Source organism: Semicossyphus pulcher, unplaced genomic scaffold (assembly GCF_022749685.1).
Source record: "Semicossyphus pulcher isolate SPU_LCO1_2020_fin unplaced genomic scaffold, fSemPul1.0.p SCAF_12, whole genome shotgun sequence".
Taxonomy (NCBI): domain Eukaryota; kingdom Metazoa; phylum Chordata; class Actinopteri; order Labriformes; family Labridae; genus Semicossyphus; species Semicossyphus pulcher.
Genome location: NW_027211626.1, coordinates 24,337,966 through 24,453,395, shown reverse-complemented (window position 1 = coordinate 24,453,395; position 115,430 = coordinate 24,337,966). Strand labels below are relative to the sequence as shown.

The window sequence follows — 115,430 nt, the reverse complement described above, 5'->3', positions numbered from 1 at the left end:
AATTTCAGGGAAATTTAAAGGGCCATTTCATTCCATATTTCATAGTTCTGTATCAGAAAACAGTTTACTGCAGCTTACAGGTAACTTGCTGTGATTTGAGTCCATGGTGCAACTTTCAGGCTTCAACTAAGTCGAGTGTAACCTTTTCCAAGTCAAATGATTTCACCCAACAAATCACAAATATACACTTTTTTTCATTAGTGTGCACAGCTACTGTAAGATTAGTATGATAAAGTAGAAAAGGAAGCAGCTATCCAGTTTGGGTATTCATATTAATGCTCACCTTCCTAAAAAATAGGCCAATCCTACCTACTAGCTCAGTATGTATGAATTCTATCTTTGTCATTCTTTAAAGTCAGTGTTGGGTCTGTGCAGAAAACGTTTATGCTCATTTCAAAGATATAGATATATAGCTAATCGCACTGCGCATGGAAACCACTGGAATTGCATCATATTAAAGGACATTTTTCTTTGTCATTAAACAGGATATTCATTTTTTTTCTAGCAATATGTCACTGTAATAATCTAATGCTTGTACAAGATTTTGTGAATTTGCATAATATCTGTGAATAGATGGCTTAAAATCTGGAAGCTGCAGAGGCTCCTGCTGCTCATTTTTCTCCTCCAAACCTTTCTTTTATTTTGCTGGGATACATCACACTTGTGAACTAAGGCATGCCTTGTGTACATAATATGTAAATAAGTAAAAGTTGTGAAATGTTTGGACAGATGAATCCCACTTAGTGCGGTTAAATTATTGCTTATCTAGATGTTGTTTTGTAAATCTCTTACATCACTGGAATCTTATTGTATTTCTAAGGAAGTTTAAGTTTTATTTATTCTTTTTTAAAATGTTTTACTGAAAAATGTATCTGGGGTTGATAAATGAGGTCTGCTGTAATTCTTAAGCTGACACGAGTTATTATTTGTAGTATGACTGTATGACATAGATTTACTAATATCTTATGGTTTCAAGATGTTAATATTTAATGTTGTTAATAGTCAGTAATCAATCAGAAAACTTACACAGAAGTATATTGTTCCATTCATTTAAGAATCTCTGTGTTGTAACTTCTATGTACATGTTCAAATTTAATAAATTCAGGTTTGGGGCTGTTAAGTCAGCTACACACAACTCAACAAAATGATGTTCTTTTTTTATTGTACCACACTCTATGTCAGTTTTCTGGCTAACCTTGGTTTTTATACAGAAATTGTAAATACAGATTTAGCAGTCACCAACAACAAAAAATATACTGGAATGCAAAAGTGGTGCTTTTATTTTATTTCTTTTATGCTCTATTATTTGTTTTTATAGCTCCTGTGAGGAGTTTTTAGCAGCTTATGAAACAGACTGAAGTTAATTCTGATGACTCTTTATAACCAACAAAAGCATATCAGACCATAAGAAGAAGATTGATTATTTCCATATAGTTATTTTTGATGCCTGAAACTGCTGGCTGGGGGTAGCTGTCAGACGAAGTGATAAACTGTACGCTGCCTTTGTTGACATTTTCCAGGGCAAAAATATTAAGTGAGTGAGTCATACATATGACTGTGAAAGAAAACAGGATGATTTTTTTTGTATGCCACAACTTAAGCATGTACCGGATAAAATCAGCAACGAGATAAGAGGTACAGCTTTGTCCACAAGGGGCGCTAAAATCGACACACACCAAAAGTTCCTCACAGGAGCTTTAAATGACTATACCATAGACTGTATGAAAAGATGGATAAAAAAAGATACAGTCATTGGACTATACTTGCCAGAAAACTTTTCATAGTTGGACCAAACACAACCACAAGCAGTGGTATTTCCCTCTGAAGAGAGGGTAGAGAGCTCAGGTAACCCAGCTTGGACATAAGGCTACACCATTTAATTATATACCTTATTTCATTAACTAATATTTTAATTCACTTTTTTTTTGTTAATTTCATTCCTTAAGACATGTCAAATGCCAATAAATTGCATGGTAAATGCACGCGTCTGCTTGCCATTTTCCGTCTGCGACACTTTACAACAGTACAATACTAATACAATAAAAGAATATGCCTTAGGATGTGTGAGGATCTACTGCAGCTCAATGAGAACGGTGGTCGCTGCCTGGAAGACGTAACTCAGGATAGAAATGTGTCCGATTACGTCGGCGCGTTCTCTCCCGCTCAGACAACATGGCAGCCTCCCAGTCCCTTATTGGCGGTTTTGAAATACATCGCGTGAGCTCATTGGTCTGTTTTGAACTGCTGCTGTACTGCGCTTAATTCAAACGAGTTTGTCAGCATTCCAGCGGTAGCCTGTGAGCAGAGAGCACATACGAGACAACTGAAGGCACAGTCAGGTAAATATTATTCTATTTTACACTGGACATAATATTCATATATTTTTTGTCAGATTAGGTACACATTTTGAACATTTAGTCTGAACAGAAATCGGGTCAGCATCCAAAATCAAGAGATGGTAACAGTAAGGCTTGACGATGAAGCATTTACGTTAGTTAGCTTAAGCTAACGTTGCTGACCTTTACATCATCATGGAGAAACTGACAATTTTAACGGCTGAGTTACAAGTTTATACCTATGAAATCTTTTTCATCAGCGTTGACGTTACTGTCATAGGCGAAACATAATCAAGTCCACAGCTGATGCAAAGATTATGTGCAAAAAGATTAAAGCTTAAAACAAACTTATTAGTAAAACATATGACATGTCAATTTACTTTAGTCTTATAGTCTGGATACCAACGTTAACGTGAGGTTATCTTTAAGTTTACAGACATGTGATACTTTGCCGTAACTTTAATTGTTGGATAAACAGTAAGCTATAATGGTGTGCATAATTCCAACTGTTAATTATCCCTGGCCAGGTTACGTTAGCTTTTTGCTGCCTTGTTCGATTCTGTGCCAAATTTTACATCGTATTAGAGAGAGTGCAATATACGTCGTGAACGTAACTAACTGAAAAATGTTCCAGCAATCAAAGCTTATGGAAAGAAATCATTTTTGAATTTGCACTGTTGATAAGATAACATTTTTTTCTTTCAGGCCATAATGGAAGACTATTTGAAGATTGAGAAAATTGGAGAAGGTTGGTCTTAATATTTATTTGTCATTTTTCAAATAAATGTATTGGGCTTAATTTGCATTATGAAACTGCTCTCAGAATCCTTACATTGTCACTTTAGGTACTTTTAAAGATTAAAAAAATTAAATGTCAGTATTATATCCTGCTTTATATGATTCAAAATTCTGTGGTAACTTGTTCTTGCAGGTACATATGGCGTTGTATATAAAGGCAGGCACAAGGCCACAGGGCAAGTTGTGGCGATGAAGAAGATTCGTCTGGAGAGTGAGGAGGAGGGTGTTCCCAGCACTGCTGTCAGAGAGGTCTCTCTGCTTCAAGAGCTGAAGCATCCCAACGTTGTACGGTACGCTTGATATGTGGGGTTTATTACAATACTGCCGTGTTAACGAGTGAAATGGTGATGGAATTCGTAGATGTTTGCAGATAGTATTTACAATACATCTCAGTGAAATAGGCCACAAAAGTAACGCAAAACCAATAATAACCAATGTTGTTTAACTGCCTTATGGAACTAATAATAGGTATTTTAATAGACACCTCTAGAACAATTGTGGAATACCATCAGCAACTTGATTTCAGCCTTTCTCTAACATTAAATGACTAAGTGACATGAAGACCTCACCATGCAGCACCATATATTTCTATAAAGCAAAAATAATCCCGACAGCTTCCTGTGTCTGAAAAAAAGGGAGGCATTTACATATTTTATTGGACACTTGTAGTGTGTAATCAGCTGCGTAGCTGTAGAAGCTAAAAAACTGTCCGAAATCTAAATGACTGCAGTATTCCTTCTTTAATGCACTGGACATAACGGCAGTTGAAAATTTTTGCATTTCTTTTTCATTTACAAAATTAGGGGGGATATCATGGGGCTTTCTTTGCCCGTCTTAATTTACCTGGTTTTTGCTTTTGCCCAACACAGTGTATTGCCAAATTATGTTTTAACTTTAATTCATGGCATGTACTTACAGTATAAACATCCAGCCAAACCCTTAACATAGAGTATGTGAATAAATGGCAATAATGAGAGTCAGGGGTAATGAGGAAATGTATACATTAGTAAAGTATGAACTTACAAAGCAGCTGTGTTTTTGTGTGTGTCCCAGACTCCTGGATGTCCTGATGCAGGAGTCTCGTCTCTATCTCATCTTTGAGTTCCTGTCCATGGACCTGAAGAAGTACCTGGACACCATCCCCTCTGGCCAGTATATGGAACCTATGCTCGTCAAGGTAACTATTTTTGTAATGGATTAACTCTACAGGGGTTTATCTGAGGGATGTCAGTTTATGTATGGGAAAATAGCGACAGCTCTTATTATTATTATTATTATTATTATTATTATTATTATTATTGCAATTGGTTTTGAATCAGATAATGCAATTAAATAATGTATCTCAAGGAATGTAGTGCCTTGAACAGTACAGCTTGAACAGTAAGCCCCGTCGTCTACTTTGAATTTCTAGGCTCATTCATTGAAAACTTGTCATACAGCTAAGCTGACCTGCCAAACGTAGAAGTTTAAAACCCTACACATAGGCCTTGACATTTAAATTCCCCCCCCCCTCTTATTATACATGAAATGTAGCATGCTTATAGAGTATGTTTAGATAACTAAACGTTTGAACCTGTTAAATACAATGATACCTGACTACAACCAACTGTATGAGCTTTTTGAACATCTTCCTCTAAAACTCTGGGCAGTAATTTGTAGTTGGCTAAGTCTCTGCTGCTACAACAGCCACCACTCTTCCAGGAAGGCTTACAAAAGATTATTTGTGAGGTCAGATACTGATGTTAGAAAAGAGGACATGGCCTTATATCATTGTTCGGATTCCCCTCAAAGGTGTTCAATAGGGTTGAGGTCAGGGCTCTGTGCCAACCACAAATATCTCGGTCTTCTGGCACATGAGTTTTCCAGGTTCACAGCAGAAATGGGGACTCTTGGCAAACAGTAGATATATATTTTCTATTTCGTAATGTCAGTTAAGTTCAAAGTTATGATAAGTTGTGTGTGGAGTGATATTGTGGATTAACACTAATACAGTCTCTCCATAAGCAACTATTTAACATAAATTGGAGAAGAGCTAAAATATTAACCAATTAATTCAATTACAATTTAATAATAAGGAAACTGACGACCTTCTTTATCACCACCTTTATGAGTCTTGTAAAGGGCCGAGGGTGTCATGAATGGTTAAAACTTTCTTTGAAAAATACTGCTCCTGTCTTGTGTTGCCCATTAACAGTTTCACATTCTAAACATTTGTCCATGTGTATTTGCCTCTGCTCACCCTTCACCTCCTTTTAGAGCTACCTTTACCAGATCTTGGAGGGCATTTACTTTTGTCACTGTCGTCGAGTTCTCCATCGGGACCTGAAACCCCAGAACCTCCTGATTGACAACAAGGGAGTCATCAAACTGGCAGACTTTGGCCTGGCTCGGGCCTTTGGTGTTCCTGTCAGGGTCTACACTCATGAGGTGATTATCTATTCACACACAACAATGATTCATGGACTAAAACAACTGAACTGTAATACTGCACTGACAGTGATCAGAGGTAGGGCATCACCAACACTGAGAGACAGGTGTACAAGGGGATTCTTCCAGCAAACAAAAAGTCTCTAAAATGACCACTGAGTCTTATTCCCCTTTTGTGTGTGTCCTCAGGTTGTAACTCTTTGGTACCGGGCTCCAGAGGTTCTCCTGGGTTCACCCAGATATTCAACCCCTGTTGATGTTTGGAGCACTGGGACCATCTTTGCTGAACTGGCCACCAAGAAGCCTCTGTTCCATGGGGACTCTGAGATAGATCAGCTCTTCAGGATCTTCAGGTAGATGCACCGGAGCATACCTACGTGAATTTAGTAGAACCCTTCAGAGCTGTTTTAATCAGTCAATCAAATGTTATTTGTATAGCGCCAAAACATAACCAAAGTTATCTCAAAACACTTGAGCTGGGGGGTATACTTCTAGCAGGATAACTTCAGGGTTAACTCAGAGTTTTCAGTACCAAGAAGGTGGCTCACTGTAGATCACCATAACTTATGCTGAACACCTAACCTGCTCCAGAGCAGGGGTCCGTTTCAGAAAGCGGGTTTAGTGAAAAGCCCGGGTTTGTTAACCCTGAAATGAAGGAAACCTCAGGTGTGCCGTTTTTAAAAGAGTGGTAACTTTAACTCTGAGTTGGTTACTATGGTAACTGTGTCTGTGAACTTAACCTGGGCGGGAGCAGGTTTTCTTCAGGAGTTTCGCTCCGTCTCCTCCCTCTAGAATATAAAACCCTCATTCGACTTCCTTATTCATTCAGCCCGCTTCGCGTGTTTGAGTGCTGCTCTGACCCCTTTGCAAAAGTCTTTTATAATTATAATTAAAAAATCAAAAGACATATCTGTGTCAAAGTCATCATTACTACCACCACTGCCGAGAGCACTCAAATAAGACAAATAAGTCATTTATTTGGTCCTCTTCATTTCCTACCAAAACAAAAGTTAGTTATTGGAAATATATATATTTTTAAATTTAAATTTTTAATATTTAAAATATGATTGAAGTGAGGTTCAGCCATGAGCCTGTTCTGCCTGAGCCGCACCTTTCAATGACGTTCTGGTATTTTATTTTTAACTGCTTTCATGTACGTTTTTGTCCTGCTGGATTGCTCCTACATTAATATAAATTTTAGCTTCCAGTCGTGATTAAATATTAAATAAATAGACCAGTTCAAACTTGCGCGTTCACTCGAGCAGCAGTTTCTTCCCACGCTGCTTCTCTCTCTTTTGCAGCTGCAGCCGTGTTACTTTTCTTAAAACATGCTCGTATTCACTGAGCGTCTGCGTGAGGATTTCGAGCTCCACTGGTGTGGCGTAGGAGGACCTCTTTTTGTGTACCGTTGCCATGGTGAATCGTGGTGTTGGGGGCTCCATTAATACCGGCTTTTTATAGTCGGCATGCATATACTAAACTTGAACATACTCAGAGTTGATTGAACTAACTCAGATCAAAATCCAGCGACTTCCAGCTCAGAGTAAGTCAAACCACAGTCCGGGGTTAGACTGAGGGTTTGTTGAACCACCTTTCTGAAACGGACCCCTGGTTCTGTTGGAGATAAGAGATCAACCTGAACTAAACACCACCTACTGACCAATCAGGTCTCTTGATTCAGGAGCTCTTTGAGCTGATGGTGAAAGAGAGGAGGGAGAGAGACCAGTAAAACACTTTCCACTTTATTGTATGACTTTTATGAAATATATTCACGAAAGATATTCATCAAGCTTTCCTGATATACATGTACAACAGAGACTGTTGGTTTTATATCTATTTTTATTTGCTCCATAGTTTGATACGGCTGGGCTGAGAGAATAATCCAAATCTGTCATTAACGCAACAAAAATACATCTGTGCATTGTATTCATCTGATGTAACATACATGTGTTATTGTATTTGCACAGCCCCATGTTTGTCTGTATGTCTATTTGACTAAATGGGTTTCCAACATTGGCTGCACTGCTAACAATCACAGCATTAATTTTCTTTTGCTGCTGTTGCTATCAGAGCAACCCTCTCAAAATGTGTTTTATAACTGTAAATGGACTTTTATAGTCTCCCCACCATTAAGCACTTCCACTCCCCGCCATTAACCTCACTCAGACACTGATTGCAGAGGCTGCAAAGTGGAAGCAGGAAGAAGAGCAAAGCGATTTTAAATCAAGTGTTTGGAACATAGTCGTCTGACCTGCTCACAATGCTTTTGAGCCCACAAAGATTTGCATCCCTGAGGGCTGAAATACAGTTTAAACTTGGAACATTCAGTCTGCTTTACTATTGTTTACTCACACACAGTCAGCTAGTTAACATGTGAATCACCTCTTCTAGGTGCTAATACATTTGCAGTTGGGAGTTGTATTATTATCTCAGATCATTTGTAATAATTGTGGCGGTCATCTGAGATCTGAATGTTGCCATGTCAACATTTCCATACCACCACAAATCCCCTAACATAGTTCCCAAAGGGGTCTTGCTGAAGCATTAGTCACTTAGGAATAGGCATCTTAGGTGACTTTTGGTTGGTGACCCTTTCCCAGTCAGAATTATGTTTGCTGTATTGAGGCCTATAAATTAAAATACTGACAACATTTTAGCTGCAAATTCCACAAAGGCTCATAATGCCACACAGCATGTAGACAGACCCTCAGAATGAGCAAGCTCTAATCCATCCAAAGAGTGAAATCTCAAGGTGATGAGATTTGGAAAAGTCATTACTGCATGCTGCCATATTCTATCTTGGTAATATATATGGTGTGTAGCCTATCAATTGTAACTTTAACTTGATTGTTAACAGAACCCTGACAACATGTCTGGGGGACAATGTCAGTGAATGTAATTGCTGATTATGCCTGCACGGAATGAGGAAAATCTGCGATGTGTGTTAACATGATTCAGTATTGATTTAATTTGATTGAACAGGGCTTTACATGCATAATATGAGTAATTGTGAAGTCATTATTGAGTGCACTCCTGTGAATACTTTCATATCCAGGTTTACTGACTTTATTTAAAAAACAATAATGCTTTTTAAGTTGCACTTCAGTCGTGACTGACAGTTAAAGGACATTAACAGTAGCTACACTGGGTCCCTGGTTCTTCTGGTAGAAACACAGCATACGTTCCTGAAGTTCTTGGTCCCCCTCTTTGATTCCTGCTGTCTGTTTGTGTTCTCTCCAGGACTCTTGGAACCCCGAACAATGATGTGTGGCCTGATGTCGAAAGCCTGCCTGACTACAAAAACACTTTCCCTAAATGGAAATCTGGCAACCTGTCATCCATGGTGAAGAACCTAGACAAGAATGGACTGGACCTACTGGCGGTAAGAACTAGGGCTGAACCTTCACATCTTTTTTTCACATGTACTTTTCTAAAACTTAGTTATTAAATGGAAGCTAAATTCTTTCCTTTTCCCTATAGAAAAAAACAAGTTGTTTCTATAGTAACTTTGAACTTCATAGTTTAAAGAAGGAAACTGTCAGGAGTAACATGTAAACAGCTATAAAGTATTTCTGTACAGTTATAGCTATACAGTATGTACTGTATACTGAAACTGTCAGGTCATACTGTCCCAGGATAATTCAAGTCTAATGCAATTCCATTGACTTTGTATACAATCCCCAATATAACCTTAACTTGTGTCCCACAGTGAGGTGTGTTTTGGAGGGTTTGTCTCGTGTTTCCTCTATTCCATCATTTTGTGCTGCATCCAGCTTTTATCAACTTATTCACAATTGACTCAACTATCAAGACTTAAATATTTCAATGAGTCAATACATTTCTGTGAAAAAAACGTAGAATGAGATTAATACGTGGTTTGATTAAATTCTGTCATTTTAAAAACTTGGAACACCCAGAATCAAAGGTTATTTAAAGCTATAACCACATAGGTTTATGCTGTGCAACACCACTTTTGTGCTGGAAAAAGTCATTCACTAAATAAAAACACTGAACTCATTAAGTAAACAAATTAACAAGAACATTGCTGCCATCAGAGAGAAATGTCCCTTTATTGTAGCTTAATCAAATGTCTGAAAGACTGTGTCAGTGTGAGAGTAAATGTGTGCTTTTTTGTCCTTTACATTGCTGACTGTCGGCCATCAGCACTGAATGATGACAATACAAATATTTTGACTTCATTGTGACTGCAATAAGAAATGTCTTTTACTGTTGTGAGATGATTACATTTGAGAATTGATTTTTTGTTGTTGTTAATTAATAATAAAATGGTAACTTGGGGAAAGAGAAATGTCAATTTTAGTATCAAGGTATTTTTAAGGGGCTTTTTTTCTTCAAGAAGAAATACTGCAACTAGTGTTATCTAGCTTTGAGGTTGCAATAAACTGCTAATTTTATCAACAAACAGACATCTCAATTTGACCTGGGGTGGCTGTGGTTCAGTGGTAAAGTCGGCCGTCTTTCAATTGGAAGGTCGGAGGTTCGATCCCCATCTCCCTCAGTCTACATATCAAAGTGTCCTTGGGCAAGACACTGAACCCCAAATTGCTACCGGTGGCATAGCCAACAGGTGTGAATGTGATAACTGATTGACAGTTGGGCACTTTACGTAGCAGCCTCTGCCATCAGTGAATGAATGGGTGAATGTGATCTGTAGTGTAAAAGCAGCTTTGAGTGGTCACAAAGACTAGAAAAGCACTATGTAAGTACAGTCCATTTACCATCCATTTACCGTTTACCTGCAGGATATGAGTTGTGCAAAACCATTGATCTATATTACAATGACAATATGACATGATTTAAAGGAAATGTATGCATATAAGCCATGACTAACAGTTCCTATATTTCTCTGCAGTTCAGAATGTTTTACACAGTACCTGTGTGCTGTTTGTAACATGTTGTGTCTCCTAAATCCAAATCAATTATAGCATCAGAGACTTCAGGCTGTCCTCGCTGTTGTAATCTATTGATGTTACTACAAATAGAAATATGAGTAACACTGTCTTCTTCCTCCCCTTCTTGTTTCTCTGCTGTAGAAAATGTTGATCTACAATCCTCCCAAGAGGGTCTCGGCCCGCGAGGCCATGACTCACCCTTACTTTGATGACTTGGACAAATCCACCCTGCCTGCTGCTAACATCAACAAAATCTAAACACATTGAGTTGACATACAAACACATTCAGAACCATTGTGAATTATCATTCTGTAAATACTTGTGTGTGAAAATTGTATACCTCTGGTCATGTTTTGTCTTTCACAAATGTCTTTTCAATAAAGCTGCACTTTCTGTTTAAAAGCTTTGAATCTAATGTTTTATTTTGTTCACTATAAAGGTCCATTTCTGATGCAGAGTGTGCAGATTGGGGAAATCTGGAGCATAGAAACACTTTTATTGCAAGCCAATAACATCCCTTCTGTAACAACAGCTATGTTATAATAAAGTACATTTTAAGAGCCTTTTATGTAAATAAAGGGAAATTCATGTTTACAAAATAACAGTTTGTCACACAATAAAAGGTGATATGTAATCCAGCACAGTGACTCCCAAAAACAACTCATCCATGCTATGAACAATATCACTTTACAAAAATGAAATGGTCGGTTGAAACACAATTTCATGTGTGAAAACATTGTTTTAGTGAAGCACTGTCTGATTTACATGAACTATATATATATATATATATATATATATATATATATATATACATATATATATATATACATACAGTGCACTTAAAACGTCTTTAAACTTTTAGTATTTTATGTTAAGGAAGTTTTTCTCTAAAGCCAGTCTAGATACAAACAACCAGGATTTTTATTTGGTCTTGTTTGAGGCGTAAGCGTAGTATGGTACAAAGCACTGCAGAAAAGAAGCTCAATGATGTCTTATGCATGCTCACATTGAGTGGACGAATGAGCTTCATTGATATTAAACAAGTCAACAGCGCAGAAAGAAAGTAATTTAATGTCTTGTAGCAGCTCTAAATGAAAAGTTAAAGGTTTTATAACAGCAATTACAAAGACAAAATGTGTAACTCAATCTGATGTCATGTTCTGTTCACCTGGATGTGCCAGCATTGGCTTGGCTGTACTCTTCAAACATCAGTTTTCACCAACCTTTGAATTCCATAATGACCACATAATTAATAAATGAAGAAAACGTTGTAAGGAAGGTAGTTCAAATAGATCTGTTATATGTTCCGTTTCTGAAATATTCAACTGTAGCTTTATTATAAACTAACAAACAGCATGTGTTTGATATGAAGAGTGTGTTTACTCACTGTGCTGGGTTTGAACCCTTAGACGACTGTGGTCCAACATGAAACCATTATACAATCCACAAGCCTGATCTCTTTCTAAACCGTACAAAGTGGTTTTGGTGCCGAAACCTAACCAAACCGCCACTGTTTTGTTGTACTTAATTAGGTTTGGAAAAAAGGTCATAATTGGTACATAAGTAAGTCTCTATAAGCCTAATACATTCATATTAAAACACAGATGTTTCTAGTGTTTTTTGGTACATTTTTGCAAACTCATCCAAAAAGTCATCAGGCTACCCAACAAGCCACGAGCAACGAGCCTCACTCTCTGTGTGAGAGACAGGAGCTCTAAGGCACAATCCCTGTTTTAAATGCCAGGCTTTCAGGGAGTCTTTAAAAAACATAGCTTCCTTATTCATTTCAAACCAACCAACGATTCAACCAATCAAATACATGAACATGCAGATTCCTGTCTGAACGCTTTATTTCTTCTTCTGGTTCACAATTACAATACTTTTTGCAGTGTTTTGGTGTCAGTCTAATCTTCAAACTCAAAAACTTCAAAATGCATTCCCACTCCTTGGACGCTCCAAACCTTTGACAGCACAGAATTACTGGATATAGAAAGTAGATGTCTGGTCTTTTAAAAAAAATCTATACGTCTGAATATTTGCTAAGCATTTATATTTAAAAGTTGTCCACTTCTTGCGGGTAAAAGTAAAAGTATGATGTAGATATTTTCCAGAGTTGACTGCTGGAGGCAAACAATGCTTCACCACTGTTTCATCAAACTTTGGCTCCTCCCTCTAGTCGCCGTCATCACCGTCATCCAGCAGGAACTCGCTGATCTCCTCTCTCATCTGAGACCTACAGAACACAGCACAGGTCAAACTGGAGGGTACTGTGTGTCTTTTGTCTTTATGTTGACGATTTGTCTACTGTTTATGCAACAATCTGGTTTAAAGACTGAATGACTGAATTGGCATTGTTAATATAACAGCTGTAGTTCTGAAAATTACTCTTTAATGATGTGCAAAATGAACAATGTGTCCACATTTTTATTCAGTCTTTATACTAGGCTGACATGACTGGAAAAAGTTCAGAAAGTTGAATATTGAATTGAATAAATGAACGACGAGCGGTTATGGATAATAAATGTATTTCACATGGACTCAACCATGAAAACTGCCTATTAAATAAATCAATGATTCTCCGCACCTCCTTTGCCTCCTCTGAGCTTCTGACAGGATGTAGAGCGGGAGACGATCCACTGATGACTACATGTGAAACATAAAGAAATGGGAAAGAACAAAAAACTATAAACACAAAGTAAAGATTGTATTTGCTACCATGACACCCATTCAGTTTATTAAGTTTGCACTCACCATGTCTTTGACGGTGAGCTTACAGCTGTAACACAACAGGCTCTTCAGGTTGGGTGTCTCCGTTTCCCTACAATATAACAACAGAGGAAAATCAATTATGGTCACAAAGGCAAACCCTGGGGATAATCACTTTGGTGTGACATAGAGTGAATAGGAAGATTTATTTAATAACTTGGGCAGGGTTAGTAGCAGACGGTTGGGTGTTCTTTAGTTGTACTTTAATAGCCTGTACTTTTTCTAAAGGAAGTCAATAAGGAATGAAAGGTAGACATGGTCCGCTGTGAAAGCAACACGTGCCATGTAACTAGTCTAGGCTGTGGCTGAGGATGCAAAAAATCCATGACAAACTTAAATGTCCTCTCAAATGTTAGTTTCTCTGAAATTAGCAGCATGCTGTTTGTTCTAGCTGCAGTGAGGGCAGCATGGTCCTCCCTGAACAGTCACCAAGGATCACAAAGGTGTCGCATGAACGATCTGCGTATTTTGTAAAAGTTGTCTTTGTAAAAGACACAGCTACTTACAGCCGGTCTGTCTGGTCGGGTACATTTAATAAACATCTGCGATCCTCCCCCTCTGGTCTGTTTTGTCAATCTAGAATTTGTTGTTATGTAGGGTCTTGAGGTGCTACCGTGATCCACACTGCAGCTTTCATCAGACTACAGGGGGATGCTTAATGAGGCACATTTTAACCTTGAAATAAAGTTTGGAGTTTGTGAGGTGAATGAGCCGAGCTTTACCACAACACTACACTGAGTGAGGTCATGTTCAGTGTCGTTGCAGAAAAGTTAGTGAGTATGTGAGCCACATTTAAGCACAACTTTCCTTCACATCCCAGTGGTCTTAGCAGCCCTACAAGGGACCTAACTGTGAACTTTACAGCCATAAGTGAGTAGCAGCAATATTCTGAAACTTTAATACAATTATGAACCTATGAAACTAAGGACAGAAGCACCAGCCTTAGCTGGACCTTTTGTTCACTGCTAATTAGCAAATGTTATTATGCTAACCAACATACCTTTTATAAATTAAGACAGATAGATGGCAATTATTTGATTCACATTCAAAAGTTGGCTTAAAATCTGACTGTTGACATGACTGACAAAACTAATAGAAGTAAATCTCTGAACACGTACTTGGCAGAAGAACAGCAGCTCCCACCACTCTCTGCTCTCCCACAGTCCTCTCCTCCTCCAGAGGAACAGCACTCTCCATTGGGAGCAGTCGATTCAGGCTCTGACAGACCTTTAATGAAAACGCAGTATTACAGTTTTATTAATGCCTGAGAACTGAGTTAAGAACATGATTGTGAGCTTCTGGTGCACTGCCTGGTGAGTACAATGTATTTCACTCTGCAGGATTTCAAAGGCCCAAACACTCAGAAACACTCAGATACATCAATTTACAATGAACAATACAACCACGCACCATGTTATTATGGTTATATGAAGCAATTACACTGAAACTGTTTGTATTGTTTTGGTAGCGTTTATAATTCAAATAACATTTTACAACAGAAAAGAAAAGCCTAAAAATAAATTAAATGATCATCAGTAGGGATGCACGATATTGGATTTTTTGCCGATATCCGATATGCCGATATTTTACAACTCATTTAGCCGATTACCGATACCAATACCAATATTTTTCTCCCACACACCTAATTGCAGAGATCATCAACTCTCTTCTGTATTGGAATCAGCGTACAGTATAATGGTGATACTCTCATCACATTTGCTACAACGGTCGGGGTGACGGGTCTTGAGAAGGTTAATCAAGTTTGTAGTGTTGAAAGACTTTGCCTTGGCTCCTCCTCGCATCACCGAAGCTGAGCAGTCATTGCAAACAGCAGTTTTGCTTTCTATTACGGACACTTTGAAAAACTTCCACACCACGGACATGTTGGCTTCTAACTCTCTCATGCTGCAGGTAGACACACGTGACGTCATCACGCTGCGCCGCACAGGTCTTCTTCGCGCAGGGGACATTGTGCCGAGGTCGGGCATTTAATCAAGTATGCAGCAGGCCATTATTTTATCAGTTAATTATATCGGCTCATTTTTAAGCCAATATCGGCCGATACCAATAACGTGCCGATAATATCGTGCATCCCTAATAATCAGCATTACAGTGCTGATAAAAGTTGCTCAACTTTCTGAACTTTCTTCATAGCCTCTTGGAAAAAGGACTCTCAATAAATAAAATTCTAATCAAAATGACTATACCATGGAAATGACTACAAGTAATAAAGAAGGCATGACTGGAGGTAAACTGCATTCATTGATTGAAAGTATACTGTACCTGGCTTTTGGCTTTGGAGCTCAGCATAGGTAGCTCCTTGAGATTTAGTCCTGGAGAGCTCCTCTGAGATCAGAGTCATATTGAAGGCTGAAGCACTCTCTGAAAAAGGGAAGCAAATGGCAGAAAGGACAAAATAAGGGAGAAAGAAAGCAAATAAACTGCATTGTGGGGTGTTAACAAATGTTGACTCTTGCAGAGGTAGCCACGCAGCCAGGCAGCAAGATGAGTAGAGGACAAACGTGAGCTCTGATAGAAATATGGGCTGACCAAACAATTTCACAAATGTTTGTTGAAATACACAAGAATACAATGTGTTCAAACTGTTCAGTGAAAAACTAAAAGAGAATGGAATTGATTCAACTTTGGAACAATATCGGTTAAAAGTTCACAAGTCTGTGATTGTGTTGAGTGTGATCAGGGAGTTTTCCCATGTGGAGCCCTCTGTGAGACTTCTTTGGAAATCTACAGTACTGTGCAAAAGTTTTAGGCAGGTGTAAAAAATGCTGTAAACTAAGAATGCTTTCAAAAATATAAATAATAATTGTTTATATTTATCAATGTACAAAATGATCAGTGAGCGAACAAAAGAAAAATCTAAATCAAATCAATATTTGGTGTTACTACCCGTCGCTTTCAAACCAGCATCAATTCTCACGGGTACACTTGCACAAAGTCAGGGATTATGTAGGATTATAGTCAGGTGTATTATCAACCAATTATACCAAACAGGTGCTCATGATCATCAATTTCACATGTAGGTTGTAACACAGTCATTAACTGAAACAGAAACAGCTGTGTAGGAGGCTTAAAGGCAGATAGAGAGAGTGAGAGAGAGAAAGATCAAAAAGGTGCTCTGGACTGATGAGTCAAAATGATAACTAATTAATTGATTTGATTTAGATTTCTCTTCTGTTCATTCACTGCATTTTGTTAATTGATGAAAATAAAATATTAACACTTCCATTTTTGAAAGCATTCTTAGTTTACAGCATTTTTTCACACCTGCCTAAAACTTTTGCACAGTACTGTATGTCATAGGACTTTAGCACTTTTAGTCTTTAATGTAGATGCTATTCAAGTTCATCTAAATATGTGTCATTAGTGACTGTTTATTAAAGCTGTGTTGAAGGATGTCCTGTCTGTCCTGCATTATGAGCTCACCGAGAGCAGTTCCTAGCTGTGTTGTTTGTAGTGACAATAAACTCGATTCCTTGTCATAAAAAAGGCATGCACACGTGAACAGAAACTTGTTAAAGCTCTTGTAACAGTTAATAAGCTAGTTGTTCCACACAACACTCACCAACAGCACTATCCAGGGCACACATGCAGAGCAAACATCTGTCACAGAGGTCAGCTGCGGAGGAGCTCTTACACGCTGTCTGCAGCTTCTCACTGGTCCTACAGGAAACACAGCAGATGTTTTAATGACTTTATGACGGGCCTCCAAACCTGTTTAGTGTGTGTGCAACCTTCAGACGGCATCTTTTATTCAAGGATTATGTGTCAAACTCAGTATAAGCAAGTATTTTTGTACAATGAGCTGATGATCGTATGACCTGCCTTATCACGATTATTTCAAATAACCATAACCATTCTGCCCGAACTTTAGCTGAATCAAAGTCATTTTAATTCCAATGTATGAAATGTCCGAAAATTATTGTTTAAGTCCTTTTATTTACCTTGAAAAAGAACATTAAATGGAATTATTGGTTTCCTACTGACCTGTAGATGGTGCTGACAGTAGAGGGAAAGTCTGCCTGCAGTCTGGTGACAAAGCCCTCAGTCAGACGCTGGATACTGGCCTTCTCTGTCGTCTGTGGGATACAAACACACACTAAACGCAACAATCTGAGGATGTTCTGCTGACATTTTTATGGAATCACAGAAGGCTTGTTCATTCAATAGGGCAGCACTGCTAGAACATTTATTCAGATTTTTTACACTTGAAACTATTAGTTATTGTAAACAACAATGTTGCTGCATAGAAGCCAGCTGGTTCTTTGTGTGAAATCACAGTAACTACTAAGAGGAAGCAGGGGGTAACCAAAATAAAAGTGCAGCAGGTGGCTACATGTTGCTGTTCCATTAATCCAGTCCGCCTGCAGTGCCAGTACATCCATAATGTAGCATTATGCATGAGTGTCACTGCAGGTTTTAAATTATGTTTACAACAACAAGAATGATTGCTTCACATCTTGTGTGCTGTCGTCACCTTTTTCGATCTCTTTCTCTCTCTCACTCTCTCACTCTCTCTATCTGCCTATCATGCAACTAAGCAGATCTTTTTTGTAAAGTTCTGAAGAGTTTCCTTTAAACTGTCACATCAGCTACTATTGATCTTACCTTAGTTTCCAGGCTTGGTATGAAAACAGATGGCACGTTGAACATATGGTTGTAGTAAGCTATTTCTTTAGCAGAGTAGTCCCTCATCGGCCTCACTAAGATGATGTCACCATATCTGGAGTCTGAGAAACCCTGTAAAACAAACAAAGAGGTCACACTTGCTCGAAGGAAAAACACTTCTCTTCCTTCTTTTTGTAAATGCAGTGTTCTTCTTCTTTCACTGTCCATCATCTCCTCACATACACACCGTGTCCTGAGCCAGCTGTGCTCCTCTGCCCAGTGATACGTTGGTGAGCAGTTTAACAGCCAGTCTGGTGCAGTTGTGTCCCAGCATCAGTTTGCTGTAGCCTTCAGCTCGAGCTGTGTGCACCAGCAGGTGCTGCCTTTGAGGAGAGCACATAGTGGTGTCAGGTTGGGTTTGAGAGTGAGCTAATCTAAAACACAGGCTGTTTAAAGAATCAATCAATAAGCATGCCCCCTCTGCCTGACCTTAATGTGTTTAGCAGGTCCTCTCTAGCCGTCAGTGTCTTAGCCGAGCCAATCAGTTGCTGCAGTAACTTTGTGTGGGATTCCTGAACATCAGGTATTGATGTCGCCTTCTGCTCTGGTGGCGTCAAACAGCTACTGCTGTCGCTCTGGATAAAGTGATCCACGGCTGCTTTGTAAGCACTGGCTGGTCGCTCTGAAGCTGATGGGCCTGTCACCAGGACTGAGCTGGGGAGGTCCAGAACCTGAAGGGAAGTTAAAGGACACATTTTATTAATAGATTTCATCTGTCATTATGACTTTTGTGTCAAAGTGACCTAGGTATATTTAGACATGACACTGATATGTAAAACCATTGTCAAATGTAGGAAACAAAGTGCAAGTTTGAAGGGGAAATGGTTTGTGTGGTGACTATTTAGCATTTAAAGGCCAGCTCCAGTCATGTTTTAAGACATTCAAAATGCTCAGCTTGAAATAATAAATTGTTTCTGATATGTTTATTCTGCAAAATACGTTTAATTACCTTGTAAAAATCCTCCCACGGCATCCACTCTTTCTCCCTCATTAAAAATCATGAATCTGCCCACTATACAATTTCCAACCGCCCCCTCCATCGCGAAAACAAAACACATCTCTGCTATCGTTTAGTGGCAACTCGTTGAAATTTAGCTTGCTTGAAATTAAATAATTAGTAGTAGTAATGTTAACGTTAGTAGTCAGTAGCGTGGTTGCCATAAGTTGCACATAATGATATACATAGCGTCACCCCGTCCATTAACGGGATTGGCTCCTTAGGTTTGTGACGTCTCAAACCTGCCAATCTGAAAACGTGTTGTTCAGCCTGTCCTTGGTACACTGCAGTTTAAAAGCAGACAGGCCCAGCCATGGATGTGACTGCTTATGTTGTCCCTGATATGTCTTGTAGCACATGAAGAACACCACATGGAGATTTTACAATGTTAAACACTTGATTTTCACTGGAGGGGGTCCTTCATCATTCGACGGTTGGCGGTATGACAGCTCCTCCTATCTATATAGCAAAGTGTCCTTAGGCAAGATTCTGAACCCCAAGTTGCTCCCGAAGGTATGGCCATTGGTGTGCAAATGTGTGTGAATGATTAGTTGAACAGTTGCCTTGTGTGGCACTTGATTAACAATAACAATAACTGTATTGATCCCTAAAGGGAAATTCACTTAAAGATTAGTGTAAGAATGCGTCTGTGAAAAGGTTTATGCTCACATGTAGTGGAGTCCATACACCATTTACAAATGCAGATAACAATCCAGTTGTTGACAGATCAACTCAAACTCCATTTTCCCATTTCTACTTTATAATCGAACATTACATTTTTCCCACTGCTGACGTTAAACAAACCCCTCCTGTGTCCACACTGACCTGTTCCAGAGGCACAATGTGGAAGGGGAAACCAGTAGCTTTGAAAACATCTTGCAGCTCAGCCACGGCCCTCTGTCTCTCCTCTACAGTCTGACCAACAGCACCACCCTCTGGAAAAGTCACACATATATAATTTTACATCAGTGTTAAATGTTTTGGCCAGGATCATTTCAGATACAACAAAGTTCCCCAGACATACATTCAAATGATTAAAATCACTAAGAGTTATACGTGTCATGTAATTTACCATCGATGTAAACGATGCCAGGTAAGAATCGTAACTTCTTGTGAGCATTCTGACTCAACCCCTGGGAGGAAGAAAAGGTCTTCAGTTCATCTAACATTCAAATATAATACATGTTACAATGTATTTACAGATTTATACATAATGTTAATAGAGTAGGATTTCTTTTTTTTACTGGACATTAAAGCATATTTCATCATTTATTATCATTTAATGTTTCGGACAGGACCAGGTCCATATCTGAAAAACATCCATTTGTCCTAACACAGTGTGTCACTGGCTCTAACATGACAGCGTTTAAGTGTTAATGGTTCTTTGGAATGAGCCACTAATGTTTTGGTCTTGCAGTTTGAGAACTTTCTCCACTTAGATCCCAATTTGGCCGCACTTTGCCCATAACTTAGCCTTGACACAAAGACAAACTGACAGACAAAATGACCACACCTTCACAGCCAACGATTTACAGCTTAACATTTTCCCTCTGTATGTTATTATAAACACAGGCCTCATTCAGTCTACAAGGATTATTGTGATTATAATGTTTTTCTGTGTTTCTGCACTCTCTTTCATGGTGACTACATAGAGACAAACAAACAAACCTCTTGGACTTGACTGAGCATTGAGCAGGAAGAAGGACCTCCAGATACAGCCAGCAGCACCTGGGATCAGAGAACACCACCACAAATATGAAGCTGCTGTTTTAAAGATATGAATAAGACCTTTTCTATTCATTCAAGTATTCTATGTATAAGTCAGAAATTAACTGCATTAACTTCATTTTACAGTGTTTTATAATCACAAATATGAGTTATTCATAGAATTCATAAAGAAATATGAAATATTAAAAATAAGGCACACAACTTACCTTCTCTGCAGGGAAAATTATCCTATTTTTGCCCAGCATGGCTCTGAACTTATGTATAAAGTATTCTTCGAAGCATCCCCTAACAAAGACAGAGAAATGGATTGAGCAAAGCATGTAAAACATATATTCTGTACAACTGGGGGAAGAGCACAAATTACAGTGGACTGTGATATGTCAGATCTATCACAATCTTTCTCTGGAAGGTCTTAGTGGCCAGGAAACTGACGGTGGAACATACTTAGAGAGAAGGTGAAGGGGAATCGATCGTTTTGTCTCTGATCTAAGAGAAGGCTCCAGAACATGATTATCTTTTCTAAAAGTAAACAATTAATATTTGCTCATCATTATGAATCTTATATTTTGATATTGTCTAAAAACAAGTGGGAAGCAAGTTGCAAGCACAATTTAAGATCAAGTGCATCCACATGATTCATGCATGAGGCTCATTGTATTAAAACCCCACAAATAAATCTCAGTTTGTGGTATAACATGATCCAACAATTGCAAAATAGACACCATAAAACCAGGGCCGACTGTTGACATCTTACCTGCAGTATGTGTCTCCTGCTCTGATGACCACAGCTGCAGTCGCCTCTTTGCATTTGACACATTTTTTGGAAACACTAACACATGAGAAACAAACCCATGAGCATTGATACACATTTTAAGAGAAAAAAAAGTCACTCTGGCGGTAAGTGTGCACAAGAATGACACCATAGCAACACTGCAGCAGTAATGGAGAAGAACTAAACATTGTTAATGTCATTTTAAAAACACAATTTTCATTTAGTGTTGAGCATGTTCTGTTATTTCATTATTTGATCAAGCTAAATCTTCAATAGGAAGATGCCACAGCAAGATTAACCTGCTACTGATGGCATACATTTGCTGTGACAAAATAACAGCCACCACCAACATCTGTACATTGTACATATAAACTGCATGTAAATGCACACAACTTTCTACAAATGTTAGTATTATTATTTTTCCAGAACAAACCAGTTCTGCTGAGCTGTAATAACACCTGTCCCAACTTTTCTGTGTGACAGTTAGCTTGTGGTGAATCAGGCTAAAGAATGCTTACTTATATTATAAAGAGAGTATGTGTGAAGAGTAACAACGCTTTTAAGCATGCCTAAAGTACGTGGAGCATTCTATTTAGAATCACAGTGCATTGCATAATGCACCCTGTGTCATGTAGAAAACTGTTCCTCGGGAGGTTGCTCATTTTGTCTTGCCTGGTTGAGAAATATATATAACATATTATAACATAAGTTATAATTTAAAACCAAAAAGACATGAGTTCTCCTGGTGTAATACTTTTAAAACTTGTAAGACCTTTGACATATACTTGTGATTCTACTTAACTCCTTTGCACTTATGACATCATTTAAAAAAACTCAGCAATTGTCTTATGAGAAGAATGATAAAAGAATTGGACAAACTTGACTTGAAAGATTTGAATATCGGTCGGCATCTCGTGATGAAAGACGCACTAAAGACCTACCTGGGCACCGCCGCGCGCTCCAGCTGATCATGGTAGTCTTCATCCACCTGGCACATTGGGAAGATGCCTAACAAATAAAGTCAATGGTTTACTACTGACCTGATTACTACTTTTAGTTGACAAGTAAGACTTACTCCTGACTAAAAATGTACAGTTTAGTGAAAGTTCCTTCCACTAAGAGCATGTCACGCTGACCTCTTCGGAACAACGCTGAGATATAATGAAATACATACAGCCTCGCGTTTCGTATTGTCGACTGCTATGTGTCAAAATGTGCCTAAATGCCGATTAATATTTACCTTATTTACTTTATTTTAGGAACGCAAGACAGTCTCGTGTGTCTGGTCCAATCACATTCACGGGTCTAAATATCGGCTCTTTTTGATGACGTAGAGAAACTTCTTTATGTATAAAGGCGGTTAACAAACAACAAAAATACCCGCTACCGCCACCAACTGGTGTGAATATGTGTCGTGATCATACACTGTAAAAGTATTTAAAAAAAACTATAAAAAGTAATTGATCGTAATTCAAAAGCAAAGCCCCAGATATAAAATGAAAGAAAGAAACACTTTTGGAGCTGGATCTCTCTCTCTCTCACTCTCTCTCTCTCTCTGTCTCTCTCTCTCACTATTAAATTCGAAGGAGCTTTACTGACATGGGAAACATACGTTTATACTGCCAAAGCAAGTGTCAAAGAAAAAAATAAAAATAAAAATAAAATTTAAGTACAATAAAGCAAGATGTGTAAACAGAGCTCTGTGAAACTGCAGCATGATTATCACTTAGAACATATGTGGTGTTAAACTGAAAATGCTGAATTTACTCTTAAAATATATACAGATAACTTAAGATCAAAATAGAAAAGTGTTGACAGCACTTTGTGTATTCTGGTCACACTTCTCTTTCTTTGTGTAAAAGAAAAAACTCTTGAATTCATCAGCAGGACCCCAACACATCACTTCTAGACCTGCAGAGCACCTGGACCAAAATCTGTTAAAACATATAACAACCTTCACATCTGCAGACTGGAGTAGTATGCTGAAATAATAGAGAATCAACTAGAAACACCTAGTTGTCGGTTAGAGTAATATTCTGTACTTTAGAAAGTGACACTCTTTTTGTGTTACTTTCTTTTCTTCTTGTTACTTTTTTTGTGTGGACAATTTCAAAAAGACAAGACATGCTCAAACAAGAACATCACGCAGAAGTTGTTAGTTTTAATATAAGGCAATGAAAGAAATCACATCATTCAAACAGGTTGCACAGAAACCCCAGAACAGTTTCTAAAATTGTTTAATATTTTGGATACAAGTGATTAAAACTCTAACCCCCACTCTGCCCCCTGAAGTGCTTTTTCATTTTGCTGTATGCAATCATCACCAATGCAAAGTCATTACACTTTTCTCAAGGTGAACTTAACGGACCTTTAAGGCACCAAACAAGCCTTTTAACCACTTAAAACATCACTTTCAGCTACATAATATTTACTGTTAAAATGCCTCCTAACCTTTCAGAGCAGTGAAATGAACCCTTACAGTTTGAAGAATCTTTTGATGAAGTACATGTGTTCACTTGCTCTGCAAATAAAAATGTAAAAACCTAGCATCCAGCAGTTGGGTCCATTCTCAAAACTTCACCTTCCACAGTTCTTCTCACTGGAGAAAGAAAAAGGAAAGGTATAGAAATCAATAATTTGATATGCAATAAAAGACAATGGCATAGATGGGGCAAATTTGCAATGTATTCTTCATACACAACACCAGGCCACAGAGGAAAGTAGCCTACACGCCACAGCTGTCCAGGGTTAACTGTGCACCAAGACAAGCCAGTTTATCTTCAATCAACTAGAGACACCTAGTGGTCAGTTAATGTAATGTTCTGTCCAAACGTAGGTCCTATGAGTCCATTGTATTTTAAAAGACATAACATTTGTTGTTTCACTGAATATCACAGTGACTTAAAAAAAATCAGGGCTTAAAATATCAAGAGAAAAAAAGGCGACCAAAAGAAACATGTAAGAAAAGAAGAGTCACTGCATTAAGCAGCATGGCAGGAGAGACGCAGGGGAGGGGTCGTGGTTGGAGGGAGGGCAGTAGCAGGTAGCTGCAAGTTCATTTTCATACAGTACTCGAAGGTATCCGTATAAGTATTCTGACAATTCAACGGTTTGGAAAATGACTAAAACTATATTTTTAGTAATCATAAAATAAACATAAATGCTGCTGCTGTGGGCTTTAGAGGCTGCTGAGTTCAGGTTTCCCTGCTCTATTTAGTTGCAGATAAAATAAGCTGGCAGGCAAACCAGTGGTCCAGGCTGTTGATATACTCCTTGTAAAGTGTCCTGAGATAATTTTAGTTAGGATCTGGTCATATACAAATAAAAATCGATTGATTGATATAGTGCATGTATGTTAGCTTTTTGCTCTTTGGTTTGGCACCCTTATTGGAGGAAGTCCATTCTTATATAGTTGAGTCTCAAGTAAGGAGTCAAGTAATCCCAACACTGTATACAGCATATGGCAGTGTAAAGTTGGTATTCAAAATTCAAGCAACCCAATGTCTGGGGAGGTATAAAATGTCGAATATGGCTCACATCACATCAAATATGTACTTTATCTAGACAAGAATGTCTGTGGTTTATTTTATCTTTTTCTTTTCTTCAGAAATTTTTTTTGCTCCATACCTGCTAATTTTCAAAGATGCTTTTTTCCCCATTGACAGTATTTTGTATGAGTCTAAAATAAAAATTTCAGTAAAAAAAAAAGAGAGAAATTTTAAATTAAACACATTCCATCTTCCACAACATCAAACACTTCTTTCATGGAAATTGGAGTATTGTTAAGGGAGAATTTGCAGTAGCTGTTTTCAGCAAGCATTTTAATGCAACGTGGACTCAACTATTGACAAATCAAATCACGTGTCAATTGAGCAAATGTAGGAGGAGATACTTCTTTAATCAGAACAGAGTGATGATGTTTATGATTCCTGCTATCTCTAAGTGTGTTAATATTTCTGCTAAATTTGGCCTACATTTTGGTAGGCCTATAGGTTGCAACAGGTACAACTAATTTGTTTTTAATTTTCAAAATGTTTTACTTTAGTCTGTACCATACAGCCCTGAAGCCAGTTAAGGACATGACCTATGTGCAAAGTTTGGTTTATTAAAGCACGTGCCACTGTTGGTTTGATGCACTTTTCCCTGTAAATTCTTAGGCTATAGGCTCCTGTCAATCTTGCATCAAATACAATGACACGACGTTACAATTGAATTGTGATGACGCAAGGTTCTTCTTTTTTATTTAGGACTTTTGGCCAAGTCCGCTTACTATAGACCACTAAACTGGCGTCTGGGATTGCAGTTCAATAGGAATGCAGAGTAGCGTACGTGAATGACCAGTAGGACTTCAACCTCCATAAAGCACAGCGCGTGGAAGGCTTTTGTTGTAGCCTCTCGTGTCCTTCGCAAGCGTTCACTGGCTTTTGTCGAGAAGCGCTAATCTGACAACCACCTGGATACAGCATTAGTGGTCCTCTTTGGGTTTATACATTTGTGTTTTTTATCCAGGTCATCCTCGCAGCAACGCGCTGACACTCACCAACGAGCACTGCTCCCAATGTTTACTTCTCCGGCATGTCTTCTCCAGCCAGGAAAAAGTAATGTTTTGGTTTGTTGAAGATAATGATATAACAAGCAGATTGAAGGGCCATCATGTTTGTACGGCATATATTCAAACTGCTGTACGGATAATACAATAGGCTGTTGCAGTTTAAACAGTTGGACAGCTTCCTCTCTCGGGCAGCGAGCTGTTGTCGACAATTTCAGGTCCTCTCCAGCTCCATGATGGCGATGTTTCGGAGCTTTGTCTCGGCGAGCACCCAGCTCCGCCAGCAGCAGCAACCCAACAGCGGCACAGGTGCACTGGCTGCCCCGGCTGAGGGCATCGAGAGCCAGTTCTCGTGTCCCATCTGCCTGGAGGTCTACCACAAGCCCGTCAGCATCGCCAGCTGTGCTCACACGTAAAGCAGCTACTTATTGTTTGGATGTGTGTGATTGTGTTGGGCAGTCAGAAAGTTACGGCGAAGCAAACGGCTTCGTTTCTTATTATATTGTGTTTTACATGTTTGGAGCAGCTCATCTGAGTTATTTTGGCTCTTACTGTTTGTTTTTTTTAATAACTCAGCAGTTAATGTCTAACGCCTTTGACAGAGATTCAATCTATCATTATGACACTCAGTGTATGATAACACTACACTGCTGGTAAAGCTTCATAAACATCACGGGATTCTCTGTATTGAGTAGTTGTCATACATCTTCTAAAATGATATCAAATCTCAATTTTAAAATAATTTCACGTTTTATTAAAATTATTATCAAAAATTTTATTCACCAGATGTTTTTAAACCCTAAATGTTTAAATGCGATGCACCAATATTTTTGTGTCTTTGACATAAATTAATTGGTTTACAAACAGAGCCTTTTACATTGTTTGATTAAATCATGATATGTAGGCCATTACATTACAAAATGTACTGCACATAAACTACGGTAGGTTTGAGGTAGTATAGAGTGTCAGTTACATGTCCTTCAGAGAGCACAGTGAAACATTCTGTTCTGTACAATACTTCACAATTATTCGATAATAATTGCATCAACAATGTTTGAAAAATGTATTAAAATCATGTCCTTATGAGAAGACTTGAACTCTCCATCATCAATATTGGCCTAAAAAAATCAATATTGGTCAGCTCCACACTACACAGATGTGTGAAGCTGTGTAGTGGCCTGTGGGAAGTCACTTTTAATTGTATTACTCTTCTTAGACCGTCATTGTTCCTCATTGCTTTGGACACATGATTGTTTCCCCACAAGCGTCCTGTATGCAGCAACAGTACTGTAATATTTTATTATTCTATTACCATCAACTCAAATAAGACAGTTCTCGAGTTCATTGTGTTCAGGCATGTGAGAGACAGCTGAAGTGCAGTTGCTTTTATGTGCTTTCTGACACCTTCATCAAACACTTACTTGATAGGGTGCAGCCGAGAGTTTAGTTGCCACCCACCTCCATGGCAGAGTGTTCCAGTGACACTAGTTAGAAGCTCCTCACTGACAGGGGGGACATCACGTGATAAAGAGGTGGCACCAGTCTGTCTGCAGACGTACACAGATCTCTTAGGACCAATATTATGCAACAGAATAATAAGAGAAAGTAAAATAAGCTGTCAGTCATTTTATGAGGTAAAATGAATTTTGACACCCTGCTGGTTTGCAGATTGTATTTTAAGACAAATAAGAGGTTTGATAGCATCAGGCTACAAGACCAAAGACATCATGAACAACAAAGAGCAGACCAGACCTCTGTTCTATTTCTAGTTAAAAATACAGCTATTCTTACTCCTGTGCTGCTGATGGGGATGGATGAATCTTTAGGAAACACTAACAGTGATGCTTTCTTTTCACTGCCTTTTACCATACATGCAAACGCAACTGTACATGGCCAGTTACAGAACCATCTCTCTACTTTGTTTTCAATAAATGTCAGTTAAACATCAGGTAAATTTATGAATCCACCCAGAACAGATTATTTGCTCTACTTCCTTTTGAGTCGCAACCCATGCATTCCCTTACAGAGAGACACCATGTTCTGTGTATTGAACCTTGTATCTGAATTCACTATTTTCAACCAAATTGGGAGGATTTCAGCAGCTATGTTTCAGTCCTTTTCAAAATTCTACAATAAGAATCCTGACCGTGCTAGCAATCTATTTTCCAAACTGCATCTGGAGCTGAACTCACCCCTTGGGCTCATGAGAGTTGTGGTATTTATCAGGCACCCTGGAGCAAATTATTATGACACGAACAAAGTTCATATCTTTATAAATGGTAGCAGTAACATAATCCCATATGATCATTTATTGCATAAGTGCTAATCGCAACCAAAGTCGACAGCAAGGACATAAAATAAGTTTGATAACTGATGAATTGTTAAACCTTACATAAAACCTAGTAACTAAATAACTTAGTTTGTGTTTATTATTTTATTAATCAACAAGATTCAACAACCTTATTATAACAGAGTACTCTCAAATGCAAATATGTTAGATTAACGTGGTGAAACTGCATGCTGAGCAAACATACTGATGAGGGTTTCATGAAGTTCTGTTGGCTCATTCTCTTGTTGAGTATTGGTGTAACTGAGGGGTAGAGGTAGACTGATGTAAGAGAGGGGCTCCCTATACCAGCAGGATAAATCTGAACGGGAATGAGAGGGAGCAGTGATTGCCCCTCCCTCATAACCATCATTGAGGTTCCATTTAACAAAAGCTTAACCTTTACTCCTCTGTGGGCTTTGGTCTGCCGTTCCAGGTTCTGTGGGGATTGTCTGCAGCCATGTCTTCAAGTGACCTCGCCCCTCTGCCCCCTCTGTCGCGTCCCCTTCGACCCCAAGAAAGTGGAGCGCTCTTCCAGTGTGGAGAAGCAGCTGGCCTCATACAAAGCACCCTGCAGGGGTTGTAGCAAGAAGGTAGGTATTAACTATTTATTATTCACGTCAAAAAATTCATAGGTGCAACTCAGCATAATGGGTATATGTTAATTATTTGGTGTAGTTGTTTTTTTGGCTTGCAGGTTAGGCAGGTTTCTCAAGGTTTAAGGTTGTACATTAAGGGTTATGTAAACTGTGTTGGGAATGTGAATGTATAGCCAGGACAGCTGGTCATTAGCAGTAGGTTAGATTCTCTGGGTAGAAAGCAGCAATTAACACTAACGAGGCTGTGAATAAAATGTGTGTGTGTGTGTGTGTGTGTGTGTGTGTGTGTGTGTGTGTGTGTGTGTGTGTGTGTGTGTGTGTGCGTGTGTCTGTTTTCAGGTGGCTCTGCTAAAGATGAGGTCTCACATTGCTTCCTGTTCTAAAGTACAGGAGCAGATAGCCAACTGTCCCAAGTTTGTTCCTGTTGTTCCCACCTCCCAACCTATACCAAGGTACACACTCTGACCATGTCCACGCTTAACAAATGGACTGTACGTGTATAGCTCTTTTCTAGTCTTCAGACAATTTAAAGCTGCTTTTACACTATATGTTACATTCACCCATTCACACACACACATTCACACACTGATGGCAGAGGAAGTAGCAAGTGCCAGTCTCCAATCAGATCTATGCCCATTCATACCTGATGGCTGTGCCACTGGAAGCAAATTGGGGTTCAGTGTGTTGCCCAAGGACACTTCGACATGTGGCTGTTAGCAGTCAGGGATCAAACCGCCAGCCTTCTGATTGAGAGACGACCGACTCTGCCACTGAGCCACAGCCGCCCCAGCTGCATCACAACATGAACTTTACATGAACAAATAGCGTATATTTACATGAGAACATTTTTTTTTAAAAGTACACTGCTACACTGAATTTTTGAAATATTCAAGAACAGCAAAAAACTACAGTTCCCATGAGTCCCAGCCACAGTGGCACTATTAAAAGCTTTATTGGAGCTTGATGTTGTTGTCAAAATTATCATTGTTTGTTCTTAAGATGCTTACATTTTAATGCAAGAGTATACATAGGCTACAACTGTATAACCTAAGCTGTGCATTGCTCCGTATACATTCCATTGTATTCTATATATTCTGACTCCTCTGAGTAGAGATACATACTAAGTCAAAATTAAGTGAGCAAATCAGACATTTTTTGAAAGCTTGTAAACACAATGTATATTGTGAGTCATTAGAGGCCCAAGCCTATACAAATGCGAAAACCATTTAAAAGGATGTAATCAGCTACTACATTACATGCCTGTAACAAGTCCTGTCTTCTGTTTTTGTCCGTGTGTCCTCTCATATGTAGCAATATTCCGAACCGGTCAACATTTGTGTGTCCGTTCTGTGGAGCCAGAAACCTGGACCAGCAGGAACTGGTGAAGCACTGTATGGAAAACCACCGCAATGACCCTAATAAAGTGGTGAGAGCCTCTACATACCTACTCACCTGCCTGTTACCTGTGCCCACTGTTTCTGTGAACAAGTAGAGTCTTCCACAAGCTAAAGCACGCAAGAAAATAGTACTACAATGGCAAAGAAAGGGAGCTTGATATTGAGCTTGCTCGCATTTCCAGGTGTGTCCAGTGTGTTCAGCCATGCCATGGGGAGACCCCAGCTATAAGAGCTCAAACTTCCTCCAGCATCTCCTCCACAGACACAAGTTCTCCTATGACACCTTTGTTGTAAGTCTAATGCTGATGACTTGTGTTGTCTTGTTCAAAATATTATTTGTGAGTTCTGCTGAAAGCTCAAAGAAAACAGGTTCTCCTGCTTGAGTCAGTGGTATCGCTCAAATCTAATAGTAAATCTTTTGTTCTGTCAGGACTACAGCATTGATGAAGAGGCAGCACTGCAGGCAGCTCTGGCACTATCACTGGCTGAAAACTGACGACAGTCACACCATCACAATCCTCTCACCTTTCGCCCCCAACTCCACCGTAACTGCACTGCTGCTGTTCCTCCATGGCTCAGAAGGTATCATCCAGCCAACAGACATACCTGACCCAGCCATGTTCACACACTCCACAGAGAACCACATCACAAAGTCCAGCCAGCTTCAGATGCGGTGGTAACCTCACTTCCTTTTCACGGCGTTTCCTGGTGTAGCAGTACAGCAAGTTTTCTGTGCCACATAAAGAAAGCAGTTTGGAAATATCGTCTTTGCTTTTTTGGGGATTTAATGAAAGAAAACATCCAGAGGGTTTGGGATTAATCAAAATAAGTTAGGTTCTTTGGATCATACCAAACATAACCCCTCACATGCTGACTTTAAGAACAGTCCATCAACTCACGGCTGCCGTCTGGACCACCACAGCATGAAGGGCTACATCCACGGAAAAACTACTCTTTGAGTTTGAAAATGTCAAAGCCTGCTGACTTTAAAACCCTCATCAGTGGATCACTGGTCACATGCTAAGACATCCTGATTGCTGTGTTTCACTGTAAGTAACTCTGTTGATGCTCGTATGAGAAATAGTGAGCAGGGAAGCAGGCTTCTACAGGGAGGTCTACAGGGATCAAGTTTGAACAGGCCAGTTCACTTAATGACTAACACAGTAACTAGTAAGGTATGACGCTCAGCTGTGAAGCAAATGAGAGGCTTTCAGGATACTTAGTGACTGTGCTGCTCATAGTGTGGTTGTATGGCAACATCTACTAATGGTCATGGTCAGTACGTGAGAGGTAAGGACCCCCCCAGACGGCACCAAAACATGATTTAGAGTGAAGCTTAAATTCCACAGATTTCCACGTCTGAAAAGAAAGCTGTCCGCTCGGTCCATTATCTGGCTTTATATGTTCACAGCCGTAACCTCGTTATCCACACTCGTGTCCATTCTGATGTGGGTCTGTCATGAGTACTTGCCTGCACTGTTCTAGTCTGACACTGCACTTCTTTAGAGGGACTGACGAGAGGAAGCACAAGCTGACAGTTGTGCCTGTTTTATTCGAAGATGTTAATGCCATGTTGACTAGCTACAAAACAACATATGTTATTATGTGGTACAATTTAAGATAAATGTGGAAAATGTCCTGAGGTATGAAAACAATAGAAAACAATTGATATATTGTAAAATATTATGAAACCAGGTCCTTTAAATCGAAATTAAGATCAAACCCTACGTAAAGTGTAAAGGAAATATATAATGCAGGGCCTGAAATTCCTTTGAGCTGAAAGTTTTATGTGTTTATTGATTTTAATTTATTGTTAATTTATATGCACAAACAATTGAATTTGTTTCATGAACCACTGAAGAAGACAAATACACATTTTTAAGATGACAGACTGAAGTTTCTACCAGCAGCTGGTTTACTTTGTAAAACTGTGGACATCAAGAGAGGCGCTGAGCCATGCTAACGCTAATGTTAGCTCAGGTTGTTGCTGGTTGCTTGTTTATAGGTTAGGATTCCTTCAATGTACTGAGACAAGTCATTCAACAATGAGAGATTATCTTGTCGTCTCAAGTGCTTTGCCCTTTCACAAACTACAAAGATAGAGGCTTAAAGGAAGTGAGTGTTGTGGAAGCTTCACCTTGGCACAGTGATCGCAGCACCACAGAGGAATCCTGGTCAGTCTTGATGTCAGATGCTAATGACAGTTTGTCAAAGCCTGCAATATAAGATCTACTCCAAACAGTCAGATTAATCAGGCTTGTTTCACTAATCCATTACATTAGAGTGAAAACTCTCCATTCCATGCACTTCAGTGTGTTTGTCAGTGAGCGGTCACAGCTAAGGTCCTGTGTTCCAGTCCAGCTGGACTCATTGGCTGAATGATCCCAAGAGCAGAAGATGAGTGTTTGGAAGTTTAAAGAGCTGTCAGAGACTGAGTTCTGATTCTGTTTTTGTGATGTTAACTACTTTTAAATGTTTTCAGGATAAATTATTTTTTTTCTGTCATAATTGTGACAAGGCGACACCAAAAGGACGCTTCAGAGAGCGACGTCTGATACAATCCTGGAAGCTCAGCTGTAGCTTATCCATAACTGTCCATTCCAGCTTCACTGAAGGCTTCACAGGAAAGACGTAAAGATGCGGCTGATCAAACTGCACCAAAAAAAGAAGAATCATTTGTCATGTCTGTTACAGCTGACAATGTCAATAATACTATTATAAACCTTCAATAATAGACATCAACATCCCATTCACTGTCACTCCTAGAAGCAAAGCCGTTCCTACTTTTATTCCTGTCAATATTTGCACTTATAAACATTTTTTCCTACCAGATTAATCTGTAGATATTTGTTGGAAATACATCAGAAAGGATGGAAGTTCATTGAGGTCGAACCTCAATATTCCCGTTCTCTGCTTTCAGCTGCCGCTACACAGAATATTTTTATGATCTATCTGCTAAGCAGAGAAAAAAACATATATTTTTGGGAAAATATTGTTTAAACCCTGGACTACTATCTGACACACATAGGTCACATGTTTCATATGGAACTGTTTTAACACAGATGTTTTAATAGTTTAACCATTAGATGGCAGTCCTTCTCCAGACACGCAGAGCCAAACAGAAACCCACTCACATTTACACAAGGAGATCATGTTCTCTATGGAGGCAGTCGCATAAATCAGAGGGATGACTCGGGTTATGTTTCCACTAAATGACTCATTTATCAGTTGCACTTTAATTCATTCAGCTTCTTAGTGAAAATGTGAATTCTATTTGTGTAATCTTTAATCCTGTTTGACAATTTGTCAAATCAATTTCATAGTTTTCTGTCATAAAAAGAGTGTTGGCAAAGAGCTTGTAAATTGTAAAAGGTGTCGGGGTTAGAGTTATTTGATAGAGTTATTAGTTATTAGTTTTGTTTGTGTGACAAAACATTCAAATATTTGTTGACTGATTATTTATATGGGCAGCATGTGCCATTTGTTTTCTTCCATTCATGTTTTTGTGCTCAAATTTGAAGTGACAGAGGATGTTTTTTTATGCAACACCAGAGATGACATGCACCACAGAAAAAAAAAAAATCAAGTGTAATGAACGAATATTTGAGAGGAGAATTAAGAGGACGAGAAGATAGAAATTATTATCACTCATGTTTGTTATGTGAATTTGGGAAAAGGTTTTCATGACTTGGATTGCTCACATCAGCTGATAATTCAAGGCTACTGTAAGATGACACAGTTAGACCTTTGAGGGTAAAAAAAAACCGCATTGACAATATGGATAAACAAATGTAAAAGTTAAATCTGAAACTGGTTATTAAAGTATCTTGAATTTAGTCCGTATTAAGAAGAAAGTAGAATTTGGACTGCACATGAGCAGATATTTCAGTGCGTTATTGGCACACATTGGACTGCTGGCTGTTTATATTATTGGCTATCGATAATGTGATTACTAATACTATAAGCACATGATCATTGAAAAGCTTAATTCTAAAGTAATCGTCCTCTTCTGTAAGTTGCACATCCAGCTCAACATATAAAAATGGAAATCTTTAACCGTGATTAAATCTATTTTGATATTTAAGCAGATTTCAGCCCTCTCTCTTCACACAAACAATCATCTCCTGTTTGTTTTTGTATTCATCTGAAAGAAGCAACCTTTTATAAGCGATTGTTACCTTCTTACCTCTGTAGCAGAATTCGTAGATTCTTATTTTGTTACAATTTGTGTACCTCATGTTCATGTGCTTCTTTTTGAACGTCTCACTTGAGCACATTTCCCCAAGAAATGTAAATATTCTGTGTTTAATCCTTGTTTTTGTATTGTTGCATTTAATATTTTGTGTACCTTCATCACTGATCTTTAAAGGCAGCTGTTAAGATAACAGTAGCTCCACAGTCCTAAACAAAGACAACAATGACGGGCAACAGCACAGAGTGTTAGACCTTAGAATACTGTAGAGGCTTTGTGCATGGATAACAAAGACTTTATTTAACGCTAACATGGAGGTGTATGAAAACTGTCTGGCTTGAAAGGGTTAAAGGACCAGATCAAAGTTTTGTTAAACTATCTCCAACGAATGCTCACAAGCCATGTGTGGGTAGCAGAGTGTTTCCTTTTAGAGTGCATTAATGCAAAGAACAAGATCTGAAGATATTGCCACCATTTCACTACAAAAGAATGCTACATGGCTAGTAAGTAGAGGAGGAGTGATTACAAAGAGCATGAACTCTTAAATGTTCACATAACATGTGAGTGTTGTGTCATAATAGAAGAGAAAAAATCAGATAATCTGAAAATGAAGTGACATGCGGGCTGTTTGTCAAATAGCCAAAAGCCAGCTGGCTCATTTATCACCAACATGCTGACTCTACTTTTCGCTAGCACAGTAGATACTGTGTTCAGCCCTTTTCCCCAACACTTCAGGACCTTAAACCTTCATAGTAGAATTATGTGTGACACCAACTGGCTAACAGGTTATCACAGTCAGTTTGGACCAAATGTATTCTTAGATGGTAGGTCACCGAAAAGCAAAAGTGTTTTTCAGCTGGATATATACAAGATCTCTGATGAAATCTGAATCGTATAAGCTCGTCTTTGACAAGTCTTATATAATATAACCTTTGTGATTTTGTGGTGATGTCATCAGGGTTATTTCCAGTTGGAGATGACATATTTACACTTTGGTAAAAAAGGGGAATGAAGTTTGAAAGATGTGATAGTTATCAATAGTTATCAGACAAGAAGAGAAAACGTGTTAAGTTTTGGGAAAAGCACTAAAGGTCAGCACATCTCAGCCATGGTGCATATCTGTTTTTAATGCTGTCTCACGAATCCCCAACGTCATGGAAACACATTTCTACAGTAAATCCTCGGAGCACCACCTCAAATTAGCCAACCAACCATCCAACCATCACATTAGCTTAAGACAAAATGTGGATTCACTGAGGAAGTGTTTGTGTGGAAACATAGAAGGTTGAAGACACATTTGTATAGTTTAGACTTGTTAATCCAAAGTCTGCCTTCTGTGTGACTGAATATGCATTCTTTCTAAACATAGTAATAACACCAGTAAGAAGTGTGTGCAGTGACACTGCTGCTGGAGATGATGATGATGATGATGTCTGGGTTTTCCAGTCGTTGCACTGCTTGGGGTTTTATCAAAACACTATAAAGATGTTTTGTAGCATTTTTCTGTTCTCCCTTAAATAAAATAAAAAAAACACTGAATATATTGTTGTATTTTTATATGTGATCTAAAAAATTGCAGCATCAAGTATTGCAAAGAAATAACCATCCTCAACGCGTGTGTTTTGTCATTCTCAGTTCAAGACTGCGCACGGTAAAGTCTAAGACTTTACAGTTGCCTTATCTGTGATGGGCTGGTTTTGTAAAATATGTGGTTATGGAGTTATTGTATTACAAACCTAGAGAGTTAAACCAAAATGAAATTATTTGAGATAATGTTGCATTCATGTGGTGTTGGGATAATAAAAAAAGGTTCCTGACTGGGAAAATTCACATGAATACCTGAAGTCCAAAAAACAACTAATGTTACTTTGATGGTAAAAGCTTTTAATCAAATCATTTATTTTATTTCATCACTTAGTGACCTACATTTGATTGATAAGCAAAAATAAATGTTCAGCCCTGTTGTCTTTGTAGCATCCATGTTATTTCCACATTACTAATTAAATCTCTTGAACACACTAAAATTGAAAGAACTTCCAAACTCTGGAGACAGGACCATTGAATGCACCAAAAGATTTATTTATGACGGACACAAACAGAACTTTTAAAGTCAGAAAAAAATATGAAGATGAAAGATTTGTTACAGTTACTTATATTGTAAGTAGTATACAGTATATGATAGCTTTGCAAGTATTCATGTGTGTATTAATGATTTATTGAGATTACAATTATTATACATACTCCTTTGTGTTCTTTTGGTAGCAGAACTTTACAGAAAAAGAAATGATGCGTTTTGTCATTTGGGTGAACCTACTATTCGACTGGTTCCCAATATCTACACGGATAGGACTGCAAAGACACACACATACACACACCCCCATTGGTGGTGGAAAAAGAGGCGGGGGTGTAATGGCTTGGTTTGGCATAGCTGGAAATGTTAGCACCTCCCTGAGCTGCTATTCCACAGTGAGTGCACAGATATATCCAGCTCCATCTCTCCTGTCTCTCTCGACCACAACACCCCCGGCTCCTCCCACCTCCAGATTCAAAACTCACTCCATTCTTTTGTGACTTCACCTGTATCAACATCACCTCAAACACGACTGATGACACTGATGAGTATGCATTTCAGCACCATGTAAAATATACAACTGAATGTTGTTAGGACATGTATATTTTACAGACGGCTGCCATATGAATATCTTTGTTGCATGCGTTTGAAATTAGCAGAAAATGTGTCTCGCTGCTGAAACTTGGGCATTAGGTTTTTCTCTCTATTTATAATTATTATTTAATCATATATTAGAGATTCCTCGCAGGAATCCCAAGACTGTTATGTTAGCAGTAGCCCCTAAAGGTTGTAGACGTCTATGTTTATGGAAGTTGAGGAAAAGCCTGTTGTCATGGTTTAATATAGGAAAAGTAAAAGGATGATATGAGACAGGACATGTTATATCTTAATCCTAAAACTCCCCACAACATCTGTGCAGGTCAAGAACATGTCACATCAATAAGCAACAATGCAATCCCTGCACTTTACAGCGTATGCAAAGCAATACTGGTGGCCTTCAACAAACTTTAATGATACTTTGTACTTCTCTTCATCTGATATCACCACAGCATCTGACCTTCTCCATCCTTCAACCCATATCAGCACACACACAAACACGAGTACACACCCTTTGCCACACATTGGCAGATGTCTTGGTAACAAGTGTAATCCAGCGTCATTTGCAGGGCATCAGAGGCCTGTGGTGAGGGACTCTATGGAAACACTCACACACTCACTGTGGAAAATACCAACATAATCTGATTGCCATTGTGTCTATTACTCTCCCCACATATCACATACACACACACACATACACAAACCCACAAATGCATACACACAAATTTTTACTGTATCCGCTGGCCTAATATTGTAGCCTAATAATAGGCCTCATGTCTTGACAGCAGCTAAATTGGTCAGTGCTGTCTTGTATTACTGACACACAGTAAGATGGAGAGCTGCCCTCATGCCTAATATAACAGCTTTCCATGTATTTATAGGCCAACAGGGAGTCAGAATAGCATCTATGTGTATTGAAAATGAACCTGGCTGACTGGTTGGGAATATTTAGACCTTGTTCCACAGACAGTTACTATTCATAGCATTCCATTACATCATAACAGAGCCATTCTGGTGGGCAAACAACAGGTGCTCAGACTCATACTACAGGTGCAGGGCTGGGCAAGTGTTTGCAACCTTTCGACAAACCTTTGCTGCTGATGGAAAGACTTGGATCATCTTTTTTATTAGACTGCACATTGTCACCTAAGACAATATGGCCGACAGTCTATGCCTGTCCTGTGTTGACAAATAATAAATAAATTCTTGTCTGACTGACAATCTAATTGAGGTATAGATTTCGGTATTCCTCAAGGTAGCGTCCTGGGGCCACTCCCGATGGATTACAATTTTGGAGCATCTTTTTAGATCTTAAAGTCACAAAGACACTAAATAGTCATTAGAATGGATATAAGCTGTCACCAGATCAGCAGGCAGCAGGGTGAACAGACTGTTGCTGGGGTGGCTCCTTGCAACAATATCTCTGATGCTTGTTAAATTGGTACTAGTGATGTTCTTCGGCATTTTAATGAACTGTGGTGTAAATACTTTGCAATGTTTCCAGTCAAGATGCTTTCTATTGTTCCTCTGTATAAGTTAACAAGTACTTGGTACAGGTTTTGTCTTCTTGTCTCTGAGCTTTTTTCCTTAGAGAGGAAACATGTCTATGATTTTTCTGCAATGCTGGTTCCCAGGAATCTACAACTGCTCACCCGCTCTGCCTGTCCATTCTTAATGTTAGCTGGTCTTTAAGGAGACATGAAATGAATCATGGTGAGAATAAATGGATGTTTTGGATTTATTACTTCCAGTGTAAATACTGTCAATGTCCTGATAAACACCAGATTCTTTTTAGTTTCCTCATATTGTCAAACTGTCGCACACTGAAACAAGAAAAGGACAGAGTTGAATATTTATCAAGTCAAAAAGCATTTTTTAATACAAAAATATACACAACAATGCAGAGTTAACGGCGCATAAAGTACTGTTTAAGTACTTATTCAAACTTGAATGTGTTTGAGTCACTCACACAGTTGAAGTTTATTTCAAACAAAATGCAGTTTTGCTAGAAACGGAACAACTTAATGATCTATATCGCTATCTTGAAATAACTAAATGCTAACTTATTATAACCAAATACCAAGTAATGTATTAGTTAATCCAGTTTATGAAACAGATGCCAACAGATTCACCCTCTGAATGCAGTGAAACACCCTTTGGATTATCCCTCATTCATTTTGTACGTCTACATGGACCCCTCTGATATCAGCCAGCCCTTTGACTACACTGAGTGAAAGAACAGAAACTACCACTGCTAGTCAGGCAGTCAGTTTAATATTACTCTAACAAATTGATGGGAGAAAAAAAAAGTGCATTCATTTGTTACCGTTGCTAACTCAGCCTTGTTGTTTTCAATCTATGCAACATTTTCCGCACACATTTCTCATGTTGACACAAGGGCTGCTGACACCATGTACCAACTGAATGCAGAGCAATAATGGGATGCTCAGTTGCTGTTAGGACATAGTGTCAGCAGGGCTTCTGTTAGCGCTGTTAAATTAATGAACGTTTGAAGTAGGGAGGAAGAAAATGTAACGCTGACGTCACAGTTGCAATCGCAGCAGGGAAGGCAAACCACTGCACACACAAGGGCTGCTGTGTATCTCTTTAGTCCTTAGTCTACACAAAATCTTATAGTGACTAAAATGTCTTTACTTTTGAGAGGTTGTCAGACTGTAGACTTTAAAGGTTTTTAAAGTCTTCTATTGTATGGTATACACAGGGTTTGTTCAAATAGTCTAAGCAAGTAGTCTCTGACAAAGGTTAGATATGCTGATATGCAATTTTGTCCAATGTCATCACAAATCCTCAGGGAAGGTGTTTTGTGATCCACACATCAAGTTTTGCAAGAATCCTAGAAGATCTAATGAGACTCTACAGAAGAGCATTTTGGAGCAGGTCGAAGTTCACAGGATATCAGGACAGTGGGCAGCCTGCCTCTTGGTGCTTGGCTAACAGTGAGATCCTGGAGAATGTCTTGAAGCAGCTTGCACACTGGTACTTTTTCACTTCGGAGTGAGTTTGGAGGTGAGCTCGAAGGTTGGATCGGTCAGCAAAAGCTCGGCTGCAGTGGAAGCACGTGAAGGGTTTCTCTCCTGCAGAGGGAACACAGAGATTCATGTCAGCCTACAGTCAGGAGGTTGTTAGTTCCTGTGTTCTGTTTTTACACCATAAATTAAACTAACATCCTTATAAAGAGGTTTTTTTGCTCTTTTTTGAAGATTAATTGATCCCACAGACTGTAAAGTATATAATAATAGGCAGACATAGCCTCTGATTTCAAAAGCGGAGTCAATGCAGACATGGTTTAAACCTGTATTCTGTCTTATGGTCTCATTGCACACACTACTTCTCAGCAGCTAGTTTCTACAGGTATTTTTAAAAACAGAATGGGGCTAAATTTGGTTGTTGCAGAAGCACACGGACAGAAAGATAAATAGCAAAGTAAATAAAGGGGCATACAATACAAGGGCCCTGAGATCTCACAAACTGCGACAACATAAGTGTGTCATTAAAGTGATATACATGGCTGGGAAATATATGCATGCTGTTTGTTGCCATGGTGTTGGGAAATGTGCTAAAATGGTTTATTTTAACAGGAATCTACTGTTCACTGTTTGAAACTCCAAAGATATTTTTCTTGCTTGTGGTTTTGTCTTTCTGCATGATTTAAAAAAAAAAATATGGCCATCATCCATCCATCCATTTTCGATACCGCTTATCCTGTTCAGGGTCGCAGGGGGGCTGGAGCCTATCCCAGCTGTCATTGGGCGACAGGCCGGGTTCACCCTGGACTGATCACCAGTCAATCACAGTGCTGACTCAGCGTGAAATTATGTCAGTGTCATTGCTATTTTACACCCAGCGCTTATGTTGTGTAGACCAACAAAAACCTGGTCTAAAGTCCAAAGTCTATGGAGCAGTCTGTCTCTGCAGTTTAAAGGGCGCATTATGGGCATACATTGACGTTCTCACAACGCGAGTCTCTGCTTGTTACTCACATGGGGACGCACAGCAGAGCTTCTACTCATAAGGAAAAAGCAGTTTATTTGCAGATACAGTGAGATAACGTTGTTTATGGGACAGAGGACTGTGAGACGGCAGGCTTTTGTTTCCCTCGTCTCCTTAAATCATGATACTGCTTTTGGTTTGTTACAGAGCTGGTAAGAAGTGCCGGAAAACGTGTACAAGCTCCCCACTGCCTCCACACACACCTGCTTCACCTCTGGGAGATTCCTGCACGAGCCACACACAGGCCAAAAACTGACACCAAGCTCTCCATCTCGCACTCTCATTCTGATGCATTTACTGTACATTTATTATAATCCTCACACAACAGGGACTTGCGGTTTGCACCCAGATTGTGCACAGTGTAACTAGCAAAAGTCTTACGCCGTGTAAATAGGGCCCATAGAGACAGACAACCTTTCACGCTCACACTCACATCTACGGGCAATTTTAGAGTCACCAATTAACCTATATAGCATGTCTTTGGACTGTGGGAAGAAGCCGGAGTACCCGGAGGGAACCCACGCATGCACGGGGAGAACATGCAAACTCCACACAGAAAGGCCCTCTTCGTCTGAATGGGGACTCAAACTAGGAACCTTCTGAGGCTCACCTCTCCACAACCGTGCAGCCTGCCACCATACATATAAACTAAATTAATATTATAAGTAAAACAGAAAAGAAAGGAGAAAAAAAAGAAAATTAGAAATAGAAAATAAGAAGGCAAAAGTTTGTGAAAATGCAAATATGTGAATGTGTGTGTTTAACTGACCTGTGTGTGTTCGTATATGTCCCTGAAGCAGCCAGGGTCTGGAGAATGCCTTGCCGCAGAGTTTGCACACACAGGGCAGTGTGTGTGTCCTGATGTGCATTTTGAGCGCTCCCAGGCTGACGTACTCCTTCTCACAATATTTACAGCTGAAGGACTTCTTATTGCTCCAATCACACTGGAGCTGCTTGTGTTTGGCCAGGCCTGAGAAGCTCAAGTGCCCTCGATGACAGTCCAAACACTCAAGGTTCTCCTGGCTGCTGCCGCCGGGAGGGACGGCTGGAAAGAGGGCCAGGAGAGGGAGGGATGGAGGGAGGAGGTTCTCTCTCCTCCTGTAGTCTTCTCTGGGATGCTGGATTTCCAGGTTCACTTTGGTACAGGATTCAACTGGTTTGCATGCTTTTGCAGGGCTTGTTCTGTTAGCCCCTGAAGAGTAGCCTAAAAGGGAAATAGGGGAGGTATTTGGAATAGATGGAGGATGCAGTCGTTCTGCTGTGAGAGGATGAAGAGAGGAGGAGAGTGACTGGGCTCTATGCTGTAGGCAGGGGCTCGGGGCTGGACAATCATGGTGAAGGGGAATGCCATTCTGCAGCAGAGCGTCTTCCTGTGTGTCGCAGGGGGCCCCTGTAAATCATAAAAATACATAATGATTATAGAAATGTATTGTTATAGAGCTACAGCATCAGGATATACCACTATCCCATGTCTTAGCCTCTATGCATCAATTCTTCCAAAGAATTAGCATTGTGTATCATATCTCCTCTCAGTTTGTTACAATGAGCAACTGTGTCTTATGTCAATACACTTACTTGGACAATGCAGCAACACTTTACCTAACTTCATATATTTCTTGTTTTTTATTTGATCACTTTCTGTAAGGTCTGTAAGTGTTAAACTTTTAATAACTGTAAAACATTTGGGATGTTCTTTTTAACGAGGGCGAGATGAGAAAGATTTCAGATCATTTTCTGGTACTTTTATTCTGAATCTTTACTCGAAACTTCTCAAATTTAAACATTTTTTCATACAGAAAGAAGACTGCAACAAATTTATCAAACCCACAAACAGAAACAATCTTGATAAATATGCAGGAAGTCACCATCTGTGGTACTTTACAGCCAAAAGTTGACTACGTTTTTTCAGCTTACATCACTGTTTATTTTTCCTCTAACCTGGGTATGAGTTCAGTCTTATTACCATCTCTCCTTTCTTGGCCCCATTCTGATGTTAATGGAAGTTCATCAATACAGTGGGATAGGGAGGGGGAAGGCTCAAGCTCGCTTTAAGGGCTGTATTGGAACAAATACAAAGGTCGAAGGAGGGATTTGTCAGGAGGAGCCTGGAAGGCCGCTGCACAGGCTCTTGAGGCTGTTTAATGGGGCCCTTCTGGTCTCTCAAGGACCTTGGGACAATGCTGTAACTCTTTGGGGACGGATTTTGCACCTGCTAAACACAAAACCTCATTTTTGTTTGCGGTCAAACTAAACTCTCACTTCTCTCGATGCAGTGTTATTTTCCTTACATAGTGTTGTAAAAACCAAAAGAAAAAATTGATGTATAAACTCTAAAAGTAGGTTCTAGTTAAAAACATTTTGATGTATTAATATAGGATTAAAGTTATGAAAGCGCTACCAACACAAAGACTATCCAGGCAAAGAAAATAGTAACTCAGAGTAAGTAACTGCAATAAAGAAATTCATTGTGGTGGCTAAATGATTAAAAAGGCCAACATGTTTGAACCTCTGTAGGTTTACTTCAGGGCTTCTACAGACAAGACAGAGCTGTGGCCTCACCTGCATGAACCGCCAATGAAAGGCAAATTATAAGATGACATGGTACACTAAATAGTGAACAAAAAGTTATATGTACATTGACAAAAAGAAGTAATAGGGGTTGGGGAAAAAATCGTGTCTCTCACTGATCGCCCAATTGCTTTTCAAGGTAAGCCTGATTAGTTCACCATGTGCACAAAAAATGGAAGAGAATGATGTGCAGGCTCACGTCTGATGTTTTTTAAGCTTACCACACGTGTCAGTGACAATGCCCTGTCATTACTTAATCATCCGTGTTTGTTAGCTCTATCTGAAAACCTACTGGACATGGACTCTGTTGTATGCCTCAAGCAATGGAACTGGCCATATGGGATTGTGATCAAGTGATTCTATGAAAATCCACAAGCTCAGTCTCACTCCCATCACATTTCCCATCTCCTTATTTTGATATAGCTAGAGCAACCTTGAGGTTTTGGTTTTCTATGAAACAATGGTCTATAATAATAGCGAATATTTGCTCCATCCAAGCTAAGCATAGGTAAGCATAGGTACCTATGCTAGGTAAAAGTTCTGTGGTAAAATCTTTAACAAAGAAATCAAATGTGTCATTCTGAAGCTTGACTTGTTTCATCAATGATACATTTGTAAAGAGTAGGTATGCATGTAGGTAGTAGTAGTTGTAGTGCACAACAGAAATTTGTATTTAGTTAACTCTAGGTGGGCAGTAGGCTAATCTAATTAATCTAAAAGGTGAAATGAGTTCAGCTCACTTTGTTTTAAATGTGCTAGGCTAAATAAATTTGACTTGACTTCTGAGCTGAATATGTATTGTGTAAAACTACTGAAAAGACAATAATCTGTGAAGTTTCTATGCCTCATAACTGCAATTCAGAAGTACTTTTTAACTTTTATCCCATGACTATTCCAGCTTTCCAAAAATTAACTTAATTCATGCGAGTGACGTGTCCAGTGTGGAGTCTTACCCCGAGTGTTTGAGTTCAGTCTTCCATAGTTTGGTTTCTTATTGCTCTGATGTTTCTTCACCAGGAAAGACCGCGGCATGTTGTCGCCTCTTCGCGGGACTTGGTGTGGAGTGTCAGTGCTCTGCAGCCGCCGGTAACGGATGCAGCTGTCGCTCAGGGACCGTGCTTGATTCACTGCGGCGGGCGGCTGAGCGTCTGTCCGGCTGCGGCCTCGCGCATTTTCCCGCTGACTAGCGATGGTCAGGTGTGAGCCAAGGGTCGCGCGGGGGAATTTCCATAGACATCAGTGTTGAACCAATTACAATGAAAGGACAAGTGCAGGGGGCGGGCTCTGTGTGTCAATCAGCATACCCCAACAAAACAGGTGTATGAATGGTGATAGGCGTTCACTAAGGCACAGAAACACTTCAGGCTGCTCAACAGTGGTAGCGTTGGGGGGTTCAGGCACACACTTGGAGTGTGCAGCTTTCTAGTCTCCCCCTCCTCTAAAACAGAGGAAAGACTCCCCCCTTCAAAAACTTTCAGTACTGAGCTTCTTTCTCCTTCCATCTTTAAGCTTGCTTCTGTGCATGCATTAAATGGTCATTGTATTATTATATATTATAAATTAATTTCCATTATTTTTCATTTTTTCGAAAGAGTATGTTTTAGACTATAAAAAAAGCCTTAGCTGTGGTTAGTCCTATAACAGTCTTAACATGAAACACAACAGCATCAGAGAAAGACACAGACCATGACCAGACTAATAACATCACAGAATACACAAGGCTTACTCATCTTACCTGTTTAAGACATAAGTCATTTGTATTTATGAAGTGCCAAATCACAACAAGATTTCTCTCATTACAATTTACTTCTAGATAGTGTGTAGACCACACTCTACTAGTATACTTAATATTATTAAAAGACGGACCAGAATAAGCACTTGGAACATGATACATTTTCTAAGATAAAACCTTTTTGACAGTAAGTCCCTTACAAAATACCAGTGTAGTTGTCGTACCTTGTCATGTTTCAGGTTTGTATGTGTTGTAAGAGGTTCCATTAAAGGTAAATATTTCACTTAAATACAAAGTCACAAAAAAAGGGAAATAAACGTGTCAAGCAGATGTTTTTTAATCTTTCAATTGACCATCTCCCAAGTTCACCAGCTTATGCTGAGACTCTTTGAAGGGGCCCAACCCCTCGGATGGAAATCACTGGACTAAACTAACTGTATGTAAAGTTCAAACTCCACCTAAGGCAAACTTCTGCTTTATTAACAATCAAATATGTCTTGTCATACAGAATAATGTATGAGTAACGGTGGAACGTATACTTTAACTTTTGCTGTCATACGTTTTGTGGATCATTTCTGCACTTTTCTTTAAATAAAATGTTAAATGAAGGATTTTAACCTGGAATAACAATCAGGTGCCATGTGAGTTTCATGTTTCTGCAAAGTCACCATCAACAACATCTGCATGCATCACAGAAATAGGTCAATAAAAATTTATTTTCTTCTTCACGAAAAGATGATCTAACAAGATTCAATTCCAAGGAAGTTTCATTATTTTACATGCAAATTAAAAAGTTCTGTTGTTGATAATAGTTCGTTTGGGATTTTGAATAGATATGCAGAGATTGAAAGAATTGTCTTACCTGTGAACATCAGTTGTTTTTGTAACTTAAATACATTTAAACATGTGTCTTTAGAACATACTCTATATAAGCCACGTAGTGTTCTCTTGATTTATGGTGAGCTTCATCTCTAAGAATATGAGGTGAAACAACATGGTTTTCCAAAGCTACCCATCATATAACAGGATCTTATCATACAGTCTTAAAATGCGTTGATCACGGGGCAATGGCAATAAATACACTTTAAACATTACACTTTTCCTGTGGTTGAAATACATACTGTATGTGGGTGCTTAGAATCCCTGTTTCTCAGTGCTGCGCAATGAATACCTGTTTTATTTTGAGGACATGACAGCAGATACATAATAATAAATGTCCAGTGCACAATTATTCGTCTTGTGCAGTGTCCCATGCTCGAACATCTGCCTGCATGATCTGTGTTGCATTGCATTGAGATGCTTTGCTGGTGAAACATTGGGCCAATCTCAACACGGCTGGCACTTGTTTCTCTCCCAGCCGGGTCTGGGCGTGGCATTCACCTTGTACTTGGCTGGCTGGAGCACCACACCAAACTTGCCCTCTAGACTTGGCAGGGCGTGGCCTGCTGGGACAGAGAGGGTGAAACGCTGTAGGATGCAGGACAGGAATAGGAAGAGCTCCATCTTGGCCAAAGCCTCGCCCAGACACACCCTGACCCCGGCACCGAACGGCAGGTAGCTGGCCGACGGGATGATCAGACCCGTGCCATCACTGTTCAAGAACCGTCCTGCAGAGGAAAAACACAGAGCTCTGATGATATAGATGATATGGGTCATAACATCCAGCAAGGACTTTCACCCAAAGGTAATTTATTTCAAAATTGTAAGGTGACTGTTGCAATTGCCCGTGTTCGTACATTTTTAGTGCAACATTTTCCAGCATAAAATATGACAGATTGGACATTAGCTCCCTCTCACCAGGATCAAAGAGCTCAGGGTTTTTCCATTCCTTCTCATCATGATGCAGAGACCACAGGTTGATGATGACTCGAGCTCCTTTCCTCACTGTGAAATCCCCGAGGCTAGAGAATCATGGACACATCAAGGTGACGTAATAGTTAGCCGTGTTCTTTGACATTAAAGTTTAAAATTGTGCATGAATCAAATACAACTGCCTGGATTCAATCATCCTGCAGAATCCAGTTTGAATTGATTGTATTGATCTGTTATCAATGAGTTACATTGTTTTTTTACATGCTGTGAGAGGTGGATGACAGTGAATGAATGAGTGTCTCTGTGATGCTGAGTGTACCTGCTGTCACAGAGGGCCACATGGGGGATGAGCAGAGGGGCCACAGGGCGGATCCGTAACACCTCCCTGATGGTGGCCTCCAGGTAGGGCAGACTGCCTCTGTCACTGAGCAGAGGGGACCGGTCCCTCCCCACTTTACTGTCCAGCTCCTCCTGGATATGTTTCTGCACCTAAACACAGAAAAACATCCATATTCTGCACCACAAATACACTTAATTTTAATGTTTATGTGTTTATTCTATGCATGTGTTTTGCCTACGAAAAGTTTTTGCAAACCTATGAGTCATTTAAGTTTCACAGTCCTTGGATTTGTATGAATTTCATACTCTTGTAGATGTAGAATTAAAGGGCATTTTTGATCTTGATAAGACACAGTCGACTGTAGAAAAGCTATATCACCACACACATTTAGCGGTAGAACTTTTGTGTTGCTGTTGTGCATCTACAACATCAGCAACAGGTTTCAGAGCAAATGGTTTGAAGTCTCGACTCTCAAACGTCCTGACTTTGTCAGCATTCACTGGGGCCTTTCCCTTGAGTCAGAGTAGCATCTAGTGGACACTATTGGAACTGCAGCTACATGCACTTAAAATTTTTCTTCTCTCCATGTTTGTAAGGAAAAAATGGCAAAAAAAATCCACCCTCAACACTGAGCCAAACTCAGGAAGGAAGGAAGGAAATGTGATGATTGGCCATTTCAACAGAAACCACTTGCAGCCCAGGAAAAGCCCCTACCTCCGGCCTTACCTGTGGGTAGTGGATGAGGTAAGCGACGGCCCATTTGAGCACGGTGCTGGTGGTTTCCACGCCGGCTCCGAAGATGTCTCCCACAGTCATGAGGAGGTGGTCGTCGCTGAGGCCCACAGAATCGGCACTGATCTCTGCTGTGTTGTTGTTCTCAGCGCTGCGCTTGGCTCTCAGCAGAGCGTCCAGCAGGTCTCTCTGCACATGGTCACTGTAGTCTGCCTGGAAGGGGTCATTGTATACAGTGTGCTGTGCTTCATAGGGTTTGAATACATTGTCCTCTATAGTTTTACAATTGGAAACCCGACGCAGAAACACGTTTGTCTTTTTGAGTGTTCAGCTCACCAGTTGTGCAAAAAGAATTGTCAAGTAAATATCCTTCCTAAGCTATTACAGTTACTGTTTGTAAGCATATACGTCCCCTCCAAACCCTCTTTAACTCATCAGTCACAGCACAGAGCGTGCTATTAGCTGTACCTTGTGTTTATCATATTGCTTCTGTAGTAGTTGGTCTCTGACTGCAACACACTGCTTGAGAAGACGCAGGTCAGCATTGGGAAAAATCTGTGAAAAGAGACAGAGGTCATTGATTTGTAACATATATACAGTGCAATATATAAATGCTTTTTTATTTATATTTATTTCTTGGTGGCGCAGAAAACCTCAATCGAAATTATATATTATTCCTATTATTCCTATGATATTTTAGATCTTCAAATGTGTTGCTTTATATTTCCTGTATGGGCCTAGGTCTTCCTACGTTTTGTCTGCTGCCCAAAAATCAATTTCTGTTTTTCTTCAGCTTGTTCGTGTGTTCTACCTGTAACCAGGGGAAGATGTCCACCAGGCTGTCCTTTGCCACTGTATCCACGATGCCCTGGCTGTAGCTCAGCATGGCCTCAAACTCCGGGTCTCCTCTGCGGTAGGAGGAGTTGAAGCAGAGCGCACAGATGACGTTGGTGACAGCCCGAGTCAGCTCAGGAGACAGATCTAGGGCCAGTCCAGCTGCTGCTGCCTCAGACAGGACTGAGCACAGAGACTGAGCCTCTGCACAGACTGAGCAGGACACAGAAGACAGACCATCTTTACTTACTGACGTGCTTTCAATGCTTACTCTCTTAAAATCTAATCAAAATGTTCACTTATTTAAATTGTATTTTGGTTTGTGCATTATAGTCAGACACATAATTCCTCTGCCAGAGAGCTCCACTATTGTCCAGATACTAAATCACAAAATCACATCCATGATTCATCCTTATTATTGCACCGGGTAACGTGTCTCTTCATATCCTTCATTAGACACACTGTAGTTTATTTTGACACGTATACCTGCTGGCCAAAATAACAAGAGAGCATCAGGGAGTTACTCTGAGTTACTAAGAGCCCACACTCTAAGCAATATCTCTTTGTGATTTGCCGTGATGGGCATTTTTCCTTTTTATTGCCATTTTATGAATTAAGATGATGAATGATAGATTGAGAAACTAATTCACAGATTAATTGAGACGTAATATTTTTTTTGCTGCAGCCATAAACTCAATTCTAAACTGAGGCTGACACTTCTCATTGGCTTAGCTGCTTCAGCGATGCTTTCTAATTTAAACATTTCAGCCTGGCCTTTTTGGATGGATGTATATCAAAATGAACACATGTACAGTTTGAAAATTCAAACACTGTAAAGTGTTAAAGACTTTGTACAATCAACCATGAGCAGTTTACACTGTGACTTTCTGGGGGGATAGAACATGGTTCTACAAATGTGAAAGAAGTAGAAAGGTGACGGCAGTGACTGTTTCTGGAAAGTTGTTACTGTCGAGTGCTTTTAATTCATTTTTCAGTGCTTTAAGCAGTACAGATTATTTTCAACAAACATTCTCAGTTAGGGAAGTGACAGGGCTGCAAACTAGAAGCACATGCAGTTTAATCTTAGGTGAGAGGAATCAAAACGGAAGAGTGCAGAGTGAGCTGTACTTACTAATCTTCTCGATGGCAGCAGAGCCTTCTCCAAACATGCACAGAGCTCCATGCACTATTTTCCTGTGGAACCTCCAGGTAGCACTGTAGTCTCCGAATGCGATGTCCTTCCCATCTCTGGTCAGAACATCTGTGGTTACCTTCATCCCACACAGGACAGGGACAGGAAAGGAACAAACATCAAAAGCTGCTGCTGTTAAGTAGAAGGCAATGAAAAAGAAGTTTACCCACAGTTCTAGGTCTTCCTGCAAATATCTTTCCCTTCTTCATCAAGACTTCTTTGGCGTGTGTGTGCTGGTTGACGATGATGACACAGTGGGATCCCATCATCAGAGAGTATGTCTCTCCGTATTTCTGCTGCAGTTCTTTGAAAAGCACATGAGGAGGGTGTGGGCTCCGCAAACTCAGAAGACTGCCGATCAGGGGCAGTGCTGGAAGAGAAGGGGGCTCCCGAGGGCCATGCCCAGATGTCCTGAGCTTCAAGTGCAGTACTAAGAAAACTAGACCAGCCAACAAAAACACACAGAGACACAGAAACCAAGCCATATCTGCAGCCGAGGGCCGTGACAGAGGGGTCTGGTTCAGTTGAGGCCGAGCATCACAGAGGAGCTGTGCAGGAGGGCCCTGAGCTGCTGCATGGCCACGCTTTTATGCAGCTCCTTCAATGCCAAATCCTTGACTCTGAATATTTAAGGCTGGGCCAATTTCAACAAGATAAGAAGACACTTGATCCATTAAATCCTTGCAAAAACCGTGACGACACATTTTCAAGTACATGGACAAAGTCAAACTATGGTCATTAGTAGTGGAAACTCGGTACATTACTATATTGAAGTAAGTTTTAAGGTTTGAATGTTACTTGTGTATTCAATTTCCTGCGTCCTAATATTTTCATTGGAAGCACTTCAATAGCCCTCAGTTAACTACCCAAATATGAAATCAAATCAAATTAGCTCCGTGCAGAGACAAGAATATGAAATACAAGAATAACCTTTCAACCATTAAAGATTAAAATGCTGCATGATTGGTTTAGTTTTGACTTTTAGTTTTATTGAACAGCACTGGAAAATTCTTACTGTACAGTTATTTTATTGTTCTTTTGTTTGTAAAAATAGTACTTATATAATGTAAAGTAGCACAAAATTAATTTTAAATAATGTGCACAATTTACATAGACTTATTTCCTAGATAAATCGCAACGTGTTCAAAATTGAACATTTGCACGAAAACAAAAGGTTTAAACAGTTGATAACCATAGATAATGAAATGTTATTCTCTGTAAACGCGTTGCTGTCTTTTTTGACCCTGCACGCACACCATAGCTAGCCAAAACAGAAGATGGCTTCAGCTGACTCTCAGCCGCGGTTCGGGCAGTCTGTTAAAGGTTTATTATCCGACAAAGTGGGCTCCTGTAGCGGGGATGTGATCGCACTGACTCGACAAGTGCTGAAGGGATCCCGCAGTCAAGAGGTACAACGATACGAGTGATTCAATAGCAAAATTATAGCTGTTCCTGACAGCTTCATCCTAGTGTGCCTGCTAGCTAACTGGTAGAGAACAAACGGATACAACCAAAAAACTATCGTATTGTTTAAAAAATAAAAGCATGTCTAGTACAGCCTGCAATTAATCTCGTGACTCCATTATATATTTCATTTTGAAAACTGAGTTTTGGGATTTTATTTTCCTTAATTTTACACTTCCAGAAGTTGCAGCTAATTCAGGCTAGCAGGATTCAGTTATGTTATTCGACTTTGAATGCAGCCAAACTTCCTCAATAAAGGCGCAACGTGTTAGTTATTAAAAAGGAACTGAATAAAGGTAGGCTTAATATTTTGAACTACCAACTAACCTAAACTCAGTGTTGAAGATGAATCCGAATAAGCTTTTATGACTAATGCTCTCATTGTTCACTGAAATAGAGCTCAAACAGCTAAAAACAATTCAGTCCAAGTCCTCAATATGTAGCCATTATGTACATTATGAATACAATGAAATTCTATCTATTTAGTCAAGTCATACCTTTTCTGGAAATGCAAAACCTAAACACACAACTGTACTGTACAGAAATAAATATTGAAAAGTTATTGTAACAGGTTGCTTTATAAATATTCAGTATATGATATAAACAGTAAATACATGTAAACATTAGTGGCTTTACTTTCTGAGCTGGTGCAGGAAGAACATCCTCTGCTGGCACTTTATAATGATTGTGTCTATGTTGGAGGCCGACTTCAGTTCCTTGGAGATTGTGGATCCCAAACCTGAAGGTTTCCACAGCAAACACGATTCTATTGAGTATCTACACAAGGACGTTAAAGTTTGGGCTTTGGGAAATCATGTCTTTTTTATTGATTTTGATCAACCAAACAAAAAATTTATAATAGACCAAATAACAGGTAGATGAATTGGTAATGAAATTAATAATTTAACTATCTGTTTCAGTCCTTAATGCCACATTGTTGCTAATGTCTCCTCCAGCTTCTTGGTCAAGCAGCAAGAAACATGGTGATTCAGGAAGATGCCATCCTGCACTCTGAGGATGTAAGTACCAAAATATTCAGTCAGTGAACACAGCAGTACAACAGAACGTCAGGCCACGGCCTCAGAAAGGAGAAGTTATCTGCTCTGGTTTGTATAATCCATCTCTGTTATCATCTGTTTTCCAGAGTCTGAGAAAGATGTCAATCATCACCACTCATTTACAATACCAGTGAGTATCAATCAGCTGTTAACAAATATGTAAAACCATTGTTCAAACTGGGATTGAATACTGAAGCAGTATCTCTCTCTTTCTGTCTCTCATGAAGGCAGGAGGCCATCCAGAAGAAGTAAGTCTAAACACGACACTCTGTTTAACCTTTTGTTGAAACCGTTGACATCACTGAGTGAACTAAAAGCCATAACAGAAACTCATGACGTGTTCTGACTCTCCTGTGTCTGTTTGCGTCCTGCAGTGTGGAGCACTCTAAAAACCTTCAGGACCAGCTGAGACACCTGCTGAAGTGACGGAGCAACAGAGGAAGTCACAGCTCCAACGTCAGGAGGGTCTCCTGTACATGAACACTATTGCAGCAGGATTATAAGCGTTCGTGGGGATAAATGTTGGACCACATGGATAATGTGCCATATTTAGAACACTGCTGGCTGGTACAGTGGGCTCTGTATCAACACAAAGTCCAAAACAAGGACTATGGAAAGTTTGTTCTTGAGTTATGTGAAATGTTTTGTCATTTTATTCCATTAAGTTATTGAAAACTTCGCATTTTAGTTTGGGCTTACAATGATCACGTTTGTGTTTGAGGACACTAAGTAGGGAAGATGTTTCTCAAATATTTGAAAGATGAGTAATTGGGAAAAGTTCTGGCATGGACACAGAGTCTGCAGCTCTTGTGGTTCAAGGATGGAGGACATCCTGGCAGTACAAAACGTAAGAACAAGCACATGTTGAACCACCTTTCTTGGTGATCTTGGCTTTGTATGCTGCATCTGGACACATTTTTTTTTACACATTCTTTATTAGTTTTCCAAGAAAAAAACAGTATACACAATATATATATATATATATAATGCACATAAACACAAGAGACAAATACTAATTACATAGCTAAAGTAAAAATATATTGAAAATTCAATTCAATTAATTAAAAAGAAATAAACAATAATAAAAGTAAATACATACCTCTTACAGCTGATAATCACAGGTGTCCAACTTCATCCCACTTTACAGTCCACATTAAGTGAGGCATGTCAGGCTGCTGTCCCCCTTCAAACAGAAGAGCATATCAATCCTCTCCAGATTCACTCTGTTGAAGCAGAACACTTTCTGTATGATGAAGATATTCAATAAAAGGTCCCCATACATTTTAAATAAAACTCTTGTTTTCCCTTAATAGATAAAGTATTTATTCTAAGGATGAACATGCAAACAGTTCCTTTAGCCATTCACCACTGTTTGGTGTTTTTACATTTTTCCGTGAAAGTGCCTGAAGCAAAAAAAAAACAGATTTAAAAGGACTTACTCTTTGTTTCTTATATTATGTTCTTTTGAATAGCAGCCTAATAGGAAAAGTTTGGGCTCCAAAATTAATTGAACTGAAAGAATCTCTTTAATCATATGTTTTAGCTTTTATTATTATTATTATTTTTTATCTTATTACATTCCCAAACACAATGGAAGGAAGTTCCCTTAGATTGTCCACATTTAAAACACAAATCTGGGATATTTGGCAACATTTGATCTAATTGTACCTATTCACAAGTGCAGTGTAATTTGCTATTAAATGATGCTTAAAAAAACATTACTGCTTTCACAGTTTCCATTTTGGAACCAAAGTTGAATACAACAAAGAAGCCTCAGCATGTCAGAACCCACAGTGCAGCAAGAGCTCTTATTTTAATGTATCTATTGATTCATTTATTATAAATAAGGATGAGGAGAGGCCAGAATTGTTCCACTTTAGTCTCTATAGTTGTTCTGATGCCAGTGTTTAGGGCAAATAAAAGTTGTAGATACAATTCAAAGAATATTTCCCTGCTGCATCATCAGCTCTGGCATGTGATGAAGAGAAATGGGACGAACTTATCAGCAACCAGAAGGCCAAACAGCTGCTTGACCCTGACTGCGTCCCTGAAGCCATGCTGCTGAGTCTTGTGAGCTAATGCTGCACGTGTTTCACACCGCTACGTTGAGAGCGTGCTGCTGATGAGCTGACTCAGGGCGCGTTGCAGGGCTGGACACATACAGAGGACATACCGGCCTTCAATCAAGCCAGTCAGCAGAATGCATGTCTGTAGAAATAGACTCGTAGAGTTTTATATCAAGGTAGATGCAAACAGGACAGTGGATGCAACAGGAGTGGAACATTTGTGTGATTTGTACAGTAGGTAGTAAAGCAAAGGGATTTAAAACAGTCTAAAACAAAAATACATTAAACAAACAAACAAACAAACCACTGTCAATATTAAACTTCAAAGCTTTCAAATAGTTCTCAGATAACAAATTAACATTAACATTTGGGAATACAAGATTAAAAATTCTTCCTAATCTTTGGAACAGCAGTGAAGAAAAGTTTTCTTGTACATCGGCTTCCACTGGTAATCTGGTTTGATAATTAACTCACTCTTTTTGGAATATCTAATTAAAGGTACCCATGGTAGTCGGATAACTATTGTACTGTCTTCAGTTGTTTCTTTGCTTGACATTTTAGAATGATTATTATATAAAATATTTTTTATTCAGTGCTTTTACTGCAAATAATATGAATGTGACATGTAGTGTAAAAGCAGCTTTGAGTGGTCGCAAAGACTAGAAAAGCGCTATATAAGTACAGTCCATTTACCATTTGTTGCACAGTGCAGAATTCATTACATGTTTTTTTGTCCATGCTTACACTGGATTGGTCTTTTTTGAAAAGATCTGTATCTAAGTGAATCTACCTAACATGTTTTCTGCCCCGGCTTTAGGCACAGAGTTGCACCTGAGTTGGTTCAAACTTATTTTCAGCACCTTTCTTAATCCTTTCGTTTCTAAATAATGTTCTTCCTAATGTGACAGCACTTCTTTTTATCATATTCTGATCGTTCAGCAAAACTTTTCACAAAAAGGCTTTTTTTTTCATTTACACAGATACCACAGATATTTTATAAGAGCAAACCCGACAACAGCGGATTGATGACAAATGAAAGGACCAACCACATAGTGAGATATTTAGTTTCATCACAAGACAGCTTTAGTGCTGCTTGCCTGGATTCTCCAGGCATGTGGAACTCTACTGGAGGAGTGAATGGCATCTTTCCAAATTATACTCCTTCATTTGGTGTTTGTATGAATTTGGTGGAAAGCGCCGTCCAACATTTCACTACCAAATATCCTCACATTTATTCACTGAAGAAATAGTCCCAATGAAAATGATCTACAGGGACCCAACAGTAAAACCCATGCACCTCCATTGTATTAGTTAGAAACTTCAGAGAAATGCTGGACAAACAAAACCAAAAGTATCTGTAAGAGGAGAAAGTAAAATTTGAGAAAAAATTCTGCCTGTAACTCCACACACCACCTGCTCTGCTAAATGAACAGTCCTGAAGCAGAAACAAGAGTTTTATATAATAAGGTGCATAAAAACAGAGCAAAGGGGGAAGAAGTGTGCAACATTTGTGATCACGTGGTATATGAGGAATCATTTCTCACAGCAGTATAGTTTTTGAAAGCTTCAGCTCCCTCTGCTGGACTGTACCATCACCTTCATCACTTGAAATCAGCACACAGCTCAGCAGCATGCATGAGACAATAACTGTTAAAATATTGATGTGTGCATATAAATCTCCTTTATTGTTGAAGTGCTGCAATCTCCCTCAAGATTAGAAAACCCCTCCCCAATCAAGGAAGAGATATGGTAATATCTACGAGTTAAAGTAAAAATCTTGAAGATTTTCATGTAAATAAATGTCAATGTGAGGTAACACAATGGTGATTGAGCCTATGGCCCACTGAAGAAAGCCTTTGCATTTACAGTATTATGGACTGGGTGTCTGTGGCGACATTCGCGGAAAAAATGCCAGGCGGCGCCCAGTTAGTGACGCGTTTTCCATCAGCCAGCCGTGGTTGGTCTGCCAGAGAGAGTAGGCGGAGCTAAGCGGCTGCTTTTAAGTGAAAATCCAAAGAAAAAGAAACAAATTTGACGCTCAGATGAAGGCAAACAAAAAAAGCGAAGCGACCATCAGCGAGGAAAATCAAGAGTTACAACCGTAACAAAGGGAGCCAAACGTAGCCATCTGGTTATCTGGGACGTATGTGGCTGCAATTGCCTTTTATTACCATAAGGAGCCGCCAAATAGAACAAAACTGAGAACTTCGAAATTAGGATGCTGATATAATGCTACATACCTGCTGTTTAAAGACTTGCACTTTAGATACATTTTATTGTCATTAAAGCTAAACACGACTGAGCACATTCCAACGAAATTCTGTTGCATTGGCTCACCGCGTTAATAAAAGTGGATAGTTAACTACAGCAGGAGTACTCTATAGCTACAACAGTAACATAATAATACGACTATATATTTGTCTTATATATGTCTTATATAAACAACAAATTGCTAAACAAAAGCAGGGAAAAAATCAAAACTCAGTACTACTAGATTATCAGATCAGAAAATTTTATTACAAACAGAAATCATGACAAACTGTTTTAACTGCAGTATCTCTTCTTTTCATCACTTTTCAAAACAAAGGCAACATTTCAAATGAAACTGCTAAAAAATAAAAATAAATCAGCTTCTGCACATGCACTTACTACTGCAGGAAACAATTAAAAACATTCATTTGGTTCACTTTAATCAGTTTGATTATCCGAGTCTTAGCTAGCTTTCAAAGCCGGCAGCAGTCACTCTCATTAACACGGGCATGTGTAACAGTTCTCAGGTGACTTCAATATTAAACTATGAAAAATGTACATCATATTTTCCACATTGAGTCCACATTGAAACATGGCCTACTCCGTAACCTCTGTATTTCATCAGCAGCGGAGTAACACAGTCTTGTATTGCTCCCATACTCAAATAACATGATAAATATCCCAAGGTGCAACAGGGCTGATAAAGGTCAAACAATCTACTATTCATTTGAGTCCACATTGCCCTGACAGGGGGACAGAGAAACAAACTTTGACCCAACAAGAGGAGAGCAAAGAAGTCTCTCTTGAGTCAAACATGAGGCAGTTTCAACAGTTTAAATCTGTAACGTCCTCTTTGCAGCTATAACACAAACAGCAGAATCTCATATTCAGTCAGAGAAAGGCTCGATTAGCCCTCATTGGATCAGAGAGATCCACTTCATTCTCATCAAGGCATCAAAACTGTGAGACGACTTGAGCAGATGAGACTTTTTTGGCAAACAGGTCCTCCTGTTATATCACAGGTCCTTTATTATCGAGGCAGTAACATAAACAGAATAATCAAAGAAAAACAACCTTGTCAGCAGTAAAATATCCTAAAATACACCTCATCACGTCGACAGTATCTGTGCAGACATCAGGGCAGACGGTAACAGACCCACAGTGGCAGTCAATTGACACACAGTCCACTTCTCAGATTACAGTTACAGCATGTTTACAGCAGACAGAACCGGTGATCAGTTTCAGCTACAGTCAGAGAACAGCAGCTGGTTCATTTCTGTATGGAAGACCATCACTGACAGGAGAGTTACATGCATGAAGCTCTCCAAATGACAAAACTACAAATACTCATTCGTCTAAATAAGAAGACGTTAAAATGTGACTTTTTAATTAAAACTTATGTGCAAGTACAGTATGTTAACGTTAAAATGTAGGCAAAGCTAAATATCGACTTGGTCAAGGTCATTTCGAGATCTAGGTCAAAATTTTGACTAATTGAATAATTAGAATTTATTATTTTTACAGGTTTGACTTGATTAAAATTTAGACTTAAATTTGACTCATCTAATAAGTTCTACTTAAAAACTTTAAACCATCACTTAATTTAAATAAAAAAAAAAAAAAATTGTGAAAGTGATTCAAACACAGACAAACTGATTCAAAATGATGGTGTGATAAAAGTGTTACTGAAGTCATTTCTAACTTTACATTCTTAACTGTTTTTCCTGGCAGAAATGGGCTTCCATACGCTTTCATTCATCTTTTGATTTTTTAGATAAAAACAATTCAACATTCATTTTTAAAAATACTTTTCACAACAACTCTCATTCATACTCAACCGAGTCAAAGTGAGATGACTAAGGCAGTAACCGTTTCACAGTCCTTTGAGAACACCGTGCAAGGTTTCATATCTACATTAGTTACTTTAAAAACATTTAATGCTGCCAGAGTTAATGACAGAAACGACTTTAGCTAACAGGATGTGATATGGTGTAAGCAATTTCCTGTCGACTTCACCTCAATAGAGCTGGCGTTAAACTCTCTGCTTAACACAAAAGTACTCCAGGGTAGGAGCATTCAGAAGGACCAGGACTCGTGTGCTGTTATTGACTTCCTGGATTTCCAAAATTATATTCATAAAAACCCCAAAGAGGGGGATAAAAACTTGTTGCTTTCCAACAGTTAGGCAAGATGATCTACACATCTCATGTTGTTGAGGCTACTGTACATTAAGAAGAAATATCTACTGTGGATATTTCAAATAACTCTAACATCACCTCTGTTGAAATATGTGTGCTGAAATACCCCAATAGATCATCACATCTCTTCTTTTAGCCATTATTCTTTGGAAGTGGAAATAAATGACACCTCAAACAAATCAATATGGTCCCAAAAATGCAAAGTGTGTGACTAATGTGGCGTGACAGTTTTCAGGATTCCGGATTTTTCCGGATTTTTCCTTTAAGCCATGATAGGCTAAGAATAATGTTAGTTTTAAAGCAGCATGGCTGGGAAATGTTTACAGTACAAATGAATAAATGTCTACTGGACTCCTGTTGACCTGACTGATCCACATACAGAAGAAGAAAAAAACAAACCGGAGAGCCACGAGGATCTTTAAACCAACATCTTTAAACAAATTGCTCTGTTTCACTTTGTAGACAAACTTTTAATTCCCTTTCTTTTTTAAGTTTCACCATCACACTGTCTGGATCTTTAACTACTTTCAAACACTTCTTCCCTGTGGACAGGTACGATTATCAGAGATGTAGCAAGACCACTTGAATCTACAGTAGTCTATATCATTTACAAAACCAGGTCCAAGAGAGATGGACAGAGTGTACCTGTACTCCTAATTGTAACAATGAAAGTCAGCAAAACTAGTCAGCAACTGGATCTGAAAAGCAGACTCAGGTTCTACAGCCATGTGGTGATCAACTAAAGAAACGCTCAACTTAAAACATGAAAACAGATTGTACTGGATGTGACAGAGAGGCTCTTCTGCAGACTCCTCTGGTTTCTACCTACATCTATTCTTCCTCCTCCTCCTCATCATCATCCTCGTCATGGCAATGGGTGATCTCCTGCGGTGTCTGGGGGAAGAAGTGGGGGGGCTGGATCTCGCTGATAGATCGAGTCAGCTGGTGTCGTTTGCACTCCATCTCCTTCATGTCCACATCGTGGCGGTTTCGTGTTGCCAGGGGCGACTCTGTGTCGTTGATGTTGACGTGCGAGTGCTCCACCGTCGACTCATGAGGCATCTGGGAGGAAAGTTTTAATGTAATGGCGGAAATGAAAATAATCTTTGCCCTGTTTGAGAACTAAAAGTAAATCTCACCAGCACATGTGCAGCTCTGAACAGATAGCTGAACGGATAGTACAGCAGGTTGATGAAGGAGGCGGCATACAGGTCAGCGTAGCGCATCACCTGGGAGGCAAACAGAGTCTGTCTGGATCCACTGCGAAACAGACTTCCCATCATGCCGTAGCACATGTCCATGTCATGGGTCACTTTCTGGAAAGGACGCAGAGATATCCATGTCAACATTTTAATCACTCGTATTATTGTTTCATTTGATTTTTTTTAACCAGAGATTTTGAAATGTATCAAAATATGATTTACACTACACACATTAAGATGACAACGACTCAGTCTTAAGGACGAGACAGGAAGACGAGACAGGAAGGCAAAACAACATTTAACCCACAAACAACACGCTCAACCCCAGTATCTTAATATCTGACCATCTTAAATGCTGATATACAACATAAACATTTATCAGAATGGTCACTGAAATAAATGTTGAACAATGGTAGTAATGGAACTTTTGGTGATGGAAGTTAAAAATGTGACACTGAAGGAGGAAGAAGTATGTGTGTTAGAGGAGGAAGTTGCACCTTAATCCGTCTCTGCAGTGAGCTGATGTCTGGCCTCTCGTTGCTGCTGCTGTCCAAATGCCTGAGGACAAAACACATGTGTTCTATGATCTGAGAGAACAGCTCTATTGAAAATACAGTTTCCACACAGCTGCTGGAGGCTACACAAGTGCTTCAAGGCAAGATCATATAACATGCTGAAAGATTCTACATTTCTGTGTCTCTACACAGAGACATCATGCAGCCCAGGTCAGGTGAATTTAATGAAGTAGAAAATGGACACTTTCTTAGTTATAGTAGAGCTCTTTAGTTACACCAGTCAACTCCACCAGTGTGAATTTCATTTAAACGAGGCAATGCAAAAGGAGTAGTTGGTATTTGTCACTCATGTCTCCCACAGCGGGGACTTTAAATAACTGCTGGGAAACGCAGTGCCTACAGGGAACCCTATCCCATTAGATGACCCTGACCTGGCAAAGCATCACCTTTCAGGCTATTTATCATACAGTGTCAAACCTAATGAGTGTTTACTGAAACTTATAGGTGAGGAAACAATTTCTATAAATTCTTCTTGCACTTGCATTTCAACCTTCCTCCCAATGTCTCAGAAGCTGCATTAAGAACGAATACATTGCAACACAACAAACAGCTGCCTCCACAAAGAGGAACTTACTTGTAAAGCTCAGCGAGGAAGCAGTCCAGAGACTGAAGCTCCTCAAATATGGCTGAAAAACAACATTAGGTTTGGTTATTTGGTTGCACCTGGTTAAATATAGATCACTGGAGATCAACAGAAGATGGAGCCCTAAACGTCTTAGAACTTAATGAAGTTCGATTATTGCAGCTCTTAGATTCAATTACTTCTAAATAACACTGTGAATTAAAAAATAATTACATGATTATAATTAAAATAGTGGGGTTATAAACTATATGCATGTCTATGGATGTACGTTTCCAGTCTCACAGCTCTTGTCAGTCCACACGTGTAACTCCTGGGCCAGCTCAGGTATCACCAGAAATGTCCTCCAGCCCTGACGCTTTTTGGATTTGAGAATGTCACCGAATATGTGGTCTCCAATGTAGATGATGTCCTTTCCTTTAGCACCCAGCAGGTCACACACGATGTCTGAAGAACCTGAGAGTACAAATACGGCGTTTTCAGTCTGTAACTTTGGTTAATACTGCTTTAGAAAAGGGAGTGATGAATGATTGTGGCATTCTCCATTTACAGCCTGCAGTAAATTCTTTGGGACCATAATGTGGCATATGGGTAAACAAAGTGTTACATTACATGTCGTAGGAATTAATGCTGTCCACACTTCAGTTAAAAGTGTTTAAGGGTCAGAACATAATGTCGTTTTTATCATTGAAAGTATACTTTAGTTCATTTGTTAATTTATTCATATAAAATTTACAGACAGATTTAGATTATGTGACTATCGGTGTATTTTTCTATAATCAGAACTGCAGATATAATAAAGTCATGTTTGACATTTCAGATGAAGAAAAAAACCTTTACCAGCATCAGAAAACGATCCGTTTGAGTCAGCTCTCATCTGTGTACAACCTCTAGACTAAGACTATGTAAAACCATGCACTGTAATTGTGTGTGCTAAATCACAATCAAATTATGAAAGAGACAAATAATGTAATGCACATGAAATTCGGAATATCACTAATTCAACACTATTTTGTTATTTTTTCTAAACTGTCAAAGCAAATTAATCATAATAAATAAATACACAGTTTTAATAAGGTTCTGTATTTACCAAATTAATCATAATAAATAAATACACAGTTTTAATAAGGTTCTGTATTTACCTCCAGAGTAAACAATCCCACGCTGGAGAGGTCCAGTGTAAGTGCCGATCTTCAGACGACCTGTGGTCTGAAAGCAACCAAGACAGAACCACACAATATATAACTTCCTATTTGTGTATAAATCAAAACATTTGATTGACCCAACTCTTTCAACAATAAAAAACACTGTAATTGGCTATATGTGAATAAAACCATAGCATAGTGTTTTGTCCATGCAGGCTTCTGTAGTTCACACTCACAGTATCGACCTGCCGCAGCACTGTTCCCTCTCCAAAGAACACGGGCTTGCGAGCGTCCACCAGGATCAGGTCAAAGTAGGACTGCCATGGCCGATGGGGTGTACCCAGCTGCAATAAACACAAACAAACACCATCAATGATTCAAATATTTTCTAAAGAGGACCTATAACACTTCCACGTCTATATTTTTATTCTGGGACTTTACTTTGCATGATTCAGACAATCATTACTTGTCTTATACTGGCCCTATATGCAGTCCCTTAGTTCAGCCTTTATCTGAAATAAGCCGAGTGTTCCTTTAAGGCCCACCTCCTTTTGGCCAACTTATTGGAAGCCTGCCGAGGGGCAACAGCAATAGAAACAAGCTCATAGAAACTCCAGTGGAAACTAGAAAACTGAGTGGAGCAAACTGAACGGGTGGATGGGAGCAACCCTGCACGTTGGGTGTTGCTGTGAAGTTGCAGAAAACGGTATAAAGAATTTAGCACAGGGCTGACTTCAGCTTGTTGCAAAAGTAGAGAAAAACATTTGCAACCTAGTATTCAGATGATTCAGAGGCCTGAGCTTCAGACTGAGGGACTACTTACATACATACGTTTACCTCCATATTTGAAACTTTGGCCATGTTTTATATGAATGTCTGACATTGTAACATCGCACATACGACAAAATAAGGAACAGAATAAAAGGTCCCCTCTGAATGAATCCTGGTTGCAGACATCATTGTCAACTCATCTCATCCATCAGTCATGATAAAAGACTTCTGCTTTTTCTAATCTTTCTCTCCATCATCCAAAGCATACCACGTGTCATATATGTGTCAACAATTTCTAACCAAGGTGGTTCAATTACAATCTACTGAATTTCTGACACTTAAAAATGTTATTCAATTATTAGGTTTACCTTTGGGCCATGAGGAAAGTCAAACAGGTAGGTCATAATTTTCTGTAAGAACACAAGAAATTATTTTTAAACACATGAAAAACACTGGACTCAAAGCACTTAAACTACATGCCATTCAATAAATTCACACACACACACACACACATACACACACCGAGGATGAACAATTGGAGCAACCAGCGATCAAACAACCAATGTTCCGATAACTGGACGCCCACAGGGAAACTATACTCCATCATGCACTATTACTTCATTGTACAACTTACTGTGCCAGGATACATGTACCGGTAACTATGAAATGAACAAATGTACATTTTTTTTCTACAGAAACAACAATGACCTAAATAAAGACAGTAGGTTTTGATTTACTCTCAGTATCCATTAACATGTCTCGCTGGGAACTTTTGTCTCACCTGTGTGTATTTGTAATCGCTGTTGGTGGCCAAAAACACTTTGGCTACTTCATTCATGCGACTGAGCAGGAGAGGAAGCTTCGGCTTCAAAGGAGAAAACCAGAACAAACATTAACAATGCAGAAAAAGAAAAAAGCAATATAGACAAAAATAACTATAGAGAGAAGAACCAGGTTGGTATATAGGAGATGTATAAAAGCTGCAGAGCTCATAATGGTGGTTTACTTACATCCTTGACCACATACTTCTCCAGGTTTTCAACCGTTTTTTCTTTTAAAGAGCCCTGTGAAAGTAAATAAGAGTTTGAACTCACAGCTTTAAATGAACTCAAAGGCCCACAGCTGCCTGGGTGCAGTTCTGATGTGGAAAAGATGATCATTGTACCTTAAAATGAACCCAGTCCACACCGTCTCGGACGTCCTGGAACATGCTCTTGTAGGACATGAAAAGATCACCATCTTTGAAGCCGGTCTCACAACTACAAAGGAGGTTAAATCTGGTTAACTTTGGACACTGTCAAGTGTGACAGTGGACAAGTATGACAAGGACTCTGATTATCGTCCTTAAACAGACTCAGACAAACAGCTTCACTTCCCACAGACAAACATTATTCTGACAATAACAGTGAGTATGTAGTACCTCGAGTATCTGGAGCAGTTACTGAAGAAATCAACCAGGCAAGCGAAGAGGTACGTTTCTGAGGAGAAACAAATAGGACTGGACTAAAGACCCAACCACAGGCTGTTTACAACTAGTATTAACATGCATCCTGGATTACCTGCCTTAAATACAAGTGTGAATGCACCAAAAAAGTGTTGTCTTACCAGGCAGGTTGAAGAGTGTGTTGAGGATGTAGAAGCGGTCTGTATCTCCACGTTGGATGAATTTGTTTGGGTACATCTCTCTGATGTCAGGCCTGTGGACAGTGAGCACAGATACAGATACAGATACATATACGTATACATACAGGTCAGACAGTGAGAAAGAGGATGAAACAAGGAGGCATGAGTTATACTAAACATAGAGTTAATTACTTTGCATTGCATTGCATTGTATTTCTGTTAGCACACTCACTGCAGGGGTCAGAAATGTGCAGCTTTGGCACAAAATGTTGGCCATGAAATATTGTACAGAAAGTCATAACGTCCAGGGAATGACCCTAAGGACTTTGGTTAACCCCTGACCTTCTTTCTAGTACAACCAGTAGGCCAACATGACTTTTGTTCTAACGTCACCTTTAGGTTGACACAGCAGTCTTAAGGAGAGTTGTATTTCTGATTAATTTAAACATTATTGATGGGCAAAGGATCAACTAAAGTTATTGAAAGATGTAATGAACTAGACAGCTCAGGGTAAGTAGCAGATCTTACCCTCTTAAGAAGTTGAATCCATGCACACACACCAGGATGTTCCCATAGGCATCTACTTTGAGCAGGTTACCATACATTGTGTCAAACACCAGACCTCTGAGGACAACGGAGACAGGTAAGAAGGCAGAAAATCAGAAACTGAAAGTGTTACTTGGAATGGAGAATTTGCATGAGCATTAGTGTTTAAATATACAGTAACTTCATCGTTTAAATGATTTCATCATATAAAAAAAGGAATAGCTTTGTGAACCAGCCTGGTGGGGAAGGAGGGGTCGTAGACAAAGTTGAGCAGCTCTTGTGGATATCCAATGGACACCAGTCGCTCCACTGTCAAGTCGAAGCCCAGCGACTCGTACTCAGGAGATTTATACACTATGAAGACAGACAGGGAAACAGGCTCATGTGTACAAAACACAAATCAGGATGAAGCACCAGAAAGGACAGAGTTTATTCGACATCATTTCACATTGAATTGGAAGCAGGGCTTTGTCTCTTATTAGGAGTCTACATGCAGTGATGTGTAGGCTCTTTCTTAAGACTGATACTACAGGGCTCAAACTACCCTTACCTGCCAGAGTATAATCCATATCAAAACCGAAACACTTGATCTTCTCCATGGCCAAGCTTCGGTTGACAAACACTCTGGGAGGGGAGAAAAAAGAATCCATCAGTGCCTGACAGCTAGCAGGTCCAATCTGAATGCTGCACTGCTCATCTTTCCAACGCAGACTTCTAGTTCAGTTTATAGCAGACAAACCAGTCTGACAACTGTTCTTTACATTTTCCAAATTTAGAGTTGTGTTTGAGGGATCTACCATAAGCCACTTAAATAAAACTTAACAGTCAGAACAGCAACATACATGCAGACCTCTTTGTTATGTACACAGTGATCAGAGCATCGATATAAATCCTCTTTGCCTTGCCAAGAGCCTATGGTTTACCTTTCAATGGGGATTTTATGTTGACTGATGTAAATTAAAGCACTCTCTAAAAGTCCAAAAAGAGATATTAACATTATTAGAGTTGAACTTTTAGTAATTGGACTGAAATTATAATCAAGGTATTCATTACAGAAAATTAATGAAATGAAGTTTTCATTTGTGCAACAGAAAAAGATCTGCTTGTAAATATACTGTATAATGAAAGTAATCAATAGTTGCAGTCCTTCACAAAATGACCTCCACCACAACCAACTACAGCTATGTAACATTAACAGCTTTAGAAGTTCTCAGTCATCCTGGTCATGGTAATTCTAAGCTTAATCCGAAAGACAGCTGGACTTGGTTGAAGTTCTTGAAGACGTTTCACCTCTCATCAAGAAGGCTCCTTCAGTTCTAACTGAACTGTATACAGAGGCTTATATTTTTAGCTCTGTCCACCAGTCAGTTCAAGAACTTCAACCAAGTCTCGTTGCCTTTTGGATTAAGCTTAGAAGTATATGAGCTGTTATGTTACATTACGAAAGGGGTTATCCATGGAAGATTTATTTATTTATTATAAATAATTATATTCCATGGATTTTCCAAATCTTTCAAGGATTTTTCTTACATTGCTAACTGCTTATATACAAAATTACAGATTATACAACCCTAACATAATCTGTGACCCTGCTCAGACTGCACACCAGTCAGATGGGGTGAGAATCAGGTTGACCTTAATGGATGAAGATTACAGGAAAGATGAAGGACCAAGGGAAATGCACAAAACAAGCTCACATTAAAAAAATCACAATGACCACCACCTGCTGTCCCCACAGGGAGAAACCCAACTCACAATCAGTGTCAGTATGAATGGAGCTCCATGAGAGTTGGATGGAGAATCAATTCACATAGACATCAAAACGGAAGAGTAATTGAGTCAGTAGTCGCACTTTGTTTCAACAACAAAAGGATGTCATACCTCATTGCAGGATGGTTTTGAGCCAGATCCCTTGGCAAGCTTTGTAATAGAGAATACATGTAGTTTTACCACTGAACTCAGGGCTGCTCTTACCACTCATGACATTCTACCTGGCTTTGCTGCATTGTCTTTGTCGATCACTAAGATATCTTACTGCAGCTCAGCCCCTGTTCAATCCCAACATCAGCAATATGACCTGCCTCAATTACCTGCCATCTATATTACATTAAAGTCTCACACATACAAAACATAGACACATTTGTTTCATATATTTTTCATGGGACCAGGGCTCTTTTTTGAATGCAACTAATGAAGTTTGATAAGCTGTTACACCTCAATGCTACGTATTAGCCTATTTTACATTCAGTATCCCAGATTCTTTGAACTCAAACTGAGTATTGATTAGACGTGGAAAAAGTCAACAATGACAAATATGTGTGCTTTTATGTTGTAATTAATGGGACATTAGGGACAAACTACAATGTGTTCTGTACACTGTTTTTTTTTTTTAAAATGACGTTGATTTAAATCTTCTTTAAGAAGCTGAGCTTCACAGGTCATTCAACAGTCTCCAATCAAGGTGAATTAAAAAAAAGTGTTGTCTGTAAGCTATGGTGAAAGAGTGAAAACATTCTAAATTAAGGCATGCTCTTAAAGAGACTTGGATGATTTTAAGGTGGGACTCTCCAAACAGGGAAAAGCTGGCCATCTACTGTAGGTAACAAATTGACGATTGATAAGTACTTCATATAAGCCCACTTCAAAATTGAAGAACTATCCCTTTAATTAACTGTACACATACAATAGTATTAAACATAAAAGAAACAGCCACATACAAAGAAACATACCACAAAGCTATAAGTGAGCTGAAATGGGCAGATAATTACATACAACAGGTGAAATTGTGTGTTCATTCTGTGTCAAACATCAGAGTAAAACACTGATTTAAGTTTGGGCTTTAAGTTACTTAGTTTAAAGATGGCAGAAAGAACGGCTTTAAATGTGCATAGTTAAACTGTTGGGAGAGAGTACAGTGATTATTCCTCAGGTCCAAGAGCAAGGAAATATGTCTGAGAGACTGAAAGAGATTTAAGGGACAAAAACTTCATGAAAACTACAGTATATGTTTTGTTCACTGGTTTTAGTTGTACTTTGCACAGTTTATAACTGTGATATAATAAAACATTGTCATATCTGAAAATGGGATACACTAAAAAAGCCTGACAAATAATCCTGCTAGCGTTGAATCATCCGGCAATTTTGCATGTTTATTTTCACACTGTATTACTGAGTCCATGTCTATGTCCATGTTCATCTCAAATCATTAACAACCAACAGGATTACTCATTTATCCATGAACAAAGCTTAGTACTTATTGTGGAAACTCATCTACTATATTTGTATCTTGAAGCTGCAGTGGTGATTTGGTGATTTAAAAGCAGCTCAAATGTCTGTGAACTTTCCACCCAAAATAAACTCACACACACCAGAAACCGGTGAATTGACAACCAAATCTGTGTGGCAAAACCTTGGTGTCAAAAACAGGACATGTTTAAGCCATCCTTTTTGCTGCAGTCTAACACTTACCTATGGTGAGCTTCACGACGATACTTCTTCATGGCCACACCATCCATGTTAGCTGGCATGTCAGCATAGTTCTGCAGTCGGTCACTCCATGAAGTCGTCATCTTTAACTGTTAAAACTGTATGAAGGAGGAGAAGAGCTGCCTGTTAAACCATGAACCAAACACATACACAGTGAGCTTGTGGGACTTGTGGGTGAGATTGTTATGCTTAAAGCTCCTATGAGGAACTTTTCGTTGGTTATGAAACAGACTGAAATTAATTCTAATTACTCTCTATGACCTACAAAAGCAAACAAACCATCAGCGACATGATTGATTATTTCTATATTGTTATTTTTAATGCCTGAAACTGCTGGCCAGGGGGGTAGGTGTCAGAAGAAGCGCTTAACTGCACGCTGCCTTTGTTAACATTTTCCAGAGCAAAAATTTCAAGTGAGTGATACATACTGTATGACTGTAAAACAAAGCAGGAGATTTGTTTTGTTAAAAACCACCACATAAGCATGTACAGGACAAAATCAGCAAAGAGATAAGAGGTATGACTTTGTCCACAGGGGTCGCCAAAATCAACACATAACAAAAGTTCCTCACAGGCCCAGTCGGGCTTCTTTTGATTACCTTGGGCTGAGGAAAATAGGGTTGGGCTAGTAGATGAATATTGGGCTGCTTCTGTCAATATGTCATTTTATGGTCAAAAACAAAGATTTTGTTGTTTCCACTCACTCATTGTTTACCCATTTGATTGACATGAGTTGTATTTATATGTATGAATAAGGGAGGACCTATATTTACCTTGACGTCATTATCATGGCATATTCATTTATTTATATTGTTTATTTTTTTATGTTTCATTTTGGCAGTTTCATTCCTCCACAGTCGTATAGTTTTTAAATAAGTTGGATTTTTTGTTGTTGCTCACATTTGATGGCAGTATTTAAGCACTTTATTCTGCTTTCGCCACAACACCAGGGGTGCATTCTGCAATTTCTCTTTTTGGTTGTCTAACTGCACTCTTTTTACGAAATCTCCCCCTGGAGATCAATAAAGTATTATCTTATCTTTTTGGGTTGCAATAGCATATTTATCTAACACTTTGGTTATTTGATGCAGATATGAAGCTTTGTATGCTTATGATCTGCTTTCTATTGCATGTGTAATTGTTTTACGGTTTTAAACGGGTTTCTGGCAAGGTTACGATTTGCACTGGTTTTGTTGGTCAATCTGATCTTACAACACTGCTCACAGGAGCTTGATTAGTGACACAGACTATAGAGTTCTACTCAGTCTACTAACAGGGTGTGACATGAGATAATATCCTGACCTAAACAAACTGTGAAGATTAGCAGAGTATGCTAAAGCAGTGATTGGACAGACATGCAGTCACCAAGATTTCACCTCTGACCTCAAACGTTAAAACTGTCTGTACACAAGACAATAACACATTCAATACTCATGTGAATATACTGTAAAAAAATAAATAAATAAAAAGGTCCTATTAACGGACTCTATTATGAATTGTGTGTCGTATTACAGCGATATCACAATATGTCAGATTTGTTTACATAGTTTGGCATAACGTCCGCGTCAATGCTTCTTCCAAATTAGGCTAAGTTAACGTTAGCTCGGTACCCTGTAAAGGCATGTATATTCAGAGGCTTATTGCTAATGGCTAAAATTAGCCAGCAAAGTTGCGGATGGGTTCTGTGGGTTTCCATATTGCTGAGACAGCTGCAGCGTTTCCTGAACCAGCTGTTATGTTAACTTACATGCAGCTAACAAATCAAACCGCAACGTAATGTGACGTATTAAACACGTGACAGATAGCTGTAGCCAGCTCTCCAATTTAGTTCCAACACGTATGATAATAATTGTTTAAAATACAGAAACACTGTAAACAAAAACACGACAACAACCACTCACCGTCCGTCCTCTTCTCCTCCTTCCTCTTTTTCTTCTTCGTCTTCGGGGTTCTACTCCATCCAGTATCCTTAACGTGACTTTACTGCCCCCCTTTGGGTAGCCTACAGATTATTAATAACAGTAATTTAAAAAGTCATTTTCAGCCCTTCACTTTGTCTCTAATAAAAGTACTCCGGCCTCTCCTTGCATTGATTTCCTAAAATATGTGACAGTCACTTGGCTTTATCAGTACTTCTTTCTGTTTAAGTATATTCCATTGTCACTTTTTCATGACCCTATTATAACTAACTCTCATAATGAAAAGTGCACTGTCTGGGTCCAATTCTCAGTCTACTCATTATTATGTGTTCTTTTATGTTATTTTCCCACAATCCTTAACACACCTACTTTATTTTGGATTAAGTGTAAATTTTGTCCTTTTGTTGAATTATCCCTTTAAGGTTGCCGTTGCTGATGTATTGTCCTCCACACTTTCTTCTGCTTTTAGCATATTCCTTGTGCCCACATACTTGGCCAATAAAAGTGATTCTGTTTCTTCTGATTCTGATGTGCTGCAGACAGTGCTGACAGTAACTATGGAGATTTAGTGCCCTCTGTAGGACAAACTACGTAATGATAAAATATTTTAAGTGTTGTTTATCTGCATTATTTGTTTTCCAAAAAAGTTCACATTAGAACATATTACAAACATGTAGGCAGATACAGAGATATCAGTGATAGGCCTGATAATTGTGCTTGGTTAAGAGTTAACTTGTTCTCCCTTGCACACCTCCAACCTCTCTTGCCTGATAATTTGTTCTGTCTCTTGTGCCCCTTTGCAGTCCTTCAACAACTCTCACGAACATATGTTCAGCAGTTTTCAGTTGTCTTCTGTCCACTTTGAGGAGGCTAAATAGTCCCACACTTTAGAGTAACCCTGACTGAATCAGTAGCTGACTGTGTAGAATTTCTTTGCACTGATATGAAATCGTTCCGCCAACATCAAGTTTTCTTCTCTCTCTTCTTCTTTCCTTCTCTCTCCTTTGGTTCTCCTCTCCTCTGGGCCTGGCCCTTTGAACCTTTCAGCCTAGTTTGAGGGAACAAAAGCAAACAAATCACATTGTCCTTTGAGGAATTCTGGCTTGTTCGCTGCCTTTCATGACCTCTTTTTTAGGCACCTCTCTGCCTCTCCTCATTCAGGGTCCCCAAGAAAGTCAATGGTTCCTTACATCCCAGTTTGACAAGTCAGGAGGATACATGCTAATCCCTTTAATCTGGCCTTTCTCCCGCGCGCAGCCACAGGGAGAGAGGGACCACAGAGAGTAATCCTGTCGGAGAAACAATAGGATTAAGGGCCCAACCCGTGAGTGACAATCAGGTATCCACTGACTGATCTGCAAAGCAGGAGCCCCGGCCACTCTCCCTTCAATGTGACTTTATTTTTGTTTGGCGGGCCCGAGAGGGATGGGGGTGAGATAGGGCGGGTTGTGACGGGAGGAAGGATATTTCTTTGAGGGGCTGCTGGAGGTCTGACAGGCCTGTGGTCCCCTAAACACCAGGGACCCAGGAATGACTGACAGGTGAGGAGTAAGAGCTGGGAGGGTTTGGCATGGGAGGCTGGGAAATTTGTATCTGAGGGTGTGGGCTGGGGGTCGGCATAGATTAAGTTGATTTCTCCTCATATTTTTTCCAGGGACATATGAAAGAGCGTATTCTTGATTGGACATAAGATTCTGGGACACATGGCCCGGCCTGGCCACTCAGTAGATATATGTTTGTTCATATTCCAATACAGCATTGCTTTCATGGATAAAGATATTTTCCCCACTTACTTTTCTCTGTAAAGGACAGACCGGCATTAATGCATGGGACAGAATTGGATCCTTTTTTACGCAACACATTTAATCTGCTGATAAAATAGCATCTACTGAAATGTGCAGCTTTATAAACACCATAAGAAATGTATCATTTTTTATAAGTAAGGCTCAGTTATTTCCTGAAACAGCTGCAGATTTTAGCAAACTTTTTTTAGGGACTATTTTTACTATTTTTACTTAGCTAACATATTTCCTATATGAACATGTGCTTTCAAAAAGGGACAAAATGTCCTAAAACTGGAGTGAAATGTTCACACGTTTCGGCAGGTATGTGTCTTGGACATGGACATTTCACAAGTTATATATTTTTTCATAAGATGTATGATCATATAAGGAATTTCCATTTAAATTATATTTACTTATGTACTTTCTTTTAGGAGGGTTCAAACAAAAAATAACAAAAAATACTGGAAATGGAGAAAAAACTTTGTATCAAAATGATACAACCCATATGCACATATTAACAACAGTTTCATATCAATGTTGGTGAATGTATTCATGGCTTTCCCTTTCAACTGCTGAAGTTTTATTGCAGTTAGATTTGAACTTCACCTCATGACCACCAGATGGCCCCATTGGTACAAAAATGACATCAGTAAGAGAGCCCTCTGTAGCCAAACTAAGGCTTTGCAGGATAGGGTAAAGACAGTCTGCTCATTGCACCAACACAGTAATCTGTCCAGAAACCACGCAAACCTGAAGCAGTGAGGTTCCTCTGATATCCAATCCTCTGTCTCTGCCTCGACTGCAGCCAGGAGCCGGTGTCAGGCCTCCGAGCTGCAGGAAACAAGCCTCACATCCAGTGAAAGGAGAAGCTGTCCGCTCCATTCAGCTCCAGTGAACTTGGCCAAAGAAAACAGCGGTCGATTCCTCACATCTGCTCATGTTACGGGGATGGTCTGTTAAGTGCTGGGAGTAAATTACAGGTTAGCCATTGTGTGAAAGGGAATGAGTCACAGGATGGTGGATTTCCATATGTGACAGGTGCCTGCAGTGGTTACTCCATGTTTGTTTAGGCTAGCAGGAGCAGCACTCCGAGCTGATACTATGGAAATTCCAACTGAGGGTTCTTCCTTAGTGTTACGGGTTAACCAAGTAGTGACCAAAGTAGGGATGAAACAGCTAGCCTGGCTCATTCATGTTCAAATATACTCCTGCTTACACCTGTAAAGCTCACTGATTTGTAGAAAAACAGATTAGCACCAAAGTCTCGCAGTCAAAGTGAGGTTGCCAGAATTGATGTTTTCCAGCCCTTACAGTAACTAAATAAACTAAGGATCTTTTCTGAAGAGCAAATTTTAATGTCCTGCATTGTGGGGATTTGTGGGCTCTCTGGTATTCTATATAGCTTTTAAATATTTATTGTTTCTTTTTTTTATACCTTAAATCGTTTTTTAAGTTTCATCAAAATATCTGCTCATGTTCAAAACTTTCTTTCTTATTTTAAAACATATCTCACAAGTTTCAGTATGATTTTTGTAATTCTTAACTTTGCAATTGAAGCTGACTGAAACGAAGACAATACACCAATCAGCCATACCATTATGACCTCCTGCCACCCTGACCGGTCTGCAGCTACGCAGCCCCATACGCAACAAACTGTGATGCACTGTGTGTTCTGACACCTTTCTATCTATCAGAACCAGCATTAATCTTTTCAGCAATATGAGCTACAGTAGCTCTTCTGTCGGATCGGACTACGCTGGCCAGCCTTCGCTCCCGATGTGAATCATTGAGCCATGGCCGCCCACAAACCTGTCGCTGGTTCACCAATTTTCCTTCCTTGGACCACTTTTGGTACTGACCACTGCCGACTGGGAACACCTCACAAGAGCTGCAGCTTTGCAGATGCTCTGACCCAGTCGTCTAGCCATCAAAATTGAACCCTTATCAAAGTCGCTCACATCCTTACGCTTGTCCATTTTTCCTTCTCCCAACACATCAACTTGCCTGCCTAACATATCCCACCCACTGACAGGGGCCATTGTAATGAGATAATCAATGTTACTCCCTTCACCTGTCAGTGGTCATAACGTTATGTCTGATCGGTAACTCTATACCTGTTTATATCTCTCTCTTCCTAGCTAATGCTTAATTAGCCTGTCAGCTGCTAGCTTAGCTAGATAGCAAACATAATTATGTGCAGGGACATAACCTTGAGATTGGACAACTTCAGAAGCACAACTATCACAAAAAACATTTCCTTTAGGAGAAAAATGCTGCAGCGTCAGAAACAAAGATCCAAAAGAAAAACATCAGGTCGCGCTGCTAACTGAAAACATTGTGCTGCAAAAAGCTGAAGCGGTTGCTGATATCAGGCGTTAGAGGCTGTGTTCGGTCTCATTTCTGCTACGTTCAAGAGGCTGATTTATCTGTCGGGATGACGCCACTTTGGTAAATGTCTTGAGTAGCCCTTGCCCTAGAAAGCCTAGAAATGATGTTCTCATTGGACATTTTCCCCCTCATGATTTACATTAAGTGTGAATGCAGGGGAAGAAAGCTCTTTTAAGCAAGTGAAAATAACAGGGCTGTGCAGTTGAAGGTCATGGCTGATTCACATCCTATCACATTTTCCTGTTTATCAACTGTATCTGTTAACCTAATTACCTAAATACCTGATGAAGGTCATGTAGACCAAAATGGCATAAATTAATGTCAATATTTTAAAATATGACAGCAGGAGATAGCAGGTACTCAACTAAAATCAACAGTTGGGTGATGTACACAACAATGTTCTTGTAACCATAAAATAATCAACACAAAAATAGAGGAAGAGCATTTGTATCCTTCCTTTAAAATAAAGACTTGTTTGAAGTATCTGGATGAACAGTGGAGCTTTTTTAACAGCAGCTTTGTTCTTCATGATGTAGCACCTCCTGAAATGGATGATGTCACCCAAGACATGAGTATCAGGGATGAGAGGGCAAGGCAGAGGCCTAAGCTCCCAAACCCTGAGTGACACTACAGAGGAGCTGAGACAAGTACAGACAAGAAATACATCGCTCACTACCAGGCCCATTCATCCACTGGCTGATACTGGACCCAAACATTCATCATCAGCCAGTGATCCACTGCGGAGAAGTCTGCAGTGTCCGGAAAACGCTTCTGTTTAAACCAAAACAAGCTGCTTTTTCTACTTCATGTTGGCAGAAACTTTTCAGCGTCCTATGTTAGTGTGGAATATATTATAAAGTAGTACATGTCTCGCCACACGCTTGCTCTGCTGTATGATAACCCATCAGAAACTCACGTCTGTGTGTGAATGCTGGCTTCCCAGGATTTGTTGTTTGGAAAAGATGCAAAAAATGATAGTTATGAATTTTGTTTATTTGGGGACACTTGAATAATTTAATGGTTAAATAATGCTTTATTTCAGTATGTATGTAGTCAATAAGCATGATGATTGATTTTTAAAAGGCCGTAGCTGTCCAACTTGTTACGGTAAATAGGCTATAATGTTGCAGCCTGTTAAGTTAACTTAGACAACTGGCAGAGGAACCACACAGTGTGTAACACTATAAGCAAACTTGATTAAATCTGTCGTTATAATCAGAAGTAACTGTAATGTTTAAAGATATACAATTAAACACGCTGGTCATACCTGCTGTAGAAGTTTCTGCTGTGCTTATTTTATGTACTTTTGCTGTTGTTTATGATAAACCAAATGAGCCCAATGGTGAAATCTCACCAACGGAGATGACTTCATTACCAACATCAGCTATACTAACCCACCGACCAGCTTGAATACTGAAATAACAGTAACCTAGCTAACCCCTGATATCAGCAAAACAATGTTAAATCTAAATCTGGAATAAACCACCAAACATTGTGTTTTAAGGGCCAGTTTTATTAGTGGGTTTAAAGAGGTGATACATATCCAAGGCCAATTTTGTTCAAGGGACATTACATTCACAACATATGGTAGATTTTGCATATTGGCCTAGGCGAACTCACAGCTGTATTTACAACAATTCAAGTACCATTCTGGCCATCACGTTAGTACATCTGTAACTACCGATCCTGTTGCTGCACGCTTCATTAGACAGTGGAAGCCGGGACGGGACATGGTTTATATAAAATTTAACTTTCACAAATTACAAGCCCTGTTTTTAGAACTAACCTCTGATTGTGTTTTAACAAAATATTCCACCCTGAAAATCTGGTGCTGGCTGTGTTGTTGTGGAGACTGCCCCTGTCCTCAGCCTCTATGATTAATTCAACTGTCAGGGGTCCCCGGGGGTCACATCTCCTGCATGGGTGTGCAATGTCTGTACGCACCCTGGCCGCTCCTTCTAAGTGGCCCTGGCATATTAGCTAATGGATGGCTTATGATCTAATATATGCCATTAATGGCCAGCAGGGAGGGTCACTGCTGAGACTCACAGTGGACACATGGGCCATGTGTGGCTGCAAGAGACTGTGGGCACAAACTCACACACAGTCTTCATTTATTGTTGTTTCTTCTGCTTAAGCTATAACTCACACACCTTCAATGTGACTGCAAATAGTATTGTCCTTCAGTTCTTTCAGTTATGGTAATTTTATAAACCACTCCTGAGATGATAGCAACATCACTTCAAAGAAGTCCCAGAGGTAGGATGATCACACAGGTTGGAAACAGACCTACTGTTCATCCAGGTGATCTTAACCACTTTATTGAGAGGTCAGATTTATAACTGTCTTTAAGTGTTCAGATATGTTATGTTGTTCCTGATTGGCCTGGTTCCAGAGCTCTAAAAATCTGCCCACACTTTCGGTTCTTTTAGTTTTTCTGATTAGGTTTGCTGGGGACAGAGCTGACCTGCTGAAGCTCAGTAGTAGGGACTAAAAACGTGGGTACATTAGTAATGTGATGCAATGACACATCCTTAATGTGAAAGACATAGCTCATAGTGATGAACCTCCAGAGATGAATCACCTGAATCTGCAGCTCTCCTCGGCTTCACAGAGCTTCATAGTGAGTCACAGCTCATTGTTTAGCTGTCCGGCCCACAACCTGCTTGTTTTGGTTTACTTTTATCACATAGTTTTTTTGTTTTAGGTGTCTACAAAGAAAAAGCTCTTAAAGCCACTGTTGAAAACTAGCTGATGAACACGGGGGAACATTTAGCAGCCAAATATTTCCTGAGGAGTTGGTAGAGACCAAAGATAGAGCTAGAAGAGAGTGTATATGGACATTGATTTGGTGGACACAGGAAATGAAAAGGATTGGATTTTTTTTTTTTAAACTTAATTTTACTCTAAAGAACTTTGTAACATTTTGTAAAAAGTGCTATATGAATAAAGTTGCTTTTATTTTTAGCAGCAGCTCAGCTCCCCTTACAGCATCCACTCTTGACTGAGACACGAGCTCCAGCTGTTTCCTTCCTGTGTGTTAAACACAAGGTTCACTGTATGTGTGGTTTTAAAATCCACATGTGAGATCATGTAGATTTGATCTCTGTCCATCAAGTGGATCCTTACATTGTACGGAGTGGATTTAGTGGGGGTCACAAACTCCAATCCCCTCCGGTGTGTGATGTCAGGTGCAAGGGTCAAACGCATGTAAACCCAAACAGTGTGTTTCCAAAGGGATGAGAGTGATGAGGTTTGTCAAGAAGCTAATGTTCCTTAATCCCTTCAAAGGCTTCGGCTGGATCCAGGCAGCCACTCCAAAGTGTTGGGAAGAAAAGGCCGATCTGTGTTTTCCTCGCTGGGACTAATTCGCTGGCTCAACAGATAACACTTGCACATGATTTTTATGTGATGAGTATTTGCCTCAAGCTATCGGATTAGCCCTTCAGCGGCAGGCTGCAGCATGCTTCTCATGTCCAACCAATGACTTCTATCGGGCTTGCTTTCAGTGTTTAGGTTTAGGAGTATTACAGTTTCTCTTCCACAGTTATCAAATGTTACTCAAACACACTGATATTTGTCATCAGGCAAACTAAAACTACAGTTTTTCAATGCTAATAAATGATTATTGTTTAGCTGTTTTAAAGGTTCTAATTTAAATACTTATTTATATTGAATATTTTAATTCCGGAAACATTTAACACTAGATCAGTTAGACAAGCATGTTAGCTTAATGTGGTGGTTGGATTTAGCCTCTGTATTCTGGAATAAATGGAAAAACTGACAACAAGCATACAGTCAAAACACAAACTGTACTTCTCTGACTACCACAGCATCACTACTGGAGCACAAACACTTTCTGAACCTGCTTTAGAAGTGTTCATGTTGGCTCACTGTCAAAATCAGGTATGCAGGTAGTCTTGAACATGGCCACATGCTGGTTGCTTTAAATTGCTGAATACCTGCAGTTATCCGATATGTCCTCTTTCTCTAATCTTATTTTGGGAGCATTTGTTAATTATTTTCACCCTTTCCTGCCTTTGCAATTTTGTACGTTGTGTGTTTGGTGTGTGGGAGCAAACTGAATGCGCTACGAGAGGACAGACGGATCAGCACAGCACCAGTGTCTGGATTTGACAGTCAAATGTTCAGCTGTGGAATCAGACCGTTACTGCTAACTTTGTCTTTGCTTCAGTTTCAGGCAGGCTTTATGTGTTATTATTTTAAGTATAAGAATGCAGCAGGTTAAAAATGTCTCTGTTTATCCAGCTGCATTAAGGGAAATATAGAACCAGTGTAGTTGGATCTTAAATCACATTAGGGACGAAGAGTTGGGATATCCCTGCGTCTTTGACCATTCTTTAGTTACTTCGGCGCTCCCCAAACTTTATGCACTACATCACTGAAGTTCCACTGTTAACAAAAAGTTAGACATGTAGAAATACTCAGTTCCATCAAAACCAAAAGCAGTGCACAAAATCAGCCGGTTTAATGCAGGATAAATATGCTGCTGGATCAAATGAAGCATTTCCTTTGAAAATGTGACACAATTTGATGTGAAAATAGACAGCTTTATTGCACAGATATCATTTAACATTTTGTTTGTGTGTATCATCTGATGTAGATGGGGTTCTGTCTGAAGTCCATCGAGTGCAGGGCGTTGGACAGGGCTGCGTACAGGTGAGAGCTGCTGAACCTCAGGCAGTACACAGGGCTGCTCACTGGGTCTGAGCTCAGCTGGAAGAACTGCACATCAAACAAAACAGGAAATCACATAATAATGTTATATATCTGGAAATTAACTCATGTTTTAAGCTATTGTTTAAGCATGTGAGGCTTTATTTCCCCCTGAGGGATCACTGTACACACCTGCAGGCATTCGGTCTGCCGTTTGTCCCAAAATCGTACGACACCGTAGTACGAGGAGCCGCTGGCTATCATGTGGTTTCCGTCTGTCTGGATACAGTAAAGAGCGCTGTCATGAGGCTCCTCCCACTCCATCGCACACTTCCTGTTGGGAACAATGGGAGAGTTTAAACACAACTTAAGGATAGTCTTTTACTTTTTAGCTGTCATGATTCCAACCCATCACAAAGGCAAAGTCAGTCTCAATGTGCTCTGTGATGAAATAGATTAAATACTAAAATTGTCAAACATTTACAAATCAAAAGCTAAAAATAATTTTCAAATAATTGAATTGAAAGTTAAAAGAGGCTGACCTGCAACAATACAGGTGACAATACATCTTTGTGTGTATGTTGTGGAAGTTTGGAGACAACACTGAAATTCCATCTGTTGTTTACAGGAAAACCCAATACTCCAGTTAACAAGAAGGTGAATGTGTGTGTGTGTGTGTGTGTGTGTCTGCGTGTGTGTGACTGTGCAGCAGGAGGCTGCAAGCAGGGTGGTGGTGGCTGTGGTTAAGAGAGGGGAAGTATTTTGGGGATAAGTATTTTCTGCCAATAGACATCGATCCTCCATTAGTGCAGCCTCATCAATAAGTGATGGAGAGACACCAGGGGCAGACAAAGGGGCAGCAGAGATGTCTGGAGGCTCTCGCTCTCTCTCTCTCTTACACACACACACAAAGATAATACATACGGGGGAGGTCATCAGTTCCTGCTACACAGTTCACCAATTTACAAACACTTCCACTGAAGTTTTTAGGGGAAGTGTTTACTGATATATATCATAATATAGAAATTGTATAAAATAAATCACAAACAAAATAATAAAACAACACTTCTGTTTAGTAGTATTATGTAACACTACAATGTAAGTCCAAACTCTGTGTGTGTAAAAGAAAAACTTAATACTGCAGTGTTGGAATCATTTGGATAAAATCCGTCATTTGTTGGAGAAAACATTATCGAATATTAAAGTCACAGCATAATAAAACTGAAAGTAGGTAAATGATAATTACATGATTCACTTTTAATGTTGGAACACACGACTCCATTTCTGGATATAACTGAAGCTCATTTGAGTTAGTGATGTTCCACTTATTAAAAGTAGTGATTTGTAAAATATATACTTTATATAGTGTGGGACAAAATACATAATTAACTGTCACTTATTTGCACATACGTTTTTAACTTTCTGTTGATAGTTTAGTCGCATTAGAGCAATGAGCAATCACTGGGAGGGAGTGTATACATATACATTAGATGTTTCCATTGTGTAACATTCATCTCTGGTCAGTTTGCCTGTAACGGTTTCTGAACTTACTGTTTTAGAAAATGTTCGATGTCATGACAATAAATATATTGATCACTTTATAAAATGATAAATTGTGATTGGAGGTTTTTATGTAAAACTGTTTTTGAATTGTTCCTTTGGAAGACCTGATATTATTAAAGATTCACAACCACAGTGACCATTTCTTCATCTGTTCATCCCCATCAGGACAGACTGAATCTGGATTGGTGCTCGTTTGTGCGACACAGAGAATTTCTGTCTTGGTTCTCTTGGCGAGCCTGACTTCCAGACAACCTGAACCTCCTGGATGACCCTTGGAGCCTTTTGAGGCCAGTAAGGTTTGACCGTATGAATTATTGATATCTAAAGAGGGACCCCCCTCTGCCACCTTTACCCCAACCCAACCCAGTTCGGAGTCCCCAGAGCGATCTGCCAATCAGATCTGATTTGTCTTACTTGACTGATCCCCTGAAACACGGCCTGAAACCCCTTTAACCCCAAAATAAATTCTGCCCTCTCCAACCATGTGAGGGACCCTGTCGGCATACACTGAAGTGAGGGGCTGCTGCATTTAAATGGACACCACGATGGTGCAGGGTGGCTCCATGTGCAGACACCGCATGAAAAAGTAGGCTCATGATGATTTTTACACCAGTGACTGAATGTTATGCTCAAGAGATGATATAAAAGTGGAAGTATGGAGGTTTTTTATGAAAATAGTAAAATATAATATAATATAATGAAGCATTTAAACTATATGTGTGTGGAATAAGGGGTACTAATAGCAAGCTGAAGGGCCAACTCAAAATGTACGTCTCTGACTGACTAGTTCTAAATAATCTGTTGGATGTAAATGAGACCAGAGTAAAACTTTCACTGGGAACTGCGGGTTTGATTAAAGTTAACACTGGGATAAACCAAGTATAGAGTTTGGTAAATGGTACCTTTTTCCCCCTCTCTGGTGGACATAGGGCATTTATATAATTCTTTGACATGCTGTAATCTAATGCTTTTACATGTTTTTGTTAGCATTGCACTTTGTCTCATGCAGCCATGTCTTATTTGTAAATGACAGTTTATCAGATTTCATTGCTTTCTTTTTAATGGCTTGGACAGTGACATGTTGTCGGCTTTTAGCTTGTACTTCTTAACTAGTAGTTCAACATGGTTAACATACAACCTGACAATTTAGCTGCCTGCTGGGGCTTAAATTAGAAACAAATGCTTCCAGAGACAACAAATGATTCCTCAACTTCTTTTAAGTGCTTACATGTCGACTCACACTTCAGTGTTTCACCGTACATTATAAACCAAACACTTGTGCTCCTCAAAAATGCAACCTTTTTTATTTAATGAATCCATATTGTTGGCCTAAAAGAAGTCAAATGAAATATGTTGATAGGAAAAAGCCAAAACAAAACAAGTAAACATAATTTATCCAAGAGTTTGTAACGACGTTGCCGAGACCTCAAATTCCCAGAGAAACACTGAGTGCACTTTCTTCTGTGGTACCTTTGGTCTCAAGAGTTTCTGGTAGAAGTCTCAAGTCATGTACAGTGAAGCACTGTAGGTGTCACTATTTAACAAACACCACATTCAATGACACTCACTGTAGATAAAGTAACCATTGTGTTAAATAGTTGCTCATAGAATGTCATGTGTAGGCTATCATTAGTCTCAAGGTAAAATGCTAAGGAGCGTCAGCAGTGACATTAACTGTTCATCTGAACCCGACAAAAACAGAGATGCAGGCGTACCGTGGGTTGAGTCGGAGGTCCCACAGTCGAATAAAGGTATCATAGCCGCAGGTGAAGAGCTGGAAGGGAGACTCAAACACCATATCCAACACGCCGGCCCCTCGGCGAAACTGTGAGCCCAGACTGCACACACACTCCGACCTGGTGGAGAGGAGAGGGATGGAGGAGGATGCAGAGAGAGGAGACAGGGAACATATGAAATCTGTGTTCTTGCATGTGCATGATTCCAAAAGTGTATGTGGAAGTTTACTTGAAACTAATTTAATTCCATTGAGTAAAATAAAAAGAACATTAATAAATGATAAAACACAGATTTCTAACATCATATCAATTTACTGTTTAATTTTTAATTTTACTGAGAGCCAGACAGTCTTACATGCATAGACATCCATCAAGTGTTACATTTACAAATGTGTTTAAATTTTAACAACTTGAATACACAACATACTTTTTAAATTTAACAAAGGTTTGATCACGGGAATTATCAATCACCATATAATAAGACCTAATATTTTTTTTACAACTTGCAAATATCAATAAAATTCATATATTACAATACATCATATATAAAGTTTATAGAAGTTAAATGATGATTATTACTCCTATTATCATTGCTGACATAATTGCTATTAACTAGTTGGATTAAAGCATTTCAAGTTATATTTTCTATCTGTAACAATGAAGAAGTGGGGCTTGAAAGAAATACTAACAGAGTTTTATCTGTGTGTCACTGAGCCAGGATTAGAGAACACATCTCTGTATGTGGACCTGATGACCCACAGAAGTTGTGTGTACGTACAAGTGATAAATAAAGCGTATGTGTCTGGGTTGATAAAGCGTGACCTGTGTGTGTTTTTGTGTGTGTGGGTGTGTGAGCTCTATGCAGCACCATGCTCTTGTGATCACAGCTCTGTCCCGCTTGCTCCTTGCCTCTTGATTATTGGAGAATAACTTGCACTCAGCGGGGCGGATTATTGCAGAATAACTGTCTCTTTGTTGCCATTTAATACCCTCCATGACCGTGACTGTGTGCGACTTTCGCACGTTTGATACCTGCCCCGTAGCAACCATTTAAAAGAGGCTGCTGGCCTTGGCGACCGAGCAGCCCTGTGCTTCGACTCGTGCCCCCCTCCCTTGCCCTGGAGCTCAGTCCGCAGGCTTGGGCTGGTAATCCCCCAGCCTTACCCCAGGGGGCCTTCTTATTGGACCAGGGCTTTCCCCACAGGGCGCCTTATTGGGTGAGAGCTTTCTCATTGCCAGGGTCTCATGCCTAAGCCCGGGCCAATGGGGAGTCTGTGATGAGGCTGAGTTTGTGTCTGTGTGGGGTAGTGACCCCTCGTTTTCCTCTTACCACTAAAATCAAGGAGCTTAGCACATGCCACACAAAAAGAAACTCATTCAAGCCAAAGGGATACGAGCCTGTTCATTCATAACTAAATAATGATGTCTCCATCACAGCACCGGCGCTCTTACTAAAAGAGATCATCAATTTATAACTCCACCCTCTAAAAACCTTCAAACAAGAAGATTACAATCGAACGCTGCTCAGAAAAGAACGTTGAAAAACTGTTACAAACAGCCAAATGTGAGAGGAAAATTAAAGCTAGGTATCCATAAAATGGACCTGACATCTGTGCACTGATCTTAAAGCCAGTAATAGCACCATGCGATGAGCTAGTGCACAGTGCAAAACAGCAGGGATCTTACAAATTGGTAGGTCACTGGCTTTTATGGGCGGCATGTGATTACAGGATGGAGGCATAAGCATATAATCTGTCAAAATGACTGTATCTGTTAGCGAGCAGCGGCACAATGTTCTAATCTGACCATCCTTTCTTTTGCTTGTCTGGGTCCATAATGTTGAATACCTGAGTCTGGCCTTGAGCATGCCTGAAAAATGTCACATGGTAGGCTCTAAAATATAGCTGACTGGCTGAGTCATAGCCAGCGCACACAGTTCGACCTCAAAGGGTTAGTGAAGTTCTTAAGAGAACACCAACATAGGCGGTGAGCTGTAAAAGTCAAACGGTGGCCTGTGTCAGATACTGTTCAAATTCAATCATCTCTTTTGTGTAAAAAGGGCTTTTGTTTTTTTTGCTGTTCCGCCTCAGCGTCGTAACGAAGCTCCGCCGGCATGCAGTCTTTGCTATTTTACGTTGGACCAAGCAAAATGTGTACGAGGTGTAAACAAACAGCGCATGCTTCACATACACACACGGCGCTGTTCCGCCCCGACGGCTCCGCTGCTTACACTGATGCCGTTACGCCTCTGTTACTACCTCTGATGCTGCCTCAGAGCCGGAACGACTTTGCCCCACCATTCTGCCTCCGTGTGTTCTACATAGAAGACGGAACGTAACAGAGGTGTAATAATCCCGTCTTGAACTGGCAGTGTAAAAAGGGCTAAAGATATTTGATACGTCTGTGTATAGTGTGGAGGCCAGAACATCTCTGCAGCACAATATTTAAATTAAAATCATATTTTGACACACATTTTAACTTTAACAAATATTGCGCCTCCTGCGATGACAAAATTGCAGTAGGCCATATTGCGATTTTTAAGAAATGTTGTCAAGTGAAGTATTTCATCTTGAAACTATGATTTGAATTTGACTCAAACTGGATGATTAAAGTAACTAAAACAACTTCTTGTCGATACGTTGTAGATGTTAATATGTACCTGTTCAGAACACCCGCGAGATTTCAGAGCGAGACTTCTGTTTCTGGTTACACAAAAAGGATCTTTCTCTTTAAAAAACAAACAAGCAAACAAGATCAAAGTACGTCTTTTAGTAGACGCACTTTGATCAGGTGCATTTGCCCCAGGGAATTATGTTATAGCCATTGCGGCCGTATCGCGGCAATGGTGGAGGACATATACTGGACAATTCCAAAAGTTTTTGTTCCTATGAGTCATTGAGTAAAAGGGCCCAGGTTTAAAAATAATTAACTTCTCCTTTTAGTCTGTTTCTGATGTGTGGGATTTGAAAATCACAGGAGGCCATGTCGAGATTTTTATCAAATTTGGATTAATTGTTCAGCCCCAATACAATCTGTACATTAAAGCATGTGTAGCCTTTTTTAATATGAGATGTAATAGAGTAAGAACTTGCACAGTTGCAAGTTTAAGCTTTTCACGTCGTGTTTGTACTCAGTGAGCCTGATGGACACCTTATTTTTGAAACAATAAGATTTTCAGAGGGTAAAAATGTACAGATACCAATGTGTCGGCCGTTATTGGGAATTCTGGGCTGGAATGAAAAATACATTTTCTAAGTGGAAAGTGCACTGACTTTGCACCAATGTGACTTTGAAAAGGTACTCAGGCTGTTTTTAAAATGACTTACTGATACTGATTTAGGCCAATACTGATATATCTGTAATAGGCCCATTTGAGCCAATAATATCCCCAAGATGAACTCCTACTGACACTACAACTTAACTCTTTATGAGGTTAATGATCAGGAACAATTTAGGCTTTACATTGGTAGGGACAGGTCCGCTGCAGTCCATACCTGAACTGACGCCTGTGCATGCGGCCCATCACCAGAAACTTGAACTGGATGCAAGCTACAACTGGGAGCCAGCGTGTTAATAGAGATGAGGAGTGGTGTCTGAAAACTAGAGGCAGGTGGAGAGGAGACAGTGACAGTAAACAACTTGACAGTTGACAAGCACCTGGGTGAGGACTTATACTGTCTCTCTTTGACGGAGGGAGAGTCGACACCAAACTTCCCAAACACTTTTCACCAACTTCCAACTTCAACTACCCAGCTGGACCTAATGTAGCTGTGAGGGCACAGCTTGTCTGGACTATGATGGATTATGATTATGATGGAAACAAAGTCTGAAAGTGAAGACAGGATACATAAAATGTGTAGGGAGTTACAGTGTTGTAAACTAGAAAACAATTGTGCACTTTTGGTTGAAACACCAGCTGGCCAAAAGTACCAGAAACAGTTACCACGTTGTAACCCTTACCCCAACCCTAATGAGAACAGTCCTTTAAGCCTGATGTACAAATTGACATTCAAATCACAATTTTTTTTTTAAATTAGCAGTTTTGGGAGATATAATTTTGCAGCTTGAGAAAGAAGCAGCTTAAGCTACTTTGTGAGATGGGTAGACTGTTGCCCTTAGGGGGCACAGACTTAGTGATTGTTATGAGGGGGCTACTGGCTGTGTGACATACAGGGTCTAAGTCCTGATTTCAGCCTGTCTGGTCTCACTGCAGGAGCCAGGTTGGCTTTAGGGGCCACACACACACACAAGTTGTGAAAGGAATCATTAATGAATTGACAATGTTGAAAAAAAAACAAGAAGAGGCTAAGGGTATTATCCTTTAGTGTGAGGAAAGAAAAGTAGTGTGTGTGTGTGTGTGTGTGTTTGTGACAGAAGAGGTTGGAGGCTCTTGTAAAGTTAAGTCTGAGCTCTAAACAGGAGCCTGGGGACGCACACTGGCAAACAGGCCCTTTCGTCAAAAGCCGTCAGACAGGTAGAGAAAAGACGCCCTGCTGAGGTTTTTACTTGCTAAAACAAACAGAGGGGAGCCACGCAACCTGCTGCACGTCCTCCCAATTTACCCTGCACCTCTGAGATCGCTGCAGCAGGAATGTGAGAGACGGCGCAGAGGAGGGGCGCTGGCTGCTGGGACCCGTCAACAATGACCACCTTCAAAAAGTTGCATACACATGGGCACTGCAAAGACAATGCCGCTGCAATTTGTATTTCACCCAACTCTTTTCAGTTTCAGGAATGTCAGGAATCCTAGCCTGGCCATTTGATTGTGGAAAAAGGAGGGCTCCCTTTCTGAAGGAACAGAGGGGAATCTTGGGAGTTGGGAGTGATGGTCAGGGTCCTTTCTCTTTGATGCTTTTTTCCCTGCTCCGTGTTTAGCCATGAGCGGAGACAGTGTGAAAAGTTGGGGTGCTGCTCCAATGGCGCCACTTGTGTGGGATCCCTCTCTATATGACTGATTAAAAGACCTCTTTGTGCCATGGAGAGGAAAAAAAAACAGAATTAATTGCAATAGAAGCAAAAAGAAAAAGTGTTAAATGAAATGAAAATCCAAGTCACAAGAGCACAATGGGAGCCTGGGCTTTATGACCCCTCGTCCTTTAAGTGTTACCATAGCCTGTTGGTTTCTGCAGGTTAAAAACAAGTGTACTACAAGTGTGGAATAATCACAGAAAGCAAGAGTGAGAAAAATATCTTATTGCAATTCATCTGAGCAACTCTGTATTTTTCTTTATTTTTTTTAAACATTTTTTTTAATGTAATAGTTTATTTGATGAAAAGGGACAATGTACATTAATCAACATTCAAACAAAATATTTTTGCCTTTTGCCAGATGTTATTGGCCTCACACTTAAAAGAGTAATATGATGGGGACTCTCTTCTTGACTGTGGTACTAACTTCCACTGATGTGATGCTCTGAAGGAAAAGACGGCCTGCAGATCATCTGAATGGGACTGTGCAGTCCCCCCTAAACTGCACCTCTAGTTGCTCTGTTTACATTACATTTAAAGATGATGAAACCAGACAGAGGAGGAGGAGCTTAACCATTCATGATCTTATTGGCAGATATGTTTGAATTTAATGAGGTTTTCCCAGCTAAGCAGATTATATTTATTTATGATATGGCAATGATGAAAGCAGAATGGTTTATTGTCCTTAGTTTTAAGTGCTTGTTTATATAATGATTCCAGTGGTTTCAATGCTGTAGAGTGTGCATTGGACCAACTTGTGAGAGAACAGGTGATGTGGAAGAGGACCATTGAGTGGAAGAATTACTTGCCTAAATCAGTTGATAGAAAGATTCTGGTGAACCTAGAATTTGCCAAATTGCAGACCTTTTTAATGTTGGTTTTGAAGCTGAGGTTTGAATCTATATGTACTCCTAGATATTTTTGGACCGACAATATTTAGTACTACAAGTTAAGACATTTTTTTCAGCAACAACCATGTTTGATTTGAGCTGAGTTCTCTCTGAGTCTGAATGGTAAGGTAAGCCCTTACAAAAACTTTTAGATAGCATGTCAAAAATAACATTTTTTTTATCTGATTTGATAAAAAATGACGACAGACAGTGAAGACTTCTGTCAGTCCTAAAACCTGTATAAATTTCTCACAGAGCCATTACTACTTACAGGGACAGGAAGTGACTGCTGGAAGCTTGCGGTGTCCATTCTGTGATCTGGCTGTGTCAGCAGCTGTTTTCCTGGATGCTGTTTGGTGCTTAAGATGTAACAGTGACTAGTTTATGATGCTTTGGCTCAGATGGAGCTTGACTTAAAGGGACATGAAGCTGTGCACTGAACACTGAATTTTGACATGAATCTGCTTTGTTCTGTGTTTTTACTGGTCTATTCACAGGGTCTGGAGTGGAGGTAGCTTCTACTGATAATTTAGAGACTTTCTGATGGACGAGTCATATCATCTACTTTTTGATTGTATGCAGATATACAATCCATCCATCCATCCATCCATCTATACCGGGGGGCCGGAGACTATTCCAGCTGTCATTGGGCGAGAGGCGGGGTACACCCTGGACTGATCGCCAGTCAATCACAGGGCTGACACATAGAGAGAGACAACCATTCACGCTCACACTCAGACCTACGGGCAATTTAGAGTCCCCAGTGAACCTAACAAGCATGTCTTTGGACTGTAAGAGAAGGCTGGAGTACCCGGAGGGAACCCATGCATGCACGGTGAGAACATGCAAAGTCCACACAGTAAGACCCACTTCGTCCGAACCAGGACTTTAACTAGGAACCTTCTAGCTGTGAGGCAACAGTGCTAACCTGCACTACCGTGTAGCCCAGATATACAATATATTATTTTAAAGTAACCAATTCCCCAAAACAAATACATTTAGTAAGAATCATAATGCTTTCTGGATTTTGTTTTTGAATAAACATAATAACGAAAAGTTAGATGTCACATTGTTGTGTTTCAGCTACACAAAGCACTTTGTCTTTGACAAATAATACAAAAAGTCACAGGTGACATAAGGAAATGCAGGTTTTGTTTAACCTTGCATACAAATATCAGTCAATATAATAAACTCAATCTCAATAAACTCTCAAGACACTACAAAAAGAGCAGGTCTAGACCATACTTTTTAAAATACTATTTAGAGAGAGACCCAACGTGAATCCCCCATGAGCAGCACTTAGCCTCGAATGGATGGGCCAAGAGTTTGATAGACTATAGTTTCTCTTTTAAATCTAATAAAATAGTATTACGTCAAACCACATTACCTTGCATATCTTTAAAATACAGCCAAAAAAAGTAATATTAAGTTTATTTTGGAGAATTTCACTTAAATCAATTTCCATGTTGGGTCCAACAGTTTTTCACATCCAGCCACTGAGAAAAACAAATCACCTGGACGAAAGGAGGCATAAAGTATCCAGCTCCGCTTCACCTGGTAACTATGTCAATTTCCCCTCGCCACCTGCAACCTGCAGAATAACCTGCCCACCCATCCCTTCCTGCACTCTCCCTGTGTGTTTCTAGCTTCTCCCCTCCTCAGATTTCCCAACCATTTTGAAGCAGGAAGCAGCTTCCTGTTTTGGCCTCTTTTAATTGGTCCAGGTAAAGCTGGGAATTACAGCAGCCTTGGCAGGGATGTATCAAGTTTAAGCCTCGCCTTTCAGAAACAGGAATTTTCAGGGACCCCCTATTTTGAAGTCTTCCTTGACCAACACAAGTGTGTTCCATGGTGTTTTCAAACCTGAGCTTAGCTCTCTATGAATCAATAAAAGGACAGGCTGTTGCTGTTTTAGATGAAAAAATCAACCAAAGCCATGTGAGAACATTAACCTGGCAAATGAGGTATAAGAGAGCACAATACAGAATTGATGAAACAAAGTGTGTTAGGCCCATAACACACTGGATTCAGTTGAGCTGATGTCCAAAACTAGATGTGAAAACCCTAAAACCACAGTCAATAGAATATATTAATGAACATATATAAACCTATAGAAAGAAGCCAGTTTAAATGAACACAGATTTCTAACAAAAGTCATATATTGCACTATATATTATTATACTATTATTCCATATTATTGCAATTTTACATCATATTACTTTGAAGTACTCACTAAATATTCCATATCATACTACATTATATACATACACATACTGTGATATACCATACTGTATTTTATTGCCAATTTTATATTTCACCTTATATTGTACTATACAGTATGTTATATGTTATACCTCACATTATACTGTACTATTTCATACTGCTAAAATGTTGCTGCTATTCACCATACATGTCACTTCATCATATATCATGTCACTTTAGATAGTTACTTTTGTAAATCAGTTGTATATACCTGTTTTATTTTATCTATTCTTATTCCTATTTGTATTCACATTCTCGCTTTTTTGTCTTTGCGCTGTTGCAACACCCGAATTTCCACTTTTGGGGATCAATAAAAAAATAACTTATCTTAAGTTGATGGTCCCTGTCATAAGCGCTTAGAAATGACAGGACAAGAGAAGAAGAATGTGTTTGTATATGAAACTACTACATACTGTGCATGTCCTGTTTAGAGTAGTTTCAGGACTTACCGTTCAATATCCCAGATGCGGAGAGGGGAGAGGTTCTCACAGCATGCAGTGCCTGTTACAAAGGAGCTGTACAAACAGAGAGAGAGAGAGAGAGAGAGAGAGAGAGAGAGAGAGAGAGAGAGAGAGAGAGAATGAAATATGTCACAAAATTGTTTAAACCAGCTCAGCTTACATTCTGCAATACAACCCCAAGCGATAATGACAATAATGGCAGCAGAAGAAATATATTATCATGTAGACCTTGTCTTTCATATCTCAGGTAGCCCATACTGTCGAGAGGGTTTTCATTCATTCATTTCATATGGCCCACTGATGAAAGCCTTTGCATTTGCAGTATTACAGACTGAGTGCCTGGTGCGACTTTTGCAGAAAAGTTTTCTGCCCAGTTAGTGACGCGTTTTCCATCACCCAGCAGTGGTTGGTCTGCCAGAGACGGTAGGCGGAGCTAAGCGGCTGCTTTTCCGGTCTCTGCCTGTGTTGCGAGTAAACAATGATCTACTATGGCTGAACAATCAAGATAAGATCGATGACTTCAACTTCAAAAATGAGTGAAAATCCACTCAGATGAAGGCAAACAGTCTAAAAAGGAAAGCGACTGTCAGTGAGGAAAATCAAGAGTTACAACTGGAGACGCCACACATGCAACACCGCCTGGATATCTGGCAAGTGTGCTCCCGCAATTACCGTTTATTGCCATAGATGCTGAAACTGAGATCTTCAAGATTATAACTTTAAAGTCATCTGAGAAAAAAAAGATTATTATTTCAGAGAACTTAAATGTCACATTATATAAAACCGTATTGTGTAAAAAAAACGTGTCTGTCTCCTTCAAAATGATGCCAAGATTGGCCTTACTCCCCTCATTAGTGTTTGAAACTTTAAATTAGGACCCATGTAAAACATAACCTCAACACAATTTATAGTAGTTTAAAAATTACTATAAAATAGAAACAGACATTGATAATGAGAACAACGTCATCATTAACAAATTGGCAGACAAAGACTTGAATATTTGGAATGATGCTGGCACAAAGCAGGACACAAGCACACTCTTTTCACTGCTTCCATCCAGCACACATTGTTTCCCAGCAGAAGAAAAGAGAAGAAAACTACAACCGTTGTGATCCTTTGATTGGAGTGGCAGGTTGGAATTAGCAGCCTAGGTATGCACACTGAATGTTATGCATTTGGGAGGAGGGGGAGCGGTGAAAGGAGAGGGGAGGAGCGCTGTGGGAGTGGGCCAACGGGGTGTGTTTGGGTGTTAGAAGCTATGTAGAGGGTGGGGTGGTGACCAGGGGTGCTGGTGGTAGGGGGGCTTCTGTCGGGTCTCAGGGCTTAGTGCCCTCCTACAGGGTTGACGGACAGGGGGGAGGACCCGCCTTTTACACACAGAGAGACACTGACAAATGCTGTTGGCTGGATGGGAATAGTGTAGATGGAGATACAGAGACAGATGCAGAGAGAGAAATTATTATTATACACTTATTATATAAACATTGCTGTTATATATAAAGGGGTTAGAAAAGATGCCTGTTTATTTGACCCTAACCGTAACCCTTACCAAAACACAAGCAAGTAAATTTACTTTTTTCATACAGTGATTCTTATTGCCTGTTGCCGCTGTCACTGGGTTTGACAACAGGAAGAGTTTGTATTTTCCCTGGCAAAGTTTTGAATCAAGCTTCATCAGTCATTCAGCAGATGAAGGGAATAATGGGATATGAAAGGATTCAAAACTGCTCCTGAGTCTGCCCTCTTCCTCCAAGACAGGTAGGTCCGACACAGGCAACACATTGCAAGATCTGGCTTCTGAACAGGGGGTCAGTTTATAATGCTACACTTTCTGTGTGTTGGCCCTTAAACTGAGCTATTTCTTGCTGTTGTGAAGTGGATGCAGATGACTTCAGCTTTCTCAACAAAGTTACTGTTGCTGAGCAACCAGTCTGTTAGCAGAAGCTTCATCGATGTCACATACTGAGTATTAAACTTAGCCACAAACAGATACCTTACCTCCTGTGTCCTGCATACACACGTTTGAAAAAAGAAAAATAGTATTTAAAAGACGTTGCATCTTTCTTTCACTAACTTCCAGAACAAATGCTGGCAGGATCCAAATCTCTATGACTCGAGGCGTACTGCTTTTACATCATTTTGGCACTATTTCACCTGACGTTTGGATAAGCACAGACAATTTCAGGTACATAGGTACACTTTAAAAACATATCTGTATCAACTGCATGTAGCTCCTACACGGTTATAGATTGAATGAATTAGTTATTCTTGACGGTATAAAGGAAAAATAGACTATTTGCATTTGCAGCCTGCAGATAATCCAGAAGGCTTTATGTAGATATGTTCAGCTATAAGAAAATTCCAGAGATTGTTTCAGGGACTGAATGTATGTATATTCAAACCAGAAACCACATTTATGTTGACCCCAAGGTTAACTCCCTGCCTGTAAACCACAGTGAAGGGAAGGAAGCTATTAGCTCCAGCTGCGGTGGAGCATAGATCAGGAATGCTGTCAGAATGTGACGCAGGTCTGTGCCTTCATTTAATTACATAGACAAGATGACACCTCGTGCTACTGTCTGGATTTTTATAGTTAAAGTAATTATTACATAATACATTATTGCAAGTAACAATTAGAAACCATCCATCCATTATCTATACCGCTTATCCTGTTCAGGGTCGCGGGTAGCTGGAGCCTATCCCAGCTGTCATTGGGCGAGAGGCGGGGTACACCCTGGACTGATCGGCAGTCAATCACAGGGCCGACACATAGAGACAGACAACCTTTCACATTCACGCTCACACCAACGGGCAATTTTAGAGTCACCAATGAACCTAACGAGCATGTCTTTGGACTGTGAGAGGAAGCCGGAGTGGAGGGAACCCACGCATGCACGGAGAGAACAGGCAAACTCCACACAGAAAGGCCCCCTATACGTCAGAACCATGGTTCAAACTAGGAACCTTCTAGCTGTGAGGGAGGATGCAATTGAACAATATTGTTCCAATACAGAGCGTGAAACTGGAGAGCTGAGTTTGTAGCTATTGCTACTTTTCAAAACTTGTGTCTCGGTGGGCTTTTACATACAGTATACAGTGCGTTCAAAATAAACAGCTTTCAGTATCATAAAACAACAATATACTACAGTTATGGTGAGACAATGCAAATGTGATGCTTAAACTCATACTGTCATACAATATGAAAAAGAGAAAATCATACAGTGCAAATCACTGCCTAGCTGCCTGAGTTGGTAAAAGTGCCTCAGTCATTGGAAACAATAAAGGTTGCTTTTAACTTTTATGTTTTTCCAATTTTCTTAACTTGTTTTCAAATTTGGGCTGTGGCTCTGAGATTGATCCTTAGAACAGGAACTCATTGAACTCATCTGCTTCTTTATTTTATGTCTTCGTTTAAAACATTTAAACTGAACTGAAAACAAGGTGATAATATTGCAGCTATGGTGGACCTCATCTAAGGCTGAAGATAGGATCTTTGCTGCCTTGATAGGTGGCGTTAGCTAAAGCTGCTGAATAAATGACTGTGTCATCTGCATAAAGTTGGAAGACAGCCTCTGGGCAGCTTGTAGACAGGTCATTTATAAACAAAGTAAAAAGCAGCAGACCAAGGATTGAACCTTGGGGACTACCCAGTCTGTTCTAACAATGAGAAAGACTGCATATTTTTTTTAATTGAAAAAGGATTGTAAAAATGCTATTTAGCCATCCAGACGCTAACAAACAGAGCTGTGATGGAAGGATGCTGTTGGCATCAAAGGGATGGTGGGGGGGTGGGGCTAAGTGGGGCATAGAGGCAGCTGTCAGTCTCATTAAGCTGCGCGCCCATTGGCAGTCCCCCGGTAATTAGTGTTGGGTAAACTCATTTACGCCCCAAATGGGTCGAGCAGGGCCTGGACCAGTATGCATGGTGGGTGACCTCTGACCTGCGGGGTTATGGTCACACTCACTATCTGGACCCTATTACTCTCCATTACTCACATTACTCACCCCTCACTGGGCTTTGGCACTGGCAGAGGCAGGACAGGGGACAGCGGACATACAATGAAAGAATAACTCCCCCTTGTCTCCCCAAACTCTCTCACCCCTCTGAAGCGCCAACCAGACCTGATCTGGGGTCAGGGCTTGCACTGATATTATAGCTGCTAAGGTCAGAGCCTCTCTCGCCTAATGTGGGGCAGGTGCCCCCCCCAAAAAACACACACATATTCACACACGCACACACAGTCATGTCTTTGGCCAAACATAGTCACCCTCCTCTGCCCAGACCTGTGCCTCCCCCTCCCTCCTCTCATCATTAGCAGCACGCTGGGCCTCTGCCACAGTTTGGGTAACCTCATCAGCCGGCTGTATTATCTAAGGGCCTGTCCAGCAGTGTCACACAAACTGACTGAGTCCTCAGTGGGACCCCAGCCACACAAACACACATACACACACACATATACAGTACACACACACACAAACACAGAAGCACAAAACACAGATATGAAGAAACACATCTAAACACACACACACACACATGCACATGCACACAAACACGCACACACACACACACACACACACACGCACACACACACACGCAGACAAAGTGTGAGAGCCCCTGCTGGGGGTTGAGTCCAACAGTACCAACATTGTTAGCTCCACATCAACACACTGGCCGTGCAGGGAACGCTTTCCCAAGACCACCGCTTACTCACTGCTGCTGTCCAGACTGTCAGCTCTGATCTCAGATCAGGACATACCAACAACATTGGAAGGACAGGAAGCCATCAATACACCTGTGCTGGTCTGTAGGATATTTAATCTGCCATCAAAAATCTCTCAAAAACAAACTCTGGAGATCGACTTGTTTGGTTATATTCCACAGTGAGAAATAGTTTATTATACACCATCACTATACTACTCTCTATAAATCTTGTTCCAAAGTTTCATATACTTACAATACAGCCTATTTATTATTCCTCAGTATGGACATATCTGCATGTGCATTTTCTCTTTGGAAAAGAAATATTGATTCATTCCAATACCTAGAACTTGGATAAAAATGAACTGTTAAGCATTATTAGAGTCTAGTGCACGTGCACTGCCCCAGAGCTCAGCCTGCATGTGAAGGCTGATGTTTGATCATAAAAATAATCACTTTGTTCAGACCACTTTCCTCTGGGTTTCATCCAGTCATCAAAAGTACTTAAAAATTGAAGAGATGAACATTATGTCCCAGAAATGTTGCAGACACAAGTTTTAAGAATATCAAATAAATAAGTCATATCTTGAAAGGCAGATCAATAAATCTGATTCATCTTTAACGCCCTTCATGGACCCTGACAATTCATCATATTAACAGTAATGCTCTGACATAACCAACTATACAGGTAGCCAATCTGTCACTGGGTTGACTCAGACAGACAACCATCCCATCATGAATTATACGGTCACTTTAGAGCTGCCAGTTAACCTAACCTTCGTGTCTTTGGGCTGTGAGAGGAAACAAGACGAAATCCATGCAGACACTGGGAGAGTCTGCTCACAGAAAGGCCCCACATGATCCATGGACATCAACCTAAGACCTTTAGATTGTCTGTCCACAATGCTCACTGCACCATGAGCCCCAGATAAACATATTACTATATATTTTTATTATATATTATATATAAGATGACTGTTGTGTAGTTTTATATTTGACTCTACAAGGACAAAGGAGGCATGTGACTAAAGCTTTCAGTGAGGAGTTCATCTAAAGATATTATTAATCAGATAATTCTCAGATGATAATATATTAAAAATAATTATTGCATGGCTGTGTTAAGAACTTGGTTGTAATTGTAAGTAAAAAGCTGTGTAATAAGCAGGATAATGTACAGTGAGCAGGTTGTTATTGCGGATGAACCGCTTCAGGGTTAGACAAGACCCCTCCGCGAATCCTGTCGGGGTTCCATTCCGCGATAACAACCTGCTCACTATACATCATCCCTTACAGAGCTACTTAAATGTACATAACATCTGTAGTCAAAGTTTCACGTCTGAGTAAAATGCTTTCACCAGGTAAGGATAATTTTGTGCTTAACTGGTCTTTCAGATTTTTTAGCACCATTAAAGTAACAACATTAGACTTCATAAAACAACATTAGACTTCATTTCAGTTGTCAGCAATCAGGATCATCCTGAGTAACAGTTTCTCTGAAGTCACAGCCCTTTTAAGCTGTTGATGAGCACGAAAGACATGATGTTCAAAACAACTGTTTTGAGGTGGAGAAGTTTAGAGTTCATATCATGAACTGGGCAAAAAGATGCACAACTACATGGAAGGTTAGATACCAGACAAGTTAAGGTATGAGGCTTCTGTGCAGTAGCAACATTCAGTTGCATTGCTTAGCAGGTTGATATTTTATACAGATTCAGTTGTCATGCAGTGGTGTGTTTTGGTCCATTACAACAAAAATGCTGCTAGTCTAGTATGAGATACCAGAGTAAGCCAACACCACATCAAGCAAGATGACAGCTGTAATTGCACAATTTTGTTGTTTGCCAGCTTCTATACTATAAAGGATCTCTCCACAAAGGATGTGAAAATGATGGACATGAAGGACAGTAACTACTTATTATTTCATAAATCTCAATTATTTTCTCAACAGATTCGTTAACTAGTATATTTATTTATTATAGTTATAAATGTGGATTCAAATTTGCAAAGTGGCACTGCTCCATTTCTGTGTCACTAAAACAAATCCAAACCCCCTAAAATTACTTTACAGTGATGGAAATGAAGCACTTGCTCATGGTGGACCTGTGTTGTGTCTCTCTAAAGGGTACGGTGTAGACCTGCTCTTTTTGTAAAGTGTCTTTGGTTATGATTTGGCGCCATATCACTCAAAATTGACTGATTGATTGTAACACAAGCAGCAAATCCTCAACATTAGCAAAGCTTGAACAAGTGTTGAACAAAGTTTTTTCTTCATACATGTTGACAATAAATTATTGATTCAATTAAACTAATCAACTGTTTATGCTCCTAATCACATCTTAATATAAATAATACTTTTTCCAAATCTTACCTACAAACCTAGACTTCTCAAATGTTGGTATTTCAGCGTGTGGAACCTGGCTGTGATGGCACCCTGACTGACAAATAATTTAAATTCTTGCCTTTCATAAAGGCCGTCTTGACTTTTGTTGGAATTAGGGAATTCCAAACAAGTCTTCAATTAAGAGCACATAATACAAACACAAAAAGTAAGTCAGTATTTATCTCAGCCTCTGCCCCTAGGACCAATTACACATGAATGCAACAGAACAGCCCACATCCCCGCTCTGGGAATGTGGAGGCATTTGGCTCTGGACTCCAGGGGCGGTTTAGCTTTGCCCAGTCACCCCCCCGACACCCCCACCTCCCGTCAGAAAGAGGGTTGTTAATTTGTTGCGCTTGACCCCGGGCTTTGTGCCTGACGTGTATCTAGTTTGTAAAAAGTGCTTTTATCTGCTTTCTAAATATGTCTGAGCTCAAAGGGTTATGATGCTTTTATATCGGTCAGGGAAGGAGACAATGGCCAAAGGGTGCAAGTGCTGACCCCCGCTGACACACACACACACACACACACACACGGGCACACACACTCTCTCTTTCACTCACAGACTCTTCTCCCTTGCTCCCTCCAGTCCTTTCTTACACACTGAACAAACCGCTATGCATGGGCAAACATATGCATGCACATAAACATGCACTTTCTCTCTCTTACAAATTCACACTGTTATGCATGGACACACAAACACCCGCACACACACACACATATGCCCAGACCCTGTTGTCCCTTCCCCACCCCCCTGTGGTCCTTTTGGCTTCTGTTTGTGTCTCCTGTGTGTAGGGTCACAGGGACATTCCTCAGCTGGCCCCTCAGCTCTGTTCATCCGGCTGGAACAGACCGGGACCCAACACAACCGTCCACACTGGACACACACACCAGACACAACAACACGCTACGCTAGCTGACTCTTGAATCACGTTCGGTCCCAATTATACCTGTATAATAATAAAACAAAAAAAAGTGTAACACAAAGTCCTGGTAAGTTGTGTAAAAATACACTTAACCTCTTAATGCAAGAATGCAGCCATGGTTTCCTTAAATGACATTTAGTATAATGGTTTTGTAAATGCTAAAACATTGTGTGAGTGGAAGTCAAGTAGAGAAGAGTTACACACACACAGTGAAACATACAGTATCTAATGTTTGCTTATTTTATAACTACAGAAATGGATTTTGTCTGTCTGAGATCTCCGTGTGTTGAACAAATGGCACGTTCAGTGGCAGGTCTTTAAATCATTATATGCTAAACATTACTTAGCATATAAGTTAATTATCATTTGTAATAATGGAATATTTATGTCCATGAATGGATTTCCTTACTGATATCTGCAATTACTTTTGTATGATGAATTTGAGTTACAAAAGTGTAAATCCTATTAATACTGTGTTACCTTAAATCAAAGATATCAATAAGTTGAAGAGGCATCATGATTATCTGTTTAAGGTTGTAACATTTGAAATTCACATTTCAGTGAAACAAACTGAATTGTAGATACTTGAATTAGAGGCTTTACATACAAAGAGCTTCCTTTTTAGTAGAACTGCTTTCAGCTGTGTTCCTTACAAATAGAATGAGCTGTCAGAGTGTGCAGATTCTTAAACAACTGCAATTCAACTTAATTGTTTCTAAACTATTTTTTAACTTGTGTGTGCTAATGTGTCAATGTTCGTTCTTGTAAACTTTTCTTATATATTATTAATCTTAAATCCTTCATTGATATGATGGATTAATGTATAGTTTGATTGATTGATGGATTCATGTACTCTCATTAATGACTTAAGTCCTTTATCAGGAGGTTACACACTGCACTGAGCTCTATCCCGATGACCTTAGCACAGTAAAGCTACATGGACTAAATTATTTCAACAACCAAATTCCATCAGCTGATGCTTTAGATTAAGATTTGGTTTGAAAAACCAAAGAGCATTTGGAGTAAGTTGGAAAACAACATTTTTAAGTCAGAACTAGTTAAGGTCACACTCCACAACACTCTGGTGATATTTGTGGTGCGAGCCAGTGAAAGGAGGTCTCTGTGACAAGTGTTTGTATTGTCGGGGTCAGCGAGGAGCGCGACTGACAAGTTTTAAATTGGGATCCACTAGAGGCAGAGCTTCAGTGATCACAGAGCTTCTCCTGCTCAAAATGTGGTGGGAGTGACGCTCATTAGTATAATGTGCTGTATGAATAACACTGCCGCCAGTGCACATCACACACTCCCATGCTGTTAGGGCTCCACGGTGCCTGGATCAATGCACATGTGCAACTTAACACTTTGGTTTCATTCATTCTTGTTATATATAATATATATAATATAATAATTCTTAATATAAAAGCAGACTCAACTAGATATTTATATTAAAGAAATGGAAGAGATCTCCCAATAAGTTCCAGAGAAAAGGGAACCAAATTACTAACTCAAAACCAACATCCTAAACTTTTGTCTGTGTAAAACTGTAAAAAACATTCACTAAGGACAACTTTGATAAAAAATTAATACCTGGAACTTTTTAACTGATTACCCAATTAGTCAACTGTCAGAAAATATATGTACAAATTTATCTAATAATTAAATAATTTATATAATTTATTACGCCAAAAAGTCAGTTTCCAGCTTCACTACCGAGAGGAGAAGATTGTAAACTGAACATCTTTGAGCTTCAGACGGAAAGACTTAAACTATTTACAGGCAGGGCATTCTCTGTTAATTTGTTCATTATTTTTTTGGATTCACAATTAATCATCTACAAATGTTTAAAAAAATCCCATTTAAATGTCTTGTTTTTTCTAACCAGTATCCAAATTCAAATGCTTCCTGAGTCAATAAATTACTCTATAAGCTCATTCTCATGATTGTAAAAATGTTCTCTTGAATGACTGATCAAGCAATCCATACAGCCCTAGTGATGACATTGATTTCTCCTATATCGCCCAGCCCAGCCTTTTATATGACATAATTAATCTGATAAGTTTGTTATAGACCAAAGTTGTATTTGATGAATAAGCAGTTAAATGAGCATTAGAATAAAGAAAGACAACTTAAAAACAAAACTATTTTTCCAAGTCTATTTAGTGGGTTTTACTTCATCATAAAAGCCTAATAATATAACAGGTCTCAGTTTAACAATCTGAAAAACATTTTTGAATGTAATCTTATTATTTGTGTGCGACAGGCTGTATGCATGCAGCACAAGAACATGAAGAAAGACACACATCTCAAATCGTATTCAATAATATTGTAATCTGCATTATTTTCTTTAAACAGGAGACAGACTTGGACAGTTGTCTACATTTATGTTTGTGTCATGGAGGCAGCGTGTGTCTTGCAAAGCAAATACATGAAAACCCTCTTCCCTTGTAAACCCAGGACCTGAGAACACCTGTATGAGGCCAGCATGTAATGAGAGGTCTTTATGTTCCGTGTGCGCGTGTGTGCTGGAAGTTTGTCTCAGTGCATGTTTACGTGTGTAGGTGCGGGGGGCGTCTGCAAGGTGTGTCTTCAAGAGAATGTCTGCCTGTAATACGTGTCTACATGAAGCTATCTGTGTGCAAGGAATGTAAGGTGTGTGTGTGTGTGTGTGTGTATGTTTGAGTGTGTGTGTGTAATGAGGGGGTTCAGAGGGAGCTGTGATTATTCTCGCCTCCTGCGGTGTGGGTCCTCTGGCTCTGTGGGCCCCAGGGAAAGCGCCCTGTATTTAGCGTGTGGGAACGCACATTCTGCCCCCTTATCGCTGCATTGTTGCAGCCTCGATCTTTTCTTCTCTTTTTTTAACTAATTGAATTCTTGACTCCTGAGCCACAGGGACGGCTCGGGAGAGACCAAAGAGAAAGACATGAATTTCAGGCTTTTTCTTGCGGTTGAGTGGGGCAGAGCAGTGGGGGTGAAATTGGAGTGTGTGAGGTTGGGTGGTGGTGGTGGAGGTGGTGGTGGTGGGGGTGCAGTCAGAGAGGGTTGGCTTTGGCTGGCTGGGTGGCTGCTGTGGCGTCACCCTGTACTTTGATACTGGAGGTCAAAGGTCGTCCTCCCCCAGCGATGGTGAGAAAGTGGCGAATTGGGGACGGTTTATCCAACAATCATTTTCTCCTTTTAGAAATTTTCAAAAGCGCTTTTGGCCCCTGCAACATCTTTGTAGTTGTGGTTGAGGAATTCTAGACAAAACAATTGTAACCCCCTCCTTGTTCTCACCTCTCTTCAGGGTAGCTTCTCCCTTCACTGGCTTCTGCCCAGCCCCCCTTCTATACACTAGTGGTCAGTGTAGCGTACACCCCATGCCAAACCCCACCCCAGCTCCACGTCAGGATACCCACCTAGTCTGGCAGGAAATTGGTACTGAGCAATGTGCCAATATTACTCGCTTTATGTTACTTAGCAAGATCGACAATCAAAGTCTAATAAACAGGATAATCCCTGCTCACTTATATTGTTATAAAAATGTCCTTTTATGCAGCAGACACATTTAAGATACCGATCTAAAATTAGTCCCCAAAATGTGTTTCCTCAAACAACATTTACGTTTAAGCTGATTCTGATTCTAATGAAGCAGCAGAAGGAAATCTGTGTGCTACAATAATACATGTACAATGCATCTAAAAACGCCCCAATAAGAGTTTATAGAGCAGCGCTTTATTTAAAAAACTGCAGCTGGACTCGTTTATATTCTTAGGTAATTAACCAGAAAATAGAAATTAGATTGAGAAATAAGAAAAATAATAAAAGGACCAAATTTTCACACAGTAATTTGCATTTCCAGCCATGTTTAAAGCAAAGAGTATTCCCAATGTACTTCAGTATTTCACAATTGTATCCAAGTACATCTTACTGAAGTATTTTACTTTCACAGAAACTGAAACGACATTTTACTCCTCTGACGATATAAAAGTTACTATTTACTCTGCATGTTTGACATACAGGACATACGTAAACAAATGTGTACATGTATATTAATTAGTTTAAGTTAACTCCCTCTCCAGCGTCAGCATCAGAAGGCTTTTTACACGATGATGCACTAGTAATATATCATCAAGCAATTCAACACTTATCTACACAGCACAGACAGGTCATATTACTGTACGATGACTCTTACTACACAATGTGCTTCATAACGGATTGCTTTACTTCCACCTTGGTTTAAGGACATATAGTGAACATAACAAAAACCAGAGCAAATGTAATGTTCATGTAACAAAACATTATTAAAGGTTGTTCACTTTTTACAGAATTGTATGGTGAAAAAATACCTCTTTTATAAAAGCAGCCAGCAACATCATAGATTAAGACTGACTATCTGAAAGAAGAAAGCTAATGACAGATATCTCAATCCAAAACCCGACCTAATGTCCACAGAAGATAACTTTGAACTGGACAAGCAAGCACTGCCTTGTCCAAGAAACCCTATCAGCCGTGACTGTGTGTGAGAGCTGACCTGCTACTACACATTTAGAGCTGCCCAGCCTGCACTTCAACCTGTTGGGTCTTGTTTAAAAGAGAGCAGGGTCTGCAGGAAACACCTCAGTCAACTATCAGCTAACCACCTGCCCCACTTCCTATTGCCTGGACCTGCACACACCAGGTTTACAACAGGGGAGAGAAAGAAGAGAGGGAGCAAGAAACAGTGAGGAAGAGAGGTATAAACCTTGAAATACAAATTCAAATTGGGAAACTGTGTTACAGTGAAGGTAGTCGAATGACCTGAAGGGTCAAGGTGAATACTCAGAAGAAATGGCAAGCAGTGGCAGAGTGGAGTTTGGATCTTTTCCAACTTCCCAGACTGAAACTGTCAAGGGCAGGGGGGACATCTGTTTTTTCAGGGGGTGGTTAGAGCAGCACTAGAGGAGAGAGGTAGCAGGGTGGTTGGGGAAGGGAGGCAATACTCTGAAGAGAAAGGTGACCTGCTCATCAATGAATGCTGGCTAATGCAACTGCAAAAAATTCAAATGAATGTGCTGAGGCAGGAGAGGGTCCACCAACTTGCTGTCACCTTTGAGAGAGTAGGATTTGGGAGGGTGTATATTCCTAATAAACCCTCCAGAGCTAAGTGTGCAGTTCCAGAAGTCTGAGCTGCAGCTGAGTGAAGATGGGGAGGATGGCGAGCACCGCTCCAGGGCCAAATGCTATCACGAACAAGGATCTGGATCCCAATGGAGACAAACTCCAAATGGATTGACAAGATTATCAACATCTCCTTGACGATTGCTGAAGCCAAGACTTCATTATAGATTCTATTTAGCTTTACTCCTCCCTTAACAACAACAGCTCCGTTATTGCATCAGTCTAGATGTAGAAGCATCACAGGAACACTGCTGAGTTTGGAACACACAGGGACGGTAAGACAGCTCATAAGAGAGGCCAGGGAGATCAGGGCAGCCTGACTGTTTTGTGGTTGAAAGTGGCAAGTGAATATGTCAACATACCACCTGAGCTTTTAAAAACTTGCAAACACAATATACCTAGCAGAAAGTTAAATCTCATTACTGACAAATACAGCAACTTCAGGGTTCAGAACTTTCCTTCTCATAAATATGCTGAGATGCAGATACAAGACAGCACAAACAAGCTGTTGAGAACAGTGACTCAAGGCAGGCTAGAACTGAGATCTATTCCAACTTCATAGACTGTTACTTCAACGGGGAAGGAGAACAGCTGTCTGGTTCAAGGGGAGGTGAGAGCTGCGATAGAGGAGGAGAGGTAATACAGGATGGTGGCAATAGAACGGTTGGGCACCTGTTGATGGTGGGACCGAACGCTGGAGTGGAAGTTGCCATGGGATATGCTGTGGAAGGCTGAGCCCCACCAGATCAAGTTTCTTGTTCTGCCAATGTACAACATGCTTTCCAGCCTGTCAAATCTGCCCAGATGAGACTCCAGCTGCCTGCTGGACATGAAACCCTTCAACAAAACTAAAATTGCTGTTCTAAAGCTGTAGGGGAGGGATGTGACCGTTGGCACCATGATCAAGTCCACCACCTACCAGGGATAATAGTGCAAAGTAGTTGTCATTTTTGGAAATAATGGATGATGGTGTCAGACAACAATCGAGGACAAAGAGCTAACCTCCTGGGAGAATCGCTTGGACAAGGTCTTCATAAGGAAGCTCGCCATGTGCGAAGGGCTGGCTGGTAAATGCAGGCTCGCTGGCTGGAATGCAAGGTACTACTCAGTTTAAGATGGGGATGCTGGGGGTTTGCAGCCTGATCCTTGGCCAGTGCCTACAGAACGTCAGATTCAAAGAGAAAGGACAACAGCCATCTGTAACAGCACAGATATAAAAGAGAAAGCACCCAGGTGCCTGTTGCTCAAGAGAGGGCAATCTAAATGTTAGGTACAGTAAGAAACTTTTTTTATGATCATACAAGCTCAAACTTTAAGTCAGAAAAATTCAAATTACATAGAAACGTTGCGTTTTCAGGCATGGTTAAAGTTTCCAAACTCTGTGGTAGAGGAGTCACTGAAAATCATGTACAGTAGAGAAGTATCCCCGCAGGTACAAAACCAGACAGAAGAAACAGATAGCACTGTGAGAAGAAACGTATCTGACAATGTATTACGCTTGCAACCTCCTGTAGTGCCTCATCATATTTCATTGACCCTGTCCAAAATAAGCTCCATCAGTGTGCATAGAGTGTGAGCACACAATATGGTGTGGAAAAAGGAATATGAGTAAGAAAAGCAATCTAAAAGCAAAGCAAAAAAAGCTAAGGCCACCGGTAGGATCAATATCTTTTCCGAGGTGGCAGAGAATGGGGACAGGTGCGGCGTCATGAACTGGCCTTGGCATTTTACTGCAGCCACAATAATCCTCAGTACCAGACCTTGAGATTATAGCCAGTCGAATTACAGAAACATGGGGACAGAAACAGGAAGGTAAGGGAGTGTGTGGTGGATGTAGTAGTGTTAAATCTAGATTATCAGATTAACACAAATTAATTACCCTGAAATTTGTTGACTATACATTTTATGTAACCAGCATTATTTGACTAACATCAGTTGACACCTGCTGCTCTCACTGAAAGCACTGTACAGACAAAAGGAGTAGTCAGGGTACAGCAGCTGGGATGTGACGATGGTAGTGGTTTTCTGGAGAGATGACGCACGTCAAATCTGAGAAACAGGGAAGTGCTGATGAGCTCACAAAACAATGAGTGTAGGTGCAAAGAGCTTGGTGCCTCTCACCTTAAAAGGATCAAAAATCCAAATCAAACACATCAAAATCAAAGGGGTACAGCTCAGTCTGTGGAAGCGGTCATGAAAGTATTTTATGGCTCTGGAGGAAGTCATGTCAGAGAAGAAGTTATGCTGCTGTGCCTTGTGCATAAATGCACCCTGCATCTCTCTTATGATGACAGGCACTTTACGCCTCGGCTGTCGTGGGATTGCTGAAGTAAATAACTGAAATCCGAGCAACACCATATTTGATTTCATGTTTCAGTGGCCTATGTGCGTTTTGCGTGCACATGACAGGAGAGAAGTTAAATGACCCGGCCCGAGCCCGGTCAATCTAAGAATAATGGCTTAAATCTAATGTGTCAATAGCAGTACACCTGCCTGCACATCTGGCTTTTAAAGCGAAATAGTGAGAAAAATGGAATTGATTGGATTTATGTTATGCCCGAACACCAATAATAAATAATCATAATCAAGAGACTTTATACAACCTTATTGCAGCATGCACTTTTCTTTGCGTCCAGATTGTTGCCCCTTTACTAGTAAGAGTTGGACAGGCCAAAATTGCCCTTGCTATTCGCTTTAGGCCATGTGCTATAGTGTGTTTAAATACTGCCCTAAATCTCTGTAATATCCCTTTATGCTTTGATTTGGTTTGCCTCCACACAATCACAGGTCAAATCACCAAAAACATAATCATTTTATAGCCATCATGATATCCAACATTCCTCTACAACACAGACCACACGTCACCAGGGGAAAGACTTGGTTTTCTGTACCTGAGTAACTGACTGACTGAGTGAGTGACTGACTGACTGAGTGACGATACTTTCAGAGCTGTAGAGAGAGAGAGTTGCGACATCGCAATGGCGGATCATGGAGCACATTGGACCTCCACTGACGTGACTCTCTGTCTACATGGCTCTGGGTACTTTATTTGCAGGAGAAGCGAGGCTGCTCCTCCACTGCTCCTCCGCTGTCCTCACCTACGTCCGCAGGGCGCACCTGCTTTCAAACATGTTGTCATCGGCCTCATAAGGACAGTCCTTGTAACACATTGCCCACAAAAGCGCACATTGACCTGATACATACTAGGTTTTGACCTGGTGTTTTTTTTGAAGGCATCACTAAGAATGAACACTACATCTCTCTGTATCTCCATACAGTGTAAACAGCATTTAAGCTATTGGACACTAAAAACTTCTAACTGAAACACTACAAGACAAAAATACATAGTCTAAAACCATGTGTACCCATCAGCACAGAACATGCAGGTGTGGTACTCTCACACAGAGGATGTTACTTCCAAACTAGAAAGATCTTATGTCTGAGCTTAGTGGCTGAACGGACAGTGTTTGACACATAACTTATTCTATGTTGTTTGAGATACAACATTCTGGCATTTCTTAAAGCAGTGTTACACCTTAACATGTCAACATGACAGCTGACATATCAGACATTATTCCACCGTGTCTCACCTCAGCCGTGCACAGAGCCCCAACCTGTATTTGAATGTCATGCGACTACAACTGATCAAATGATCCCACTCTGTTTGGAAACTGATACTGTGTGAAGTTCTCTTCAAAAACAAAACACTGTTCACAGGAAGTGTAAAGTATTGATCAGGTCTACAGTAAAATGACTCAATCTCCATCATAATGGTAGAGCGGGTTAATGCCTATCATATAATAAAACAGTGCCTATCTTGGTTGCATCCCATTGGGTAGGGCCTTCACCACAAGCAAACAGCACTTTCTCAACAGTTTGATTTAGCATGCTTGTTTCTTATACATACTTTGTAACTTTAACTAAAAGGCCTATGCTTTAACAACTGAGGTGAAAAGGGGTCTATTGTTCTTCTAGGAACCAGCTTGAGAGGTCTGGTTATTTGGTGTGCTGGTCAGAGGTGGGTTTAATAGGTTTATCAGTGAGTTGACACCTGGTTTTCAGAAGAGTTTTAATTAACCAGGCCGGTGGTCAGTGAGAAGTAGGGAGCAGGTTTCTAATATAGGGGGGCGGCGGGCCGAAGCATGGTTTGCTATTTCAGCCAGCAAATTGGAGAATTAATGATGTGGATAATCTGCCTGTTCCTCTCAGATCTGAGAGACGCTCCCAGGCCTGGATCAGACAGACAGGGCCACCATGCATGTAGGTTGATGTACTGGATTTCTTATTTCCTTGTGTGCAACCGTTTAAGGCTAAAACTAAGGACATTTTATCAGCTACTCAATTATTTACAGGGCTTTAGGACAGAGCTATGTGAGGACAGGGTTTGACAGAGTACTGTCAACATCAGGTGTTTGGGTATACATGCTTGTAAATATGGTAACTATGTAAATTAAGTTATATATTGAGTTGGTGACAAAACTTGCGTGAGATACCATTCGTGACTAATGAAAGAAATATTGTAAAGAGAAACATCGTGTTTTTCTGTCTGTTCCTTCTCAGCATTTATCACCTCTACATACAAGAGAAGAGAAACCTCATTTTACCGACCAAAAAAGGCCACACCAGTCCACCTCTTTCCTCCTGTCAACCAAAGTCTTGAGATGTACATTAAGCAAACGCTTACCTCAATGTGGGACTAATAGCAACAGACCACACTCTGTCATACATGGGAAGTATGTCTCTGGTGCAGCTGGAAGTCAAAGTCCAAATCTAAGAAATAAAAGACACCAGTAAGAACATTGTAAAATGTGTGCATTATCAGATATACAACGACATGAAATGTATTGGTTTTCTAACCCGGGCTGTTCGGTCTCTGGACCCGGTGATGATGACTCCATCTTTAGAGTCCAGGCAGTTGACTTCCTGGTTATGACCGGATAACTCCATCGACATGTTACTCCTCCTGCTGTGGACCAGGATCTTGCCGTCACTGACAAAGAGAAAAATGGTGTATTTTTAGGATTAGCATGATATCTGAGCAGGCAGAAACATCATAACAATATATTTGCAAGATATATTGTCATCATTAAGTATGAGCCTTCTCTTCTGTCTTGTGATGGTACTCATGCAATTTCATGCACAGCAATGAACAATATATGTTGTGTTATTATTATTAAACACTTGCTGTGATGGAAGCATAATATGGCATCTGTTATTAAGAAATAAAGTCACAGAAAAACGAAAAAAGCGTGAGCTACCTTCCACCACTAATCAGGTGAGAATCTGTCACAATAAAGCGACAGACATCGCCCTTGTGGCCCGAGTAGATTTCAAATGGACTACGCTGGAGCCTCCCGGTGTCTTGCCGCTGATAGTATGCTCCTATATCAGCTGCTTGAGATAGAAACAATATGTCCCCATCCAGCTGCAGCCATGGCAACAATCTGAAGAGAAGATACATGATTTCAGAGAAATGTATGATTATAGAATGACAAGACGAAAGTTAACGCGAGTGAACCTTGATAGACATGATTCATAGGTCTCAGTGGACAGAGTAAACAGGCTCTGAATTCGCGTTCTTGTTACACTGCATATTGTCTAGGTGATGAGGAATAAAAAAAAGCTCAAAGTGTTTCAGTCTTTAAACAGTGTAGGGGTTAAATCACTCTCTTACTTTGTTTTCCATTTGAGAGGAGTAGCCTTTTTGCAGACGCCATCATACCAGTTTTGAGCGACCTTCACTCTCTCCTTCAGTGGGATGTGTGGATATCTGTAATGACAATAACAGCTTAACTTTACTACGCTTTGACCACTGTGGCGGTCAAAAAGGGCTGGATGCATGGTACAAGTTCAGATGACAATTCTTATTTGGCCCTTTTTAACCACCCCGTGTGCTCAATTTCGAGGATACACTTGATGGTTTAAATAGTCAGTTCCCCAAAATTACAAAAAAAACATATTTCCTCACTTCCCTCTAGTGGTATCTCTCTGTGTAGACACTCCTGGTTTGATTTATTCAGGTTTAGATATGAGCCTGTGAGATTTCTGCCCCACTCTAATACAATGGAGGTGCACTTATGTTAACGTCAAGAAATGTGAGGGTAATAGTCCCAATAATAACTGCTGACACTGAGGTCTGTAGATTATCCTGAATACACTGGACAATGGGGCTCCCTTATAAATGTTCTAATGCACAGTCTTAAAGTGATATCTTATCTAATGAGAGATCTATCCTGATTCTTTAACAAATCAGTAGTCCCACATTTATTATGTCTATTTTAAATGTTGAAAGCAAGAATTACCTGTTGACATCTAAGTCAGACAGGTCAGGAAACAGAAGCAGTGAGACGATCAGACACATTGGGGACACGCCAATATTTTTACTTGTATTACTTTGAGGTCACACTGTAAGTGAGCCCTTCTGAAATGCTGGTCTGATAACAACATTCACCACATTTATAAACTGACTGGTTAATCATTTCACTGTTCACCTTCATTTTATCTACAAAGTACATTTTTCTGACCTGGTGTGTTGTTTACAACCTGTGTGATGGTTTCTTATCTCTTCTGAAATGTTTTCCCAATGTCACTGCATTCTCAGAGCTCTCTAATTAACTCACAGATTACAATCTTATTCCTTTAAGATATCATTGATAAATCTAGGAATATTAGACCCCAGTTATAATAAACCACAGTTTTTCTTTAAACAACTAGTTGATCAACTCTGCTCCAAACTTTTCAATTACATATCAGACAAATCAATGATATCCAGTTGTTTTCCAGTGTGTTTACGGACCTGACATAGCAGGGATTTTCTCCCAAACTCCACCAGTCCAGAAGCTTTCATCAAACTGGTACTTTATTGAAAATTTGTACCACTGGGGCAAAATATCATTGGATAATATATGCATCTTAGGGTGGGTTCTACTTCATTACCTGATCTTTGACAGGACGTCACAGATCCTTAACCTATGTTAAAAGACATTTAGCTTCATTTGACTTTACGGTCTCAGTTGTTTACTATTTTTTTCCCCTGCTTCTACATATATGTGTTGAATCTGATTTACACAAAGCTATTCTGTAGCCATGCAGTATTCCACAACTGAAAACTAGGCTGCATTTTACAATGAGAGTGGGAGGAATGGGCTCCTAAATTAAAGGTTATCTGGTCGTGGGTGTGGCCTGAAGTTTTGTGGTACAAAAGGACACTAAACCTTTAAGGTTACCACAGTAGATCCCCAATGCCATTTTAGGTGCTCAATTAATTGCATGATCCCATTGTAGTGTATTTTATAGATTACCTACTCACTATCAAATATTTAAAGTTATTCCTGATCAAGGTAAAATGAGTACCAATAACTGGTTCTTGAATGTGGATTGTCCCGTTAGCACTGCTGCATCTGAAACATATTCAGACTGCCTGCAGCCAAAATTCAGGGAAGTACTGTGGGCTCTTAGCCAAAGTTACAGGCACACAACCAGTTTTCCTTTATATGTTAGTCTCTACTTTACCGTAACCCTGTGTCTGTGCAGAAGAATGTAACGTGAAAAAGACTAGCTACTTAAGCCCATATACTGTTTAATTAAAGTAAACGTTGCTGATGCAATGTGCAGCACAATAACAAAGTTTAAGCTAACGCTAAGTAAATCAGAGTGCGACTGTTATCTTACATGTCCGTCCCATTTCGAGTAATTCCAGTGTTTAAAAACTCTTTAGCAATCTTCCTCCACACAACGTCCCGGTTTACAAAGTAGTAAATCCTTTTACAAACTTGAGATAGGCGACACAGAGATTTGTAGTCCAAACAAGACAAGATATGATAGAGAACATCCTCTGGCAGCTGGGATAATAGCATGGTGAGCCCTCTGACAGAACTGCTATCCCCTCCTCGTTCACTCTATTTCCGGGTCCCGGCGGTATGCTGCTCCGCACGCGATAGTAGGTTTTTAAAAAATGTGTTAAAGAAAGTGAACAATATTCCATTTTTCAGAGTGGATTAAAACAGAGTAAACAGGAAGCCATAGCAGCAAAGAAGGGACAGCGCATGACGAAAACCATACGTAACTGGACGTGATGACGTATGGTGCTGGGTTTTACTGCCCAGGGGTTTCCCTCACAATATTTTCTTTCTAACAATTCCCATCTTTTAAGTTGTTTTTAAACAAATTAAATGTCATTTTGAGTCTGTTAAATTAATCACAAAAATTGTTATAAGCTAAAATTACTCAGAAACATATATCTGAAGAAGTCAAATATCATTATCTAATCTTAAATAATAATAATAAATTTTTCCTTGTTTGTTTCTTTTTATTCTATTACACTCTAATGTAGCTATTTTTCTTGTTTGTCAAATGAGCTACTGGGAAAAGGGGAATAAATGATAGATTTGAAAACAAGGTGATTTGTCTCTTGATTTCATCATTAGCTGTTTACCTGGGACCAGGGGCTCTGACACAGAGGCTGATCTGAGGGTGCTGACATCACAGGTAGGGAGAATCAAGGGACCCAAGCAAACACCATCTCTAGTAGACTACCAGCAGACTATCCACAGCTCTGGGGAAAGAGTTGTTCCTCAGCCTGTTGGTCTGCATGAGGAAGAACCTGAGTCTGCCTGAGGGGAGGGTGGTGAACAGGTGGTGTCCAGGGTCTGTGTGATCGTGTCTGATGTTAGAGGCTCACTTGTAGAGATGGCTCGAGTAGATGTCTCCCAGGTTAGGGAGTGGGGAGCCGATGATCCACTGGGCTGTCTTTACCACCCGCTGCAGGCCTTTCCTGTCAGCTGTGGTGCTGCTGAAGTACCAGACTGTGCAGCAGCATGTCAGAATGCTTTCTATTTTGCAGTGATACAAGAGAGATGAGTGGCTTGGATTAATAGTCTCTGGTTTACAGTTGTGAGCAGGGATTTTTTTGTTCAACTCGGATCACTGACAGTTGTCAACATCAAGTTTGACATTAGGAACTTAATGCTCAACAAGTCTAAATCTAGATCCTACTAGATTTAAAATTTGGAATTGGATTTGGTATCTACTAGCTTTTAAGAAAGTTGAGTTTAAAAAGTTACAGTTAACAACTGCTCCACCACTGGCGACGGTGAAGGGTCCCATAAAGCACCTGATTAAGTCTTACAAAGCTAAAAATGTAAGAATCTGAGGACATGCCTTCCTGTGCACCAGGCACGATCATCAACGCTACTCAAAGTCAGTGGACACCTGACACCTCATACCTACATGGGTTTACTATCTGGAAGGTTTTCTGCAAGATTTTGAAGATTGTCTGTGGGAATTTCTGCCAATTCATCCAATAAAACCAATGTAGTTGAGTGTTTTCAGCGTCCTAATTGCAAAAACGCCATTTGCATCAACTATTTTCTGTCGCTGCACTCACAGCTCTCAGTTGAAAATAGTTCTACTTTTGGAAACCCGCTTGTCAATGTCGCTTCTCCCTCACCGACCAATCAAAATTAAGAAGGGGCGATACGATATCAACTTTGTCAACAACAATGGCATACAGAGCAATTTAGAACAGACTTATCGGTCACAACTTATGTAACCTAGCAACAGCACAAAAAACGCTGTTTGTGGATACAGGTCCTTATTCTTCCAAAGGTTTTCAACAGGGTTCACACCATCGTTGTCTAGTCATGTGTTTATGGGTCTCCCTTTGCACACAATGGCACAAGTGGAACAGCAAATGGCCAACCCCAAATTGTTGCCACAAAATTGGAAGCATCCAATTGTATTCTCTAGTATTAAGAAGACCCCTCTCTGGAACTAAGGGGCTTTGCTAGCAATTTCAAAAAATCTTCTAAACTAATTTGAGGTTCTTCAATTAAAGCCATCTCAATCAATTATAAAACACTCTCCAGGGCAATTGACTCATAACTTTGTTAGTAATTTTGATGAATATTCCATAATTGGTTATTTAAATGTTCACCTGAATAAGGCTTTTGATACTCTCTGCAAAACCTTTGTGGCATTCTTTGATACTTTGCTCAGTTTGTACATGAACCTTCTCACTGCAGTGGTAACATTAACATGCTTCACTTGATTATGTCGCACCAGACAAACGTTTGTGCCCTGACTGTCCCTCCTGTCATACCTGTGATGTTCAGATAAATCAATGTATTGGACACTAACCAGTCCTTTTAATATAAGTGTTGAGGTCTTCACCACTGTCACATTGGTCCACCAACATGACCTTTATTTGGAGAGTGAATATGGTCCAGGAACTAGTGAAGACTGTACCAGAGACTAAAACAGCCTTTTCTAGTCTCCTGGATTCAGCTGAGCTTTTTTCTGAGA

At 39.8% G+C, this 115,430-nt stretch overlaps 7 protein-coding genes across 7 annotated transcripts; 3 read left to right on the top strand and 4 right to left on the bottom strand.

Moving 5' to 3' along the window:
* Nucleotides 1–2,289: 2,289 nt before the first annotated feature.
* cdk1 (cyclin dependent kinase 1) lies at nt 2,290–10,857 on the top strand. The gene is made up of 8 exons (XM_069658327.1): nt 2,290–2,339; nt 3,042–3,084; nt 3,268–3,424; nt 4,188–4,311; nt 5,391–5,561; nt 5,751–5,914; nt 8,802–8,943; nt 10,616–10,857. Exons 2-8 carry the CDS (start codon nt 3,048–3,050, stop codon nt 10,730–10,732), a joined length of 912 nt encoding a protein of 303 aa, XP_069514428.1. The 5' UTR covers nt 2,290–2,339; nt 3,042–3,047; the 3' UTR covers nt 10,733–10,857.
* A 483-nt stretch (nt 10,858–11,340) lies between these two features.
* ctu2 (cytosolic thiouridylase subunit 2 homolog (S. pombe)) lies at nt 11,341–22,725 on the bottom strand. Its single transcript, XM_069658783.1, has 17 exons — nt 22,664–22,725; nt 22,365–22,431; nt 21,406–21,480; nt 20,858–20,936; nt 20,592–20,651; nt 19,996–20,056; nt 19,749–19,858; nt 18,356–18,597; nt 18,114–18,249; nt 17,867–17,998; nt 17,246–17,337; nt 16,824–16,921; nt 15,524–15,622; nt 14,359–14,467; nt 13,226–13,292; nt 13,059–13,117; nt 11,341–12,707 (listed from the first exon to the last, which is right to left on the bottom strand). Exons 2-17 carry the CDS (start codon nt 22,418–22,420, stop codon nt 12,647–12,649), a joined length of 1,536 nt encoding a protein of 511 aa, XP_069514884.1. The 5' UTR covers nt 22,421–22,431; nt 22,664–22,725; the 3' UTR covers nt 11,341–12,646.
* Nucleotides 22,726–26,205: 3,480 nt separating this feature from the next.
* LOC138588968 (E3 ubiquitin-protein ligase RNF166) lies at nt 26,206–30,965 on the top strand. The gene is made up of 6 exons (XM_069659228.1): nt 26,206–26,384; nt 28,735–28,891; nt 29,237–29,349; nt 30,209–30,323; nt 30,477–30,584; nt 30,725–30,965. The coding sequence occupies exons 1-6, from the start codon at nt 26,206–26,208 to the stop codon at nt 30,788–30,790; spliced, it is 738 nt and encodes a 245-aa protein (XP_069515329.1). The 3' UTR covers nt 30,791–30,965.
* Nucleotides 30,966–40,070: 9,105 nt separating this feature from the next.
* cyp17a1 (cytochrome P450, family 17, subfamily A, polypeptide 1) lies at nt 40,071–50,860 on the bottom strand. Its single transcript, XM_069658156.1, has 11 exons — nt 50,546–50,860; nt 50,316–50,454; nt 49,161–49,396; nt 48,818–48,904; nt 48,344–48,562; nt 47,597–47,766; nt 47,263–47,366; nt 46,846–47,072; nt 44,687–44,819; nt 41,935–42,555; nt 40,071–40,249 (listed from the first exon to the last, which is right to left on the bottom strand). The coding sequence occupies exons 1-11, from the start codon at nt 50,858–50,860 to the stop codon at nt 40,071–40,073; spliced, it is 2,430 nt and encodes an 809-aa protein (XP_069514257.1).
* Nucleotides 50,861–51,652: 792 nt separating this feature from the next.
* On the top strand, nt 51,653–55,439 carry borcs7 (BLOC-1 related complex subunit 7). Its single transcript, XM_069658896.1, has 5 exons — nt 51,653–51,784; nt 52,796–52,858; nt 52,984–53,027; nt 53,125–53,145; nt 53,272–55,439. The coding sequence occupies exons 1-5, from the start codon at nt 51,653–51,655 to the stop codon at nt 53,321–53,323; spliced, it is 312 nt and encodes a 103-aa protein (XP_069514997.1). The 3' UTR covers nt 53,324–55,439.
* A 3,757-nt stretch (nt 55,440–59,196) lies between these two features.
* Nucleotides 59,197–71,300, bottom strand: nt5c2a (5'-nucleotidase, cytosolic IIa). The gene is made up of 19 exons (XM_069658644.1): nt 71,241–71,300; nt 69,322–69,437; nt 67,735–67,773; nt 66,404–66,477; nt 66,090–66,207; nt 65,836–65,931; nt 65,290–65,381; nt 65,105–65,162; nt 64,850–64,943; nt 64,695–64,748; nt 64,466–64,549; nt 64,053–64,094; nt 63,150–63,257; nt 62,911–62,977; nt 62,054–62,224; nt 61,763–61,814; nt 61,111–61,171; nt 60,551–60,727; nt 59,197–60,473 (listed from the first exon to the last, which is right to left on the bottom strand). Exons 2-19 carry the CDS (start codon nt 69,420–69,422, stop codon nt 60,243–60,245), a joined length of 1,719 nt encoding a protein of 572 aa, XP_069514745.1. The 5' UTR covers nt 69,423–69,437; nt 71,241–71,300; the 3' UTR covers nt 59,197–60,242.
* Nucleotides 71,301–79,992: 8,692 nt separating this feature from the next.
* Nucleotides 79,993–113,141, bottom strand: fbxw4 (F-box and WD repeat domain containing 4). Its single transcript, XM_069658869.1, has 9 exons — nt 112,800–113,141; nt 110,803–110,898; nt 110,387–110,572; nt 109,986–110,118; nt 109,813–109,898; nt 91,976–92,041; nt 83,386–83,526; nt 80,300–80,441; nt 79,993–80,176 (listed from the first exon to the last, which is right to left on the bottom strand). Exons 1-9 carry the CDS (start codon nt 112,982–112,984, stop codon nt 80,042–80,044), a joined length of 1,170 nt encoding a protein of 389 aa, XP_069514970.1. The 5' UTR covers nt 112,985–113,141; the 3' UTR covers nt 79,993–80,041.
* Between the last annotated feature and the right edge of the window lie 2,289 nt (nt 113,142–115,430).

Bases quoted from the DNA above. Each gene is read 5' to 3' on its own strand.
- cdk1 (XM_069658327.1), top strand. From the start codon at position 3,048: ATGGAAGACTATTTGAAGATTGAGAAAATTGGAGAAG. The intron at 3,425-4,187 runs GTACGCTTGATA...TGTGTGTCCCAG, and splicing joins AAGCATCCCAACGTTGTACG to ACTCCTGGATGTCCTGATGC. The intron at 5,562-5,750 runs GTGATTATCTAT...GTGTGTCCTCAG, and splicing joins TCAGGGTCTACACTCATGAG to GTTGTAACTCTTTGGTACCG.
- ctu2 (XM_069658783.1), bottom strand. From the start codon at position 22,420: ATGTGCCAGGTGGATGAAGACTACCATGATCAGCTGGAGCGCGCGGCG. The intron at 19,859-19,995 runs GTAAATTACATG...TGACTTTTCCAG, and splicing joins TGGCATCGTTTACATCGATG to AGGGTGGTGCTGTTGGTCAG. The intron at 17,338-17,866 runs GTAAGATCAATA...TGTATCCCACAG, and splicing joins TACCAAGCCTGGAAACTAAG to ACGACAGAGAAGGCCAGTAT.
- nt5c2a (XM_069658644.1), bottom strand. From the start codon at position 69,422: ATGACGACTTCATGGAGTGACCGACTGCAGAACTATGCTGACATGCCA. The intron at 62,978-63,149 runs GTGAGTGTGAAC...GGTTGCTTTCAG, and splicing joins TGCTGCGGCAGGTCGATACT to ACCACAGGTCGTCTGAAGAT. The intron at 61,815-62,053 runs GTGAGACTGGAA...GTTGTTTTTCAG, and splicing joins CGTGTGGACTGACAAGAGCT to CCATATTTGAGGAGCTTCAG.
- borcs7 (XM_069658896.1), top strand. From the start codon at position 51,653: ATGGCTTCAGCTGACTCTCAGCCGCGGTTCGGGCAGTCTGTTAAAGGT. The intron at 51,785-52,795 runs GTACAACGATAC...TGTCTCCTCCAG, and splicing joins AGGGATCCCGCAGTCAAGAG to CTTCTTGGTCAAGCAGCAAG. The intron at 53,146-53,271 runs GTAAGTCTAAAC...TGCGTCCTGCAG, and splicing joins CAGGAGGCCATCCAGAAGAA to TGTGGAGCACTCTAAAAACC.
- cyp17a1 (XM_069658156.1), bottom strand. From the start codon at position 50,860: ATGGCTTGGTTTCTGTGTCTCTGTGTGTTTTTGTTGGCTGGTCTAGTT. The intron at 50,455-50,545 runs GTGGGTAAACTT...TGTGGGATGAAG, and splicing joins TTGCAGGAAGACCTAGAACT to GTAACCACAGATGTTCTGAC. The intron at 48,563-48,817 runs GTACAGCTAATA...GACCCCTTCCAG, and splicing joins AGCAATATGATAAACACAAG to GCAGACTACAGTGACCATGT.
- fbxw4 (XM_069658869.1), bottom strand. From the start codon at position 112,984: ATGCTATTATCCCAGCTGCCAGAGGATGTTCTCTATCATATCTTGTCT. The intron at 110,573-110,802 runs GTAAGAGAGTGA...TCTTCTCTTCAG, and splicing joins CCTCTCAAATGGAAAACAAA to ATTGTTGCCATGGCTGCAGC. The intron at 92,042-109,812 runs GTAAGCGTTTGC...CTGTTTGTACAG, and splicing joins GCTATTAGTCCCACATTGAG to CTCCTTTGTAACAGGCACTG.
- LOC138588968 (XM_069659228.1), top strand. From the start codon at position 26,206: ATGATGGCGATGTTTCGGAGCTTTGTCTCGGCGAGCACCCAGCTCCGC. The intron at 28,892-29,236 runs GTAGGTATTAAC...GTCTGTTTTCAG, and splicing joins GCAGGGGTTGTAGCAAGAAG to GTGGCTCTGCTAAAGATGAG. The intron at 30,324-30,476 runs GTGAGAGCCTCT...TCGCATTTCCAG, and splicing joins GCAATGACCCTAATAAAGTG to GTGTGTCCAGTGTGTTCAGC.